This window comes from Hibiscus syriacus, unplaced genomic scaffold (assembly GCF_006381635.1).
Source record: "Hibiscus syriacus cultivar Baekdansim isolate YM2019G1 unplaced genomic scaffold, ASM638163v2 tig00008386_pilon, whole genome shotgun sequence".
Taxonomy (NCBI): Eukaryota; Viridiplantae; Streptophyta; class Magnoliopsida; order Malvales; family Malvaceae; genus Hibiscus; species Hibiscus syriacus.
Window position 1 is genome coordinate 602,314 of NW_024062163.1, and position 144,179 is coordinate 746,492.

Sequence of the window (144,179 nt, forward strand, 5' to 3'; positions counted from 1 at the left end):
TCTTGAACGATTGGAGGGGACTCTTGAGGGATGACCGGTGAGTCGGGCTTCTTCTTGCGGAGTCTTCGCACCATTGGGGTGAACGGAGACGTAATAGCACGTCCACGCCGTCTGATGCGTGAACTCCGTCGTGCAAGGAAAACCCGACGTAAAGCATCCACCTTATCGGGCCGCTAAAAAAAATTAATACATAAATCAGTAAATAAACAGACATGATATTAAACAAAGACAAATATGTTTCAAACTAGCATTGTATTCACCTAAATCATTATTCTATCATAGTTCACAAAATGCTCAGATAACATTCCAGAAGTAAGCACTTATATAAACATTTAAAAGGACAACATATATAAACATTCCAGAAGAAGAATAGTTTACTTTCGCAACACGAAACTTAAAATCGCAACGCGAAATGACTATCGCAACGCGGAAATGGCTATCGCAATGCGAAATGAAAATCGCAACGACAAAATCGCAACGCGAAATGAAATCGCAACGAAAAAATCGCAACGCGAAATGAAATCGCAACGACAAAATCGCAACGCGAAACACAAATCGCATTGCGATTTTCATTTCGCGTTGCGATTTTGTCGTTGCGATTTCATTTCGCGTTGCAATTTTGTCGTTGTGATTTTCATTTCGCATTGCGATAGCCATTTCCGCGTTGCGATAGTCATTTTCGTGTTGCGAAAGTAAACTATTCTTCTTCTGCAAATTGAAACTTGAATGGATTGCATTACTTCAACCAAAAGACAAAAACAAAACCAAAAACAAATACTAACAAAACAGATTGGCAGCAACCGAATGAATTACGAGTATGAAAAATCTTAAACTTACCTCGTTGCGTAGAGTATGAACCTCATTCTGCAACGATGCTACCATCTCACGTAGAGCGGCTACCTCACCGCGTAATGTAGACACCTCAACACGCCATGCACCATCGTCTTTGCGTAAAGTACCGACCTCCTCACGCAAGGCATTGACCTCATCACGTAACTCCCCTAACTCATCCCGTTGAGGAGGAGGTGGAGAACATGGAGATAAACGTCGTGACATCTTTGCCGGTCGCCTATCTTGCGGTGATGGTGGAGAAGAGGCTCGATGATGTGAAAGAATAGGTGATGGCTGTCGTTGTGGAGGTGTATAGCCGGGTCGATCAGATGATGGCTCTAGGTGAGGTGATAGCTCTGGGCGAGGTGATGGCTCCCGAAGTGGAGGCTGCTCATCAACCGTTCCATCAAAAAAACGATTACTAGCTTGCCACCAATCAGTGGCAAGCTCAGCTTCCGTGGGTGTCAGCCTCTGTAGAGGAGTGTTGGCCTCCTAACAATATAAAAGCTTAAACAAAGTTAAATGTGTACTAGTAATAACTTGTTTATAAACATATGGTAGTATTTATGTTAACTTACATTATTTATTGTCGTATACCGTAGTAAATCTTCCCATTGCAAGGTTCGTTTCCTCTTCCAGGAAATAGCCCTGGGAATATTATTTGAAGTTTTTATTGCATATGTCTTCATGGCGGGAAAGGCCTCAAATATCCAAATCTACAAACAATATATAACAAACATTAGTAATTGTTAAATAATTACTTATAATTTTGGAAACATTATATAAAAATTCTTACCTTAAAAGCCCAAATAAAGCCTGTCAAAGTGTATTTGGAACCATCGCCATGCAAACTTTTTCGATCATCCAAGGCAGACGATAACTTATTCCATGTAGCTTTCCATAAATACGAGCCCCACGGAAACAGGTTCCACGCATTTAGGTCTTCTACCAATTTGATTAGATCATTTGGAATAGGTTGTCTGGCCTCTCTGCCTAAAAAGCCGGCATGCAAAAGAATTAGAAGGCATACTCGGACAACGTCGACGTCATCCATCCGAGTAAAACCATCTTTATTATTCAAAATCTTGTCAGGTCTTCTACGTGTAGACTCGGCCTCTCCAGCTCAGGAAAAACCCGGGATAGCCATGATGGGCGGGTAATGTGTCTAGTGTACCGACCTACATCATCGTGTCCGAAGCGTAGACCGGTGATTAAGCAAAACTCCTCCCGCCCAAAACACGTATACGCCGGTGGAAAATCAAACCATATCTCTTCATCACGACGTTGTATAGTCTCTGGTAGATCTCTAGTCATGGTTTGAAGAAACAGGTGTGTCAACATCGCATCTCCACCGGGATGTTGTACTTTCAGCCATGGCCCGAAGCATGTATCCTCAAACATTTTTCTTTGTGCAGGTGAAAGCTTCGACGCAATTGTTTTGGCCAGGCTGACTTTATTTCTCAAGGTCAATTGAGCCGAATAAAAGTTCTACAAAAACAATAAACATACTAAATTAGATATACCAAAAACTACACTGTGAAGATATACCAAAAACAATAATAAACATAAATAGTAGTAGTTTATTCTTCAAACTTAAATATGCAACACTGTGAATTTCGTATTTGTCTTTGTTTTTTGGTTGAAGTAATGCAATTCATTCAAGTTTCAATTTGCAGAAGAAGAATAGTTTCTGAAAATGAAAATCGCAACACGAAAATGACTATCGCAACGAGAGAATCGCAACGCGAAACTAAAATCGCGTTGCGATTTGCATTTCGCGTTGCGATTCTTGGTTGATTTAATAAGCAATCTAAGTGAAATGGTTAATCTATTATTGAAATTACCAGTAAACCTATCATCAATTTCAATATGAAAAACCTAATAATAATGCAAAAATTTCAAAAAGAAAATAATTAAAGAAACTAACCCTCGTTGGTTGATTTGGTTGATTTTCCATTTCTGATTGTTAGGGTGGCTCTGAGAGATTTAGATAGACAGATTTCGCCGGAGATGGGGACGGATTTCGTCGGAGATGGGTGAGAGAGTGAGAGATGGAGATGGGACTGAGTTGTGATTTTAGGTTTTAGGTTATGAGTTGCGATTACGGGATATACTGTGGACAGTTCAGTGTTCCAATATATTTATATTCATGTTTGGAATTTAAAAATAAAATACTTGGCTAGGATACTAATGGCGCTTTGAAAATCGCATTGTGATTATGTATTATCGCGTTGCGAAAGTCAGTATCGCGTTGCGAAAGTAAGTATCTCGTTGCGATTTTTTATTATCGCATTGCGATAGTCAGTATCGCATTGCGATTTTCCCAATTCGCGTTGCGATTTACTTATTCGCATTGCGAATTTCCCAATTCGCGTTGCGATTTACTTATTCGCATTGCGAATTGGGAAAATCGCAACGATACTGTAGACCATCGCAACGCGATTTTCAACTATCGCATTGCGAAAATGCAACGCGTATTTGCGATAATGGAGATCGCGTTGCGAATTAGCGATCGCATTGCGATTTTGTTGGTCATTTTGGCAAATCCGGAAAAAGTTGGTTAAAATCGTATATTATATGGGATTTTTGGTCACTGAGGTTATTTTCTCATATATTAATTACTCACACACAATAAATAATTAAATATCTTAATTTTTATTATGTTAGAGTTTTAATGAGTTAGTTTATTCATAATTTTTTCTTCAGATTTTTTGGATAATCCAAAATTGAAATTTATCCAATCCGAATATCTGAAATTTTTCAGATATCTGATCTGATTTATCCGAAAACCAAAAAAATGATCGGATTACCAGATCAATGGATCATATTAATCGGTTTGAATCTTTTTGCGCACTCCTAATTGTAACATTGTTTAAGACCTTTTAAAAAGGAAGACAAAAATGTTAAATTAAATTATTTTGAATAAATACTACCTTACGATTACATCAGACTATTCGAAAAAAATATAAAAGTGTAAATATGGGATTTAAACCTTCTAATTTTTTTTAACTTTTATATACTTTTTTAGTGTGTCTAATAGTTACATAAGTTCTAACCATTTAGAGTCGAATAAGAGGCGTCAGATCCTTATACGAGAGCAAAACTTTCTAAATAATATTTTTTATCTACAAAATTTAAATATAATATCATATATTTAATAAAAACTATTTTTTTTAAATCTTAACATTTACCTTAAAATTATAGTTTCTCTTTATTTAGTCTAATAAAATATACATTAAATTTGTTATCACTCAAATCAAACCATTAAACCATAAATAATCTTCAATTAATGATAGAAAAAAAATGATATAATTCAGTCATTAATGTAATAAATAATTTAAATTACGGAACCTGTTTTTTAAAAAATAAATTGTTGAATTTAATTAAACAATTTTAAATGCATTTTTATTTTTTTCCATTCATCGTTTGATAATGGATAATGTGCTATGAAGTCCAGCTCAGCACCAACGGCCTGTAAGCGTAAGCCCATAAGTCGACATCAACTATGGCGCGAAAATCATCTACAATTTCCCGCCAAACAAGGGATCCTTTACTCAACGAGTAGGCAGTACCGTTCTTTTTTACTTAAAATTAGTCTCCAAAAAAAATAAAATCTGGCCCTGCTGTTTTTGCCTCTCTTCTTTTCGTAGCCATGGCTTCAGATTCTTCTCCCGCTAATTTCAATAGTGGTAATGCTCTTTCTCTCTTCGACGATGCCTTTGATTATTTTCTATATTTGAAGTGAAATTTGGTGGGCTGTTGTTTTTAAATCTAAACCATTTTTTCAGGTCCTTCCTCTCCTGATGATTCCTTCTCAAGTCCCATCCCTGACACCTCTTCACCAGCTCATCGCCGCCGGCGTGGCCGTCGTCAAGCCACCACTCCATCTGCAGCCGCCGTAACCCCGCCTTCAAACCCTTCTCGTTTTGCCAACTCAGCATCGACTCCAACTCCATCCCGATCCACCAGGCGTGGCCGACGTCCAGCAACCACATCCCCAACTCCACCCGCTGCCGCCACTCCATCCTCCACAGATGATTTCCCGCCTCCATCTTCAGATGGTGGTGACGATATGGAGGAGGCCACTCCTACCTTTGTTTGGGGTACGAATATCAGCGTCCAAGATGTGAAAAATGCAATTCAAATGTTCATCAAGCATTTCAGAGACCCACAGGAATTAAGCAATGATATCTATGGAGAAGGGAAGTATACGAGAATGATACATAGAGTGCTTGAAGTTGAAGGAGAGTGGATCGACGTTGATGCTCATGATGTTTTTAATTATGACTCTGATTTGTATAACAAAATGATGAGATACCCCCTCGAGGTTTTAGCGATTTTTGATATCGTCTTGATGGACATCGTTAGTTTGATTAATCCTCTGTTCGATAAGCATGTGCAAGTTCGGATTCATAATCTGAAGAGTTCTACTTCCATGAGAAATCTCAACCCATCCGGTCAGATCTCTTTCATTCTGCATAGATTGTGCATTTTTGTGTGTCTGTGTGTTGGATTAATTTGGGTTTTTTTTTCTTTGGTTGATTTAGATATTGAGAAGATGGTGTCATTAAAGGGGATGATTATTAGGTGTAGTTCAATAATTCCCGAGATTAGGGAAGCAGTGTTCAGGTGTATTGTATGCGGCTATCATTCTGATCCTGTTGTTGTTGATAGAGGTAATTGATCTTTGTGATGATCCTTTTACAAGTTTGGTTTTTGGAGTAATGTTTCTAATGGATTTTTTATTGGTCAATGGTGCTATAAGGACGAATGACTGAGCCTACCTCGTGCTTGAAGCAAGAGTGTATGACCAAGAACTCAATGACGTTGGTTCACAACAGATGCAGGTAAGTACCAGTTTAAATTTCAGTAAATTTTACAGTAAGTGGACTTGCTTAGTCACACTGATGTTAAGACCTATTTAAATGCTATTTTCTTGTCTTATTGGTGTGTTTAGATATTCTTAACTTCATTTTTACTTGATCATGAAGTAGGTTTGATTCTTCCGTTCTTTGGGGTTAAACAATATGCATATTAGAGTTATTATGAGATCAAAACTAATGGGTTCTATTGCCCAAACACCAGGTTTGCTGATAAGCAGGTTGTGAGGCTCCAGGAGACACCAGATGAGATCCCTGAAGGAGGGACACCACACACGGTGAGCTTGTTGATGCATGATAAGCTAGTGGATGCTGGAAAACCTGGTGACAGGGTTGAGGTTAGACACTTAAGAAAATATGTTGTGTGATCACAAGTGGCCTGGCAGTTTTTTTTGTTTGCTCAATATTCTTGTCTATTGCATTAGGTCACTGGCATTTACAGGGCTATGAGTGTCCGACTTGGGCCAACACAAAGAACTGTGAAATCACTGTTCAAGGCATGTCTTCTCTTAGCTTTTGCTAGGTTTATAGCTCTCCAAGAATTTCAATATATATATTTAAAAATTTATTTGCTTGCAGACATACATTGATTGTCTTCACATAAAGAAAACTGATAAGTCGAGAATGACAGCTGAGGACCCTATGGAAACTGATAAGGGCTCACAAAGGATAGATGATGATGTCCAGTTTGATGAAGACAAGGTCTAATAAATTGCCCATCCTTTTCTTGCAGAATTATATTGGCTTCTTGTCTCATGACCTTTTTCAATACTCCAGGTGGATAAGTTGAAAGAGTTATCAAAACAACCAGATATATATGAAAAACTAACTAGGTCATTGGCACCCAACATTTGGGAGCTCGATGATGTGAAGAGAGGTCTTCTTTGCCAGGTATCGTTTGTGATATTAGGCATTCAGTATTTGCTCAGATAGTGATAGCTAGTTCTTTGCCTTCAATGTAGCTTTTTGGCGGGAATGCTCTTAAGTTGCCATCTGATGCTAGCTTCCGTGGTGACATCAATATCCTTCTAGTTGGTGATCCTGGAACCAGCAAGTCCCAGCTACTCCAATACATACACAAGCTTGCTCCGCGTGGCATTTATACCAGTGGAAGAGGGAGCTCTGCTGTTGGATTGACTGCTTATGTTGCCAAGGATCCTGAAACAGGGGAAACTGTATGATATGGTTTTCTTTCTCTTTCTTACCTTGATATTAATTAGAATATTGGAATTTGATGTTTGATTTTCATTTATGATTTATGAATAACCTCCAGGTTTTGGAAAGTGGAGCCCTTGTTCTGAGTGACAGAGGCATCTGTTGTATTGATGAATTTGATAAGATGTCTGATAATGCGAGGAGTATGCTGCATGAGGTTGGTTATGCATTGGCTTTTCTTCTTCCCTATTGAGACATGATTTGTTCACTGATCCAATGTTGAAGATGAGAAAAATGTAGATGCAAAAAATGCTTGAGAGTCCTCCCAAGTGTCAGCAGTTTTATATATTAGGCTTTCTGAAATGTTGCTTGAATAAGTGCTATATGTTTTATACTTTTGGAAGAAGTATCATAACAAGAATGAGGTGTCAAATATTTAAACTCGTGATTTAAATGTTTTCCAAATTTTAACCATTCATTTTCTTGTACATGGTATGAAAGTTGACAGCAGTTGATTCGCTGTATTTCAAATTCCAGGTCATGGAACAACAAACTGTTTCAATAGCAAAGGCTGGTATAATTGCATCTCTTAATGCAAGGACTTCAGTTTTGGCTTGTGCAAATCCTAGTGGCTCGCGCTATAATCCACGTTTGTCTGTGATTGACAACATCCACCTGCCTCCAACCTTGTTGTCCAGGTAAGATGATGCTTACAAGTATTGTCTTGCCCATGCTTCTTGATTTGGATGCTTAAATGATTTATCTAGTTTCAAATACTGTGGGAGGTGTTATTTCAATAGTCTGTGGTTCTCGACTTTAAATCGTGTCTGTCAGCTATAGTTAATTGTAATTAATTGGCACCATGTAGAAATAGGTATGATATTGCTCAGATCCTTGTAATTAATTGGCACCGTGTTTCCCAGATTTGATTTAATCTACTTGATTCTCGACAAGGCTGATGAACAGACAGACAGGCGTTTAGCTAAGCATATTGTTTCTTTACATTTTGAGGACACAGAGGTTTGTTGAACAATTATCATCTATCTTGTTCAGCGTTTTTGTCCCTTGGTTTTCAATTTTATTCCTTCTATTTGCAGATTGCTGAACATGATGTCATAGATCTTGCTACATTGACATCATATGTGAGTTATGCTCGTAAGAATATTAACCCAAAATTATCTGATGAAGCTGCTGAAGAGCTAACCCGAGGGTATGTTGAGATGAGGAAAAGAGGAAATTTCCCTGGCAGCAGTAAAAAGGTATGATGGATTTAGTTTTAATGTCTCCAGATTCTCTTCATTGTTGAACATTTTGCATTCTTGGATCAAGTATAATCTTGACATGAACTTTCTTTAACCTGGTTTCTGTATTTTGATATGTCAACAGGTCATCACAGCAACACCAAGGCAAATTGAGAGTCTAATACGTCTCAGTGAAGCATTGGCTCGTACTCGCTTCTCGGAATGGGTTAGTTACCTCGGGTTTATCTTAGCAAGCTATAATGATTTCATTATGAACTGAATAATGAAAATCCATTCTGTTATTTGAAGGTTGAAATGAGAGATGTAACTGAAGCATTCCGGCTTTTGGAAGTTGCTATGCAGCAATCAGCAACTGATCACTCCACTGGTAATGTTTTAACCGTACTTTATTGCGAATTCATTTTCCCCCCATAAGAACAAGCTAATGAATCCTTCCATTTTCCCCTTTCCTTTCTCTAAAGGAACCATTGATATGGATCTTATAACCACTGGAGTTTCCGCAAGTGAAAGGATGAGGGGGAGAGTGTGCTATCAGCAGCACGCAACATAATAATGGATAAGCTACAACTCGGGGGACCATCAATACGATTATTAGAGGTAAGTTGGTTCAGTAGATTCAAATCTGGAAGATTTAATATAGTTCCGAAAATCAACTGCTTGATCACCATACTTTGGTTAATCCTACAGTTACTGGATGAACTGAAGAAGCAGAGCTCTGGCAGTGAAATCCACCTTCATGATGTGAGAATTCAAGCCTCTTTCTTCCTCACTCCCATTTAAAATGAACATGATCAAACTGGTTAACGCCTATTTGCTTTTATTATCCAATTCAGCTAAGAACTGCAGTTGCAACTCTAGCCAGTGAGGGATTTGTTGCTCTTCATGGCGACAGCGTGAAGAGGATATAAAGGCTAGAAGCTAAGAGAGACCCCAAACCGACGTGCTAACCGTGAATGCTGCCTTGCTACGTCCAAGATACCTTCTGCAAGAAACATGTACTCTTATATGGTATCACTCAGCCTGTGGTGGACATTCTTGATAGAAGAGAGAATGAATTGAGTGTTAGGTATGTCATTAAGTAGGTGGTGGTGACATTGTATCATATCCTTAGCAGCTTCTGGTAATACATGGCTTATGCTTTTCCATTTCATTTGCTTAAAAAAATAGTGGTGTTTAACGATAAAATGAAGTGGTACCCATTGCAAAGGTTATTATTATTTTTCTTCCTATTCATGGGGTATATCTAGAGACTTTAATGAGGTGGATTTAAATCGAATAGAAAGCGAAGTTTTTAAAGTATAGGGTACGTGAAGTGGTGAAGCCTTAATCCAGGATTTAGGTTCAATCTAGGCAGGTGGTTTTGATTATCCAATTATTGAATGGTTTATGGCTCAGGCATAATAGCTTAACAGTACTTCCGGTAGCTAATACATTAATTTCATAAATTAAGGAAGAATATATTTATTTAATATATGAGTTTCACTTTGTGTATTTGAATCATTTGTTTAAAATTAATATTTTTAATACTAAATAAAATACTTATTATATTTATTTATTTATAGTGTAATTATTAATATTTATGTTATGTTTTTATATAAAAATAATAAATATGTTCGTTTGTAATTTTTTATTTAATGTTTATGAATAGATTTTTAATTATTAGCGAATATATGTAGTTATATGATTATGAATATATTTGTAAAGATCTTTTTAATGTTCATGAATAGTAAATAAACGAATATAAATATATATATATAATTTTTTTAATAAGAATATACAAATTTAAATAAATGCATAGACATAAATTTTTAAAAAAGTATAAAATGGATATAGATATACAATATATTTAAAAGTAAACAAATGAATATAAATGAAATATAAATAGTGCTTATTCATTCGACTTTAATTTATTTTATTATTTAAAAAATTATTTATATTCGTCTCATGAAATGAAAGGATTAAAATTATAATGAGATTTTTTTAAAACATAAGATAAATGATTGGTATTAATTTGAATAAAAAAGAAAGAAAAATGAAAATAAAAGAAGAAAAAGAATCTTATGATAACTCGCGCCGTAAAAAAGGGGAAAAAACTTACGTGGAAGCTTGTGATGGTGAGCTATTAGAGGACGAAATCTCTTACGATCTACAAATCTTTCCCCCGGTCTCGTTACGAGGAAGTTTTACCGTGTCAGTTTTAATATATAGTTAACAAAAGACGTTATTGATTTTATTATTTTTTTAATAAAATTGATAAAAATTTATATAAAATATTATTATTTCTACTTAAATATTAATATTTTTAATATTTTTGGTAAAATACTTAATAATAATAAAATCGATAAAAAAATAATGTTTTAGATAGTGTTTTATCAAATATGTTAACAAAACCGATAAAATGTCCAATAATAACAAAAATGATAAAAATAATAATATTTCCAGTAACTTTTTTATCAATTTTATTAAAAAATAATAATAAAACCGATAACACATTTACTTAACTGGAAATTAAGGATGCCGTGAGACTTTCCCCTTGTTACTCCCTCTTTCCCGTGGCCGTGTTTTTTTGTTTTTAACTACGCACTGAATTATTTGAACACCACAAATTCAAATCTAAATCCAAAAAAAAAAAAAAATCGAAATAGATCAATTTTTAAATTGATTATTAAAAAGTAAAATTGTTTTATATTAAAAGTGCGAACTTTAAAAAATTACAAGCTTTAAAATTAAAAAATTTAAAGTAAGTAAAATTATATTATAAATAGAAAATATTTAAATTATATGAAAATTTAAAAAAATTTAAGAAATGCGATCGTACTCAGCACAACACCCCATGGTTCATATATATATATATATATATATATGTTAGGATACACTTACATTGTGTAAAACTCATTTACTTTTCACATTTTAGGATAGTTGGATGAAGAGAAATTAAAGGCTAAGGTTAATTCCTTGTATTTTTTGTGTGAATATTTTTTCATTTTCTACTGTTAATCTATCATCCAAATGTCCTAAAATAGTGTAAAACTAAAAGATTAGTTTTACACAGTGTAATTGAACACTTCCCCTATATATATTGTTAAGATCTACTTACATAATGTAAAACTCTTCAAATCTTACACATATTACCGTTAGATGAGTAAAAATAAATAATTAAGATTAATTTTTTTATATAATTTTTTTTTCATAAAACATAAATAGATTTTTAGGTAAGATTTCAGTAAATAACCTTCAAAAATTAATGGTATAGTTTATATCTTTGCTAAAAATTAACCACTCAACTACCTTATTAAGACCAATTTCAATTTTTTTTAAAAAAAATTGAAAATTAAATTTTATAAAAAAGGAGTATGGGGTCAAAATAACAAAACATATAAGCGTTAAATACCGAAATTCCATTTATTTAAAGCTTTAGAATTACAAGAAGATCGACATTGTGTATACTAATTTTTTGGATCTTAATTTAAAAGTTATGATTATTTAAAATTTTATAATTTCTTTAAATCATATTCCTAAATAATACACGTGGTGCCAAATAGATCTAGATCCATTATTGAGATCTTTGAATATATGTTTGATTTGCTCTAATTCAAATATCATAATGTATGAATTATATTCGGATTTATTTCAATCAAATTTTAAAATATATTAATTAATAGTATGAAATTACATTATAATACTTCTAAATAATAATAATAATAAAAGATATGAACCTATTTTAAATTTATTTATAAAATAAAAAACTTTTCCTTTTTAAAAAAACTTTTTCTTCGATAATGTAAAACGAACGAAAGACAATACATAGGGTCCGAGGTATCGTTTTTTATTCCTTTTTATTTAATATTATAATATGTGTTTTAGGTCAATGTATTATATATTATATATATATATATATATATATATATATATTATATATATTTAGTTTAATGGGTGAGAAAGCCCCATTCAGAGAAGATGACATGTTGCGCTATGGTCGAGGATAATTGTTTGCCCTTTATTATTATTATTATTATTATTATTATTAAGGATTAATAAAATAATATTTATTCGTGATTTCTAAAAACAATAATAATTTCTTTAGTTATTGATATAATTTTGTTCATGCAATTGTTTTATCTCAAAATACGAAAACTTTCTAATGCTTCATTTTTAACTTTAGGGATGATCTGAAGCTTTTGAAATTATAATCATTTTTGGTTAAAGTGTTAAGGTTAAAATGTAGAATATTTGAATTAAGGTCAAAATTAAATGATTCTATCTCAAAATTATTATTTAAAAAAATCTTGCAAACAATTGCTAAAAATGTTTTCTTTAATTAATATTCAAAAAGAATAAATAGATTTATTTGGATATAGTTGTTTTAATTTTAGTTGTGAAAGAACTCAACATCAATGCATGAGGGTTCTTCTAGTGATGACAAATTCAATGGTTTTATGATTTTTGATAAATTCAATAGGTTGGATTATTTATCAAAAATATTTTTCAAGTATATAAATTAATTATTTAAAAAATATATAAAAAATTCAGTAATAATAATAATAATAATAATAATAATAATAATAAATTAATAGTTTTATCTCAAATTGCTATTTCTGACAAACCCAAACATTATAAATTTTAGGGTAAATTACATGGATCATCACTGTACTTTACTTTATTTCCTATTTCACTCATTGTACTTTAAATTCGTTAAATTTCCTCACTAAACTTTATACATTTAGCGCTTTTGGTCACTAAATAAAAATAGTTTTTGGTTCACTAAGATGTTAATGGCATCATCATTCCTCCTCTATCCATGGCTAACTGAAAACTTACCCACGGCGGAGGTAAGACGCATGATGATAGAGTGACGGCGAAGGGACACTACCACCTGGGTTTCGGTCGGAACTGGACAAGGAACTCATTGATGAAGGTGGTGAGGTATAACGGCGACGGAATTGGCCATAAATCGAAAAAAATCAGCATTGGCGTCGTTATAGGTTTTTGACAAAGCTTCGATCAGTCCTCGACAACGAACGACGACACTTCACAGAGCGGGGTCGATAGGAGTTTTAACGGAGAACGAAGATGCTTCCGATGCCATAGGCATTGACACTCACCAAAGAGTTTTACCGGACGATGTCATAACGCCGTTTGTGGGGGAAACGACTGAGTGACCAAATTTGTCAATTATATTAAGTTCAGTGATGAAATTAACCAATTTTAAAATACAATGAGAAAAATAGGAAATACATAAAAGTACAGTGATGATCCGTGTAATTTACCCTAAATTTTAAATTTTCAAAAGTATTGTTCAACTCAATTAAAAAAACAATTTTAATTTGAATAGTCAACTTATGTGTGCAAAAGTATATTAAAAATATTGTTTTTCTGATTCAATCTTCATATTTTTATAAAAATTAATCACTTTTCGCATCAACCATCCAATTGCGTATAGCGTCCGAACTCCGAAGAGTTGACTTCTAATACAAACTGATCTGTGTATTCGTATATAGTCTAAATATTCTATCCTTGTTTAAAAGTCAACGATTCATATAAAAAAGCAAAACCAGTGTGACCTTGAAAACTTCAAAGATGAAGCCTCTTTCTTCTTTTGTTGCCATTGTTCTGGGTTTGGTTCTGAACTCAGCAGTGTATTGTAATGGCGGAAAGACCAGCGTCTACGTTAGGAAAGTGGAGAAAACAGAGGATATGCCACTCAACAGTGATGTTTTCCGAGTTCCCCCAGGCTATAATGCACCTCAACAGGTTTTCTTTCTCTCTTTTGCATTTTGTTTATATGGATTTGGGGTTTGGATTTTAAGGTTCATATAACACAAGATCATCATGATGGAAAAGCTGTGATTGTTTCATGGGTGACCGAGGATGAACCGGGTTCCAGTGCTGTTTTTTACTGGAGTGAAAACACCAAGCACAAAGAGAAAGGCTCAAGGCAAATTCGTTTCCTATAAGTTCTACAATTACACCTCTGGTTGTTGGAAAAGAAAAGTAAAAAAAGGAGGCTTTAAAAATCATAAAGGGGTTGCATTTTCAATGGGAGGCCACTTAATTTGGTGGATTGTGCACCGAATTTGGTGCAATTAATTGTGTTGAAATTTTGAGATGAGTAAATTATATTTTAACCACTGCACACTTTAGGATATTTATAAGATTAGTCCTTAAGCTTCAACTATAAATACCCTAGCTCATTTAGCTTCAAAATCATCTCAAATCATTTCTTTCTCCCAATACTAGAGAGCTTTCTTGTGAGTAGTGAGTGTTTTGTAAACACCTGTAAATTTTCTCTCTTTAGTAAAAGATCTGCAGCAGTCCGGAGACGTAGGCAAATTGGCTGAACTCCGTTATCAATTTCGGGTATTATTTTTCCTCTTTTATTTCACATTCTCACTAATATGGTTATAGGAAATTACTCGTTTATTAGTTTATTTCTCAACAACTGGTAATCAGAGCTTTTGGTTGTGAATTTTGTCAATATTTTTGCGATGTTACTATTCATTACTATTCACATGAATAGTAAATTTCGTGAATAGTAAAAAATTTTGTCGGCGATACGAATTTGTCGACGGAGGTGTTCTAATACACGATGGTTTGCAAGAATTATCAGAAACAATCCAAACGAAACCAGATTCGAGTGGGAGTGATGGCTGCAGACGAAGGGAAAGTGAAAATTGAAAAGTTCGATGGTGCGGACTTTGGCTTTTGGAAGATGCCGATTGAAGATTTTCTGTACCTGAAAATCTATATCAACATCTCTCAGGAAAGCAACCAAAGGGCATGAAGAATGAAGACTGAGCTCTTCTCGACAGACAAACCCTTGGAGTTATCCGAGTGACGTTATCCCGTAATGTTGCTTTAAACATAGCAAAGGAAAAGACCACGACGATTCTTATGGCGGCTCTCTCCAGTATGTATGAGAAGCCATAGATCTCAAACAAAGTTCACTTGATGAGGCGATTATTCAATTTGCGAATGGTGGAAGAGGCATCAGTGGCTCAACACCTAAATGAACTCAACACAATCACAACCCAGTTGAGTTCAGTGGAAATTGAATTTGATGATAAAGTTCGAGCTTTAATTCTCTTATCATCTCTACCAGATAGTTGGAATGCTACTGTTACAACAGTTAGCAGCTCGTCGAGAAACATCAAATTAAAATTCGACGATTTTCAAGATCTGATATTGAGTGAAGAAATTCGACGGAGAGAATCGGGTGAAGCATCATCCTCCTCAGCCTTGCACACGGAGTCCAGAGGGAGAACTTCAGAAAGAAATTCAAATAGTGGCAGATCCAAATCCAGAAGGGGAAAATCAGGAACGGGAAAGAAAGATTATACCTGTTATAATTGTGGCAAGAAGGGTCACTTTAAAAGAGATTGCCAAGCATCGAAGAAAGATACTGGCGCACAGGAATCTGCCAACATGACAGAGGAGACAGGTGATGCCATGATTCTAAGCGTCAACAATCCGATTGAATCATGGATATTGGATTCAGGGGCATCTTTCCACTCCACCCCATGCCAAGAAATCATGGAGAACTATGTCAGTGGTGATTTTGGGAAGGTTCATCTAGTTGATGATGAAACATTGAAGATCGTCGGAAAAGGAGACATCCGACTAAAGTTGCCAAACTAGACCACCTGGAAGCTTAAAGGTGTGAGACATATTCCAAACCTCAAAAGAAATTTGATTTCTGTTGGACAACTTGATGGAGAAGGATATAGTACAACCTTCTCAGGCAGTGAATGGAAGATTACCAAACGAGCACTCACCATTGCTCGTGGTAAAAAGACTGGTACTCTCTATGTAAACTCAAACTTGGAGAATATCATTGCTGCATCAGATGCTGATGGAAAATCAAACATATGGCACCAAAGGCTTGGCTATATGAGCGAGAAAGGGATGAAGACACTTTTGTCAAAAGGGAAACTGTCGGATCTAAAGAGTGTAGATGTCGGACTATGCGAGGATTGCATCTTTGGCAAACAAAAAAAAGTCAGTTTTGCAAAGATTGGCAAGACACCCAAGGCAGAAAAGTTAGAGTTGGTTCATACTGATGTATAGGGACCATCTCCAGTTCCATATCTTGCAGGCTCATTATATTATGTCACATTCATCGATGATTCTACGAGGAAGGTGTGGGTTTATTTTTTGAAGAAGAAATCAGAAGTCTTTGATACCTTCAGAAAATGAAAGGCCATGGTGGAAAATGAGACTGGTTTGAAAGTCAAGCGGTTGAGGTCTGACAATGGAGGAGAGTACAGAAACAGTAGATTCAGAGATTTATGCGCAAACAATGGGATCAAGATAGAGACAACAATTCCCATGACACCGCAATAGAAAGGCTTAGCAGAGCGCATGAACAGAACTCTGAATGAACGTGCCAGAAGCATGAGGATACATGTCGGATTGCCCAAATTTCTATGGGCTGAAGCTATTAACACTGTAAATTATCTGATCAACCGTGGGCCCTCAGTTCCTTTGGATGGAAGAATACCAGAGGAAATTTGGAGCAAGAAAGAAATAAACCTTTCACACTTAAGAGTGTTTGGTTGTATTTCTTATGTACACATAAACTCTGCTGAAAGAAGTAAACTTGATGCCAAGGCCAATAAATGTATCTTTGTTGGTTATGGTGGTGATAAGTTCGGTTAACGGTTTTGGGATTACGAAAATCGAAAGATCATCAAAAGCAGAGATGTCATTTTCAATGAGAATGTGATGTACAAAGACAGGTCAACCATAGAATCAAGTAGCTCCAATACCGAAGCTGAAACAAAGGAATTTGCAGAGTTCGAGGAGATTTCTGGAAAAGATGTTCAGATCTGTCCAGAAGCAGTTCAAGAAGAACCAGGCACACCAGAACTGAGACGCTCTTCTAGAACTCCTAAACCAACCCAGCGTTATTTTCCTTCTTTGCATTACTTGTTGCTGACTGACAATGGTGAACAGAGTGCTATGATGAAGCAATGCAGGTAGAGGATTCAGTCAAGTGGGAGTCTTCCATGAAAGATGAGATGGACTCGCTTATGTCAAATCAGACGTGAGAATTAGCTGAATTACCACCAGGCAAGAAAGCGCTCCATAACAAGTGGATTTACAGGATCAAATAAGAGCACGATGGGAGAAAATGCTACAAAGCAAGATTGGTTGTCAAAGGCTTTCAGCAAAAAGAAGGTATTGACTACAATGAGATTTTTTCTTCAGTCGTGAAGCTGTCTACAATCAGACTGGTGTTGAAAATTGTAGTTGCAGAGAATTTACATCTTGAGCAGTTAGATGTGAAGACAGCTTTCCTTCATGGTGATTTGGAGGAGGAAATCTATATGAGGCGGCCAGAAGGTTTCATAGAGGCATACAAGAAAAACCAAGTATGTAGGTTGAAGAAGAGCTTGTATGATTTAAAACAAGCTCCTAGACAGTGGTACAAGAAGTTCGATAGCTTCATGAGTAGCAATGGTTTTACCAGATGCCAAGCATATCATTGTTACTACATCAAGAGGTTCGACAACAGCTTCATTATTTTATTGTTGTACGTTGATGACATGCTCGTTGCAGAATCAGACATGCAAGAGATTATAAACTTGAAGTAAAAATTGTTGAAGCAGTTTGCAATGAAAGATCTGGGCACTGCAAAGCAGATTCTTGGGATGAGGATCAAGAGAGACACAAAGCCGGGGACTTTGATATTATCACAGGCTGAGTACATCAACAAAGTACTCTCCAGGTTCAACATGCAAGATGTTAAACCAGTAAGTACACCTTTAGGTGTTCATTTTAGACTCTCCAAAGAACAGTCACCAAAGATGGAGGAAGAACGTACACACATGGTGAAGGTGACGTATGCCTCAGCAATTGGAAGTCGGATGTATGTCATGATTTATACCAGACCATATATTGCTCATGCAGTGGGAGCTGTTAGCAGGTACATGAATAATCCAGGCAAGGTACACTGGGAAGCAGTCAAATGGATCCTCAGATATCTGTAAGGTACCACAAACAAAGCACTTTGTTTCAAAGGTAGAGATACGATACTGACAGGCTATGTAGATGCTGACTTAGCCGGAAATGTTGACATCAGAAAGAGCAATACATGGTATGTCTATAATCTAGTAGGTACTGCAGTGAGTTGGGTTTCTCAACTACAGAAGATAGTTGCTCTATCCACAACTGAAGCAGAATATGTCGTTGTTACGGAAGCCAGCAAGGAGATGGTTTGGCTCCAAAGTTTCTTGGAAGAGTTAGGCAAGAAACAAGAGAACAATGTCCTTTACTGCAATATTCAAAGTGCTATACAGCTAGAAAAGAATCCGTCTTTTCATTCCAGAACGAAGCATATACAATTGAGATATCATTTTATCTGGTCTCTTCTGGAAGATGGGATTTTGAAACTTGAAAAGATTAGTGGAGCTCAAAATCCGGCAGACATGTTAACAAAGACGGTGACTACGGACAAACTGAAGTTGTGCTCAGCTTCAGTTGGCATACTAGAATAATAAGACCAGAAATATTGCTGCATTGATCGAGGTGTGAAGACAGATTAAAATCAGTCTTCAAGTGGGAGATTGTTAGAAAAGAAAAGTCAGAAAAAGAGGCTTTAAAAATCATAAAGGGGTTGTATTTTCAACAATGGGAGGCCACCGAATTCGCTGCAATTAATTGTGTTGAAATTTTGAGATGAGTAAATTACATTTTAGCCACTGCACACTTAAGGGTATTTATAAGATTAGTCCTTAAACTTCAACTATAAATACCCTAGCTCATTTAGCTTCAAAATCATCCCAAATCATTTCTTTCTCCCAATACTAGAGAGCTTTCTTGTGAGTAGTGAGTGTTTTGTAAACACTTGTAAATTTTATCTCTTTAGTAAAAGATCTGCAGCAGTACGGAGACGTAGGCAAATTGACTGAACTCCGTTATCAATTTTGGGTATTATTTTTCCGCTTTTATTTCACATTCTCACTAATCTGATTATAGAGAAATTACTCGTTTATTTCTCAACACTGGTTACATTCATCATTGTACCATCAGAAATCTAGTAATTTTGTATTCTGGTCTATATAGGACCGAGTATTATAACTTATTACTTGGTCATATCGATTTTTGAGTAATCGAGTCCCGGGTCGGCATTTTTGATATTCAATTCGGAGTCTTTTTTTAATTTGGTTGTTGAATGTTTTTGCAAATTGTAGTACAACACCAGATATTACTATGAGGTTGGTTTGGATCATACTAGGAGAACATTTTGGTTTACAACTCCTCCTTCAGTTGGTCCCAATGTCCCATATGCATTTGGCCTAATCGGTAAGTGAAACCTTCGTTAATGTGTATGCATGTATGTATGTATGTATGTATGTATGTATGTATGTATGGTCATTGCTCATGTGCTAATGTATGAGATTGGAATCATTATGCAGGGGATCTGGGGCAGAGTTTTGATTCGAATAGCACATTGACTCATTATGAGCAAATCCACAGAAAGGTCCGATGGTATTATTTGTTGGGGATCTTTCTTACGCAGATAACTATCCCAACCATGATAATGTAAGATGAGATTCATGGGGGAAGGTTTATTGAGAGAGGTGTTGCATATCAACCATGGATATGGACTGCCAGAAATCACGAAATTGACTTCGCCCCTGAAATCGTAAGCACTCATTATTTTTATATCATCACGGCATGAGCAGATGAGTCCGGCTCATAGTCACATAGATTGCGGTACGCTCTGGTATGAGAATCTGGAACGAGATCTCAATTCGCTAGGTCCCTAAAATTCGGTACGAGGGGGTAGACTTATTTTAGATCGCTCCGGTACGATGTACCAGTTTCATACGTTGCTATTTTTCTACATCAAATTTTATAAGTAACTATAAATAGTATGAATAAAATAGAAGAAATTAAAACTTCCTTAATAACTGAAATAACACATAAAAAACAGGGATTTAAACAGATATTTACCCTTAACCAGAAACAAATATAAAATTGAACAGGTAAAATTAGAAATAAATCAGTGACCTAAGTACAAAATGCGCATAAGTTACAGGGTCCTAAATACAATTTATCAAAATTCGGTTTAAGCTAAAATAATATGTAAAATAACATAAATGGTACCTAAACATTTGAAACAAAATAAGAAAATTGGGACTAATTAGGGACCGTTTTATAAAAATTCGCTAAATTACGATGGCCTAAACCTAAATTATCCCTAAGAATACGACAACTAAATCCTAATTTAACCGAAAACTTTTAAGATAAAACCTAACTAAAGGTTCAAACATAATTTAAAATACCCAAACTCAGCCGCCTCTCTCCAACTCTCCCTCTTCATCCTCCTATTTTCTTCTTCGAACCCTCACTGAGACTTCCAACCGCCGACTGATGAAGCATATAAGCCAAAACGGGCTTATTTTCATTTTGTTTCATTTCTCAGTTTTGAGAGAGAGAGAGGGGGGGATACAACCGGCGCCCAGATTCCGGTGGGTTTTCCGCCGTGTCATCGACAGCTGCCACCGTACGCCAAGGTTAGTTTCGCCTAATTCATTATCTTCTTCAGCCTAAAACCGACCCCCGTCGTTCCCCCATTTCCTCTCCCTCAAGCTCCTCTTTAACACTCGACGAACCCAAAGCTTGTACCGAATCACGATTTTGAAACGACTGGAACGCGTTCGTACCGCGTTTTGGATCGCATCGTACAGTACGTAGATCGTGGGCTGTTGAGCGATTTTTGTAACTATGGTCCGGCTGCGTTGTGACGGTTTTGAATTGTAGACTGTTTTGTGCTTTGGTAACAACATGATTATGGCTCCTCTTGCAGGGTGAAAATAAGCCTTTTAAGCCTTACACTCACCGGTATCATGTTCCTTTCTGAGCATCGAACAGTACCGCACCGTTTTGGTACTCGATAAAGAGAGCTTCGGCATACATCATAGTCCTGTCTTCGTATTCGGCCTACGGTATCAAACATAAATCCTATGCGTGGTTATACACTTGTATGCTGGTTGCTGAATTCATCTGGTAACTTACCAATGATTTTACCGTAGGTAAATGCACACCTCAGTACCAATGGCTTGAAGCAGAGCTGCCAAAAGTTAACAGGAGTGAAACACCATGGTTAATAGTTCTCATGCATTCTCCCTGGTATAAAAGCTACAACTACCATTACATGGAAGGAGAATCCATGAGAGTAATGTACGAGCCTTGGTTGTGCAGTACAAAGTTGATGTCGTATTTGCCGGCCATGTCATGCCCATGAACGATCCGTAAGCTCTTCGCCTATATTATTATGTTCTAGTAGAGTTGATTGAATACTGTACATTACAGGAACGTATATCCAACATTGCATACAATGTCGTAAATGGCATATGCATTCCTGTGAAGGACCAATCCGCGCCGGTATACATTACGATCGGTGACCGAGGGAATCTCGAAGGCTTAGCAACCAAGTAAAGATTGCTCTTCTCTTAAGCATATGATTGTTTCATACATGATTGTTACAATGATTTGATGTCAAATGCTCAGGATTTTTTCGTACTTGCAGCATGACGGAACCACAGCCGGCCTATTCGGCGTATCGTGAAGCCAGCTTCGGTCACGCCATTTTCGATATCAAGAACCGGACTCATGCTTATTGTAGTTGGCATCGTAACCATGATGGATATGCAGTTGAAGCTGATTCAATGTGGGTTTTCAACAGATTCTGGCATCCAGTTGATGAGACTTCAACCTCACAATGAGAATTAAACGTATTTCCATTTCTACAAATTTATTGTTGTTAGGGAACAGAAATCTTCTGCCCCTTTATTGTGCCCCTCTTTGTGGCCACCACTAATATTGTTACACGTGTCATTTTTATTTTTATAAAGTCGTGTAATCTCCAAAAAGAAACTTTCCTGTTTTACTTTCTTGTTTTTCTTTCCTAATTCCCATCTTCCACCTTGTCAACACTCGCTCTTCACGCATGTTGGTTGAGATCCTTTCCTCCTTTCTTACCATCCAATCGCATTCGCATCTTCGCTTCCTTTGCACCTACCTTAAATTAGACGGCTGAGAATTAAATATACACGTATATTAACATTTAATTTAATAATGAAAAGGAAATGCATTAATATTAAGATCAGTTCGAAGTCTACTGGTTAAGTAATTAGTTAAAAGGGGTAAAGTATACAAATGGGTATCAATTACAGGGCGTTACTTTGTTGAGTTTCGTAATTATTAAAAGTTATAATGATTTCTCAATTATAGGTCATTATTTTATTAAGTCCATTGATTATTAAGAGTTACAAAATGATTATTAGACTATTCATATGTTCTAAGTTCATCACTTTATATTAAAAAAACTTAATGGTAGTCTGAGTTTGACATTAACATATTGACTGCGATATGATAATCTTTTGAAATTCTGTAATCAGAATCACAGTAAGCAAGTTAACGTCTAGTTTAGACAATAGTCAACTTTTTAACAGAGAGACGAATTTGAAACACAGGAAAATGACTCAATAAAAAACAATATCATATACGTCGGTGACCGTTGTAACTTTTAATAACAAGATAATAAAACAACACTCTTGAATACGGTAAACTAGTCAAATTGGCCTATAATCATTTTCAGGACAAACTCTTCTTTTGAACTTGACAAGTTTGAATAAATTAGCTCTTGGATGTTATTTAGGTCAATCTGACCTAAAACTTGATCGATTCTCAGAATTTTTTTAGAATCAAATTAGTTACTGAATTTAATAATTTAAATGAAATTGACTCCTAAACTTTCTATAAACACGTTGTGTGAAAGACAAAGCAATCTAATTTAATCACTCAAGATGTCGATTTTTAAGGACGAAAATGAAATGCAGTAAAACCGTATTCCCTATCTAAAATAAAAAAAGAAATAAGGCTTGGCGGCGAATTTTATTTAGCCATATTTATTATTATTTTCAAAGTCATGAACAAATTAATTGCAGTCTAATTGATTAGGATATTGGGTTCTCGCCCGAAAGTACCGGCAACGAGATAAAATATTTCAAATAAATTAAAAAAAAACCCTTAAACAAAATATTTTAAATAAATTAAAAAACCCTTAAACGCAGACATATTTAATCATAACTCTTTGTGAATTGTTAATTCCTCTTCATATGTATTCAATTGGAAAAGATTCAAAATCCGAATAACAATGCAAGAGCCAGGCAGACAAGACAACCAAATAACCAATAGAGTAGCACTGATATGCCTATCAAAACCCAGAAAATCTATGGCTCCATTTTTAATTTACAAAAACAGTTTTTGATTATCCACAACCCTAATATAAACTAAAAAGAGATAAAGGGGAACCTACATCTTAATACATACAACCAAACACACTGCTGACTTCTATTGTCCGGTCCTCAAACTATATAAAACAGGGCACAAGTTTTCAAACCAGTTAATGTCGACACAAGGATTATGAACTTACGAGGCTATAGATTTTGATGCACACGTGCCGTCCTTGCTCCAAGCCTACTGCATGGTTAACAGTGAGAAAACGAGTGAAGCGACTAAAAAAGCTAGGTTTTATGTACTTTCTTTTTCACCTCCGGAGCCGTTTTGTATCCACCTGAAATATAATGAATTAACGATGATGTTTATGATTAGTAATACATACCAGCTGACGACGAATATGGTAACACCATTGGCAAGGTTGAAACAGAAACTTAAACCATACAAACAGGCACCCATAACAGCACCTACATTCTCAAAAAAGATGTAACTGTGGAGTACTGGAAAAGGATAGAAGCACAAGGAAGCCAGAATACCTTTGTATCCGAGGTTCTGGAAGTGGAATGGGAATTCTGCAATTTGTTCTGACCTTCAGAAGAACAGCTCTCGCAAAAGAAGTGGTCGAGTCTTTAGCCTCCTCCGCTTTCATTTCTATACAAGCAGGATGAAACCTGAATCAAAAGCAGTATGCTGAATATGGCAAGTATGCCTGATAAATTGGTTGCATTTTGTTCGAGTAAAATAAAAATGAGCCTTTGCAATTAGATGAAAGTAAATCAGACAAAATGTCTTTCCAGAACTGGCTAATAATTAATATCTCCAGAAATCTTAAATTTCTTAACAAGGATCAAACACAAGCTCACCCCAGGAAGCTACCTGAAGTGAAAAATGTAATAAGAATCTGTCCATTAACATGTTTCAACAAAGTGAGTGTCTTAATAACCCAAATACGAACATCATTGGCACAAAATTAAAGTTAAGCGACAACTTCAAATTTTCCCCCCTTCAATGCTATCTGGGTTTTCAATTTAAAATCTACCAACTCGATGCCAATAATTCATGATCATAAATCCAAGAGCCATTCGAGTGAAAGCTGTATCTAGAAAAGATCATCATCATCAACAGTTTATATCAACATGGTTAACTACAATTTATATCAAAACGACACCAAGCTTAGGGACAGCACCTTGACATAACCTTATAATAGAGAATATGTGTCCCGACATTTATGTTTTCATGTCAAGTGAAGGCACCAAAGATTTTGGTTACATCATGACTGTATAAATGCCTTTGGTTACATCATGACTATAATTTCCATAGCTCCACAAGAAGAATCGGAGGTTGGAAATTCCCGTGGCATAAAGAAGGCTAACTAAGCCTCATTTGAGCTTGAGTACGTATTTTGGTAAGCTAAAGTATAGGTGAATGCATTCATAATTCTACAAACAGAAATATATACACACATAAAGTCCTGCTTCCAAAGCAGAAAAGGAAGGGATTATAATTCCACTACAGGGCAAAACTTTAGAACTTGTTTAACCATTTTGCACCAGTCACAAATGACAGCTAAATAATACCAGTTCTGATCCTCTTAAGAAAGACCTGCTGATAAATGACAACTAAAACAATAATCTATATGCCACTCTATATAACTTTTATATTTCCTTGAATAGATCTATGAGAATGGATTTCATACAACTATCAACACAAGCATCCAACTTACCAGTCACTGCAACCTTCACACTGAACCATTAGGTCATCGGGATTGTAAGGCATCTCACATTTGCAATAACTGCCACATTACAGTAACAAACTAGAAAAGGTAAGAAAAGTAAAATAATCTAAAACGCAAAGTTGCAAAGCACTATTTAAATGAGTAAAAATGTTTACTTGATCTAACCATTTCCATCCAATAAATCTTTCATTTAGATCAACGAAATTTCAATAATTTTAAGTAGGAACACTGAACTATGCTAATCTAATTACACCCGAAAAATAATGTGTTATCATGAGAAACCATATGAAAAAAGTGAATCTGAGTAAACCCTATATCATAAAGGACTAGAAAAAATTACCTATATCATAAAGGACTACGCAAAATTAACTTACATTTTTCCTGGACATAATTAAACCACTAAATTTTTTCAACTTAAGGCTTCAGAATGCATAATTTAAGCATTTCATTAGGTAGTTATTCACATGAATTAAATCAAACATAAAGCATAAAAAATAAATATTTTTCTAATATTCAAGTCAACATTAATCAACTTATACTGACTAACTTAATCTTAATCAAGCAATAGCGGATGAAAATATCATTAGAAATACATTAAAAAAACGCCAATTAAGCCGTGAAAGTATAAATTTTGAGAGAGAAAATAAATACATATGAACTTGGATATCAGATATTTATAGCAAAATTAAAAGAAGGAAAAAAAAGGCATACACAGCAACGCGATCAGGGTTGAAAGCACCAGTGCGGGAATTATATTCGAAACGACAGAAGAAATCTCATTTCCGACGGCCTCAAGCTTGGTATAGCTCTTGAAGCTATGGACCGTACACTTTCCTTCGATGGTATCAGCGCTTTGCACATCGTAATGATCGGACAAAAGAGCTCCTTAGATCCATGGAACTGCCTCCGCCCTCCGATCGACTCCTCCGGCCTGTAGTACCACCCTGGCAAGCACCTTCACATTCCCACCACGTGAATCAGCATCGATCCGCTCGATTCTCGCCACGTACTGCGGGTTTGACTGATCCGCCGTCTCAGCAACACGCAATCACCAGCTGCCAATCACCACGACAAGTTTAAGGGAAAAAGAAAATCAAACAAACAAACCTTATCCTTAAATTTCTCACTTTTTTTCTTTTTCATGTTTCTGCTTACCTTTAATTGTCTTGTTGATGTGTTTGACTGTGTAAGACTCTAGAGGTCTCCTCGGAGCTCTAGCTTGGCCATGGAATAAGGAGAGAGAACAGAACAAAAGGAAAACTAAACGACAATTGCTTCAGAGAAAATACAATACAAACTACAAAGCATGCACAAGGACAATAGAGAGATTGTGGGCCGACCGAAATTGAAATTTAAAATTATTTTATTTTATTTTTGGACGGAGGTACGTTTCGGTGTTTTTGGGGGTTTAATCAGCGTTGATATTTATTTTTGACCAAGGATGGGGTAAAACACTAAGGTAGATGAGGCTCCACGTCACACTTGGGGGTAATTTGGTAGATTTTCAAGAAGGAGGATGTGGAGCGTGTGTGGACGGTGACGTTTCAGTTATGGAGAGCTGAGAGATAGGATTTGGTGCAACCAAGATTATCTTTACAAAAGTTGAGCTGCTTCGCTGAATTTTTGCCACGTATATGCCTCTGGAAAGGAAATCATTTATGGTACGCCACGCAAGCTTCTTGAACATTTCTGTAGTTAATTGTTACCACGTATCGAATAAAATACTATGTATTTTTTTAGTGTTTTATATTGTACCAATGGATAGAGTGGTCACGGTGCAGTAAATTTTAGTTAACTGTTCAAGAGATGGATACTTAATTATTATTAAAAGAAATATTTAATTATAACAAAAAAAATTAAATACCATATTATATAAATACTAAAAGTTATATTTTATCTACTTCAAACAAGCACAACAAAATAAAGATTGATTAGATAAAATAAAAATTTAATTAAAGATAATATTATAATTGTTTCTAAATATTTTAGAGATATTTATAATATCTTAGATAAAGTTTGGGGTATTTTTCTAATTAATATAGTTTGGGGTTGTTTCTATAAAAAAGTAATAGGTTTTTAATAGAATTACGCCCTTTAAATTCTTCTAACCCCACCCTTAAGTTTTTTTTAATATTTTTAAGGGTAAACTATACAAATGGTCCTCCGGCTATATGGTGTTAGTTTGTTAAGTCTTCGACTATTAAACATTATAAAATGGTCACTCGACTATGTTTTATGTTCCAAATTCATCATTTTTCGATAAAAAATTAATGGCAGTCTGTGCCGGATGTTAATCTATTGTCTGAGATATGATAAAATATAATCTTATAGTCTCAAATGACTATCATATCTTAGATATCATATTAACATTCAACTCAGACTGTCCTTAATTTTTTAATGAAAAATGATGAGTTTTGAACATAATGAATAGTCGGATGACCATTTTGTAACTTTTAATAATCGATGGACTCAACAAAGCAATATCCTATAGTAAAGGGACCATTTTGTAACTTTTAATACTTAGAGGACTCAACAAAACAATTTTATATAGTTGGGAGACCATTTGTGTACTTTGCCCTATTTTTAAAAAGGTTTATTCACAATTTAGTCTTAAAAAGATCATTTTCCCACTCACTACCTTAAATAAGTGAAAATTGTAATTTAGTATAATTATAAATTTACACCTTGATCCCCAAATTAATAATTTGAGTCTATGTCCCTAACATAAATTCTACCTTTACTCTTATTTTTTTTGTTTGGTCCTACCCTTTATTTATTATTGATTTATAAAATGACCTTTCATGATACCAGACTGTACTAACATTACTTGACAGTTAATTTTAATGGCAGTTGTATTTCATGAATGTTTTTATCATGTTATAAATTTAAATGGAACTGTTCTTTCCTAAAAAAATAAAATAAAATTGCAGAGTCAATACAAGGTAATTCTTGGGGGAGAAAGTAACGGGGGAGACCACAAAAGGAAGGGGAAAAGCTGGAAAACTTGTAGCCCCTAAGGGGGTGTTTGGATCAAGGAATGTGAGATTCTCATGGAAATGGAATCCACATTCTCATGTTTGGTTGGTCGGGAATCTCATTCACGATAATGTTTTATTACTAATAGTAGATTTTTTGGAGTATATTACCGGGAATGCCATTACCTCCATTTCCTTAGGTATTGTTGGATTATCGGCGTTTTGGACTAAAATGCCCTTAATTTTTTTTTCAAAAATATAATTCTTCTGTCATTGAATATAAAAAATTCTACGAAGGTTAAATTACAAATTTATCCTTAAACTATTTTATATTTACAAAAAATATCTATAATTAAAATTTTATATGAAGTTCAGGAGTTAAAATAAAATTTTACCATTTCATTAAACCTTTTTATATTTTCAATTTTGTAAAAAATATATATATAAATTTTATGAATTTAAATTTTTTAAAGAAAATATATAAATATTTTTCAACTTGTTAAAAAACAAATATATAATAAGGACAATTTGGTTAAATATATATTTCAATAATCTTTTATTCATTTAACCAAACACGGTAATATTACATTCCTACTAAACCAACCAAACACAAAATACAACATTCCCAATAATCCTATTCCCTGGTAATCTTACATTCCCACTGATAATCTTACATTCCTATTGGTAATTTTACATTCCTTGAACCAAACGCAACCTAAAGTCTAAAAGCGAAAACAACCCATATACTATGAAATGGATTGGGTAGTCACGGACATTTCATTGAGCATCATAGCCACTTGAATTTTGAACCTACATAATGACTTTAAACAATAATTAAAATATTTAAATTCATTTTAATTATTACCAACCCTAAAATACGTAGGATGAGGAGCAGCTGGTTTGGCCAAATGCAGCCACTGAGTTAAAAGTTAAGCGGTTTCAACATTTAAGAGAGTATATTTCAAGAGAACCAGTTTCCAGAACAGACAGCTCAGTAGCATGTTTTCCCAACCCTTGGAAGATTTGGACAGCATTGAAAATACAGCCATCATATAAATGAGATCATTGGCATTACCTGGATTATTGTTAAGAACCCTCAGGGGCACAAATGCATCAATTCAATAACAATCGGTATTGTAGCTCGTGAGATATCTGCGTCAGTACAAAGTTGCTTCAATTCACTTAAATTCATGAAGTCTGGCGAATTATATAACAGTTCATGTTCTTGAAACATGTTGTCTTATCCAGAAATTTTGCAGAGAATCAGCAGAGCCATCAAGAACTATTATTATCAAGTTGCTTTCGAATGTTAAAGCTAAAGTCAAGGATTTCTTAACGTACTTGGACATTCAGAAAAGATCAACCTGACCTCATGCTTACTGCTATTTATTTTACTATCCATTTATATCATTCCTGGCCGAGCCAAATATTTTTTTAACTACCAAGTAGTCAAGATGATGGCACCCATTGCATTGTGCAGCAGATAGGCAGAAGAAATTTGTGTCGGTATCCGAGTTATAATATCAGGGGAAACCCTTACATTTTGCATTTTTCCATATCACTGGCTGAAACATCTTTAGCAGCCGGAGTTCCCTCAACCATAAGCCCTTCCTACAAGGTCATATAAATGAGAAACTATTCTACAAACACATTAAATTAATGGAAATTCAATTAATTGTCGAGCAAAGTAACCTTTGCCAAGTGAAGGTTACGCTGGTCATGTTCCTCAGCTTTGGCCTTCTCCAGTTCTTTATTATGTGCTGATTTTCGATCCAAAGCCTTCGACACTTTGAGTTGCCTATCTACATTTTCCGTATCGATGCTACTACTATCAGTATCACTTTCCCTGTATCTTGTATTCAGATAGATATCCTACTGCAAACTTTGAATTTTTCAAATGTTTGTAATGCTACTACTATTCAGATAGAAATCTTTTTATTTGTAGATAAGTTTATATATATATATATATATATATATTATAGTTTAAAATCAAGTATTTCTTTCGTCCATTTTTGGTGTGATGCGTTTCAATGTAAGAAAAACATGATAACCAAAATCATAAGGATGAACCATTTTGGTTTTATTTCTAATTTTATTCCATCTAAAAATATAATTAATTAGATATAATTTATTAACACTTAACTGATGGTTAATCATTTACTAAAATTTATATACGTAATTGTAACAAGTAACCGACACTTTTAGCGGTTCAGTTAACCGAAACCTTTTAACTTTAACGGTCCCATGGCTACCAAGCCCTCAAATAATTTTCCTAGTAAAAACCCTTCCTACGACATTTTAATGAAACCCATAGTGTGATACATGCAGGAACTACTATTGTTTTCCTTTTAAGTATTTCAATGTATATTTCTTAAACCTATTTTTTGTCGATACCGTTTTTTGTCAGAGTGGGGAGAAAAATTTAATACGACTTGGGGTTTTTCTTTAAAAAGGTTTAGAAATGTTGGGAGTCACCACCAATCATTTCAAGATGCGATTGGAACACCTAAAATCAAATAATTTTAATAAAATGTTTTTTTTATAAAAATAATTTTTCTACGAAAACCAAAATCGAATTTGGGAGTCAGTTATGCATGTGGAAGGATTAACACCCCCACAATGCCCAGAAATTGTACCTAGTCGATTAGCCTATATTTAAAAATTAAAAATTTTGAGTTCGATATTTTATTTAATTCAAAATCATCATGGATGCCAAGTTGGGAAAAGGATGTCGGTTTACTAAGACCAATAACGATCACTCTCAAGCATGTAATGCGAAAACTTCGTTATTGATCTACATAAATGAACATTGTCTTAAGTTGAAAAGATGTGGGGGTTTTGAAAAGGATGTCTACCTACTTCGGGAATTACCAACGGTAATCCTCTTAGCATAATGCAGATGATACACTATTAACTCCTTGGTAAATGAACATTCCTTACTTTTGAAATCAAAATGCAATGAAATAGTCAATTTATTGAACCTAATTAAACTAAGTGATTAATTAAGGCTTCCCCTAACCTAAAGTGTCAATTTATGTAATCTAAAGAACTCGGAGGGCTAAATCTAGAAATGAAGGCTCTACTATTAATCCTATTTGCTTTTAACCAGTTATTGAATCGAATAATCGAGATGGTCCCTTGGGCATTTAGGCGAGGGCCAACTTAGATTACTCCCTAAATTAAAGGACTAGATTGAAATCTAACCTAAAGTGGAGACTCTAATTAACCTAATTAATTATGTTAAAAGAATATCTAATTGAAAAGTTTAGGGACTAAAGTGAAAAGAATCTAAATCTAAAGGTCAATCCAAAATCTAAGAGTTCCAATTAGACTAAGCTAAAATCAAATTAAACTAAGGTACTAAACCTAAGCCTAAAGTTAATTAACAAATATATCGATAAAAAAATAAATTAATCGTTAAAAAGACTAAAATAAAAAAAGGAATTAAAATGCATAAATTTAAAGATTTAAGAAATTAAAGGGTCTAAATGAAATAAAATTAACAATTCAATAAATTAATTACGAATCAATAACTAATAATTTACAAATCATAAATGAATTATCATTCTAGATTAATATTAGGGTTTATAAGAATAATTCAGGGACTAAATTATAACCAGCAAGTAGTTTAGGACTTAATATAATAACACCTTAAACCCGATTGAACCTAAAGTGTCACATTAGTCTACCGAGACGAACTCTGAATTTCAAATACTTTTTAATTTCCCTTTAAACATGCTGAGTGGGCCTAAACTTCCTTTATCCATGCTTGAATCGAAAACTACTACTTCTTCGATGTCAATTCACCAACTCAATCGAATCAATAGAAACGACCCCGCAAGTAAATGTTCCAAGTTCGAGTCAAAACATTTTTAAATATGGTATTATAAAATGCCAAACATATATTCTAAATATAATATAAATATATATGTTAAATTCTTAACCAAAAGTTTTACTAGCAGTAAAACAAAAATTTGGAAACATAACATAGTGCCTCATATTGAATTTATGACTTTGGGTCTATTGCGAGGCCCATCAGCATTATCCTTGGGCCACACCCTCGATCGTCGTTGATGATTATCTATTCAAATTAAACTAAACTAAATTATTAATATGGAATAAACATATAATAGTATCTGTTTAAACATAACCCTTAATTATTTGAGAATGAATGCTCATACTCTTAACATTTATGATGTTCGAACTCAAGACCTTAAGAAATAACAACTCATTTATCACCAAATCTAATTGATTCGTAATTTTAAATATATTATGTTTCAACAAATGTTACTTGTATTTATGTCTTTGTGTATTATACGTGTAATTTTAAAATAAATTTTGTAATATTTATTGTTATTGGTTTTTAAGAAAAATATTTGATATATAGATTTGTGACTTTATTTTACACAACTTATATTTTTATGTCATGGTGAATTGGTGATGGTACCTATTTAGAGTTTAAAAGTTAATGTTTATGTTTGAAGTTTTAGGTTTTAGGACTTAAAATATAAGATTTAGGAGAGTAAACATATTTGGTTGGTTGGTCAAATTGTTTATTTTTATTTCTTCATATCCTCTTAGGTCATGGGTTCTAGACTTACTAGTTGTACTCTTCTTCTTTCTCCTATAGTATAAGATTTGAATTAAATTTAGAAATTTTCAAAAAAAAAAATTTAGGGTTTTATATTTAAGATTAAATTAGTAAATTATATAAAATAAGTTTACACACCATGTGTATCAATAATAACCTTGTTTTTAACCATTTTCATTTTCATTCTCGTCCAATTATTTTATAATTATAATTGTATATTGTATTTATAACTTCAAAATAAATATGGTAATATTTATAATTATTATTATTGTTTTCTGAAATTGGTGATTATGACTATTTTAACCATTTTTATTTTTAATATGTATAATTATAATCACAATTGTAAACACAGATAATGTAGTAATGTACCCTTACAACGAGCTTTTAAATTTTTATATCAAAATAGGACATATGCATTAAATATGAATAGGGTGCATATATTATAAAATTTTGAATCGTATTTCAATATATATATATATATATAAAAGTTTGAATTGAAATAAAATATAGACCAATAAATCGCCAAAAATATTTAAGCAAGATATTTAAATTTTAAATAAAATATATGTATTTACTTCAAAATAATATATATATATGATTAGAATTGTCGGTTGGCAATTTCTTATAAAATTCATACTATGATTTTGCTATCAGCATACCATGATTTTGGATTAGTTGAATAACATAAAAAAATGGTCTAATTAATTTAGAATTATATAATAAAAAAATAAAATCGTTAGGCGAAGGTGGATTATATTTTGGAATAAAGATTAGAATAATTGCTGCATGCCAGCCGTGAAAATTTGCTTGTTGGTCCCCAAGGATTTATTAATCAATGTTTGGTACACAAAAAAGTTTAACCAATACTATCTTTAAAAAATAAAGTCAGAATATTCAAAAGCCCTCATTTTTCATGACGAAATATCATTTTATGAATTAAATACTATAAAGTTTAAATAGTTTAATGTAAAAGAAGAGTTTTAAATATTGTAAATAAAATAAATTTAATTACAAAATATAAGAATATATCATGCAAATTATAGGCAGGGCCAAAATTTCATGAACAAAGCAAAGATGCTTGGAGATGATGGCCATACCTTACAACAAAAATATCATATTTTTTATTTAATCAAAGAAAAAAAATACACAATAATTTTTTAATCAGAATAATTAATATCATTGATTATTTGTATTGAGAAATGACATGGGCAAATTAAAATAAAGGGACATAATTGCAAATTTATACATGGTAGGGGGACCAAAACCACAATATAACTATAAAGTGTCCTAGTCCCATATAAGGTTTGGTTTTATGGTATGTGGTTCATCTTTGTTTATAAGCCACATTTATTGCCTTTTTCTGCTTTGCCTTCTAAGCTAACCAATGGTACGTGGGAGTTGCTAATTGGATGTTGGTTCCAAATTATTAATAAAAGAATAATTATTATAACAGTTTATTATAAATATTAGGTTTAATAAAAGTTCTTTACTTTTTTTTGAAAAAATGAATTAAATCTGTAAATTATTTTTATATTTAATTAAATTATATATTTTGAAATTTCACCAATTCATCTAGACGATTAAATCTCATACTTTATCAATATTTCTTTAAAAGTAGGTTATTTTAAAATTTCTTTAAAATTTTAAAAATCCAACGTGTCATAACTGTCATATATCATGTAATATAAAATCTCAAAGAAATTATAATTTGACAATTAAAATTAATCAAAGGACTTAATTGTTTTAATTTTCAGTTTGAAGTTTATTGATTCAAAATTTATATTAAAATGTAAAAGGAGTTTAAAGACTCAATTGATTTTCCTCTCAGAAGTTTGACAACCTCATGTAGAATAAATTATTTGATGAATTCGGCTCACCATATCATTCATGGTCTTTGTGAATGAGAGCACCGAATTATTTGATTGATTTTCTTCTCAACCGATTCACCTTAGAAAAAAAAATATGGACATATATTATTGACTAGGACCACAGATGACGTAGTGAGTCGGGACCATCTGATAATTTTTCCTCATGCACCCTCTAAACAAGTATGAATTTACTTCTTGAATTATATTTATTCTTATTTATTGCATGAATTTTGAATACAATCTAACCACTCAAACTTGATATATAGCTTTATAAATTGCACCACAAAATATAATAATGTTTAAGTAAATATACTTTAAAATAATAAGATACTACCCACCTATATTTAAATAGTTTAAATTGCAAAAAAAAAAAAAAATGCAATCCAAGATGAATACAAAAACTGATTCATTGTTTAGGCCCGTTCATTTATATGTGTGACCTGTAACACGTTTTATGATCCTAACATTTATGAGACCTACATTTCAAAAAAAAAAAAAAAATCATGTTTATTTTCAAGAACATTCAAATGATGACATTTCTTATAAATAAAATGTCACGATTATATAAGTTTTTGATATTATCCTAATTTCATATGTTTTGAATTTTTTTTAAAGAAACAATCGTAATAAATTAAGTTTTAATATTTTTTAATTTTATTTTATTATAAAATATTTTAAAGATCTCATTTTAAAAAGTAACGCATAACCTATATTTATCTATTCAAAATTTTCATTTAGCTGTGATATAATAATAAAAACAAAAATTTAAGTCATAAAGCAAGTGTAATTCAAGATGAATACATAAAGTGCGATTTAATACTCATATAATTTTATTTATATTTTATGTTTATCTGATAAATAATTTTAAATATTAATAAATTGCTTATTTATAGTTGTGAATAGTAAACTACAATAAAAAGTTTAATTACAAAATGCAAATAAGGAAAACCAGAGGGGTAAAAGCATAAATCTAGGAAAGTACAGAACCATAAGAGTATCTAAACTAAACATTAGTTAGGGGGAACGGACAAAGTACAGTGACACGAGGTACCTACTGCCTCACTTTTCACGTTTGGAAATGTCAAATTCTTCTACTAGTCCCTGTACCATGTGTAAACTATGGATTTAATTCTTATATTTTTTTAATCATTTTAAACCATAAGAGTATCTAAACTAAAGATTTGAGTGCAATTATACATGTGTTACATGTTCGAATAACAATTGTATTATTTTGAATTACATTGAATTAGATGAGATCATAGACTCAATTACACTTTCTACTTTTTTTGGAGAAATAAATGAATATTTTGTATAATTATGCACACTCTTAAAGTTTATAATTAATATTATTTTATAAAATTTAAATTTTTATAATTTTATGATTGTAATTTGCACTATCAAACATGAAATAAAAAATTACAGTATAATTATAATCTAATTATCAAATATATCCATGAAACTAAAATCATTTGTAATTATATATAAGTGTAATTATTAAAATAATAATTATATTTTCATACAACTACACTGTGATTAATAAACATACTTTTAATATTTAAGTTGATAGAAAATTTTAGTTGATACAATGTAAACACAGAAGAAATCATATAGATTTTAACTTTTGTTAAGTTTTGAAATTTTATATTGGACCGCTTCTTATTTTTTATTTAAATTGTATTTATTTTAACTGTCTACGTATTCTCAGTAGCTAAAGTAAGTATTGTTCTTTTTAAAAATTCTAGACTTGAACAGCTGTATCTGTAGGGTGTATGTATGTTATTAATGATTATAAAAGATTTTAAACAAATGTTATCTTATAATCACCTCAAATTATTCAAAAAAAAATTGCTCTACGCATTAGTACTTAACATTTAAGTTTACGACTAGATTGATAAGAAAATTGATTGATTATTATTATGAGACTTAATTAATACATTTTTAAAGTTGAGACCATTTTAAAATTTGATTCATAATTTGGATAACATCAACAATTAACTGAAAAGTAAATATTAGAGAATGGAAGAGAGGGAGAATAGAATATGGTTTTCATGTGGATATAGGATAGATATTGCAGCAGCTAAAGAAAAAAAAAGGAAAGAAAACGAGGCTCCCATGCTGAAAGTTGAGAGAGACAGCATAGGGGGGAATTGAAATTGAGAGAAGGTTAGGAGGGTTTAAGGAAAAGGGTTTTTGTTTAGGTCCACCAACTGTTAGTTAATGGATAGAGCTCCTTTAACCAAACATATTTTCCAACAACACCCAAACCAAGAAGAAGATGAAGTTGGAGAAGAAGGGACTGTAAGAATTTGAAATATTACAGTTTCTGGGTTTCAAAGCGAAGAGACTCTAAAAGTTAAAAAAAAGGTCTCTTTTTTTATTGTTTTATCTCTCCAATAAGAGAGACATAGTTACAGTCTTACAGAGAGAGAAAAGAAAAGCTATCATGGTATTAGGGCCATAGGGTTCAAAGTTGAAGTTATGTGTGAATCTCTCACGTGGAGTTTGAATGGAAATGATGAATTGGATAATATATGATTGGTAAAAAAAGGGAGCGAACAAACAAAGAAAAAATAAAAGTGATAGAATTCATTCATTGCTCTGAATTATTATTATCTTTTATTTGGAGCAACAAACATCAAAGAATTCTTTTTTTTTGTAGTGTTAGATTGGATTGTTCTTGGGATCACGAAGTGTTTGGTTTCTTAAGGAGTTTTTGTTCATCGGATCCGGTGGTGTCTTTGAGAGTTCTTTGTTCCCCATACCTCAAACAAACTGCTACTGGTTTCCAGGTATTTTATGTATTTATGATTTTTCTCTTAGGTCTCTCTTTTGTGTTTGGAAAAGATGATCAACATAAGAAAGTTTTTTGGTTGGTCTTTGCAGTTTGTTTTCCTTTATTTTTTCTGAATATGCTCAAGAATCATGCTTGTTCATGATGGAAGTCTGTTTCGATTGCTTATTTCCAGTTCATTTCGTGACTATGTAATTCGACTGGAACCGGAGCAAGGAGAGTTTGAAGACAGAAATATGGCTACTTATTACACTGGTTCCGATAATCAAAGAGATACGGCTCGGACGAACTATTTAAGAGAATCGATGCCCGGATCATATCTAGTGGGATCAGTTCTTCCTGGTAATACGATGTTGTATATGAGTTCAGGGTCCTATTCCGATGCATTGCTGGGAATTCTCAGCTGAAAAACAACTGCACCGGGATTCCGGTCGTTGAGGCGTCCACTTCAACTTCACAGCAGCCAGGAATCTTGTCTAACCTCGGGGACCATGGTTTTGGTGCTTGGAGGGATGGTAGAAATGAAATGCTGGCTATGCACCCGATGGCTGGTGCTTCCGGTACCGTTCACGGTGGTCAAGGACTATCCTTAAGCCTTTGTACCCAAATCCCCTCTGGAATTCAAATCCCTTATCGGAATTCCGGTTTCAGTTTTTCCGGTGGTAATCAAGATTCGAATAAAGGGGAATTGTCTGCATATGGAGTGTCAACTATGTCAAGAACTATTCCTAATTCCAAGTATCTCAAGGCAGCACAACAACTGCTGGATGAAGTTGTTAATGTTCAAAAGGCTCTTAAACAGCCTTATGGAGGGAAAATCGAAACTCACAGGAAAACCGGACGAAGGGTTCTGATGAAGACGGGGGCTCGAAGAATGTGCCGGAAAGCCAGCAAGAATCCTCCATGAACCCTCCAAAAGAGCTCTCACATGCTGAAAGACAAGAATTGCAAAGCAAGTTAACAAAACTGTTGTCCATGTTGGATGAGGTAAGATTCAGATAAGTTGATTGTAGTTTTTCCCCCATTTGTTGCTGAGGTAAACACTTTTTCTTGTAAACTTTTCAGATAAATTCTTGAAGCCAAAGTCCTAGTTGAATATTTTTCGTTACGGTTTCAAAAAGAAGCTTAGTTATAAGTGGAATTCTGTTCTTTTCTGTTTGATTTCTTCGTGCTACAATGTTCTTTCTGATATATCTTTACTGTTATATTGCGTTTCCTTTTCTGATTGCGCTTAGTGTCGAATGGTTGCCACTTCAGGTTGATCGAAGGTATAAACAATATTATCATCAGATGCAGATTGTGGTATCATCATTTGATGTAGTAGCAGGGTGTGGAGCCGCAAAGCCGTACACTGCACTTGCATTGCAGACTATATCGTGCCACTTTCGGTGCTTACAAGATGCAATTAATGGTCAAATTAAGGCAACACGAAAAAGTCTCGGGGAGCACGATACTTCGGAAAACGGTAAAGAAATGAGGATTACTCGTCTACGTTATGTGGATCAGCAGCTGAGGCAGGAGAGAGCTCTTCAGCAGCTTGGTATGATGCAGCAACATGCTTGGAGGCCTCAGAGAGGGCTCCCTGAAAGCTCTGTTTCAATACTTCGTGCTTGGTTATTTGAACATTTTCTTCATCCGTAAGTTTTGACGCAACTCTTCCGACCTTATTGATTTCTCGATGTTGTACTTATTGCTATTTCGGTTGTACTCCAGCTATCCGAAGGATTCTGATAAGATCATGCTTGCAAAACAGACAGGCTTGACTAGAAGTCAGGTAATCTGTGCAAACTACTCATCTTATGACATATAAACGAAGATAATTGTTTGGTGTAAACAAAGCCGTCTCGAAAATTTTCGTGACCTTGAGCGAAAATAAAAAAAATAGGCCTTGATTGAAGGAAAATATACTTCATTACTTTAAACAATTAATTTAATATCGTAGAAAAATTATTAAACTTTTTCGAATATAAATTTCATTGTTTTGTTTAGAAACATCTTAAATACAACTAAGAGAATAAAAAATCGAATGTGGGTATAAATTATGATATGGAACTTTATTTTGAATAATAAATTAAAAAAAAATAAAGAATAACATATTATGTTATCGTTATATTGAGATTGGAGAAGATTAAGAATTAAAGAATATTTGGTAAATTGAAAAATAAGATTTGTAAAAAAAAAGAAACAAATATAATTAGAATTAATTCAAAATTAAATGAATTAACGAGAGAGATGGAGAAAGGGGTAAAAAATTGAGAATTTTATGAAATTGTTAAAAATTAGAGGCCTTAATTATAAAGGTAGAAATTGAGATTGAAAAAAATAGATGCCTCAATTATACTATAATTGAGATTGAAAATTCTTAGGAGCCTCAATTAGAAAGTTAGAAAATGAGATTAAAAAAACTTAAGGGACTCAATTATAAGTGAGACTAAAAAATTAGGGGCCTAAATTATAAAGGTAAAAAATGAGATTGAAAAAACTTAAAGACCTTAATTGAAATGGTAGAAAGTGAGATTGAAAAAACTTAAAAGCCTCAATTATAAAGTTAAAAGTGAGATTACAAAATTAGGGGCCTCAATTATAAAGGTAAAAAGGAATTAAAAAAAACAATTATAAAGGTAAAAAGGAATTAAAAAAAACTAAAGATTTCAATTATAAAGATAAAAAGTTAGATTGAATAATATTAGGACCTCGATTATAAAGGTGAAAAATAAGATTTAAAAAATTAAAGACCTAATTATAAAGATGAAAAAAATGAGGGCCCCAATTACAAGGATGAAAAAATGGGGGCCCTGAGCACTCGCTTAGGGCGCTCCCCCTAATAGCCGGGTCTGGGTGTAAATAGTGTTCATTGTTGATCAATATGTGTTGTAATCTAGTTAGACTCATCCGATTAATGATGTCATTGTTTCTATATATATTTCATTGTTGAAGCCTTGACGATACATCTGCATCTGCCCAGGTTTCAAATTGGTTCATAAATGCTCGGGTGCGTCTATGGAAGCCTATGGTTGAAGAGATGTACAAGGAAGAATTTGCTGATGCAGAAATGAACTCTAATTCTTCGTCTGATAATGCAGTCAAAGCAACGAAAGGCGATACAATGACCTCTAAGGACAGAGGTGAAGATCTTCAACAAAGTGGGACTTCTTCGGCGATAGAGAGAGGTAGCAATGGACAGTTGATGGATTCCAAATCTGACAATGTTCATGATGTAGGCATCCCAGGATCAACTCCGGTAGCTGGTTTCCTGAATGTCACATGCGGAGAAGCTGAAACCGAGTATGTATTACAGAAGCTAAGGGAGGAGCACAGGCTTACTATGGGTGACTCTAGTATTCCCGATGCAGGTGTTCATCTGGATGGTGGTAGTCACCAATTCATGGCAGCCACGGCTTACAATGTTTCGGAATTGGGTAGGTTTGGCAATGGAAGTGGTGTATCTCTCACTCTGGGATTGCAGCGTTACGAGGATGGACGCATAAGCATGTCAGGTGGAAGCCATCATCAAAATTTCATTGCAATGAGAGGGGATGAAATGTACAATCCTACAACAACTTCGGTAGGAGCCGAAACAGCGGATTTTGAATGCATAAACCCCGATAATCGGCAACAGGGGTTCAGTTCCTCTCGGCTGTTACATGATTTTGTAGAATGATATGTACTTGGACTGCTGATTTATGCTTGCATTGATCTTCATATATTCTCTTATGGAGATGAGCCAGAAGCACCAGAAGCAGAGACAGATTCAGAACATGGTGAACTATAAAAACATAGTAGTAATATATCAAGAAATTGATTGGTGATTCAGCATATAGGGGGGAAAGTCACCTAGAACTGTCAAAAAGGGTGATTTCTAAAGCATCGAATTGGTTAATATGGAAACTTGCCTACACTGTTTTCAGAAGTGTATAAACAAGGATATATGCATGGACTGAATGACTACAAAAGAAATGAGAAATTACTTGTGTCTATGGAATCCCCCTGGCCATGGTCCCAGCCCGGCAGCCTCTACCTGAAAATATGGAGAATAGAAGTCAGAATGCAAGAACCAAGAGAAAATAAGTGAGAATTGATTTGAATAAAAGAACTAACCTTTTGTAGACAATATCTTCTCTTAACAATGGACTTTCCAAAAACAGATCATTGCACTCATTCGTATTAACAGTTTCCATGTCAAACACTAGGTCACCACGATACTTGTTCCACTCAAACCACATTTTTGCAATTAATTCCTTCTTACAAGTAGCATGATCCTCCTCTTCAGGAGAATCACCCGCAATCAATCTATATGAATAAACTTTCTTCCTTTGTCCAGGGCGAAATGCACGGCCTATGGCTTGGCGGGTCACAGATGGATTCAGATGAACATCCAAGATTATAATTCGTGATGCCCCCCACCAAAGAAATTCCCTCGCACAGGCCTTGATAGATCCAAAGAAAACTCTCGCATCGGAAGAGTTGTTGAAGCGGTCCATAGCCAACTCCCGTTGTTCGTTACTTGATTCACCGGTGATTGAAAAAATCTCCGTTCCGGGATGCCAACCCTTCATTTTCACAGGATAATCGCTCTAAAATTTCAAGGGGATGAGATACTGACTAAAACAAGGAGCTTCTCATCAGCTGACTAACATAAATTTAACACATTAAGGAAGAATTTTGCTTTGGCTCCGTCTTTGATATCTAATTTGTCCAACAAGTCATGAATCTTATCATCTATATTATGATCAGTCGTGTCAGACTTTCCGAGAAAGAACCCAATTTTGGATGTAAATAAACAGCACTACCAACAGATGAAATCTTGAACCTCCTTTGATACTTTCTTAACTTCTTAACTTCATCCATCTGTCTGGGACTAAGAACAAGTACAACAGTGAATTCAACGAGTCCCGGAAGCTCATCCAAAATCTCCTTTGTAATAATGGAGAACTTTGCTGGTCATTTAACGTATTTCATGTATGACTGAGACTTTTCTCTCAAAATTTTCATCCTTCTGCAGTGTGTGCTCCACCGAATCATAAAAGCTGCATCTGCTCCAGCTTTGATCTGCCTCCTCGCTCCAGGTATTTGCACCTTGCTCATTACCGCCTCATTACTAATTTTGATGAGTCTGACCTAAGAAACTTCGGTCGAACTAGGTTCAATATGTTGAATACCTCTTTGACATGATTTTGATAGAGAGTTCCTGAAAGTACAACTTTTCGAGGTGTTTGAACTTTTGCAAAGGATTGTAACACATCAGTGTTTTCGTTCCTTGGTGTGTGGCCTTCATCCAAAATTAGAATTGAAGGTGCTTTGAGCAGTATCTCCTGGCAAGAAACAGGAATCTTGCCGGTTACACCATCACAAATTATGGTAGCGAACTGCTTGTACCCCAGAAAAAGGATACTCTTGCTATCAACCCACTGCTCCAACACCTCCAATTGCTGAGACCTATTTTCAGCTTTCACAGAATAAAAATCAAGCAGTTGAATATCGTCTACTTGCCACATTCGGAATTCCTTTTTCCATGTAGTCAAGATACCTTTTGGAAGAAGAACTAGTGGTTTAGCATGTAGATATTTGGCTAGGAAACTTTGCATGAAGCTGATTATCATAAACGTCTTTCCAGATCCAGGTGCATGGGCCAGGATGCAGTCTCCAGGGTTCTCTGTTACCAAATCGTTCAGTAGAAAATTAAAGCCCTCTAATTGATGAGGCTTCATTTGCTTCCTATGTCTTGGATGAGCAGCTATGTCAGTTACTGGTTAATCACCTTACAACTTAATCACCTAAGGGTATGTTTGTTTGGTTGTAATTGGATTTATGGAAATTGAATTATGGAAAATTAATTACTGGAAATTCAATTACATTTCTGAAAAACGTTTTTCGGAAAATGTTTTCCATAAAATGAATTACATTTTTCTGAAAACATTTGGAAAACGTTTTACGATGTTTGGAAGATGTTGTTTAAACCTTTTTTCACTAGTTGATGAGTTTTTTAAAAACTATTTATTACTAATATTAAATACAATAAATAATATTATTTATCATAAAACTTAATATTATTATTTTTAAAATATTAAAATAATTTATTTATTATTAAATATAATTTTTATAATTTTTTTTAATAAAACTATTAATATTGGTATAATTTATTGAAATAAAAATATTATAAATTATATTAATTATTTATTAAAGTAATAGTGTTATAGTATATTTTAAAATATTAATAAGTATATTTTAAATATCTTTATTAAATATTATTAGATTATTATTAATATTAAATATACAAATAATATTATTCATTATTAATAATTTAATAATATATTTCTATGAAATTAATAATAATATAAATTTTATTAATAATTTGTTATATTATTAAAATAAAATATAATATCTTATATTATATAATATATTATTTTATTATAATATTAAAAATATAATATTATATTATTAGAAATATTAATAATTAATATTTTGATTAAAATGATATTAAAATATTTTATTAATATTAAATTCATAAAATAAAATTATTTAGAGTATTTATTCTTTGAAGTGCAAAAGTTCGAAAAATGACTTACAGAAAATCAGACCGCAAATCATTTTTCAGAAAACACAAATGAAATTTTATTGACCACGAAAATGTTTTACGTTGACCAATCAGTTTTCCTCCAACCAAACACTGGAAAACATTTTCCGGAAAACAAATTACGTGAAACAAACACAGGAAAATATTTTCCGGAAAATAAATTACTTGAAACAAACACGAGATTTCGAGGAAAACCAATTCCGTAATCGGTTTTCCCCCAAACAAACATATAAGATTGAGATGAATGATCATAAGATTGATTTACCTTGTAGTACTGGATCTCAATTATGGTATCGATTCCTCTCTCAATAACTCCACAAATGCAACACACATAACCGATATCATCCCTCAATACAAAAGAATGGTCACAGTCTTCATCTTCTGACATCCGTTCACTTGAAAGATCCTCAAAACCATCCTACCAAAACATCATAAGTGAAAATGAACATCGAAGATAATTAATTGCCCGAAGTTCAATAATTGTAACATTATACTGATTCTGATATGTAAAAAAGAGGTTTCTTATTCTACATGAAGGTGAGAAGCATGAATTATGTGTTATGAACTCTTATCCTACCACAATCTTTCATGACTATGTATGCTAGATATGGCACTAATTCCGTCCAGCCAAATTATATGTTATGAACTCGCTATCATGCATTTTACTCTGTAACTTTTCCACTCATATATGAACCTAAATGTAGAGATCCAATACAATCGGAATGAGACCAGGCAAGAAACAGATCAAAACACAAACCAAAACCATGAGTGCTTAGTTGTCTCGACAATTTCAAGAAATGAAAAGTTCAAAATAACTACATCAGGACGTTTGCACAAGTGGTGGCCCAAAACAGAAAACCATAACATTTGAGGACATCTAGATACAATCTAGTTCTAAAATGGGCACCTTCAACACTTTTTCAAAAGCAGTTTAATGATCAATAAATAATAGAAAGAAGACAACAGGTATGTACCAATTACTTTTCACGAGTCAGAAATACCTTTGAAATCTCTAGTGCCATTGACATCTCCTGCCAAATATCTCCTAATCCATCATCTCCTTTCTCATTTTGAGGATTGACATCTTCTTCAACACCAACACAAACACCTTTATCCTTGTTGAGACCAATTTCACTGGTCAAACTAACATTTTCTTTCAGATTTCTTCTGTTACTCTTAGACTCCCCAACCTGAAACACATCAATTAAGTTCGGATAAAAATGAAATGAAAAATATGAAACATACACAGAAAGATTGAAGATCATAACCATTACACTGAAGAAAAAAGTATTTTATAAGTATACTCAAAAGTCAATGTAAATTAAATAATTGTCATACAAAAAATAAACTAAATCATAAAGGCTTATAACTTTGAACCAAGAAATATGCAAACTAAACTGAAAGGTTTTCTTTCTTAAAAAATATAAAACTAATATTTGTAAATTCAATGTTCGTAGTGACTTTTATATCCTCAAATGCAACTGAATATAAATATGTGCAGAACATACCGATTTCTCCTTGGAGTGTAGTACCCCAGATGCCTTCTTCAGTGCAACTTCCTGAAAAGATGCAGAGGCCTCATATTTTGGTTGTCTTCATCCTTCTTGAGATCAATTTCACTGGTTAGATCAACATTTTCTTTCAGGTAACTTCTGTTACTCATAGACTCCTTGACCTGAAACAACATCAATCAAGCCAATCAATTTAAGATTGGATAAAAATAGAAAAACATGGAATACTCGAAATACCCTCGCCTGTGTGCATTTTATAAGTATTAACTCAAAAGACCTATAATCAACCATAAATATGACAGTGACATTGAACATGTCCCTAATAGGATTGGGATGAAACTAGTACATAAATTAAGAGGGGAAAATCTGAATTAGACAATAACATATATTTGCATCACTTAGTAGTGGTGTGTGGTTGATTTCCTCTGAATAAAATAAAAATTTCTTCATGGTCAATTGAGGTCCTATAGCTTCACTCAACAATGGGTTCTCGTTGTGTATTTTTCGTTACAAAAGGTTACTCGATGTGTAATTTATATTTAAACGGATAAATATAGCCTCTTCCACCTTGACAAGAACCCACAACTTTCTAAACTTGAAAACTTTTCCCTTGTAGTTTGACTCTTCTAACATTCAGAACAAGTGATGAAGAACCTTAGTCCCTAAGCTTCATTTCATTTTGCTCCATTTCAAACCATACCATTTCAACGGGGAAGGGACAACTTCATTTTTTGTAAAAAATGCAGACTCTAAAAACTTAATCTCACATTCATTATCACAAACACACATACAAACAGAAAGATCATCTAACAGGTCAAACACTTAGCCATTTTGCTCTCATTTCCACTCTGAAATTTGAATGGGTTGAAGAAAACTGGATGGAAACTGATGCTTATCCTTCACTTACTAACAGGTCAAACACTTAGCCATATAATCTATGACATTTCATTTTAAACTAGACCAATAGTACCTTTCTTTGAGATTCTGATACATTTTAACACCACCGGGATACATAGAATAAGGATGATCATGAGCTTCCCATAAAATAACATTCCGCAACTCAGGATCATTTGGCACACAATAATATCATTAGAAGGACAATACATTATCCTCATCAAAGGTGTACTCAGAATCAAAACTCTACTCAACTTGTTTTGCAAAAAGAAATAAAGTTATATCGAGAGGTTGCTTTAACTTAATCTCAGTCACCAAAGTAGGCTTAACTTTGTGTGTAGCCAACAAAGAACCATCAACATATAAGTTCATACTAACGAACACAACTCTCAAATCCATAGTCTCTATGACTCAGAGCATTAGCAATCAAATTAGCTTTCTTAGGTTATTACTCAATCTTAAAATCATAATATTTCAGGAACAACCAGCGATGCAGTCTTAAATTGAGATCCTTTCAAGTCAACAATTACTTTAGAATTTTGTGATCGACATAGATATAACACTTTTCACTATACAAGTAGTGCCTTCAGATTTTTAGCTCAAAGACTACTTATGTGATTTCAAATGACGAGACGCATCACTATAAAATGTATAATCTTGAGAATCACTATAAACTGTATAATATTTTTCAGCTCTGATTGGATCAAAATAGAAGCTTGAGTCAAAACTGATTTCAACTACTCAAAACTCGATTGTTGAACTTCCCTCTAGACAAAAGGAACATTCTTCCTCAGAAGTTTCATCAAAGGAGCTACAATCATATAAATCCCTCTACAAACCTTCGATAGTAATCAACCAAACCTAGAAAACTAAATACCTCAACCATATTCATAGGTTGCTTCTAGTTCAGAATGACCTCAATCTTTTTTGGATCAACATAAATATCCTTAGCAGAAATAATATGTCCAAAAAATATTACCCCGTTAAGCCAAAATTTGTACTTCCTGAACTTTACATAAAGTTGTTTTTCCTTTAAGGTCTGCAAAACAACTCTCAAATACTCACTGTGCTCAACCTCAGACTTCAAGTAAATCAGGATATCATTGATAAAAAATGATGAATTGATCCAAATATGGTTGGAATATTTGGTTCATCATATCCATGAAAGTAGTAGGGGCATTAGTTATCCCAAATGTCATAACTAAGAACTTGACTTGTCAAGTTTGAAAATTCGTCTTCGAAAAATAATAATATTTTACATTAACCTAATAATAGCTAGTTGGAGATCGATTTTAGAGAAAATAATTACACCTTAGAATTGATCAAATAAATCACCAATACGCTATAACGGGTCTATGTTTTTAATTGTTAGCCTATTTAGCTTTCGATAATCGATGCACAAGTGTAAAATACCATCATTCTTCATAAGAAAGAGCATGAGAAATCCCCATAAAGAGGTGTTTGGCTGAATAAAACCTCGATCCAACAACTCCTACAATTTGATCTCCATCTCTCTCAATTCCTTAGGTGCCATGCAATAATGTGCCACGGATACCAGTGCAGTACCTAGATACAATTCAATTTCAAACTCTACCAACCTCTCGGGTGGTACATCGGGCAACTCTTCTGGAAAGACATCTAAAAATTCCCTTATAGTACAAATATTCTCAATTTCAAACATAAATCACTTTCTTAAATCCAAAATATAAGTGAGGCACATTACGACACCCTTCCGAATTATTTTCTTAGCTACCAAGGCTAATATCACATTAGACAGATAACCTTATAGCTCACCGATCAGAACAACCTCCTTATCATTAGACAAGTTCAAAATCACTCTCTTACGTTCATTTCAAGTTAACCCGATGCTCTTTCAACCAAGCAATACCAATAATAAGATCGAACTCATCTAAGAGTTCTATAGGGTTTATCGAAAAAGTTTATTCATAGAGCTTAAGAGGACAATTTCGCTAGATTTTGTCAACCACTATAGATTGACCAATAGAAGGTTGAACAATAACGAGACAGGTAGTTGACTCAACTGAATTTTAAGATTATGGGCAACATAACTCGCATTGTAAAAATATGTAGACACACAACCAAGCAAAACAAAATGATGAATAAAATGAACGATAAAATTAATTGTAATGGCCTATGGATCATCATGATCCTCATGACGTCTCATGGCATAAACAAGAGCAGGCTACCTAGGCTCTAACCTTACCTAACAGAGCCTCTACCATAGGCAAATTGCCCCTACTCAAAAAATTCGGTGCAAACCAAATAAGATGGTCGGCTCTGATTGCTACCATTCGGTGTCTGAGATGATCCTTAAGAATGAGCAGGAGTTTAATATGTCAGAGCAGGCTATAAACAATCCCTCAGAAAATGCTCAGTAAAACCGCACCTGAAACACACATCTAACTTCCTACGACACTCTTCATCATGTTGCATATTATATAATGGATAAATAGGAACAACCTATTGTATATAAGAAACACCATTATTCTCTGACCTACTAAAAGAGTCAACATGTCTACATCTTGAATCAAACCTCAAAGTATCATCCTTCAGACACTTTCTAAGACGAGCAAAAGAACCAAAAGGACCCTTAGAACTTGATTACTTCCTTTTACGATTATGTTGTTCTCTACTAAGATCTTTCATCTCCTCGGTAGTCTTAGCTCTCTCCACGAGCTTAACAATGTCCTGCTCATGTCGAGTAGTTATCATGTTATAGATCCCAACATGCAGACCCCTTTCAAATAATAAGCATTTATAAGTCTAACAGTATACTTATTGAGACATAGAAACTCTAGCTTGCAATCCTGAATTGTTATATCACCATGCTTTAGATCCATGAATTCATATTTTCACTTTTTTCAGATAACGGCTGCCAACAAACCAACTCTAAAATGTATTCCAAAAAACTCATAAGTCAGCTGATCCCTCGGAGTAGTTATCTTCATTGAATTTCTCCAACTCAGGGCATCATATTTGTAACACCCCAACCCATACCCGACCCGGATACGAGTCTGAGATATCACATTGACTTTTTAAAACAATATTCTTACAAAATAACAAAACATTTGAACTCATATTAAGAAAATACAATAATATACTATTAAATTATGTTTCATTATAAAAATTTAAGGCAAAAACGTATTTATGAACAGCACTATACAATATGATCAGTACCATGAACATTACCATGAATAGTGCTACAGTGTACCGATGCACAAAAACATCGGATATAAATTATGTATCGATGCACTGTTATAGTGTACTGCTACAATACTATTACAGTAGCTTTCGTAAAAATACATAAAACTCATAAAAATTAACCTTTCATTGCCATATAGTTACCACTTACATAAATACGTTTAAAACATTACAAAACTCTATCAGAGCACAAATGCTTAATTTAAAGACTTTGTTTACATGCCAACCTATTTATCACATAATAATACATACTGTGTAATTTACTTATGATCTGATCTTTGATCAGAGATATGTTGTTACTTTAAACTTAGTTTTAATCCTCCTGCTTCTTAGTATCATATCAATTAATTTATTTATTCTCTTTAAAGACCATGTATTAGCCCATGTATACTTTTGAGAACTTAAGGTATGTGAGTATATTGAGGTTGTGCACAATTATGCTGTCACCACAGCTCGTATAAATGTCCCGAAGGACCAGTCCATAGATTCTGAAGAACCTAGGTAATCAGTCCATATGTCCCGAAGAACATAGGTAAACAATCCATATGTCCCGAAGAACATAGGTAACCCTCGACTCTTGGCATGTCAACTATACCACTAGCTCTTATATCACATAACATGGGCATTATCATTTATAACAATTTACATATTTATATAGGCATATAGTTCACTTACACGTAGAACATTTATATATATAAGTCACATTCATATGTTTCCTCTTTTCTGTCACATACCACATGTATGTGTAAGCATATATCTCATATTACATGTAATCACGTAGATCGTTTTCATATGGCTTATATCATTTCTCATTTGTTCATGTATGTATGTCATATCTTGTTAACATCTGTTCATATATGCAACACATATACATGTAACCATGTAAATCATGTCACATACAATAACATATACCCATTTCCATGTATTCATGCACACATAAGAATCACATAACATTTTAGAAGTTACTTCTTACCATAGTAACTCCGTCACTGACTCATCACAAGCCAATGTTTGACCAATAACATAAGTACAAATTAAATTGCACTCACCTATAATTCTTTGCCTTTCCCTCGATCAATCTTACTTGTCACTTGTTCCAGAACTCGTTTAGGCTTAATATCTATATAAACATAATTTCCGAGACGATTATCATAAGCCTAAACCTTATAACTTGATATTAATAACTCATGCTAATTTAATAAACCAAACTTTAACTTTTCCTTTAGCAGTCTACCGATGCACTAAGGGTGTATCGGTACACAATTTAGGTTCAAAATTCCCATTCATCGATGCACCCCTTAATGTATTGATGCACCTTCAAAATTTTGTCTTAGTGCATCGGTACCCATTCATAGTGTATCGATGCACCTGTCAATAATAAACTGGTTTCACTAAAAAATTCCACAACTTTTCATTAAAATTCCTCATATAAAACTCCTTTCATACCACTAAACTCACATACACATACTTAAACTCATTTATATCCATTTATCTCATCTTTAACCTTAATATCATCTCCTCTTTATGAACTTCAAGAATCATACCCAATTTTTAGCATGTTCTAAATTCAGTTCTAACACTTAATACTTCTTTCTCACACCTATGACAAGTCAAATTTAGTTTCAAATTCAACTTATGAACTCTTTTCCAGAAATTTACTTAAAAACCCATTCTCTTTAATCTTTCATAACTCCTTTATCTTTTGATTTTAAGATAACTTAAGCTTTCCTTAAGCTTAATTATCATCTAATGATCAAAACCCAAACTTTAAATCAATAAATAATCAACTAATTAGAAAATTTACCTTTACAAGCTTGACTCAATTTCTCTCGTATGATGAAGAAGAAGAAGAAGATGATGATGAAAGAATTGTGTGGAATCAAAATAGATTCCACGTGTTTCCCTTATCTTATAAGGGAAAATAAAAATCTTTCATGTCAAATGACCATTTTGCCCTTTAATTCCTTGAATAATTACTAACAACTTTCAGGAAATATTTCCAAATAAATCATTAAACTATTAAACTATTATACTTTAATCACTAGATTCTGAAATTTTATAATTTAGTCACTAACTCGTAGTTTGGGATGTTACATATCTCCCCTCATTTTAAGAAAATTCGTCCTCGAATTTTCATTGCACACATTGATAAGAACATATCTTCTAATGTTCTTATGTTGTCTCATTTACTTAATCTTTCCTTTCTTTAGTTCTTCAACTATTTTTTCCCTTATTTATTCATCTACTGTCGCTTATCATATAAACAGTAACCAGAAACCTTAATTCATTTATGTATTTTCTCTCCTTTTATTCTGCATTTTCCTTGACCTTTATTCTCATCACTCCATACCAGTAATCCATTTATTTCTTCATTAATCTCTAATTACCATATAACAATACCAAACTTTTATTCCATCATCATTTGAACAAAATACAACTTTAAATCTTCTTCAAATATGATTAAACATATACTTTACGAAATAAAACAATCTTTTCACATCACCTTGCACACTTTTCTTACTTCTATATAGAACTTATCATTTATACTTCCATATAACTTTTATCATATTTGATTATTTAAATTCAATCCTTTTTATTTCTTTTATCCACTTATCCTTTCATAATCAAATCTCCTGATTACATAATTGAACTATGTCTTTCACTCATGTTTTCCTATTCCTTTCGTATCACTTTTACTTATCGCTGATGACCTCTTTTTATTCCTTCTTTATAACCTCTATAATCTATATGAATTACCCAAAATCTTGTTCTTATACAATATCTTTATTCTATCTACTACTACCTTTAATTTCATTTGAATACACAAATCCAAATCCACATCATACTTGATTAACTTAGCCTTATATCCTTTTCACATATTACAATCATATCTCCTTACTACTACAACTAATCCATAGCAACTATTCAATCTAGGGAACAAGCCCTTAATCAACCAATCATATACATCATTTTCAATTGAAATTATCCCCACAATAGTTTACTTAACTTATCAAATTCACGTTCGTTCTCATACATCATAAGATTTCCATCATTCAGATTCAATCATTTCATTTACCTTTATCTTATAAACTGATCACTGATGTACATATTCTTAAACTCTTACAAAACAATATTCTCCATCACTTGATCTTTTAATATTCTCTAATCCGTCTGAACTGATTAGCTTTATTTTTTTCAATTTACAATTGACATTTGTATACTAATTATATAATTGATTCATTTCCAAATTGATTCATTTCCAACCTTACTTAAATTTCCTCAAATAGTAATTTCATCAACTTAGCAGGAAATTCAATTTTATGAATTCCAATGGGACACTCTCAACATATCTTATTTACCCGAACAATGTTCCCTAATAAAGTTGTCACTAATATATCACTATAAATAACTTCTAATTGAATTCTCAATTCTTTAACCAATTTACTACTAATATATGAATATGCAAGCCCAAATCAATCAATATCATAACGTATTTATTACACAATAGAAAAATACATGCTATTATCTCGGGATCATCAAAATCTTTATTGGTATTAATATTATACATTCAAGCAGTGGAGCGTATTTCCTGTTGAGTAGAGGATTCAGGTTGGCTTCTGCATCTTTCTCTGTGAGACATCGAAGCAAATCGCTCCGACTGTACTGGTTCTCCTGTCCCCAATGGACAATCTCTCACAAAATGTCTCATTTTACCACGTCGGAAACAAACTCCGGATTCTACTCTACATATCCCACCATGATATTTTCCACAAGTCTGACAGTGTCTCTGCTGTGATATGCCCTTACCATACCCTACTGATTGGGTCTGTCTAACTCTTATCTGATTTGATTCTCTAATAGATGATACTACCGATCCAGACTTTGCCTGAGACTGAAAACCAGAATCTCTACCTCTTTTGGGTGGTGCAGAACTCGATGAAGCCCCTGGTTTTTTTAAATTATTGGGTTCTTTGATCCCCAAACCTTTTATTCTGAGATCTCTCTAGAGCTTTAGCACGATTTACTATTTCTTGAAACGAGGACAAGTTCAACACTATCAATATTTCTTTCAACCTTGGGTGCAAGCCCTCTATAAATCATTCACATGCATCATTGTCTGTTGAAATCAACTCAGTCGTAAAGTGACTTAACTTATTAAACTCATACTCGTACTCGTACATAGTACGATTCATTTATTTCAGATTCAAGAATTCTTGCTTCATTTGCCTGATAAACTTGTCTCTTATATACTTGTGCTTAAACTCTTCTAAGAATAAGGACCATGTCACTTGGTCACTTATCATTCTCAGAGTAACATTCGTCCACCAGATTCTCGCTTGCCTGCGAAGCAAGGAGACGACTCCCTCTAATTTCTCCACATCGGAATAGTGGAGTCCTTCTAACATGATCTTTACATCATTAAGCCAAAGGTCCACAGTAACAGGACCTTCCCAAGCTTCACCTTTGAACTCTGGAGCTCCTAATCCCTTCAACTCCTTTGCAATATTCATTCTCGGAGTTGAAGTAGTAGGAGGTTGGAAAATTGTCAGGACAGTGTCTAACGTCCTAAAGAAAATATCTTGATCACGTACAAGCACTCTAGAAGGTGTCTGTTCTTCACCTTTCCTGGTCAGAGCAAGTGAATTACTATTTTCAGCGGGCTGATCATCTCCCGCTTCACTTTGAGAGGTATCATGTCTGGACATTTAAAAAAAATAAAACCATATAACTCTATTAGCAAAATAACATATTTGTTACTTTTATCATATCAGAAGTTTTCACATTTATGTTGGCATGTACACCTATAAAGACACTTTAGACTTCGTTTTTAGCCTAGAATCGGCTAAACCGTAGCTCTGATACCATTAAATGTAACACCCCAACCCGTACCAGATCCGGATACGAGTCCGAGATGTCACATTGACTTTTTGAAATAATATTCTTACAAAATAACAAAATATTTGAACTCATATTAAGAAAATACAATAATATACTATTAAATTATGTTTCATTATAAAAATTTAAGGCAAAATGTATTTATGAACAGTACCATACAATATGAACAATATCGTGAACAGTAACATGAATAGTGATATAGTGTACCAATGCACAAAAATATCGAATATAAATTGTGCATCGATGCACTGCTACAGTACTGCTATAGTAAATACATAAAACTCATTAAAATTTAATCTTCCATTGCTATATAGTTACCATTTACATAAATACGTTTAAAACGTTACAAAACTCGATCAGAGCACACATACTTAATTTAAAGACTTTGTTTACATGCCAACCTATTTATCACATAATAATACATATTGTGTAATTTACTTTTGATCTGATCTTTGAGCAGAGATATGTTGTTACTTTGAACTTAGCTTTTATCCTCATGCTTCTTAGTACCTACGTGTAAATCACTTACATGCTAAGTCATAGACTTAGTGAGGAAGAAACATAATAATGATGTATTTCTCATAAATATAAACATGCAATCTATGAATTTAATCATATCACATATGATTCAGTATACATAATAACATATGATAATGCAAACACTTTTAATACCTTTTTATCATATAAGTATATACTGAACATTTCTATACATACCATGGAATACATATATCATTTCACAACAGATCACACATAGTATCATATCAATTAATTTATTTATTCTCTTTAAAGACCATGTATTAGCCCATGTATACTTTTTGAGAACTTAAGGTATATGAGTACATTGAGGTTGTGCACAATTATGTTGTCACCACAGCTCGTATAAATGTCCCGAATGACCAGTCCATAGATTTTGAAGAACCTAGTTAATCAGTCCATATGTCCGGAAAAACATAGGTAAACAATCCATATGTCCCGAAGAACATAGGTAACCCTCGACTCTTGGCATGCCAACTGTACCACTAACTCTCATATCACATAACATGGGTATTATCATTTATAACAATTTATATATTCATATAGGCATATAGTTCACTTACACGTAGAACATTTCCATATAATTCACATTCACATGTTTCCTCTTTTCTGTCACATACCACATGTATGTGTAAGCATATATCTCATATTACATATAATCACGTAGATCATTTCATATGGCTTATATCATTTCTCTTTTGTTCATGTATGTATATCATATCTTGTTAACATATGTTCATATATACATTACACATACATGTAATCATGTAAATCATGTCACATACAATATCATATACATATTTCCATGTATTCATGCACACATAAGAATCACATAACATTTTAGAAGTTACTTCTTACCATAGTAACTCCGTCACTGGCTCATCACAAGCCAATGTTTGACCAATAACATAAGTACAAATTAAATTGCACTCACTTATAATTCTTTTCCTTTCCCTCGATCAATCTTACTTGTCACTTGTTATGGAACTCGTTTAGCCTCAATATCTACATAAACATAATTTCCGAGACGATTATCATAAGCCTAAACCTTATAACTTGATATTAAATGTAACACCCCCAACCCGCATACCAACCCGGATACGAGTCAGAGATATTACATTGACTTTTAAAACACCACACATTACAAATAATAGTAAAATACTTGAACTTATATTACGAAAATACAATAATATACATATGGTACTATAAGTTTGCTAAAATATTCAGAGCATACATAACTTAACTTTTTAATTACATGCCAACATCCATTTTCTTAACAAAATGACCTACTGATTAAGTTGCTTCTGATCTGATGGTTGCAGGAGTAATGTTGTCAAGTTGCTTAACCTGTCTCGTCTACTTTCTCGGATCCTACGTGTTAAACACTCACACGCTAAGTCATCGACTTAGTGAGGCAATGTAATAATAATAACAAGGCAATGTAATGAAAATGTCATAATGATATGAAATGAGATGAAAGCTTATACTTAATCAAGGTAGTTTACCTCACCATTATCCTTACCTGTAAGCATATTACTTTAACATTCATGAATTTGTATTAATGAATTTATTGGCCCATGATATCATATTGAGAACCTAAGGTATCTGAGTATTGTGAGGTTGTGCACTATGCTGTCACCACAGCTCGTATAAATGCACCGAAGTGCCGCGTAGAATTGCACTATAGTGCCATATAATAATGTCCATAAGGACCACATAGAATTCCTTAAGAATCATATACATATGCTAGGGATCAAGTATGTGTCTCACCAGACTTCACACATGTTCCAAAGAATATATATATATCCCGAAGGACCGCGTAGAATTTTGTCCCGAAAGACCGCGTAGACCCTCTACCCTTGGCATGCCAACTATACCTATAGTTCTCATCTACATAACATGGGCTTTTACATTTCACGTAGTCTATATCGCGTAGACATGTAAATTCTTACCTTTTCACATAGCTTATAACTTTTCCCGCATATTCATGTCATATAATGCATTTTATATGAATTCATGTCATGTCTCATAATACAGAATATGCTCATGTACCAAGATATAAAATCTAGACTTATCACAAGTCTAGAATTGAGTATATTTCTATAATTATGCTATGCATATGCACTCACCTATATTTCTCTTTGCCTTTTTCTCGATCGATCCTACTTGTAGATTGTTCCAGAACTCGTGTAGGCTCAGTATCTACATAAACATAATTTTCAAGATGATTATCAGATGTCTATGTCTTGAAATTAATCTTTAATAGCCTACCAATTTAAGGAATTAATAGTTTAGTCTTTCTTCTTTTTTCTTCTTCTTTTTTTTTATATGGGGGAATCGGTTCCCCCCTGGGGGTATCGATTCCCCCTCTAGCATTCTGGAAATTCATATTCGTTGAGGGGGTATCAATTCCCCTTGAATGGGTACAGATTCCCCTAGCCCAGAAATCCTATTTTGAGCTCGAAAATCATCTCATTTCAGCTCAAACATTCATATTTCACTCCCTTTAATACTCTTAACTTTCATACACTTACTTAAACTAATTATTATCCATTCAATACCTCTAAAACTAAAAAAACTAATCATCCATATAGAATTTAAGAATCTTACTCAAATTCCAACTTGTTTTAATTTTAATTCTATCACCTCATACTTCTTAATTAGCTTGATGACAAGTCAAATCCAGCTTCTAATTCTTATTATGACCTTTAATCTAAGATTTCATTCAATGGCTCCCAACCTTTAATCTCCCTTAACTTACAATTCTTTGAGTTCTAGGATCCTTGTTTCTCTCCATCATATTTCCTAAATCTTGATTAACCAAACCCATGCTTAACTCGAATTAATCCAAAAGAAGACAACTCACCTTTGCTTGCAAGCTTCACGGTTGGAGAAGAAGAAGAGAACTGTCTGGAACCTTGTTTATCTCAAATGCTTCCCACGTGATTTATAAAATCACCTTAAGGAATATTTAATTATTTCACTTACTAAATTACTCTTTTGCCCTCTTAATTTTCCTTCTTTATAATTCAATCCTACACCAAATAACTCAAATAAGTCATTGAACTCTTTCATCATTTTACTTAAATCACCAAATGTTGAAACTTTGCAAATTAATCACTAACCCGACATGGAGGATGTTACAAATCTCCCTCCCTTAAGAAAATTCGTCCTTGAATTTTCAATAAGAAAAGAGATGGGGATACTGATTCCTCATATCATCCTCACGCTCCCATGTTGCTTCCTCTACTTTGTGATTCTTCCATAAAACTTTAACTAATGGAATAGTCTTGTTCCTCAATTGCTTAACCTCATGAGCTAAAATTTGAATCGATTCTTCCTCATAAGTCATATCCGGTTGTACCTCGATCTCTTCTAGATTTACGATATGGGAGGGATCCGATCGATATCTTCGAAGCATTGAGACATGGAATATATTGTGAATCTTTTCCATTTCTGGTGGTAAAGTCAATTGGTATGCTACGGGTCCCACCCTTTTTACAATCTCATATGGTCCAATAAACCGGGGACTTAACTTTCCTTTCCGACCAAACCTCAACACATTCTTCCATGGAGATACCTTTAAAAACACTTTATCCCCAACTTCAAATTCAATCTCCCTTCTTTTAAGATCAGAATAGGACTTTTGCCGATCAGAGGCCACTTTGAGGTTATACTGAATTTCTCAAACTTTCTGTTCTACATCTTGAATTAAATCCGGACCAAGAACACTTCGGTCTTTAAGTTCATACCAATTTAATAGAGTACGACATTTTCTTCCATATAATGCTTCATATGGGGCCATCTTTATACTAGACTAATAACTATTGTTGTAAGCGAACTCTGCCAGCGGTAAATACTTTTCCCATGATCCTTTAAATTCCATTACGCATGCTCTCAACATATCTTCCAATATCTGAATAGTTCTCTCTGATTACCCATCAGTCTGAGGATGAAAAGCCGTACTAAAGTTTAAACGAGTCCCCAACGCTCCATGCAAATATTTCCAGAATCTAGAAGTGAATCGAGGGTCTCGATCAGAGACTATGGAAACAGGTACTCCATGCAATCTAATAACTTCTCTAATATACAGCTCTGCATACTTTTCCATAGAGAAATCTGTTCTAACCGGAAGGAAATGCGCTGACTTAGTTAATCGATCAACAATTACCCAGATTGATTCTCTTTTGTTCAGAGTCAAGGGTAACCCTGAAACAAAATCCATCGTAACATTTTCCCATTTCCATTGAGGAATGAAAAGAGGTTGCAATAATCCTGATGGAACTTGATGCTCGGCTTTGACTTGTTGACATATCAAACACTTAGACACAAATTCGGTGATGCTTCGTTTCATCCCAGACCACCAAAATCGATCCTTCAAATCCATATACATCTTGGTTCCACCCGGGTGCATCGTTAACGGACTGCAATGAGCCTCTGATAATATTTCTTTCTTCAAGTCGTCATTGTCGGGTATTACAATTCTTCCTTTACAATATAGATTTCCATCTTACTTAATCTCAAAGTCTTTAATCTCTTTGTTCTTTACTTGTTCAATTGTTTTCAAACACACTTCATCTTTACTTTGCAATTCTCCTATTCGTTCCAACCATGCTGGTTTAAGGGTTAATTCTGCACAAAGACCACCGTCTCCCGATAAAGATAATCTTGCATCCATAGCTCGTAAAGCTGCACACGTCTTTCTACTCAAAGCATCTGCTACCACATTAGCCTTTCCGGGATGATAGTCAATTATCACATCATAATCCTTTAAGAACTCTACCCATCTACGTTGCCTCAAATTCAATTCTTTTTGAGTCATCAGGTACTTCAGGCTCTTATGATCCGTATATAAATAACAACGCTCCCCATAAAGATAATGACGCCAAATCCTGAGAGCGAATACTACAGCAGCCATTTCTAAATCATGAGTGGGGTAATTCCTTTCATGTGGTTTCAACTGTCTCGATGCATACACTACCACCTTTCCTTCTTGCATTAATACACACCCCAACCCGTTATGGGATGCGTCACTGTATACTACAAAATACTTGCCAGATTCCGGTTGAACCAATATCGGAGTTTCCGTCAGAATTCTCTTTAAAACTTCGGAACTTTCTTGACATTCAGAAGTCCAAACAAATGGTACGTTCTTTCTCATTAACTTTGTTAGAGGCAGCACAATCATCGAAAAATTCTTAACGAATCTTCGATAGTAACCGGCAAGTCCAAGAAAACTCCGAACTTCAGACACATTCTTAGGAACTTCCCAATCCATTATAGCTTTAACCTTATGAGGGTCTACTCTAATCCCAACTACCGAGATCACATGCCCCAAGAAAATTACTTCGTTTAGCCAAAATTCACATTTGGACAATTTCGCATATAGATTTTTATCCCTGAGAATTTGCAAAACTAGCCTCAGATGTGCGCTGTGCTCTTCAATAGACTTCGAGTAAACTAGTATGTCATCAATAAAGACAACAACAAACTGGTCTAGATAGAGCTGAAAAATCCTGTTCATGAGATCCATGAAAGCAACAGGTGCATTCGTTACTCCGAATGGCATTACGATAAATTCATAATGACCATATCTCGTTCTGAAAGCCGTCTTCGGAATATCTTTCTCCTGGATCTTCAATTGATGATAACCCGAACGTAGATCGATATTCAAAAATATTGAAGCTCCTTTTAGTTGATCAAACAAGTCATCAATGCGCGGAAGGGGATACTTGTTCTTGATGGTCACCTTATTAAGCTGTCGATAATCAATACAGAGACGCATTGATCCATCTTTCTTCTTAACAAATAACACCGGAGCTCCCCAAGGTGACACACTTGGTCGAATAAATCCTTTTTCTAACAACTCTTGCAATTGATTCTTTAACTCTTGCAATTCTTTCGGAACTATCCGATAAGGTGCCATTGCAATTGGAGCGGTTCCTGGCATTACTTCAATTTGAAATTCTACCTCTCTATCCGGAGGTAATCCTGGCAACTCAGCCGGGAAAACCTCAGGGAATTCTTGAACAATTGGAATCTCCTTTAGCCCTTTCTCTATAGCTCTTAAATTTATTACATTTGCAAGAAATCCTTGACATCCCTGTAGCAATAGCTTCTTAGCTGACATTACTGACATTACATTTGCTAAGGGATTAAACTTTTCACTGCTCATACTTATCTCTGTTCCTCCTGGACTTTTCAGGATTACCTTTTTCAATCTGCAATTAACATCTCCATAATAACGGAACAACCAATCCATTCCCAGAATCACTTCAAACTCGTCAAAGGGTAATTCCATCAGATTAGCAGGGAATTCAATTCCCTGAACCTTTATGGGACACCCCTTACAGACTTTATTCACCCGGGCACTATGGCCTAACGGAGTTGTTACTATAATCTCATTACTCGTAGCTTTTAAGGGAATCCTCAACTCCTTTACTAACTTACTTGTAATATAAGAATAATTAGAACCCGGATCAATCAGTACCAATACTAATTTATCATACAATTGAAAAGTACCTGCTATAATATCAGGGTCATCACGGTCTTCACTTGTCTTTAGATTGTACACCTGTGCGGTTGATCGAACTTCAGGTTGAGCAGCGAATTCAGATGAGTTCCTTCCTCTGCCTCTTCCTCGTCCTCTTTGTGAGGAAGAACCAACTCTTCCAGATGGTGCAGGCTCACCAACAATCAATGGACAATCCCGGATAAAATGTATGGCATCTCCGCACCGAAAACAAGTCCCAGCAGCCATCCGACAAGCCCCATAATGGTTTTTCCCACAGTGCTGCACTGTCTCACTTGACTCGGAGTATATCTCCCAGTACCATATTCCACTGACTGCGTCTGTCTAGGTCTTGCCTGACTTGTTCCCCTAGCAGACGATGTAACTGATTCTGATCTAGCTTGTGATCGAAATCCCGAGTCTCTTCCCCTTTTTGATGGTACTGAGCTAGAAGAAGCACTCGTTCTCTTTGATGTTTGAACTCTAAAATCCCTAAATCTCTCATTTTGAGCTCTTTCAAGAGCCTTGGCGCGATTGATCACCTCTTGGAACGAGGACAAATTCAACACTATCAACATCTCTTTCAATCTAGGGCGTAAGCCCTCCACGAACCATTCACAAGCCTCTTTTTCGGTAGGCACAAGCTCGGATGCAAACCTACTCAGCTTGTTGAACTCACATTCATACTCATATACAGAGCGGTTCATTTGTTTCAAATTCAAAAACTCCTGCTTCATTTGCCGAATGAACTGTTCTCTTATGTACTTGTTTTTGAATTCATCTAAGAACAAAGACCAAGTCAACTGGTCACTGGGCATCCTTATAGTGACATTCGTCCACCATATCCTCGCCTGACCCCTCAATAAAGATACAGCTCCATCTAACTTCTCCACTTCAGAACAGTGGAGACCATCTAACATGATTTTCAAATCATTCAACCAAAGATCCGCTGACACTGGACCTTCCTTAACTTCTCCCTTAAATTCAGGAGCTCCTAAGCCTCTCAACTCTTTTGCTATATTTATTCTTTGAGGTAGTGGAGCAGAAGGTTGAAGACGCGTCAGAATAGCGTCTAACGTTCTGAAGAACGTATCTTGATCTTGCACAAGCACTCCTTGAGATGTCTGTTCTTCACCTTGCCTGGCCAGGGCAGGTGAATTACTGCTTTCAGCATGCCTATCTTCTCCCTCTTCACTTCGGGAGCTATTATGTCCGGACATCTAATAAGAATAAACACATTGTTCTATTAGCAAAACAACATACTCAAACTATACCAGATCAGAAGTTCTCACTATTTGTTGGCATGTATTCCATTTAAAGACTCTATAGACTTTGGTTTATGCCTAGAATCGGCTAAACCATAGCTCTGATACCATTAAATGTAACACCCCCAACCCGTATACCAACCCGGATACGAGTCAGAGATATTACATTGACTTTTAAAACACCACACATTACAAATAATAGTAAAATACTTGAACTTATATTACGAAAATACAATAATATACATATGGTACTATAAGTTTACTAAAATATTCAGAGCATACACAACTTAACTTTTTAATTACATGCCAACATCCATTTTCTTAACAAAATGACCTACTGATTAAGTTGCTTCTGATATGATGGTTACATGAGTGATGCTGTCAAGCTGCTTAACTTGTCTCGTCTACTTTCTCGGATCCTACGTGTGAAACACTCACACGCTAAGTCATCGACTTAGTGAGGCAATGTAATAATAATAACAAGGCAATGTAATGAAAATGTCATAATGATATGAAATGAGATGAAAGCTTATACTTAATCAAGGTAGTTTACCTCACCATTATCCTTACCTGTAAGCATATTACTTTAACATTCATGAATTTGTATTAATGAGTTTATTGGCCCATGATATCATATTGAGAACCTAAGGTATCTGAGTATTGTGAGGTTGTGCACTATGCTGTCACCACAGCTCGTATAAATGCACCGAAGTTCCGCGTAGAATTGCACTATAGTGCCATATAATAATGTCCATAAGGACCACATAGAATTCCTTAAGAATCATATACATATGCTAGGGATCAAGTATGTGTCTCACCAGACTTCACACATGTTCCAAAGAATATATATATATATCCCGAAGGACCGCGTAGAATTTTGTCCCGAAAGACCGCGTAGACCCTCTACCCTTGGCATGCCAACTATACCTATAGTTCTCATCTACATAACATGGGCTTTTACATTTCACGTAGTCTATATCGCGTAGACATGTAAATTCTTACCTTTTCACATAGCTCATAACTTTTCCCACATATTCATGTCATATAATGCATTTTATATGAATTCATGTCATGTCTCATAATACAGAATATGCTCATGTACCAAGATATAAAATCTAGACTTATCACAAGTCTAGAATTGAGTATATTTCTATAATTATGCTATGCATATGCACTCACCTATATTTCTTTGCCTTTTCCTCGATCGATCCTACTTGTAGATTGTTCCAGAACTCGTGTAGGCTCAGTATCTACATAAACATAATTTTCAATATGATTATCAGATGTCTATGTCTTGAAATTAATCTTTAATAGCCTACCAATTTAAGGAATTAATAGTTTAGTCTTTCTTCTTTTTTCTTCTTCTTTTTTTTTATATGGAGGAATCGGTTCCCCCCTGGGGGTATCGATTCCCCTCTAGCATTTTGGAAATTCATATTCGTTGAGGGGGTATCGATTCCCCTTGAATGGTTACCGATTCCCCTAACCCAGAAATCCTATTTTGAGCTCGAAAATCATCTCATTTCAGCTCAAACATTCATATTTCACTCCCTTTAATACTCTTAACTTTCATACACTTACTTAAACTAATTATTATCCATTCAATAGCTCTAAAACTAAAAAAACTAATCATCCATATAGAATTTAAGAATCTTACTCAAATTCCAACTTGTTCTAATTTTAATTCTATCACCTCATACTTCTTAATTAGCTTGATGACAAGTCAAATCCAGCTTCTAATTCTTATTATGACCTTTAATCTAAGATTTCATTCAATGGCTCCCAACCTTTAATCTCCCTTAACTTACAATTCTTTGAGTTCTAGGATCCTTGTTTCTCTCCATCATATTTCCTAAATCTTCATTAACCAAACCCATGCTTAACTCATAAGAATTAATCCAAAAGAAGACAGCTCACCTTTGCTTGCAAGCTTCACAGTTGAAGAAGAAGAAGAGAAATGTCTGGAACCTTGTTTATCTCAAATGCTTCCCACGTGATTTATAAAATCACCTTAAGAAATATTTAATTATTTCACTTACTAAATTACTCTTTTGCCCTCTTAATTTTCCTTCTTTATAATTCAATCCTACACCAAATAACTCAAATAGGTCATTAAACTCTTCCATCATTTTACTTAAATCACCAAATGTTGAAACTTTGCAAATTAATCACTAACCCGGCATGGAGGATGTTACATTAATAACTCAGGCTAATTTAATAAACCAAACTTTAACTTTTCTTTAGGAGTCTACCGATGCACTATGGTGTATCGGTACACAATTTAGGTTTGAAATTCTCATGCATCGATGCACCTTCAAAATTTTTTCTTAGTGCATCAGTACCCATTCATAGTGTATCGATGCACTTGCCAATAATAAATTGGTTTCACCCAAAAATTCCACAATTTTTCATTAAATATCCTCATATAAAACTCCTTTCATACCACTAAACTCACATACACATGCTTAAACTCATTTATATCCATTTATCTCATCTTTAACCTTGATATCCTCTTCTCTTTATGAACTTCAATAATCATTCCCAATTTTTAACATGTTCTAAATTCAATTATAACACTTAATATTTCTTACTCACACCTATGACAAGTCAAATTTAGTTTCAAATTCAACTTATGAACTCTTTTCCAGAAATTCACTTAAAAACCCATTCTCTTTAATCTTTCATAACTCATTTATCTTTTGATTTTAAGATAACTTAAGCTTTCCTTAAGCTTAGTTATCATCTAATGATCAAAACCCAAACTTTAAATCAACAAATAATCAACTAATTAGAAAATTTACCTTTGCAAGATTGGCTCCCTTTCTCTCGTATGAAGAAGAAGAAGAATAAGATGAAAGAATTGTGTGGAATCAAAATGGATTCCACGTGTTTCCCTTATCTTATAAGGGAAAATAAAAATCTTTCATGTCAAATAACCATTTTTCCCTTTAATTCCTTTAATAATTACTAAAAACTTTCCAGAAATATTTCTAAATAAATCATTGAACTATTCAAGTATTCTACTTTAATCACAAGATTCTAAAATTTTACAATTTAGTCACTAACTCGTAGTTTGGGATGTTACAATATTTTAGTAACGAAGCGACTGCATGATGTAACCCTCCAGACCCGGTCTGTAAGTTAGACCCAAGCCTAAGTGGTCACATATCCCATTGAGAGTTTTTTTTTCTTAAAATACATTAGATATAATATAGAACAAAATATTGATAATACAAATATATCCAAAACGATAGTAAATACATGTCACCAAACATAACTGAAAAACATATAGAGATATACGTTCATACAAAATAAGTAGTTGATCTCCCCTGATGCCAAATCTGCTAGCTTACTGTCTGCTGTTATCTGAAAAAGGGTAAAAACTACAGAATGGTCTAAAAAGCCCAGTGTGCTCCATAAAGTATATAAAAAAACATACATATAAAAACTTTCAATAAGATCGGTTTATGCAACATGTTTTTTTAAACATGACCACTACCCCCATCCGTTCACATCATAAATGTGTAGGTTCCCCAGAACCATACACCCAACCGCACATGCCATTTAGACACCGAGCACAAAGCCGAGGAGTCTGCAGATAATCTTCCTTCAACAATATCCCCCCAATGACAATATTAAACATGAATGTATTCAAGTGAAAACAATGATTAATCACTTAAAACATAAAAATGTTTCATACTTGGAAACCATATGCAGAAATACGGAAATCAAAATTCAAAACAGTAATATATGGTAATTCAGATGTCAGATAATCAGATTTCAGAAATCGGTATGAAATACCTTTATCCAGAAATTATATCGGAATATACAGTAAATCAGATATCAAATACTTGGTATTCAGATGAATCATTTTAAAACAGTAATGTAATACTGTCAGGAAACACACCTGTAACAGTCTGAGAAATCAGATAGGGAAGCCTACTACTGGGTTTGTCGATCACGCTCTGCTGCAGCGCTAGATCATACGAATTGGAAAAATCCATATTGGAATCCTAATATAAATAATCTTAATCTTTATTTAAATAATATACGGAAACCTACGGGTAATTCTTGTAATACGCGGTTCGGGCTTATCTGACGAACGAACAACTCCGGACCTAACTGATCATCGCTTAGGTGAAACACAAGTACCTTTATAAAATATTTTATTGAATCAATTCCTTAACCAAATCTCAAATAAATAATTAAAATACTAAAATTGTAACATCCTCTATGCCGGGTTAGTGATTAATTTGCAAAGTTTCAACATTTGGTGATTAAAGTAGAATAATTATATAGTTTAAAAAGTAAGGTTAGTAAATATGAAATTAAGGTGGGGACCAAATGGTCATTTGTAAGGAATTTTAATTAAAATAAAATATTATGAGGTATATGAGAACCCACGTGTGACATTGGTTCCAGAACTCTCCCATTTCTTCTTCCTTCTTCCTCATTTTCTTCTCTTCCTTCTCTCAACGTGTGGCTTGCAATTAAGGTAAGAATCTGAACTTGGTAGTTTCTTTGATGTTTTAAGATTGGAAATGGAAGCTTAGATGTTATATAAGCTAAAGGAAAGCTTATAGGACATTAAAACAACAAGATAAGTGATTTAGAGAAGGATTTGGAAAATGAGTTTTTAGATGAAATTTTGATATGGATGAGTTTTAATGTTTGAATCAGATTTTTGACTTGTCAAGAAGCTAACTAAGAAGTATGAGGTGTTAGAATTCAAATTAGAACATATTGGAATTTGGATTGGATTCTTACATTTTACATGGAGAATTAGATTTCTAAGTTTTAGAGGTATTTAATGGATAATAATTAGTTTAAGTAAGTGTATGAGAGATAAGTGTAGTAAAGGGATTGAAATATGTATGTTTGAGCTGAAATGGGATGATTTCCGAGCTCAAATTAGGATTTTCGGGCTAGGGGAATCGGTACCCATTCAAGGGGAACCGATACCCCTCAATGAAATGAATTCCAGAATGCTAGAGGGAATCGGTACCCCCAGGGGGGAACCGATACCCCTCATCGTATATGAAATTCCAGATTGCTTGAGGGGAATCGATACCCCTAAGGGGGGGGGAACCGATTCCCCCATGAGAAAAAAGAAGAAAGAAAGAAAGAAAGCAAGACTAAACTATAAATTCTTTAAATTAGTAAGCTATTAAAGCTTAATTTCAAGACATAGACGTCTGATGATCATCTTGAAAATTATGTTTATGTAGATACCGAGCCTACTCGAGTTCGGGAACAATCTACAAGTAGAATCGATCGAGGAAAAGGCAAAGAAGTATAGGTGAGTGCATATGCATAGCATGAATATAGTAGTATATTCAGTTCTAGACTTGTGATAAGTCTAGATTCCATATTTTGACATATGATTACATTCCATATTATGATACATGACATGAATTTGTATTAAATGTATTACATGACATGAATTCATATTATATTATTACATGACATGAATATGCAGAAAAGTTATATGCACTATGTGATAAAGGTATGTAAATGATATGCCTATGTGTTAAAGGTATGGAAATACTATGTCTACGCGATATGAACTACAGGAAATGTATAAGCCCATGTTATGTAGATGAGAACTATAGGTATAGTTGGCATGCCAAGGGTAGAGGGTATACTCGGTTCTTTAGGACATATGTATATCCTTTGGAACCTGTGTGAAGTCTTGAAAGACACATACTTGATCCATAGTATATGTATATGATTCTTAAGGAATTCTACGTGGTCCTTATGGACATAATTCTACGGTCACTTCGGTGCAATTCTACGGGCACTTCGGTGCAATTCTACGGGCACTTCGGTGCATTTATACGAGCTGTGGTGACAGCATAGTGCACAACCTCACATTACTCAAATACCTTAGGTTCTCAATATGCTATCATGGGCCAATAAACTTATTAATACAGAATAATGAATGTTACAGTCATCCGCTTACAGGTATGGATATTGATGAAGTATACTACATTGATTAGTTACATGTTTGCATCTCATCTCATATGATCCTGACATTTTCATTACATTACATTGCCTTATTATTGTTGCCTCACTAAGTCGATGACTTAGCGTGTGAGTGTTTCACACGTAGGATCCGAGGAAAATAGAAGAGACATGTGAAGCAGCTTGACAGTATTACTCCTGCAACCATCAGATCAGAAGCAACTTAATCAGTAGGTCATTTTGTTATGTAAATGACAGTTGGCATGTAATTAAAGGGTTAAGTTGTGTATGCTCTGAATATTTTGGTAAACTTATATTACAGTATGTATATTATGGTATTTTCTTAATATAAGATCAAATATTTTACTATTATTTATTAAGAGTTGTGTTTTAAAGTCAATGTAGTATCTCTGACTCATATCCGGGTCGGGTATGGGTTAGGGGTGTTACATTTAATGGTATCAGAGCCATGGTTTAGCCGATTCTAGGCATAAACCAGAGTCTATGGAGTCTGTAAATGGAATACATGCCAACAAATAGCGAGAACTTCTGATCTGGTATAGTATGAGTATGCTGTTTTGCTAATAGAACAATGTGTTTATTCTTATTAGATGTCCGGACATAATAGCTCCCGAAGTGAAGCGGGAGAAGATAGGCATGCTGAAAGCAGTAATTCACCTGCCCTGGCCAGGCACGGTGAAGAACAGGCATCTCAAGGAGTGCCTGTGCAAGATCAAGATACGTTCTTCAGAACGTTAGACGCTATTCTGACGCGTCTTCAACCTCCTGCTCCACTAACTCCAAGAATTAATGTAGCAAAAGAATTGAGAAGTTTAGGAGCTCCCGAATTTAAGGGAGAAGCTGAGGAAGGTCCGGTGTCAGCGGATCTTTGGTTGAATGATTTGAAAATCATGTTAGATGGTCTCCACTGTTCCGAAGTGGAGAAATTAGATGGAGCTGTGTCTTATTAAGGGGTCAGGCAAGGATATGGTGGACGAATGTCACCATGAGGATGTCAACCGACCAGTTGACTTGGTCTTTGTTTTTAGATGAATTTAAAAGCAAGTATATTGGAGATCAGTTTATCCGCCAAATGAAGCAGGAATTTATGAGTTTGAAGCAGATGAGCCGCTCTGTGTATGAGTACGAATGTGAGTTTAATAAGCTGAGCAGGTTTGCAGCTGAGCTTGTGCCTACTGAAAAAGATGCTTGCGAGTGGTTCGTGGAGGGCTTGCGCCCTAGACTTAAAGAAATGTTGATAGTATTAAACCTGTCCTCGTTCCAGGAGGTGATCAATCGTGCAAAAGCTCTTGAAAGGGCTCAGAATGAAAGATTTGGGGACTCGAGAGTTCAGACATCAAAGAGGACGACTACTTATTCTGGTTCAACACCAACAAAAAGGGGAAGAGACTCGGGATTTCGATCACAAGCTAGATCAGAATCAGTTGCATCGTCTGCTAGGGGAGCAAGTCAGGCAAGACCTAGACAGACGCAGTCAGTGGAATCTGGTGTTGGGAGATCTACTCCGGGTCAAGGGAGACAGTGTCAGCAGTGTGGGAAAAACCATTATGGAACTTTTCGTATGGCAGCTGGGACTTGTTTTCGATGTGGAGAGGCCGGACATTTTGTCCGTGATTGTCCATTGATTATTGGTGAGCCGGCACCATCTGGAAGAGCTGGTTCTTTCTCACAAAGAGGACGAGGAAGAGGCAGAGGAAGGAACCCGTCTGAATTCTCTGCTCAACCTGAAGTTCGATCCACTGCTCGAGTATACAACCTAAAGACAAGTGAAGACCGTGATGACCCTGATATTATAGCAGGTACTTTTCAGTTGTATGATAAATTAGTATTGGTACTGATTGATCCGGGTTCTAATTATTCTTATATTACAAGTAAGTTAGTAAAGGAGTTGGGGATTCCCTTAGAAGCTACGAGTAATGAGATTATAGTAACAACTCCGTTAGGCAATAGAGTCCGGGTGAATAAAGTTTGTAAGGGGTGTCCCATAAAGATTCAGGGAATTGAATTCCCTGCTAATCTGATGGAATTACCCTTTGACGAGTTTGAAGTGATTCTGGGAATGGATTGGTTGTTCCGGTATTATGGAGATGTTAATTGCATATTGAAAAAGGTAACTCTAAAAAGTCCAGAAGGAATAGAGATAAGTGTGAGCAGTGAGAGGTTTAATCCTTTAGCAAATGTAATATCAGTGATGTCTGCCAAGAAATTATTGCTACAAGGATGTCAGGGTTTTCTTGCAAATGTGATTGATTCAAGAGCTCAAGAGAAAAGGTTAGAGGAAATTCCAATAGTTCGAGAGTTCCCTTATGTTTTCCCTGCTGAATTGCCAGGATTACCTCCGGATAGAGAGGTAGAATTCCAAATAGAAATAATGCCGGGAACAGCTCCGATTACAATGGCACCTTATCGAATGGCTCCGAAAGAATTGCAAGAGTTAAAGAATCAATTACAAGAATTGCTAGAGAAGGGATTTATCCGACCAAGTGTATCGCCTTGGGGAGCTCCGGTGTTATTTGTTAAGAAGAAGGATGGATCAATGCGTCTTTGCATTGACTATCGACAGCTCAATAAGGTGACCATCAAGAACAAGTATCCCCTTCCACGCATTGATGACTTGTTTGATCAACTAAAAGGAGCTTCGGTATTTTCGAAGATTGATCTACGTTCGGGTTATCATCAATTGAAGATCCAGGAGAAAGATATTCCGAAGACAGCTTTCAGAACGAGATATGGTCATTATGAATTCATCGTAATGCCATTCGGAGTAACGAATGCACCTGCTGCTTTCATGGATCTTATGAACAGGGTTTTTCAGCCCTACTTGGACCAGTTTGTTGTTGTCTTTATTGATGACATACTGGTGTACTCGAAATCCCCTGAAGAGCATAGCACACATCTGATGATCGTCTTGCAAATTTTAAGAGATAAAAAGTTGTATGCCAAATTGTCCAAATGTGAGTTCTGGTTAAAGGAAGTAATTTTCCTGGGGCATGTGATCTCGGCAGTTGGGATTAGAGTAGACCCTCAGAAAGTTAAAGCTATAATGGATTGGGAAGTTCCTAAGAATGTGTCTGAAGTTCGGAGTTTTCTTGGACTTGCCGGTTACTATCGAAGATTCGTTAAGAATTTTTCGATGATTGTGCTGCCTCTAACAAAGCTAATGAGAAAGAACGTACCATTGTTTGGACTTCTGAATGTCAAGAAAGTTTCGAAGCTTTAAAGAGAATTCTGACGGAAACTCCGATATTGGTTCAACCGGAATCTGGCAAGAATTTTGTTGTATACAGTGACGCATCCCATAACGGGTTGGGGTGTGTACTAATGCAAGAAGGAAAAGTGGTAGCGTACGCATCGAGACAGTTGAAACCACATGAAAGGAATTACCCCACACATGATCTAGAAATGGCTGCTGTAGTATTCGCTCTCAGGATTTGGCGTCATTATCTTTATGGGGAACGTTGCTACTTATATACGGATCATAAGAGCCTGAAGTACCTGATGACTCAAAAAGAATTGAATTTGAGGCAACGTAGATGGGTAGAGTTCTTAAAGGATTACGATGTGATAATTGACTATCATCCCGGAAAGGCTAATGTGGTAGCAGATGCTCTGAGTAGAAAGACGTTTGCAGCTTTACGAGCTATGGATGCAAGATTATCTTTAACGGGAGATGGTGGTCTTTGTGCAGAATTAACCCTTAAACCAGCATGGTTGGATCGAATAAGAGAATTGCAAGGTAAAGATGAAATGTGTTTGAAAAGAATTGAACAAGTCAAGAACAAAGAGATTAAAGACTTTGAGATTAAGTCAGATGGAAATCTATATTGTAAAGGAAGAATTGTAATACCCGACAATGACGACTTGAAGAAGGAGATATTAACAGAGGCTCATTGCAGTCCGTTAACGATGCACCCGGGTGGAACCAAGATGTATATGGATTTGAAGGATCGATTTTGGTGGTTAGGGATGAAACGAAGCATCACAGAATTTGTGTCTAAGTGTTTGATATGTCAACAAGTCAAAGCCGAGCATCAAGTTCCATCAGGATTATTGCAACCGCTGTTCATTCCTCAATGGAAATGGGAAAATGTTACGATGGATTTTGTTTCGGGGTTACCCTTGACTCCGAACAAAAGAGAATCAATATGGGTAATTGTTGATCGATTAACTAAGTCAGCGCATTTCCTCCCTGTTAGAACGGATTTCTCTATGGAAAAGTATGCAGAGCTGTATATTAGAGAAGTTATTAGATTGCATGGAGTACCTGTTTCCATAGTCTCTGATCGGGACCCCCGATTCACTTCTAGATTCTGGAAATCTTTGCATGGAGCGTTGGGGACTCGTTTAAACTTTAGTACGGCTTTTCATCCTCATACTGATGGGCAATCAGAGAGAACTATTCAGATATTGGAAGATATGTTGAGAGCATGCGTAATGGAATTTAAAGGATCATGGGAAAAGTATTTACCGCTGACAGAGTTCGCTTACAACAATAGTTATCAGTCTAGTATAAAGATGGCCCCATATGAAGCATTATATGGAAGAAAATGTCGTACTCCATTAAATTGGTATGAACTCAAAGACCGAAGTGTTCTTGGTCCGGATTTAATTCAAGATGTAGAACAGAAAGTTCGAGAAATTCAGCATAACCTCAAAGTGGCCTCTGATCGGCAAAAGTCCTATTCGGATCTTAAAAGGAAAGAAATTGAATTTCAAGTTGGAGATAAGGTGTTTTTAAAAGTGTCTCCATGGAAGAAGGTGTTGAGATTTGGTCGGAAAGGAAAATTGAGTCCTCGGTTTATTGGACCATATGAGATTGTAAAGAGAGTAGGACCTGTAGCATATCAGCTAACTTTACCACATGAGATGGAAAAGATACATGATGTTTTTCACGTTTCAATGCTTCGAAGATATAGATCTGACCCTTCTCATATCGTGACACCAGAAGAGATTGAGGTTCGTCCTGACTTGACTTATGAGGAAGAACCGATTCAAATTTTAGCACATGAAGTTAAGCAATTGAGGAACAAGACCATTCCTTTGGTCAAAGTGTTGTGGAGAAATCACAGAGTAGAAGAAGCAACGTGGGAGCGTGAAGAGGATATGCGACATCAATACCCTCATTTGTTCGTGCAATGAAAATTCGAGGACGAATTTTCTTAAGGGGGAGAGATTTGTAACATCCTCTATGCCGGGTTAGTGATTAATTTGCAAAGTTTCAACATTTGGTGATTAAAGTAGAATAATTATATAGTTTAAAAAGTAAGGTTAGTAAGTATGAAATTAAGGTGGGGACCAAATGGTCATTTGTAAGGAATTTTAATTAAAATAAAATATTATGAGGTATATGAGAACCCACGTGTGACATTGGTTCCAGAACTCTCCCATTTCTTCTTCCTTCTTCCTCATTTTCTTCTCTTCCTTCTCTCAATGTGTGGCTTGCAATTAAGGTAAGAATCTGAACTTGGTAGTTTCTTTGATGTTTTAAGATTGGAAATGGAAGCTTAGATGTTATATAAGCTAAAGGAAAGCTTATAGGACATTAAAACAACAAGATAAGTGATTTAGAGAAGGATTTGGAAAATGAGTTTTTAGATGAAATTTTGATATGGATGAGTTTTAATGTTTGAATCAGATTTTTGACTTGTCAAGAAGCTAACTAAGAAGTATGAGGTGTTAGAATTCAAATTAGAACATATTGGAATTTGGATTGGATTCTTACATTTTACATGGAGAATTAGATTTCTAAGTTTTAGAGGTATTTAATGGATAATAATTAGTTTAAGTAAGTGTATGAGAGATAAGTGTAGTAAAGGGATTGAAATATGTATGTTTGAGCTGAAATGGGATGATTTCCGAGCTCAAATTAGGATTTTCGGGCTAGGGGAATCGGTACCCATTCAAGGGGAACCGATACCCCCTCAATGAAATGAATTTCCAGAATGCTAGAGGGGAATCGGTACCCCCAGGGGGGGAACCGATACCCCCTCATCGTATATGAAATTCCAGATTGCTTGAGGGGAATCGATACCCCTAAGGGGGGGAACCGATTCCCCCATGAGAAAAAGAAGAAGAAAGAAAAGAAAGCAAGACTAAACTATAAATTCTTTAAATTAGTAAGCTATTAAAGCTTAATTTCAAGACATAGACGTCTGATGATCATCTTGAAAATTATGTTTATGTAGATACCGAGCCTACTCGAGTTCGAGAACAATCTACAAGTAGAATCGATCGAGGAAAAGGCAAAGAAGTATAGATGAGTGCATATGCATAGCATGAATATAGTAGTATATTCAGTTCTAGACTTGTGATAAGTCTAGATTCCATATTTTGACATATGATTACATTCCATATTATGATACATGACATGAATTTGTATTAAATGTATTACATGACATGAATTCATATTATATGTATTACATGACATGAATATGCAGAAAAAGTTATATGCACTATGTGATAAAGGTATGTAAATGATATGCCTATGTGTTAAAGGTATGGAAATACTATGTCTACGCGATATGAACTACGGGAAATGTATAAGCCCATGTTATGTAGATGAGAACTATAGGTATAGTTGGCATGCCAAGGGTAGAGGGTATACTCGGTTCTTTAGGACATATGTATATCCTTTGGAACCTGTGTGAAGTCTTGAAAGACACATACTTGATCCATAGTATATGTATATGATTCTTAAGGAATTCTACGTGGTCCTTATGGACATAATTCTACGGGCACTTCGGTGCAATTCTACGGGCACTTCGGTGCAATTCTACGGGCACTTCGGTGCATTTATACGAGCTGTGGTGACAGCATAGTGCACAACCTCACATTACTCAAATACCTTAGGTTCTCAATATGCTATCATGGGCCAATAAACTTATTAATACAGAATAATGAATGTTACAGTCATCCGCTTACAGGTATGGATATTGATGAAGTATACTACATTGATTAGTTACATGTTTGCATCTCATCTCATATGATCCTGACATTTTCATTACATTACATTGCCTTATTATTGTTGCCTCACTAAGTCGATGACTTAGCGTGTGAGTGTTTCACACGTAGGATCCGAGGAAAATAGAAGAGACAGGTGAAGCAGCTTGACAGTATTACTCCTGCAACCATCAGATCAGAAGCAACTTAATCAATAGGTCATTTTGTTATGTAAATGACAGTTGGCATGTAATTAAAGGGTTAAGTTGTGTATGCTCTGAATATTTTGGTAAACTTATATTACAGTATGTATATTATGGTATTTTCTTAATATAAGATCAAATATTTTACTATTATTTATTAAGAGTTGTGTTTTAAAGTCAATGTAGTATCTCTGACTCATATCCGGGTCGGGTATGGGTTAGGGGTGTTACAAAAATACTAAGCCTTTTTGGGTTCACATGCTTAATTCGGGGATTTCGGGTCAGAATTTGACAAAACGGACTTCGGAATCAGACTCAGGACGTCGAAAAACATAAGGTATGACCTTCCGAAATTCTGAATTCTTGGTCAAAATCAAAGTCAACGGGTTTTACTGACACTTTGGAGACTTTCGGGTTTAAATTTTGTGAAACGGACCCCAAAAACGAATTTGGGACGTCGAAAAATGTTAAGATATGTATTCTCGGAAAAGATTAACGGCTGTTTAATAGCCGGTCAAAGCCGGGTCAAAATTCTAGTCAAAAGTGGTCAACCATTTTCGAAATTAATATATATATATTTTTATTATTTTATTATTTTTTTAATAAAATTATGAAAATAGCACCATTTTAAAATTAATTACCAATATAGTACCATTTTCAAAATATTTACTAAAATGTCATTTTTTTCAAAAATTACGAAAATAGCCTTTTAAAAATTACAAAAATAGCACTATTTTTGAATTAATTCCTAATATGTCACCAGTTTCAAAATAATTACTAAAATGTCACCAGATCAACGATCAACGGGTCGGGTCGGGTCAACGAAACTGGTCGGGTCAACGGGACGGGTCGGGTCGGAACCGGTCAAACCCTTTGAAAAACCAGTCATATTAATCTTCCCCACGCGCAGTGGCAGCGCGTGAGGCCTCTTCCAGCAGCGTAAAATTCACGGAAAAATTCATAAAAATTATTTTGAGCGATTTCAAGATACTTACAAAGCTCGGTTCAAATTTTTGAACGGCGGAGAGCTCGATTTCAACAAATCGGAAACTTTGACCGCTTCACCTCCCCACGCGCCGCCATTTACGGAGACCAAGGATGACACCGACGTACTCGAAACGACACATGGAACACGATGGTGTGGGAGGTGTCGTAAACAGAGCAACGATCGGCGATGAATTTAAGATTTTCTCGACGATTGTGCTAAAAAAATCGAGACTTTGACTGGAAATTCCTGGTGTTTGGCAGTGTTTCACCACAATTAATTTAAGGGGATTGTTCCTGACTCGATAACGAATACGATGGTGGTTTCAAAACGACGATCGGAATTCAGACGACGTCGAGATCGTTGTCAGAAGTTGACGTTGGGGGAAGGGAATTTAGGAGCAATTTGTTTATGATTTTTTTCAGAAACCAATTGCCGTATATAATACCAAACCTCACCAACTTTTCTTGGGTAAATTCAAGACTTAGTCTCTAAATTTTCTTTAACTCTAAAACAAGCTACAAGTTTTAAAATCTTTCAATTTAGTCCCCAAAATTTATCAATTTTCACAATTAAAAACTCAAATTTCAATTAAATATTATTTTCAAATTTCCGGGTTGTTACACATGAAGTCTATGATCTTTAATATAATCTATCTCATCGACAAAACACTCGGTATCATCAATCCAATACTCCCTAACAAACAGAGATACTTGAGTAAGTCGTCTAAAGTACTTCACTCTATTACGTAACATAATCGATGAAATAGTAACAGTAGTGTCCTCTAGTTTAACCCCAAGAGATCTTTGAAGTAAACATAACATTGCTCGACCATCATCAACATCCTCTAAAGCATCCGTAGTTCTACTCCTAGTGACAAGTGTATGTTCAGTCGGATAATAAGAATCAGATGCTCGAGTACGCCCACTCAAACGTCTTGACCTCAAGAACCAGAGGATATCTAACAGTTTCAGTCGCTCGGCCTCTACGACCTTGAGCGTTATCACCTCTACAGGGTGGTACAAAAGGAAATCAACCTCTTCAGGGTGGCATACTATATATTGAGTGATGTGGTGTATAAAATAAAAAAGATAACATAAACTAAATTCAAACCCGATACTAGAGTCTCGAAATAGAATGGCTCATATAGAAATTTCACATTTGAAAATAGACAAGATTAAATAATTTGACAAAAAATATACTCATAATAAATTATAAAAAATATTTCTTATACCCTAAATTTTTGTACGCGTGCAAAAATTATTTTACAAAATAGTATAAAATTAATGGGTAACACAGTCTAAGAGTTAAATGTAAGCTCTGATATCATTAAATGTAATCTTCTAGACCTGGTCTGGACGTTACGATCGAATATCGGGGACCACATTAATTCAGATTAATAGAAATCATGAAATTTTCATGCTATAACATGCATCATCAAAAAATTGGTATGAATTCGTAAATTAAACATAAGAGTTCATAACATGTATTATAATACGAATTAAAGTCCAAATCAGGTAAAAATATAATATCCCAAAGTCCTATATAAATAAATAGAAAGTTTATGGAAAAAGAATAAGATAAAGTTTAAAAACATATGTACGATGTCTGAAAAGAAAATGTTCTACTAAATGATCCTTTAAGTACCAGCTGTAGTCTTAATAGTCAAAGAAATCCGAAAAGAAAAAAACTAGAAAGAGAGCTAAAAAGCTCAGTGTATCTTTTAAAGTAAAACAAATGTCGATAACAAATATTAAATACTTCAGTCAAGATATGACGTGCAAATCAAAACACATACAACAATAAATTAGTAGTATATTACATGAATATTATAACAAAAATTCCACACAACATTACCTTTCGATTAACAGGATGGGGATATTACTCTCCATAAAGGATCCTATGCAGATGACAAAAATATAACAATATACGTGTTAAAAGTGATGCAACATTAATAAAAAAAATAGATATATCACATATAAATATAATCAAATTCCGCACACACGTACAAATAGTAACATACAATATAATAGCATAAAATATTAAATATATCGAACATGTCAAGGGTACACACCTATAGTAGCTAATCAATACCAACTAAATCTTACGCTTCCCACAATCGGTAATACTAGGTCCTGCATAATGATAACCTAAAAATAACACATCACTCTATGAGTACGAAAACCTATAATAACCAATAAAATAACACTTATATGTATCTCGAGATGGACATGTGGAATCGAGCTAAGTTGAATGAGAATGGTTGAGATTTACTAGAGAGCGATGCGTAGACACATATCCACCTTCAAAACATAATAAGAAAAAATGAGTTCATAATCTCAAAATTTACTTAACATAATTATGAATTTAAGCACTAAATGATGCAAAATAGGGTTTTCCCGTTAGAATTTAGAAAGCAGACTGTAAAAATAGATTCAAGACATTCAAAGGTATAAAGGTAGGGTTCAACATAAAAGTCAACAAAAAAAGTCAATAATCAACAATCAATTGTAAACAGTCTGGTTCGGGTCAAAACTGGTTCCACCGATTTAGTCTTAGCCAAAAACTCTACTCTTCCTGCCTTTTCCTAGGCATAAACCAATGCTTTTCTTTCATCCTTTCTGCCAGGAATCACTCTTTCAGCCTGAAACCAATAAACAATGGGATAGTCATACTAAAAAAAGAAGTGAAAGCATAAAACTAAAATGAAATAAGCATATAATCAAGTCAGCCAATAAGTGAATCCTTCCCTTACATAATAAATTACCATTGAAAAAAAAATGTTAATTTGGTTTCAGTTAGTCGGTGTCAGGATTTCAAATCGCGATCACGGTTGCGTTTTCGGTCATTTCGGGTTTACTGTGATTGTGGCCGTTGCGGGCGCTATTGCAGGTGTAGCGGGTAGCTCGGACAGTGACGAAACCGCTATTTCACAGGCGCTATCACATTTCCGGACCGTGATTTAAAACCATGGTCGGTGTAATTCAATTTCAGTTTGGTCAATGGAAATCACACTTACCACAGACCCTTGAATTTAATAATATCCCTAGATATGAAATAAGCCCTCACTGATCAGAGACAAACTAGAGGATCTTCGATCATGAAAATTGTTGATGATGGTTACCAAATAGAGGGATTTCTGTTACGTTTTGGGAAGAGGAATGGAGAAACGGTGATGTTTTGAAAGAGGGGAGGAAGATGTCGATGATGATTAGAGATTTATGGTTTAAAGGCTATTGAATTTTAAGAGTAGAACTTAAGAATTTTGTTTTTTATTTTTTAAAATTGTAATTCCCACGTGGCAGGTTTTATTATTAAAATAATTCATGTAACAACCATGTTAATGAGAAAACGATCGAGTGACAAAACATATAAAGTTAGATGTCTCTTATTATCATTTGTAAATGCGGTCAAATCGATTTGTATATATATTTTATTCGAGTTTAGTTAGTGAATTTTTTAATATTTCCTTGTATAGTCATTGTATGATTTTAAGTGGCTATTTTCTTATGTTAATAATTATAGAAAAATGTCATTTTTATGAGTTTAGTTTACTATTGTGACCGTTAATTTTCATTGTAATTTGAATATTTTTCTATTTTTAATAAAACTAGTGACTTTTATCTTATAAAATAAAACTTAAATGACGCTTTGAGTTAAAAATTTAACTACTTTTTAATTTAAAATAATTTAATCTCTTTACGTTTGCAACATTATTAGCAGGTTTTAATATATAACAACATATACAAAGACATACACATGATTTTATATTAAAAATGTAAATTTATAGAATTTTAGAGGGTGAAAATAAATTATTAATAAAAAATATAAAAAAATATCTAAAACAAATAAAAGTTTAAATTTTTAAGAAAACTATCGCTTCCGTCATACTCCCCCAATCCGTCCTTGAATATATCTAAAATATATATGGATTTATAAAACAACTCAAAGCCTTCTGTTTATTTATAAATATATTATGATTTACTATCTATATTAAACTTTTTAAAGTAAAATTTTCATTTTGATCATTTTATTATTTTTTAAAGTTGAGAGGGTAAACTGATTGAAAATAAAAATAAAACAGTTAATGAAAATTTTACTATTTACTTTATATGATATGGTTGAATAAAATTGTATATCATTGAGTTTCGTAAGATTCAACATTTAAAACTCAACAAGATTGGTTTAGGTGAAAATTAACTTGATATATTCTAAACAGTCTTGAATTCGAGTTCTTGTATATGCAAAAAAAAAAATTCTATTATCCATTAAAATCAGGTGTGCGACACGGATCAATTTATATTAATCGAGGTGAAACCTTAGCAATGCATATATATATCAATCGCACTGTATGCTCTGAGATAAATTGTTGAATTTTAGAAATTCAGATGAAATTGTCGTTACATAGAGAAAGTGCTGCTCATATTTATATATTGTTTATGAGAAAAACGAAATGCTTGCCTTCCTGAAATGCCAGAATTTATGATCCTAAATATCGAGCAGTGTTTTATCGACCATCCAGCGATTGAAACTGTGCTAACATTGATCCCGAGTATTCAGTGTTCTGATCACCTCCTGTTGATGGATTGGTTTCTTGTTGAGGAGCAGGGGAGTTGGTTTCGAATGGTGGAGCGGCGGCTGGAGTCGGCGTGGTGGTTGTGTTCGATTGTTTGTTTTCTTCCTCTGATTTTCCTTCCGAGGATGATTGTTGCAACTGCAAAGCATGTTCCAAGTTCCATAAAACGTCCCCCATTGAGGGCCTATCGACACCATATTCGGCCAAGCATTTCTCGGCAGCCTCGGAGAATTTGTTCATCGATTCGGGATTGATGGCACCAACAAGATGAGGATCGATGATTTTTTCAAGCAAGCCCTTCCGCTTCCATTGCATTGCCCATTCGGCTAGGTTAACTTGCTCTCTAGATAACTGTGGGTTAATGGCGGGCCTTGCGCATAAGGTTTCGAGTAGGACAACCCCGAACGAATAAACATCGGATTTTTCGGTTAATTGTTGTCTCCTGAAATATTCGGGGTCTAAGTACCCGAAGCTGCCTTTCACTGCAGTGCTGACATGAGTCTGCCCCATAGGTGTGTCTTTTGACAACCCGAAATCTGCTACCTTGGCAACAAAGGCATCGTCAAGCAGTATGTTGGTGGTCTTAACGTCACGGTGAATGATGCCTTGTGCCGTACCGGTGTGAAGGTAATGAAGTCCGCGAGCCGCTCCGATGCAGATCTCGAGCCTTTGCTTCCAAGATAATGACGGCAAATCTTTCCCGTACAAGTGATCCCTGAAAGGCCCATGGGACATGTACTCGTAAACCAAGATCATTTCGCTGTTTTCGTCGCAATAACCTATCAGTGACACCAAGTGCCTATGCCTTAGCTTTGACAACATTTGGATTTCTGTCTGAAACTCCGTGATACCTTGCTCGGATTGGGGGTTCCCTCTCTTTACAGCAACTTGGGTTCCATCATCAATCGTACCTAAATACACATTTCCGAACCCACCGACACCGATTATCGCACTCGAGTCGAAGTTCTGGGTCGCTTCTTGCAACTCTGCAAAAGAGAAGTAACGGCCTAGGCCTAGTGTCGATGAGTTGAAATTGCTCTTCTGGGAAGCAGCTGACATGCTCAAGAAGCTACTGTCTCCAGCATGGAGTGGGAGTAGCCATGAAGAAAAGCTATTCCTCTTTCGCCAATCTTGGGGTCGCCTCTTCCATCTAATAACCATTGCACCAAGACCCACAAAGGCACCAAACATCATGGCGAAACCGATGACGGCCACCGTACCCTTGTGGCTCGAGTTCGAGGTTCCATCGACACCAAATTCCCCATCCAAACTATCGGCTGAGTTGCTCATTTTCATCACCTCCAAGCCATTAAGGATCGCATTAATGGTTCCGGTATCCTGGTTCAGTGGACCGATCTGAACAGTGAGTCCATCGGTGAACGTCGAAGCATTCACGACTATATCTTTGTAGTACGGAACATCCAGCCCACCGGTTATGCTCGACAAATCCAACCCGGAGATAGCCATTTTATCATTGATATACACATTGAAATAGAGGTTATTGAGTGCCTTGCTAACAATGTCACAGAAATGCAACCTGAGCAAATAATCAAACGCTTTATCGACTTCCATCTCCCATGTCACATTGAAGTTCGGCTTTATCGTGCTCGCCTCAGCCACCGCCATCTCGATGAGGGATGAATAAACCGTTGCCGGTGCAATCCATGGGGTTAGCGTCTCAGGGTATTTGATTGCACTTGTTGAAGTAGAGGCTTTTGCAGCTACGGCTTTATCCTTAAGATAATCATTATCAGGTATCCAAGTCCTTCCAAGGGTGTCATTTTGTGGGGTAATCAAAGGCCCCCCCATGTTCAACCTATAAACAACTTGGTAACCATGCTTGGTCAACCCTTGGAAGCTGTTAACCGGGAAAAGCGAAGTCCCCTCGTCTGCGATCAAACTATCCGACGTTGAAACGACCTCGATGCCGTTCACGAAAGCGAACGAATTCATCATGGGAGAGAACTTGAGAACAAATATAGGGTCATTCAAGTTAAGAAGATACTCCTTGAGAACCGGTATGGAAGCATTGCTAATCTTGAAGTTATGAAGGATAGCATAGTGATTCGCCGACACCGAGAACGTCGACTGCTGAAGATCATACTTCCCATCTTTTATAGCATAGAAATAGAGGCGGAGCCAATGGAAACCGGGTCGTTTCAGCTCAAAACTGTAGGTGGCTTCTTTGGGGAACACTTTCGCCGTCAAAAACAAAGGCGAAGGGAGATCGACATTGGAGGCAGACACTTGAACATCATCCTTAGAGTTGAGTAACTGAGAGGCGTCCTTATCGGTTTTGAACATCCTTCCATCGGGCAGCTTTGGGGCATCATTGGCGCCGCAGTCGATGAGGATGTTGTCCGTGGGACTGAAGGTGCCCGTTGCACGGGCAACAACGACGGTGGGACAACATAGGAACGTTATTAAAAGGATGATAGACACGGATGAAGATGGTGATGGTGGTGGTGGGACAATATGTGATGTTTTAATGCGATTCTTTCCTATCTCCATCCCTCCTGGAATTGGGGGGGGGGGGTGTAACAAAGAAAACAAAAATGGAACCAACGGAAAGGTGTTGGGGGAGAAATGGTGTTACATTTGTTTGTTTCTTCTGTTTTTGTGTTTTATGATTGGGATATCAATGGTGGAAAAGGGGTTGGCAGAGGAATTGGATGCGCAATACACAAATTGTGAGGGCAATGTTTAGTGGAGAATGATTTTTGGGTTATTCTTCTTTCGTTGAGAATTTGTTGGTTTTGGTGTCCATTTTTAGACATTTGGTAGCATTAGACATGGTCTATTGTTTTAACTTTTAACCAAAACTCCTCCCCTTTCTTTTAATAGTGAACTTGCTTAACTGAATTCTTCAACTGTCGCTGCTATCGTGCCGTGTTTTAAATGTAAAAAGAAAAAGTGCATTTTAAATTTTGAAATAATAATTAAATAAATACTACTAGTAATTGTAAATCCAAAAGAGAAAAATAATACTACTACTAATAGCAACTGTACATGGTTCCATACACTCCAACATTAAATATGTGTCTTAAAAAGAGAAGAAAGAGTTTGACTGTAGTTTTTTTAATTAATGAGTTATTTGATAATGAATGTACTTCTACTATAAATTTAATTGTCCGAATTTAAAATCTTTAAAAAAAATATACGTATATTATAAATATTATTATTTAAACTCAAAATCTTTTTTTAAGAACAATATTCCCATTGGACTATAATCAGGTAGTAAAATTAGGCAGTACAGAAATGGAAAAAATGGTACTTGAAATTTAGGGATTACAGGTGGCGAGGTGACAGGCAATGATCCACTTCCGAGAATTGCGGACAACTAGTGCAGCCCATGATATAAATGTCATAAATTAACAGATTAAATCAAGGACAGATTAATTTTAAAAAATCCAATTATTTGAAGAATCAGTAGAGAGAGAAAAAAGAGTTGGAGTTCGAAAAATCAAAATTCAAGGGAATTCCTTGAAAATTAGAAAAACAGAGACAAAAATAGAAAGAATTTTAAATGTTAACGAATAGTGGCGAAAATAATCGACTTCCAAAAGGATCGAAAATCAATCAGCCAATACAGGATTTCATATTGAATCAATTCGTGTATTAATGCGGTCCAAGCAAGAAACAGATCAGTCTGTACAAAATAAGAATATCATCACTAATGATGTTATATATTATATTATATTCCATTGTTTAAAATATTTTTCCTGTTGAGCCTATTTTATCACTTATAATTTCCATTTTCTTTTGCAGTGCAAGTCCCATGATGCCCTGCTGAGGAAAAAAAATACTTCAGAATGATGTAAAGAATTGTTCATGAATTGACATACCACCATGTGCAATCCCTATATTTCCGATACAATTGCAGAGAAGAAAAATCAGAATCTGTAAAAGCTACAAATTACGACCACTCACACCCAAGAAACTAAATATTAACAGGTTTGGATTATTACTTTTTAATAGTCAAAATCAAGTTTGGCCAAGTTCAAATTCAAGGTAATCGGGTATGGTTTCAGGTTAGGGTCAAAATTAACAGAGGTCAGATTCAGAAATATTTTTAAAAGTGTGACACACATGTTAATGACATAAAATTTTTAAATGGACTGAACATAAATCAAATTTCAAGATGGATAGATAACTAATTTTTAAATAGAGAGGGCAAGCTGTGGATCGCCACTGCATCTACTCCTTTGAAAGCTCAGAAACAAAGACTGGTCTCAATTATGACCTTATTAAGACGATGAAAGGAAAATTTATCCCTGTACTGAAAAAATTAGTACATCACTCAGAGAGGTACTAACCTTCTAACAGCAGATAAGAACTTCAGATCTTGCTAGATTTGGCCCAGAAAAATCCCTTTTTCCAGTTAGAATGATTCTCTGACGGGGATCTACTTCCCTTTGATCCGAAGGAAAAGTGTTTCCTCAGGAAAGGCTTGCCCAAGGAGCTTTTCATGCTTGAACTGGAGGCCTTACCTTCATGTCCACTACTTTTAATACGATTAAATACAATAGGATCCACATCCATATCACTATCAACAACACGGCTCCTTGATTTTTTGTTGATTTTGGCCTTAAAATCCATTTCAGCTTTAAATGCTTTCTCAGATAATTTATGTGTCTTCTCTCCCAAAGTGCATATTGGACAAGCAGGGTCATACTTGTCAATTTCAGACGTCATATTTTCCAAACATTCAGCATGGTAAACATGGCCACAAGTTAGTACAGCAACAACAGAAAGATCATTGCTAATGATAATCTTCTGAGTGCTCCACAAAGATTTTTCTGATAACAGCTTCGAGCAAACACCACACGTTTGCAGATCAACAGACGGTGATGCTGAGGTTCGGCCACTGGATTTGCTTATTCTCTCACGATGAAAACCCCATGTGTCGTTATCAAAAGACCACCTCTCCCTACGAGATGCAGGGAGTTCACAAAAGGCATGCATAGACCAACCATCAGAAGAACCACCGCAAGAGCCACCATTTGATTCATTGCTCCATGAAGGCATCACAAGCCTTTCCTCACCAACTGTGTATCTATTAGGCGACTTCAATCCCAGAATTCGGTTATCAGATACTTGACGCAATAGATGATGTCCGGGAGACTTGAGAGGCCACTTTGTTATTGTTGAACTGGTAGGATGCACATGACTCTGCGAAGAAATAGGGGATGTTGCTGTGGAGGAAACTGATGACAACGAAAGTGATAACTTAGAAGGAGATGGGTAAGAGGCCGCAGGGGATTCTGCTGACTCCTTTGCCTGAAACACAATTCAGATTTCTCAAAACAATGTGATATGAAGGAGATGCATGAAACTACCTCCAGAGGGGAAAATGTTTTACCAGCTCTGAGTTCACATTAATCAAGATATTCCTTGAAATAGGTTGATCTGCACAATAAATGTAAAAGAATGTTAGATAAAGCGATTCCAAGAGGACCTTTCTTAACCAACAAAATGATAGAATGGCATGACCAACATTTAAAAGACGACTTTTTTCCCTATAAACGAAAACAAGGAGACAAGCGAGAAAATCTCAGGTCCAATTCTCTCCACCCTCTACTCAAAAATACAAGGAGACCCTCTAGACTCCATACATATCCTGTTCATAGAAATGTTGGAAAATTGTATTGCATCCATCCTTTACAAAACTCCACATGACCCCCCGCTTTTTCCAAATAAAAAATTGAAAATGAAGTATTGACACACTACTCGCATAATTCATATAAGGTGGAAAAACAAAGGCCAGAAGAATGGCCTTTCAAAACTGTCCAACCAACGAGCCAAAATTAATCCAGTTATGCATGTAACTCCTTTACTATAACTGGTTTTCAAGATCTTATCAAATGAAGTAACCTAGTAAATTAGGGAAAAATGATCTGCATTTTGAGAAGGAAAAGTGGAAAACATAAAATTTTCACTTTTTAAATAAATTATACATTATTTCCCTTTCCATGACATATAAGGATTTGTGCTAGTCACTTTTCAGACTTTTGGTCAGAATTCAGAAGCAACTTTCTTTGTTTACATTACTAATACTTTTCATTCACTGCAAGTTATCATCCATCTAATTCAGTTATACTCCCATATAGTAAATTTGATGATAGGAACATTAGTTTAACATTCAAAATTAACTTCAACATTTCAAAATCCATAAATTCACACTAAGACCAGCACCCCAGTAGTTTACCTGAAGCAGGAGTTCTCACATGTCCAGAAGTTGCTTCTGAAATTGGGGACTTTTGCCATGTACGAGACTGAAAATTATCGGACAAAATTCCATCCTCCGATGCACATGCAGATTCATATTTTATCTCTGATCCATCATTCCGACTTACTGCATCTGAGAACCAACTTAAAGAAGTGTCTTCACCGGCTACGCGCCCTCGGTTATCCCAGCGAAAACTCCATGTCGGTGAATACCTTATATTCCTATGTAAAACCTCACTACCTGATCCATTTACGATAGTTTTATCTCTAGCAGCAACACAACAAGCAGCCCCCATGATCCAATACAATACAAATTAATTCTCTAACAGTATTCAAACAACCATTATTCACATTATCCAAAAAACGAACTCAACGGATTTTAGCAATCAGCGGTACTGTAGAAGGAAAACCGCCGACTTCATACACCTTCAATTTCTAACACCAAAAAACAAAATAGAACATCGACATGGTTACTGTTAGATTATAAAATAAAATGCTACTAAAATTCATTGCATCTGATTTTAAACCCCGAATCTATCTAATCTTTAATTAAGGTTGAATTAGATATTAAAACAAAAGGAATAGAAAAACGAAGCTGAAATTAGCCAGAACACCCACCAAAAAGGAAGTCTAAACCAACCAAAATAACTAAAAACACTTTCCCCTATTTTTCTTAAAGAAACAAATACCGTTTTAATCGTAAAGTGAACTTCAATCAGTTAACAGCTAATAAGTTGAGAGAAAAAGTGAAAGAGCTCAAAAGAACATTCTTAGTATGCCCGCCAACTCACTCAGAACTCAAGAAAAAGCAAAAAATAACATAGAAACAATTTACCAAAAATACTAAAAAAAGTCGGGGAAAACCAAGCATCGAGCAATTAGCTTGTTTCTAGAGACTGAAAAAGAGTGAATTCGATTACAAAACAAAATATCAATAATTACTATCATTAATTGGGGAAAAAATAAAAACCCTAAATATAGTAAAACGAACAAAATCGAAATCACTATAAAGGTGAAGAAGAGATCCGAAATAAATGCAAAAGTAACAGTAACTCCAAATCCAAGTCAAGATATAACCACGGAAAAAAATCGTAAAATAATCAAAATCTAAAACATATATATTAAAGGAAAATTAAATTTTTAATAAATAATACTAGATTCTTGTGGTGCGTTAGATAGCCCGACAATCAAACAACTCTTCCACATCGGAACCGGAGGCAACCGAACCGTACCTGACTGAGCTCCGATAGGCTGCGGCGTATTTGTAAATAGAAAACAAGCAGTGTGTTTTAAAATAAGGCTGCTTGTGCTTCCTTTAAGTTCTATTATCTATATTTTCTTCTCTCCTTTGGGGGCTATTTTCAGGGGAGAAAGAGGAAAAGAGGGAGGTCGCTTAAGACGGGTTTATTTAACATTTTTAGACTATGTATAGCTTCTGTGTCTAATTCTAATTATAGTCCCTATACTATTACTAGAATTTGGAATCTAATTCTTCTACTTTAATTTAACTTCATAATATTATTATTAAGCCCAAATTGATACATTACTAGTTGATATTATTAAATTAAACGAAATAATTAACATCATTATAAATTTTAATTTATTAATATCATCATAAAAATAGGGAAAAAATAAATTAAAGTAGACTTTGAAAGATAAAATCTCAAGTTTTAATATGATAAAGGGACTAAAATCATAATTAAACCAACTCCTTTTAAAGTCTTTCTTATTTATCAGCCGTTAAACCCTTTTGGAAGGAATTAATACTGAACTTAATTATACTTTGGGAGCAAGTGATTCTGATTCCCTGCTTACACTATCTTGCACCTGGTTAATTTCATAATTTTTTACAAAGAAAAAATTCATAATTTTTTACAAAGAAAAAATTCATAATTTGAGGGGTTAATTTGAGAAAAATTATCTACGCTTTTTTGGGGAGAAAAATGGAAAGTAGCATTGTAGCAATAGAGCTAACGAACGGGCACGAGTGATTTCTTATGAGGTACGCGGAGTGCGTAATACGCATCGTCCTGCTTTTTCCCATCACACCGAACCAAAAGTATCATCATGAATTATTTTTTATTTATTTATTTTTTTTTTCAATTAAAAAGATTCTTATAAATATTATTTTATTCTGTAAGTAGTTGAAGAATTTGGTAAATATTACATTTTTTTACTTTATCTTAATTAATATGTCTTATTTAGTTCATTTTCTATACGAATTGTTTTTAACTTTAGAAATAACTTAAAAGAAAGTATGGCGTGTGGGGTTCTTAGACTTAGATTGAGACTGAGAGATGACAATTAGAACATCAAAATCAGATGAGATTAGGTGAAACCAAATAATGTTATTTTGTTTGTAAACTAAGACCGACATAAGTGGGTTAATTTGATGGGTTTTTGTGGACCAAATTTAAGCAATTGGGGCAGGTTCTTGTTTCTGGGCCCAAAATATGGAACTTTTAATTTGGGTTTTTTTCCCAATATCCCATGCTGGTTAATTATTGTGGGTATTAGGGCGACTCAATTTTTATTTTAGGAAATACGGAAAAAGTTATAGTGTACATTGAACTAGTCACATCGATGTGACGAGTTTATTAAAAAAATTAAATTTTTTAATGCAAAAAATATAATTTTTAAATTTAAAAAATTAGAGGAGCTCGTTAGCTCGACGTGGTGAGTTCGGCCAGATATTTGAACCAAATAGATGTTGAGACTAAGGCTATAAATAAGGGTTTGGTGAAATTCAAAAAAAAAATTGCGAAAAAACCTACATTTTGTGTAAATCTCGAAAAACACCTACCCGAGATGAAATGTTGCGCCTGGATAACGCCCATATTTCTTCTATCGTACTCCGACCAGAAGAAAAATGAAGTATTCGTAAGCGTGGGATGACATACGGAGAGCCGCATCAGCGAATACTGATATATCTGCAGTAATTTGGTTTATTTCCAGCCATACATATACGTGGCTTCAAGTTGTATCAGACGTTGATTGAGGCTCTGATCTTGGTCGCCTGAGACTCACACATTCCAATTCCCGAGTGATGGAGTGACGATAACTTGGGAAGACATCACTTACCAACTCGGTGTTACTGTGAATGAAACCCCCATAGTGAGACAGAACAGTTACAACCCCGCGACGTTGGTCTACCAAGTTTTGGGAAAGATGCCACCATCCGACGTCATCGAGGGTTATCGAGACTGCAACATCCGAATTCGTAGTGAGGACGAGGTTATTTTTGAGTCCCGGGAATATCTTCTCCAACTGATTGAAGGGGTATTATTACCAGATAAATCCGATATTTTGGCGCACACTCAGTATCTGCAAATTTTGGAAGACTTCGTTGTGTGTTGTAATACCAGTTGGGGCGCAGTGATTTTAGCTTGTGTGTACCAGAAGCTTTGCAAGGTTGCATTTGTCTAGCCGAGTTGAAAAGTCGATGTAGTAGGTTGTCTAATACTGCTACAATAATGGGCTTGATACCAATTCCCGTTTTTGATGTAAATTACACCAACCTTGGTTGAGTTTCCTCTAGTTGCAAGGTAATTTTTTTTAACTTCATTTATTTAACCTTTTTTAATTTGATTAATTTAATTATTTTTTATAGTATTTTTTATTTTTAAATATTTTAGATGACATCATAAAATATCCGAGATGAAGTTGACGGGTGCCACTGCACAAGATATACGGATGAGGATCGACATCGTCGGTCAATATGTGATATTTATTTGTTCTTTTATTACTCCCTATGTCCCATAAAAATTGTTCATTATTGACTTTTTTAGTCAATTTTTAAAAAATTTGACAAATTATTATTTAAAATTTATAATCGATAAAAATATGTAACAATATATTTTAAAATTCAAATATATATTTTATAAAATTTAATTATTTAAAATAATCAAGGTCAAAGTTTAAAAATTGTGACTTTTTAAAAGTCAATAAGAACAATTTTTATGGGACAGAGGGAGTATTTTTTTTTAATAACAATTTATATATACTAACTTTGATATTTAATATTTATAACTTTCTTGGCTTTCGTATGTTGACGACGAGATCAATCAATTATTGCCACCATGATTTTTTTGGGGGTCCGAGTTATGGTATACCGTGACGTTGTTATTATATTTTGCGATTGTTGAGCGGCACATCGCTGATAGAGTTATGCGACAATTTGCATCGCATCAGTCTATTCCTACGCAAATCGTGGATATGGACAAGCTCCATATAATTGATACACATGGGAAACATAAAAAAAATTTATTGGTTAAGCATGCTTACTACATCGAGCTATGAAATCAACGTCAACTATCGATCCCCTTGTGTTACAACATTACATCGCTAGGCCTAGATTTCGACCATTCTCCCTATCTCCAAAATTATGAAGCAAATGGAAACCATATCTCACAACATCACAACAGAGGGGAGAATAAGAACATCATCAGGCCACATGTGCCAAGTCCAAGTCCAAGAAAAAAACATCATTGCCTTCTTATTCCACTTCAACATCTGCAGCTGAAGATTGTTATTATGTATCTCAGGCTAGTTTCGGTTTCTATCCTCCATACAATACTTCAACTGAGACTAGACCAATTTGGGTTGGAGGTTCATGGGATACACCGCAATACACTCAAGCATCTTCGACCGAACATGCGGTTGCGGGTGAGTGAGATCATATCCTATATGACCGACAAAGTAATAGCCAAGTTGAATTAATTACAGTAATGATGACATCAAATACCATAAGCCCACTACCGTATTTCTAAGGTTGATCTTAGAGTGTGTTAAGTACACCTCCTCGGCAAGAGTACTCAACGAGCCCCTTGCCATTATCATTCAACCACTCCTCGGCATCCTCAAGAACTTAGAAAATAGAAATAAATTTTCTTTGTAATTTTCCTGTAAATGATTTATTGTTTATAATTATTTACTTACTTTGTATTTTCTAAAATATAAATAAATTTATTTTTCTTTTATTTTTAATTTTTTTAAATTTTATCTGACGGAACTCATCACCTCAGAGTGATGAATTCCAAGTGATTGTTGCCCATCTTCTTGTTGATCAATGGTTACAAAACAGTTAGTTTTTTTAATTTAAAATTATATTTTTTTTGTATTTAAAAAATTAATTTTTTAATAAACTCGTCATCGGGTACACTGTAACTTTTGCCCTATTTCTCAAAATAAAAATTAAGCCGTCCTAATACCCAAATTAATTAACCCGCATGAGATATTGGGAAAAAATACCTTTAATTTGTCTCTCACAAAGCATTTGTGTCTTTTGGAATTTCCTTCTTTAAGTATATTGGAATTTCTCTTTTGGTTGACATGATAATTGCAACTTATAATATTTTTTTTAAACGGTATGTTAATAATATTTTTTTAATTTTATAAATAACCTAAAAGTTATCTCAATTAATATAGGGATATATTTTTTTAATAAATAAACTAAATAAAGTGGCTATAGTGATTGTGGTTAAGCAAGAGAGGGAGGGGAGGGTTAAGGGGTTAAAGAAAAGATGGGAACTTAATATTAATATGAAAAATAATTAAAATTAAGTTTAAACGCAATGATAATTAATAAAAAAAAATTGCTGACATGTATAAATTTGATTGGTCGAGTCTATATCTTATGCGATGAAGATGATTCATAAAATAATTTCTTCAAAATTCTAGCATAAATTCCTTCTTTTTCGATGTTCTACAACCATCCACGGAACAAAGTTCTCTGTAATGAACCTCCATTAATTTATCTAATGAAAGCAGCTAAAAGAAAAACAAGGAGCCATTACATCGCTTTATGCAGAATCGACATAGATTAAAGAAAAACCAACTTCCTATGGTTATATAAAGGCCATAGAAAACTTTGAAAGCGCCAACAATATCAGTAAGTAAAAAACCAAAACCTACAGCTAAAAGTGTTCCTTGCCAGAAGTTATCAAACAAAAAAAGGAACAAAATCAATCCTAGAATTACACTACCAACCATTTCAGATACGCCAGATCCTGTGGGTGTCAATCTTCTAATGGGTGTCAATGCCATGCCTCTAACTGGTTCCCAAATCAGATAGTATATCCAACATCCCACGATCGAAACGCTGAGTTTCGACACCTCGAATGTGATACACAGGAACACCATTAAAAGGAAAACAATTGCTGATAAGAAATTCATTACCATAATTGTTGAATCGGGGGCTATGGTAAGTATTGATTGATGAAAGCATATTGCGAGAAATGCGAGTAGTCCTTCAAGTGCTGTCCTGAAACCATCGGGAAAAGATTTGAGCTGTCCTAGTGTCAGGAAAAACGTTACGATGAAAACCACATAGGTCGGAACATAGAAAAAAAGGAATTCGTGTGGATGCAAGACTGATCTCCCCAATACTGATCTATACGATTGGTCATACTCTTCGGACTTTGAGGAACTTTCGCCCTGCCAGACTCCACCGGGCGGACTAAGAGCGGCTTGAAAAGTTACGGTAAGAAGCAGTGCTAAAATTACTAGTAGAGCATTGCAGTCTTCGCTTGATATATTATCCATTTCGGAAAATATTAGTGACGTTGCCTTATTTAGATACTTGGCAATTTGTTTCTCTATCTTATATTTAAAGTTTGAAACTCATGGAATACAGCAGCTGCGCAAAATACTGATGCTTTCTCTGTTACTTTGCCCTATTGCAACATCCAGTGCCGTCGAACCAGCCTGATTGGTAGCATGCTTACATGGCCGGTCCAATGAGTTTTAATGCCCTGGGCGAGATAATAATTTTATGCCCCTATAATTGTACCGTATAATAGACAAATGTAATTTCTGTAGGTTATTCCCAGAACATGCTTTATGCTTGAAAATTCATACATTTTCTATGAAGTTTGAAATCCAGCCAAATTATTTAGTAGTATATATTATGGGAAAATGTCCATTGAAACTCGATCAGCAGGATCATTGCCTCTGACTTTACAGCCACTGCTTGTCCTGTTTGTGCTTGTCTTACAAACATATCCATTTCCACCACTCTCCCCAAGTCAAGAATGTTCGATCAAGGCAGCTTACATCATATTAGCAATGGCATGATACAAATACCAACAGGACTGGCAGATTGCCAACTAAATATCACTTTGCTCCACAATAACAGAATACCAACTAACACTTCGTTTGGGCCCCAAACAATGACGGGAAGTTATGTTGCATGAACAGGGGAAAACATTGAAAGCAAACTGCAAGAAAAAGGATATGAACAAGCATATATTACAAAGGGAGTGCAGGAAGTCGAGACGTCAATATATCATAAACCATCAATGCAGAAAGTGACACATAGAAGACATCTTACTAGAATTGAAACAAAGACGCATAGCAAAAGAGATAGTAAAGAAACCATTGCATTTAGCTGGGATCATACAATATCTCATGTAGGAAACCGACAAGTTTCGAAATCTACAGTCAGATTATTACTTCAATAAACAAACTGAAAATATCATGAGCAAGAAATAGTAGCCTAGAGAATATAAATCAATGTCACTTATAGTTCTTCAGATACTTATGTTTACCTCCAAGTAATCATCCAGCTTTTGAACTAGATTCTGTGCGAGCTTTTGGTTCTGATTTAGAATCTCCTCTCGTATTAGCTGTTTCTGCGCTTCTTGCATCACCTGAACAAAATCCACCACCATCATGGTGGTGGTGGTGGTGATTTTGATGGCTGTGATGATGACTACTCTTACCTTTTAACTGCTTCTGCATGTCGTATGCATCCTCCCCATCAGCATAATATTTCGCCTCCACATCATGTATCTTATAACCCAACGTCTGAGTATACAGATTAAATGTTGCCCTGTTACTCTTTCTCACATGGAGCGAGACATACTCTGCTCCAAACACCTGCATCACTTCGCATATTAGTATTGAAGAATACAAATGCCTTTTCTTCCTTGTTGATTGATTTTGCAGTTAAGCTGTTCAAGAATTGCTAAATATAGAATCAATAAAAGTAAAAGTAACTCTAACATAAGCATTCTATATAAAAGTAAAACTATTCAGTATTTCGTAAAACAAAGATTGGAATTTCAAGTTCTATTTCTCTTAAAATATTCTTTTCCCTTCGAATCCAAAATGTAATCAAGCAAAAACTAATAACTAACTAATTTAAAAGTATTACAGTCCATATATGAGCAGATAAATGACTAAAAAGGAAAATGAAAAGAAAAAATAAATAAATGGAAAGACCTGTTCCATAGCGGCTTGGGCAACGATCATGAGCTTAGTGGCGATGCCAAGCTTGCGGTGGGTACGGAGGACGGCGAGAGAGGTGTTGTGGCCGTGGCACTCGTTGCCCCTACATGCTGGGAATAACCTACAGAAAGGAGGTGAGGATTACAAAGGCCGCCCATTCGCTACAGTTGTCATCAATGGCTTAGTGCGTATCAATTCTATTGATGCCCCTACATGCTGCCCTGGGCCGTTGCCGCACATGTATTGGGCCGGCCCTGCATGCTTATCAGCCTTGCAGTCTAATAAGTAATCTGAGCATCTGGTACAATCACTTAAAATGTCAACGAGGTACAAAAGAATCTATGTAAAATTAATTATTAATGCAGATAAGTCGACAAACCTGAGGTTGATTATTGCTAGCAACTATGTGAAGTGCAGTATTGCCATGTTTGTCTTTCCTGTTCACCACTTCCTGATAGAAGTCTTTATCTTTCTTTCGAAGCATTCGGATTAGGACTTGAAGCACGTCCAGTCTCTTGTTTTTGGTTGCAATATGAAAAGCAGTGCGGTTCTTAGTTGTAACATCTCGAATACTTTCAGGGCAAACCTCTAGGAATCTATCCAATAGACCATCGTGGTTTCCCACTCTACACACCAAGTGCAAAGGAGTCTTACCACTCTTCCCTTTGACACGAACAACATCTTTATCCATTTCCATGAAACGCAACGCCATCTCTACATGCCCTTTTTTAATCGCCAGGTGCATGGGGCTCAAGCCATCTTGGTTCAGTTTCCGAGCAAATAACGGCTTCAGGTTCATTATCTCCATGGCGAAGTCGATGCACCCTTGTTCTGCAGCAATGTGTAAAGGGGTGTCTACAAACTCCACATCCTCGAAGCGCCTCAATGCATTCCCATCAGCCCGAATTAACCTGTACAAATCACCGACATTTCCGGTTCGAGCGGCTGTTCTCAAACATTCATCCAAGTCTGGAGGAAGAAAGATAAATTGAATGATCAAATGACTATGGTCTGTGAATTGCGGCCAACAAAGAAACAGTATAAAGACAGAAAAGGCAGACAAAAGGTATATCATTTTTATTCTGGTGTTCTTCCAGATTTCGCCTTCAGTAGAGGATTACAGTTGATATTTCGCCTTTAGTAGAGATTACGCCTTCGAGAAATGATGCTTCTTTTTAAATGCTTTAAGTCTAATTGGGTTTAGAGTGTTACAAAAATAGCATTGAACAATTGAGGGATATTGGATTGGCTCCTCGTGACCCTACTGCTATGGCGGGTTGCTGTTTGAAAATATTGTTAAGTTACTAAGCTCTAGTGATGATAAGTTCTATCAGCAAGTTAAGTGCTTGGACCGGAACTAGTTTGATCATTGAACTCATCGACATTTTGGTCTCGTATACACTATTTTTATCAGCAATTAAGTCACATTCCAATTTTCGAGGGCTAAATGTGAATGTTTTTAAATTTTGATATCGATTTTCAATTTCTCAAAAGTAGGACTTTTAACATAATTTGCCCATGGATTGTTTAAAAGTTTTATCCCCTTCCTTTTCCCTCCTTTTTCCTGTTAGTTTCCCCCCCGACTGCACATTCTCTCTTTCTTTCTTTTTTCTCCCAACTCCTCCCACTAACATTTTTGCTTGATTTCATTTTGGCCATCATTCATTTGGCTGTGAAGTGCACTGCCGGTATCCTGTTGCTCGTCCATTCATTGTCATTCGTCCGGTGGTCTCGGTTTTTCCATCATCACCGATGTTAGCTTTTTCAGAGGAGGAGAAGTTTCGGGTTCTGTTAAAACCCCCATCTCCGACGTTCTTTTTGTAAATTGACCTTGTTAAGTAACTCCCGAGGCCTTAATTTTTTTTTTGTATTTTTAGTAATTTTCGGCCATAGAAAATGCCTCTACGTGTCCCCACGTGCCGCCCTGCGAATGTGAGACTATTTTGGGCGGTTCAAACCAATGGTTGACTAGACCGGTCTGCCTGAACCGGCCCTGGACCGGTTAATTGACCCGTTGACTTTGACTAATCCAACCCATTGACCATTAACTTTGATTGTTGATCGTTGACATTTTCGTTGACCGTCAACTTTGATCAGTGACCGTTGACTTTTTTCGAAGACCTTAACCTGCCAATTTTCGACACATTGAGTCTATTTGCGTAGTTTGTTTTGCCAAATTTTGACCCAAAAGCCTTGTTTTACATCATTTATCGCTTAAAGTCTTATTTATACTAAGTAAAATGGGAGATTTCAGACTCACTTTTTGGTCATATTTTCTAAAGGTGTTATTGTGTCTCCGGATCGCTCTCTAGTAAACCCTAATCACTTTCGTTCTACTCAGTTTGAGACCACTCGCTTGACTCGAGATTCGTGTAAGTTCTGTTTAGTGGCTTATTAGATTATTTTTGTTTAGTTGTTTGGCATCTGTGTTCATAGATGGGTATTATTTTTAGGTCCCTATTTCGCAGGACCTAGTGCGATTGATCGTGGGAAGCGTAAGGTTTGACCGGTGTTATTTAGCCACCATAGGTGTGTCTCGTTGACCTCTTTGGTGCCTTTAATATCGCTTGTTATTATATTGTATGACATTGTGTGTACGCATGTATGTATTTTGGTTACATGTATTTGGATTATGACTGATTTTGATTACTGCTGCATCATTTAAATCTGTACATTGATGCATTTCTGATTCTGCATGGGATTATATTCCCGTCTCGATTCTACATGGGCTTAGTCATCGTCCTGATTCTGTATGGGATTATATCCATGTCCTGATTCTGCACGGGCTTTGTCCCTCTCTTGATTATGAATGAGATTATATCCTCGTCCTGATTCTACATGGGCTCAGTCCTCATCCTGGTTCTCCATGGGTTATATCTCCGTCCTGATTCTACATGTGATTATCCTTGTCCTGATTTTGCATGGGATCCTCTACGGAGGGCAACATCCCCGTCCCATTTTTTATTTCTGATGAGTTCCTCCTTGGAGGTTAACTCGGGCTCCTCTTCGGAAGGTAATGTCCTCACCTTAATTTATGTTTTATACTTTGGGTACACTTTGGTGGTCTCAGGTTTTCTTTTAGCAGGTAATGATGAGTTCATCATTTAAACTCTGGTATTAATTATCTGGTTTTATTGTTACCTAATTATTTTATTATTTTTATATAATGCCTGAAATATATGAATTGTTATTTATATTTAGAAGGAACACTGAACTTTGTAGCTCACTTTGTTTCTGTTTCTATTTTCAAATTATCCAGATGTGTAACCGGTTTGGCTATCAGAGGTGTAGTCTCGATTGTTTACTGTATAAGGTTAAATATTTATTTTCAACCCTTTTTAATTGTGACATGAGTTTATTTCTAAATTTATAATCAGTAAATGTTTTAAGACAATTTATTAAACTAAAATCATTGTAACTCCTAGGCTGAGTCTAGGAGGTTACTAATTAATACAAAGAGGAATGTATTAGAGGATTTGAATTTGAGATGGATAAATTAGGGTTTTAGATTGGTGGTCTTCTTTGAAGATAATAGTCAAATAGCCGGTCAAAATAGCTATCTCACATGGCAAAATGGTGTCAAGTCACTAGTTTAATGTGCTATATCAACATTTCGTTACCCCAATTACCTGCTACTAACAGTGAGTGACCGATTTGTTATAAAATGATAGCGTTAGTGACCATTTTGTTTCTTTTGAAACTTTAGTAGTGAAAACAAAAACTTTCTCAAACTTTAGTGACCATTGGTGAAGTTTACCCAAGAAAAACACAGGTACAAACACCAAGAATGGAAGAAAGCTTCAAAGGTAAATTTTGCAGAATGAGAATAATGTCAAAAATATAAGCTTCAAAGGCATCATAAAAAAGTATTCACATACATAATTATTTTTTACTCATATTTTATAATGTGAACTTCTAGATATGAATAAAATGATAATAAATATATTACCCAAAGCATAAAGTTATAAATAATAATAGTAATAATAATAATAATATGTATGTTTATTATTAATTAAAAATTTCAAGTTCGATAGAATTGGTATTAACGAGGGTATGCAAGTAGGGATTACGATAAAACAGGATAATTTGAGATAAGAATAATATTAACTAAATTGATAAAAAAATTAAATATAAATAATTAAATTAATTTATTAAATTATTTTAACTTTAGAAGAAATTAAATAAATATATAATTTAAAGACTAAAAAAACTATTATAAGAGAATTTTTCTATTTAAAAATCAAGAGAAAGGAGCACACACATAAATAACGAATCTTTATCTCAAAGTTATTTCATAAATTCCTTTTGTCTCGATGTTCTAGCACCATCCACGGAACAAATTCTGTGTGATGAACCTCCGTCAAAGACGGTTGTTTTCGTTTAGGGATCACATCTTCAGCAGCCATTCCAAGTGCGATTAGCATGACCTAATTCTTGGGGTAGTTATGCGGTGCGGCGCCTAAAAAACGGTTAATATACGGCGTGACCGGTTAAACAAGTGAACGGTTAAAATTTAGATCAGTTATGTTATATTATTTAACCGGAAATATTATAAAGTACAATAACATACTAGGTAGCGCTTATATAATGTAATAGGTAACGCTTATATTTACCTATTTTATAAGTAAACCGGTATATTTATACCGATAGCATTGCAAATTTACCTATTACATTATAATATGTTGAAAGTGTCCATACTTTTTATAAAAATGATCGATACTTTTTTTAAAGTTATGTAATTTATGTTTCAATTTTTTTTAATAGTGTTTCATGTTTTCCATCTACAATATTAATTTAATAATTTCATTTGCACAAAAAATTATTTGATTGTTTTGATATTTTATAAAATAATATTTAGAATTTAAATTTAACAATATTAACCAAAGATAATAATAAATATGTAATATATATGTTTATTGTTTTTAATTTAATAATAATATATCGTAACGTAAAAAAAATCATTAGACGCCTTAATTACTAAATTAATATCTTAAAACTCACTCAAAAGATAACCTTAAATTAATGTTTTCCATAGTGAAAAAAATATGGACACTTTTATAAAAAGGATAGATACTTTATAATATAAGCACTACCTATTACATTATATAAACGATACATATTACATTATATAAGCGCTACCAATTATATCATATTTTTACCTATTATATTGAAAGTGTCCATACTTTTTATAAAAGGGATCGATACTTTTTTTAAAATTATGTAATTTATGTTTCAATTTTTTTTAATAGTGTTTCATGTTTTCCACCTACAATATTAATTTAATAATTTCATTTACACAAAAAATTATTTGATTGTTTTGATATTTTATAAAATAATATTTAGAATTTAAATTTAACAATATTAACCAAAGATAATAATAAATATGTAATATATATGTTTATTGTTTTTAATTTAATAATAATATATATCGTAACGTAAAAAATAAATCATTAGACGCCTATAATTACTAAATTAATATCTTAAAACTCACTCAAAAGATAACCTTAAATTAATGTTTTCTACAGTGAAAAAAGTATGGACACTTTTATAAAAAGGATAGATACTTTACAATATAAGCACTATTTATTACATTATATAAACGCTACCTATTACATTATATAAGCGCTACCTATTACGTCATATTTTTACCTATTATATTGAAAGTGTCCATACTTTTTATAAAAAGGATCGATACTTTTTTTAAAGTTATGTAATTTATGTTTCAATTTTTTTTAATAGTGTTTCATGTTTTCTACCTACAATATTAATTTAATAATTTCATTTGCACAAAAAATTATTTGATTGTTTTGATATTTTATAAAATAATATTTAGAATTTTTAATTTAATAATAATATATATCGTAACGTAAAAAATAAATCATTAGACGCCTATAATTACTAAATTAATATCTTAAAACTCACTCAAAAGATAACCTTAAATTAATGTTTTCCATAGTGAAAAAAATATAGACACTTTTATAAAAAGGATAGATACTTTACAATATAACCACTACCTATTACATTATATAAACGATACCTATTACATTATATAAGCGTTACCTATTACATCATATTTTTACCTATTATATTGAAAGTGTCCATACTTTTTATAAAAGGATCGATACTTTGTTTAAAGTTATGTAATTTATGTTTCAATTTTTTTTAATAGTGTTTCATGTTTCCACCTACAATATTAATTTAATAATTTCATTTACACAAAAATTATTTGATTGTTTTGATATTTATAAAATAATATTAGAATTTAAATTTAACAATATTAACCAAAGATAATAATATGTAATATATATGTTTATTATTTTTAATTAATAATAATATATATCGTAACGTAAAAAATAAATCATTAGACGCCTATAATTACTAAATTAATATCTTAAAACTCCCTCAAAAGATAACCTTAAATTAATGTTTTCCACAGTGAAAAAAGTATGGACACTTTTATAAAAATGATAGATACTTTACAATATAAGCACTATCTATTACATTATATAACGCTACCTATTACATTATATAAGCGCTACTATTACATCATATTTTTACCTATTATATTGAAAGTGTCCATACTTTTATAAAATGATCGATACTTCTTTTAAAGTTATGTAATTTATGTTTCAATTTTTTTAATAGTGTTTCATGTTTTCCACCTACAATATTAATTTAATAATTTCATTTACACAAAAAATTATTTGATTGTTTTGATATTTTATAAAATAATATTTAGAATTTAAATTTAACAATATTAACCAAAGATAATAAAAATATGTAATATATATGTTTATTGTTTTTAATTAATAATAATATATATCGTAACGTAAAAAATAAATCATTAGACGCCTATAATTACTAAATTAATATCTTAAAACTCACTCAAAAGATGTATATACCTAAATATGTAGTTATTGTACATACCTAAATATGTAGTTATTGTACATACCTAAATTTAATGATAATATACTTGTAGTTATTGTACATACCTAAATATGTACTGCGAATTTAATGTTGTACCCACCCTTTAACTACCACTACCAATGCCACATCCTATTGAAAGCAGCACGACTGAAACATGTTCAAAATGAACCTTTGCTTACATCTCCATCAACTCCTGGAGCACTGAACTTGCACAACAAAATTTTTGCCATGGATAATACTGATGTAGACAATGTTAAGCCAACCGAGGAATGCCATGAAGTACATAATGTTGATGAATATGATAGATTGGTTAGTCAGCTCTTCTGTTCACGTGATCAAGCTTGGTACTTTTACAAGGGATTCGCACGGGAACATGGGTTTAGTGCACGTAAGGGAACAACACGGCTTGACGTGGAAGGGAATGTGAAGACACAAGAATTTTGTTGTTCCAAAGAAGGGTTTCGAGTATCAAAAGTCAATACAGTTGATCGTCAACGTGCTCATACGCCAGTCACAAGAACAGGATGTAAGGCTAGAATCGTAGTTACAGCAACAAATACAAACGATCAGTGGGTTATAAGTAAGTCTGATCAGAAATATAATCATGCATTGTGCACACCTGCTATGACACCATTTATGCGTTCTAATAGAGCTGTAAGTAAGGCTGATATCGATGAGGCAACAACATTGAAAGAGGTCGGTGTTGGCACGTCACAAGTAATGAACTATTTAGCGCAGCAGGCAGGGGGCTATCATAATGTTGGATTTACACATAAAGACCTCTACAATGCACTTCAAAGAGGTAAAGCAAAGGAAATCGTCGATGGGGATGTGAATGCGCTTATTGCCTACTTTGATTATAAGAAACATGATGATCCCGGGTTTTTTATGACATACTCGGTAGACGAATCGGGGGCATTGTATAATCTTATTTGGTCGGATTCTACATCGAGATCGGATTACACATGCTTCGGTGATGTAATTGCGTTCGACACAACATACAAAGATAATTTGTATGGTCGACCAATTATGCCTATTGTTGGTGTCAATCATCACCATAACACAATTGTGTTTTCCACTGCCATAATCGCTGACGAGACGTCTCAATCTTTCGAGTGGGTGCTACAGAATTTTTTAGAAGCCATGATGAATAAATCACCTATTTTCATTGTAACCGATGGGGATAGGGAAATGCAGAGGGCTATCAAATCTGTTATCCCTTATGCTAAGCACAGATTATGTTCTTGGCATCTTTCTCACAATGCACAAGCTAACATTGGTGACCCAAAGTTTACAGCAGCATTCTCAAAATGCATGGCTTCCTGGTGGACAACCAAGGAATTTGATATTCAATGGCGTTCGGTTGTTTCAGAATTCAACGTCCAAAAGCATCCATGGGTGATTGAGAAGGGAAATACACGACACTTATGGGCACAAGCATATCTAACCGGTCATTTCTTTGCCAATATTCGCTCAACACAAAGGTGCGAGTCTATGAATGCTTCACTAGCTATTACACTGAAACACAAGAAGACATATTTAGATGTTGTTCGTGCAATTGAAGATGGAATTAGTAGAATGCGTATGAACGAGTTGAAAGCGGATTACTTAATTTCCCATACGAAGCCCTTCCAGGTCACAAACTGGTCGACCTTGAAAGCCATGCCGTTGCGATTTTTACCCGCGAATCTTTTTGTGTGTTCCAAGATGAACTTATACGGGAGACATTGTACCGGATTGAGGCAGAGATTAAGTCCTTATCAGATGAATGTCAACATTATATTTTGTCAAAGTACGCAGAAAAAATAGGAAATTTGAAATTAGTTTTGATTCTCGTACGAAAACTCTAATTTGCTCCTGCAAAAAATTCGAGACCGTTGGACTTCCGTGTCGCCATCAACTTCACATTTTGAAGCAATTGGACTACACATATTTGCCCGGGACTTTGATTCAAAGTAGGTGGACTAATGATGCGAAGGCTTCTGCACCCACCTATGTTGATTTGAATGTGTCTCCAGAAGTGATGCAAATGGCAAGGTTCGCTGCTCTACGTTCAACGTCAAGTAGGTTATGCTACATTGCATCAAAGACATACGAGTCTTTCAAAACCGCAAGAGATGAGATGAAAAAACTAATAGAAGAATCAGAAAACTCGTTTGGTTTGAATGATTCAGTCAACCAGAGCATTGTAGTAAACAATGTTCGTGACCCTCAACGAAAACAACGCAAGCGAAAAGAAGTACCGAAGAACAAGGTCGAGAAGAAAATTAGGCGATGTGGGTACTGCAACGGTGAGGGACATAACAAACTAACATGTCCTCAAGTCAAGCTCAGTTTGAGTACAAGCACACAGCCTACATCAACTGATTTTTTCGAAGACGAAATGGAATGACAACGATCTCCATATATCGTAAGTATCAACATGACTCCTATTGTATGTACATATAAATATTTTGAATGAAGGAAGAAAAACCGCGTTACTTAAAATTACCGACACAATATTAAAACGTGTTGATATAGGTTGTAAGACCTATTCGCTCATAAAACCGGTATATTTATACCGGTTATATTACAAAATTATCTATTACATTATAAATCTGGGTTCCGATGTGTAAATGTCGACACTTTTTTAAATGGTGTCGACACTTTTTTAAATGGTGTCGACACATTTTTCTTCCAATCTGGACATAAAGTACCGACACAATATTAGAAAGTGTCGATATAGGTTGTAGACCTATTCGCTCATAAAACCGGTATATTTATACCGGTTATATTACAAAATTATCTATTACATTATAAATCTGGTTTCCGATGTGTAAATGTTGACACTTTTTTAAATGGTATCGATACATTTTTCTTCCAATCTGGACATAAAGTACCAACACAATATTAGAAAGTGTCGATATAGGTTGTAGACCTATTCGCTCATAAAATCGGTATATTTATACCGGTTATATTTCAAAATTATCTATTACATTATAATTCTGGGTTTCGATGTGTAAATGTCGACACTTTTTGACAATGTATCGACACATTTTTCTTCTAATCTGGACATAAAGTACCGACACAATATTAAAAAGTGTCGATATTGGTTGTAGACCTATTCGCTCATAAAACCGGTATATTTATACTGGTTATATTACAAAATTATCTATTACATTATAATTCTGGGTTCCGATGTTTTTTCAATCGACACTTTTTTAAATGGTATCGACACATTTTTCTTCCATTCTGAACATAAAGTACAGACACAATATTAAAAAGTATGAAAACTTTGTTGTGGATATCATCGAAAACAATGCTATAGTCATGTGTTTCGATACATTTGCAAGCAGATGTAAAATACATTAGTATTGATATTTCAACAATCCTCAAATGTATATGTACACATAGAAGCAAATATGGAATAATTAATGAAAATATACACACAATATAATCACACCAAAATATAAATACACAAGAATATTCAAATAATGTACCGACAAACAAAATTAATCCGATGAAAAAGGGTTATTTATAACGAAGTCCGGAACATTAGAGGCCTTCAACAAATTTTCCAAATACTCTCGTATGTTTCCGCCTTTTTCTGAGGACATACATAAATAATTTCAATTATCAAACTAATGAGGTGCAATTTTACTAACAATAAACTAAATTCGCATAAGCATGAATAAATTTGTGTCATACCTAGAGCATTGTCGTTCGAATGGGAAACAGCGTCAAAGGTATGTGGACATATGTAATTGTATTTCTATATAAACACATAAGTTGTTAAAATAATCAATGTCTGAACACCTGTTCAACTGGAAAAACATATTGCATAAATGCAACTTACCGGATTATAAATCATTTTTTCCGCTGAATCATCGACCAAAAGTGTATTTAGCTCGTTAAAATCTGGACACGCGTTCCAAACATCATTGAGATCTTTACAGTAGGTAACAGAATCGTATGTTTTGCATTTTTTTTGATCCTGTTCACAAACAGTCGAACATAAATATGTAGGAATCATAGACAACGAAAAGTCAGCAAACTGTAATGACATTCATCTTACCCACACGAATAGAAAATGCTCGGAAAATACAGGTAGTTTCTCAAGTACACGGTCGACGTTATGCCTGAGATTGTAATCAAGTTTGAATGTTGACATTCAAATGTATATTAACAATTTTGACTACAGTAATTCAATTACTTCAAACATGTTCTAACCTCATCTTTGAAGACCAAAGGGCAACAACAAAATTGTCGACACAAAATTGCATAAATTCAAATAATCCTCTTCTGAGGACAACATCTACAACATGAAGAAAATGAGATTAAAGTTCTACGCATATATGTTAAAATAATGGATACAAAAGAATAGAATTAAAACCTGCAGGCAGTCTTGGGATGTAGGCAAGGGCACCATTGAGATCAAAAATTAAAAGTTTTCTTGAAGGCGGCGTTGCAGACACGATATACTTGTTTGGATCATCATCATCATCATCATCATCATCGTCATCATCTTCATCGTCAGCTTCATCGTCATCATCATCGTCATCTTCATCGTCAGCTTCATATTCATTGACTGCTTGGTTGTCCACATCTGTTAAAAGAAAATAAAACACAGTTCAGAACGTGTAAATGTTAAGAAACATAGATAATGAATTACCTAACTCGTTTGATGTCGTTGACATAATTCGTTACGCAACATGGAGACTTCATGTTGCAATGATGAAATATCGGATCGCATTCCACTCACAAGGAAATCAATATGCTCCCGAAAATTGACCATGTATTCCATCACGGTCTTAATTGTGACATCCTCTGCAACTGGAGCTTCTTCCATCATTGCGTCTCCACTTGGTTGCTCTTCTTCATGGCCAACGGGGTCCATTTCCTCCCTCTCTTGATCTAATCCGACCTCCTTGACACGCTTCCAATCGAGTTTTTCAACAAAATCATATCCCGCTTTTTTAATAAATACCATGTCAATCTTGCGGGTTAATCGAACAGGGGCGTCATGCGAAAAATCAACTTCCTTCTTCTTCAACAGATGGGTGATGACACATCCATATGGTAGTGTAGTTAAAATTGTTGCTCCCTTTGTGACCATATATACAATTGTATTAAATATGAGTTTTGCAATGTTTGGAGCCGTTTTGGATTTATACTTTGCTATCCACCAATAATCACTGTCTCGAAGCGTTGAATGTTTTCTCCCACTAGGCCAGATATACCATGTGAGCATTTTGTGAAACACTCTCGACTCTACATCGAGGTGAATTGGGCTATTTCTAGCAACCCGTTTAATTGTAGACCAATCTACACCATTTTTATCTGAATCCCCTGTATTCGCTACACCTAAACCCTCCACAATAGTTTCTGGAGATATATATATATCCTTCCCCATGACATGTGTATTAATTCCTATTATATTAGTCTTATTAGGCTCGTGCTGTAAGGAAGCATTGTTGTAGAAGACTCTAACTAGGTTGGGATAATATCTTGGTTCTACACCAAGGAATTCAAGCCAACCCCAAGATGTAAATGTGGATTTAAAACTAAATGCATATTTATCATCAAACAAGAAACCCAGGTTAATGACACGTTCGGGACGAATCTTCCTTACTTTAAAACTCGCTTGCCATCTTTGTTTCTCCATATCGGATCTAAAGTTCAGAGTTTCGAAGGACATGATTTCCTCAGAAGAATCGTTTGTTACAGAAGGAGGTTGTGGTTGAGAAGAACTGGGTTGAGAAGAGCTTTGAGAAAGACCGCGCTTCTGGCGCTGACGTTTTGGAGCCATTTTGGTTGGATGCTATTACAATGGAACACAAACACATTCAGGAAAAAAACTCCAATATAGAAATCAATCAAACCCATAAAATATCGATAAATTTACTTGAATATCTGATCGTCACTTATGATAACGCTAGAAAAAAGAGGAAGAGTTATCTTCTGTCTACTTGCCTTTATGTTTAGGGTTTCTCGATTTAGAGTACTATATATAGTGAACGGTGGAAAAACACTTGATATTTAAATTAGTATCGACACAAACTAAAAAAGTGTCGACACATTATTTAGACATATTCTCTCATAAAACCGGTATACTTGTACCGGTTAGATTGAAAAATTACATATTACATTATACTTTTGGTTTTCGATGTTTTTGGGATCAACACTTTTTATATATGGATCGACACTTTATGGTTGCACCCTGTTTTCCATTCATTCTGGACCAAAAATATCGACACAAACTAAAAAAAGTGTCGACACATTATTTAGACATATTCTCTCATAAAACCGGTATACTTGTACCGGTTAGATTGAAAAATTACATATTACATTATACTTTTGGTTTTCGATGTTTTTGGGATCGACACTTTTTATATATGGTTCGACACTTTATTATTGCACCCTGTTGGCCATATTGTAAATTTGCCTTTTACTTTAAAGTATCAACATGACCCTTAATGTGTATAAGAAACATGTACAACAACATACTGCTAACTTTTCTCATCTCATTGATAATTATATTCACATACAAAATTATAAATCTTATACAAAATTAACCCTACATTTACATCATTGCATCCTTTTGTTATTCTTATGTATCATGGCAGCTTTTGTTATCTCATGTCTTCGTTCATTTTGATTGTGGCTTACGAGATCGTTTAATATTCGCGATCGATCCCAGTCTCCAACAACCTATATTCAAATTGTCAGAACGTTAAGTATTGTCAACTACAGCATTCAATCTACGACTTTTAACAATTTTACCACAAACGAATTTTTCTTTCCACTTACAAAATCACCAGTTGCCCCTATAGAACCGATCGATTCCATCCACATCATCACATACATGCCGCAATCATGTCTGTTACAAAATTTGAAAACCACACATGTCAATTATGATGAATACTGCATAAATTAAGCTTTCTATTTGTGATAACATCTCATACCCATTCAATTGCTTATTCTTCTTATGCTCCACAAATTTGAAATTTTTCAATGGATACTTTCCTAGAGATCCACAGGATTCAACCCAAATGCGTTTCTTATTATAAGAATCTAATATTTTAATCTGCATTAAAATAGAAGAAGTTATGATCCAAAAAAAATATGCATTATAATTTACATAATGTCCTTTCATACATACATACATACCAATCTCTTAGCATCCTTCACTCTCTGTTTAGCTGCTTCAGTTGTAAACATACTATCATATATTGTTGCAACACGATCTACCATATCCAGCACCAACAGATACCAATGTGAATTATGGTAGTTTATTGTGATCATGATCTGCAACAAATTTCACACCCAATTTGACAAAATTCAACATTCTATATCCGAAAACATCATTTGCAATTGGTATGGTGTCTTACCTTCTCACAGTCGGTGAATTTCACATAGTTATTCAGTATGGGACCCCAGAAGGTAGCAATACCCTCAACACTTTTTTTGCTGTTGGCATCCAACGCCTGCTGCTGCAATTACGCAACAAACATTATTAATTTACCGTCTATAACACTACTTATCTCTATTTATTAATTTAACTCACCGCTAAGTGGTATGGAAGGTAGCCAATCCTCCGGAGTGACTTCTGAGAATCGTAGCATACTGTCCAGGCGAGCAAATCAATAACCTAACAAAATTAATTACACAATCAGAACATATTCAATAAGTTTTAACATTTTCTACTTTCTACTTACCACACCGCCAACCCATTCCGTAGGCTTCAACGTTGCAACGTCGTATACACTAGCGAATTGATTTCCTATTGAGATTATAGAATATCTATATGAATCATTAGGATTAATATGTTGTCATGAAATATTTAAATATAACTCACAAAGCAATATATTTCACTTACTCCGATTCTAACTCACTATTCCATAAATAATCACAAATTGCAGCTTCGATGTCATCAATTCCGCTTGGAATATCCGCTTTTTCAACCTACAATTTTGCATACAAATTTTTGTCACAACAACATAATAAAAATCAAATTAAGTTTTCTTTTATTCAACTTACCTTCTGCTTCTTCTTCTGGGGTGCAGGACATTCCGAATCCAAATCTACTGCTATAACACTCTCCGGTGTATAAATGACATCGACTTCCTTCCTCCTCATTTCTTCCATCTCTTCTTCTTCCTCCTCCTCTTTTCTTCTTCATATTTTTTCAGTTCATCGTATTTTTTTTCTACATAGCTCTTCATCTCTTTTATTTCACCCTTCAATTGATCTCCTTCATCCAAGTATTTATCAACCACCCCCTTCACCCCCCATAAGTTCACTCCTCAATTCCACAACCTCCTTCACCACTCCCTCAAATTTTTCACCCGTCACCATCTTAATATCACCCCTTAACACCCCAACTTCTTTCACCACTTCACCCCTCAACACCTCTACTTCTTTCACCACTCCATCTATTTTTCCTTCCACTACCCCCTTATGCCTCTCAAGTGTATCTTCGACTCTCTCAAGTTTCTCTTCGACTCTATCAAGTTTCTCTTCGACTCTTGATTGTCTTTGCATGATTTCAAATTGGATTTTTTTGATATCAGCCAATTCAGACATCAAAATGTCGAAGTTACTATGTTTTCCCTCACCGTCGTCCCACTCACCGTCATCCCCCAATACAACCATCCCTCATTTCTTCTCCTCTGCCTCCTCTACATCCTTGCCAATAACCTTCAAAATTAATTTACAATATTAAGACATTGATTATATTCTTAATATTATTTAATTACATTTATTACCCTTTCTTGCTTCTTCGCTCTATCCAACTTCAACTTCACCATCATTCTAACCACCTCTTCATTCCCCCATGCACGGATGCGTGCCACTCCGGTTCTTTCATAAACCGGCACTGCCTCACAGCCCGACCAAAAATCGAACAGTGCAACCTGCATTTATAATAAAATTTATATTTTTATATAAAAACACAAAAAAGTTCTTCAACTCATTTACCTCTAAGATTGCTATGCACCCTTTGAGGTATCTCTGGCTTCCCTTTTTAAAGGTGATTATTGATTCAATCAATCTCGAATGGATATATTCAGCCCAATTGAATTCACCCTTCAAGCCTTTATCACAAATGAGCTTCATATGTTCTTTGTTCGTTGACGTATTACCCGTTGGACAAAGAAAGATACCGACAAGGTATAATAGAACTCTGGCCTTCAGCTCATCCCCAACGTAAGATCCACTTTTTATTTCCTCTTCAATTTCAGCATATGTCACCTTATGCTTCAAACCATATTTGGAGGCAAGTGCTTTCCAGTCCTTACTCTTACAGACTTCTACAACACTTTTGCCTTCATTTTCTACCCCCAATACGGCTGCAGCACATGGGATCCCGAGAGGAAATGAAAAATCACCATATTTAGCAATACATTGTCTGACATCAAATTGCGCCATCAAGGATCGACACAATTCCCTCCGAATAGGTCGATCCCTTACTCCTACCAACGATCCAAAACCTATTTCTCCCAGCACATTCAACTGACCCTTCTCCTTAAGGTGTTTAATTAATAAATTCACCCTTTTAATGCTGCATCTTGTCGACACTTCCTACATTTTTTAACAATATATAATGTTATAGTTCTTATATATTTTGTATCAACGTATTTACAAGTTTAATGAATACCTTATTTTCATGTGCTTTCCTCCGTTCTTTGTATTCTTTACTATCATTCCTTGACTGTGTGATGTAAGATTCCTTTTCAGCATCACTCATTGAATTCCATTTGGACCTCACATCTTTTGTCACCTAATATAAAACATAAACGTTTATTAATCAATACATTAACACTAAATACTACTCAATGTCAATTTCATTTTACATACCGAACCGCTCTGTGTGCCATCTTCCTTCATCCTTTTGCATTCGGCCATACTGTCAACATTTAAAATTTGTAATCAATTTAAAGTTTATCGATACTTTAATCCAATTACCATTTCAACAATAATAACAAAAAGACATTGATACTTACTAGAAGTACATATATCCACCCTTTGGTTGCTTTCGAGTCTCGGCCTCAATTTCAAAGTCATCTGCTCCACCAACAATTTTCCAACCCATTGACTCCATTTTTCATTCATATATCAGTTTACGCAAATCAAATTATTTTGTTACATACACTTTATTCAATATACAAATATAGATAACTACTCTTGTGGTAAAACGGTTTTCTTCAAAAGAATTTGAATGGTCACACCAAAATGTGTCGGCACATTTATACAACCTATAATATCATTTTCTACCTATAATATTTAATAAAAGTATCGACATTTATATTTTTCCTTGAATATCACTTTCTACCTGCAATCGGTCCCAAATGCTTCTTTACTCCAAAACCCCAAACAACACATAAAAACCCTATCGCGATTACTGTAATAATAAAAAATTAGGGTTTCGACAACATACTTTTCGATTCGACTGCAGTAATAAACAAACAAACTTCGCTTTAGAAACGCCTTCTGAAATGCAGCAACAATTACGCTTCGATTTCAAAAACTCGTCCGTTCTATCTATTTTCAGAGGATATTTAGCTTATATTTTCATCGTATATGTTATTTATATTTAATCGATACAAATACAAAAGTGTCGATACTTTTATGTCAGGTGTCGATACTTTCGAAAGGATAATTACCTATTTCTTTAAAAGTGTCGATAATTTATTACACGTACTTACGAAAGTATCGACACTTTCAATATATCCGGTATCATTTTACCGGTTTTATCATTTTGATACCAGTTTTATCATATTTTTACCTGTTATATCGTTGTGGATCGATATTTTTTTTTAAAGTATCGACACATTATAGGCGCTAAAACTGCTTCTCTTTTAAATTCACAAAGTGTCGATCCTTATATAAAGTATCGACACTTTCAATATATCCGGTAACGTTTTACCGGTTTTATCATTTTGTTACTGGTTTTATCATATTTTTACCTGTTATATCGTTTTGGATCGATACATTTTTTAAAAGTATCGACACTTTATAGGATTTAAAACTGCTTCTCTTTTAAAATCACGAAGTGTCGATCTTTATATTAAAGTACCGACACTTTAAATGTATCCGGTAGCGCTTTACCGGTTTTATCATTTCTATACCGGTTTTGTCATAGTTTTACCTGTTATATCGTTTTGGATCGACACATTTTTAATTTGGATCGACACATTTTTAATTTGGATCGACACGAACCGGTAGCACAATTGTAACCCCCTAGACCCGGCCTATGCGTTTTGACTAAGTCTAGTGGATCACATTATGATTCTTTAAGACATTTTTCCGAAACCGTTATTCAAACAATGTAAAATCACATTATAAATGACATGAAATTATAATAAATCATACTATCAAAACCTAACTTGTAAATATAATACCAATAAGTAATAAATTAATTTAAAACATATCTTAAAAATCAAATCACGATAAACCGAATAGTAATAGTAAAAATGTCATCATATTAAAATCCCATACTTTAAAATAAGGTCCATGTCAACAAAATAAAGTCAACTTGCAAGGTAAAAACGTTACAATCAGATATACTTCAAGAGATATGTTGATCCTCCAAGTGCTCAATCCAGGGTATCTAACCAATAGTATCTGAAAGGGAAAAAAACATTTTCGAAAAGTGAGCTAGGCTCAGTGTGTCCCAATATTACCATAAAATCACTATAGGTACACTAAACATATCATAGTCCAAAAAGTCTCATAAAATTATACTGCAGTAAATCTCTTTAAAAAGCGTTACCCTAAGGGAACATCTTAGGGCCTGAGAGCCTACCCAAGATAGATTTCGGGGCCGTGAGGCCTACCTAAGAACATATCTTAGGGCCGCAGGGCCTACCCGAGAATGATCTCAGGGTCGCAGAGCCTACCTAAGAGTCACATTAGGTCTGTAAAATTTTCCAGCTTGATCAGAGCTGTAATTTATAAATTCGTATTCCAAAAATTCAATTGCACCGTGTTATAAATTCCATAAATCCATAAACATGGTAATCATATACCATTTCAAAACAAATATCAGATAACAGTCATAATCCATAAATCATCACATTAAATCGGTGCATCAACAATACGGTAACCAAAGAATTCAGTGTACCACATATTAAAACAAATAAAACAGTTCAGTAATAAATAGGGAACACACCTCGATAATAGATTCAAATCGTAGATCTACTGATTGCTGGTTTCACCACGCTCTGCTACAGTTTTCGAACCTAATTTATAGTAACACTATATTACTTATTGGTAACATAAATAAATCTCTAAAATCATAAAATTTACTGGTCTTACGGGTGAATACTGGCATACGTGGTTTAACTGATCTAGAAGAGCTGGGTAGAGCTGTTGAACGATCCGGTGAGTCTCGTGCACCTTCAAATAACAATAATTTATCAGCCCCAAATCTTACTTAATTGTTCAAAGCTAAAATTCTTAAGTATCTAAGCATTTTCCGAGTTTGACTATCAATTTGGGGTATTTCAAGTCTGAATTTGGCCAAACGGATTGCGGAATCGAAATCAGGACGTCGAAAAATATAAAGTATGACTTTTCGAAAATCCAAATTCTTGGTCAAAGTCAAAGTCAACCACTTTGACCGTCGATTTGGAGACTTTCGGGTTTGAATTTGGTGAAACAGACTGCGGAAATGGATTTGGCACGTCGAAAACTATCAGGATAGGTATACTCGGAAAAGATTTACGGTCGTTTAAGGGTCGGTCAAAGCCATCTTAAGTTTTAGTCAAAGAAAGTCAACGGTCAACGGTCACGGTCAACGGTCGGGTCGGGTCAACGGTCAGGTCGGGGTCAACAGTCGGGTCGGGTCAACCCGGTTCAGACCGGTCAAACCGGTTCGAACCGGTCAAACCGGTTCGAACCGGTTCAAAACTGGTCAAACCGGTTTTCCAGCAGCTCACTCTCCCTGCGGCGGCGCGTGCGGCGCGTGAACAGTGCCACGGTGTCGGAAAATTCCCGGAAAAATTTCTAAAAATTATTTTGAGCGATTTCGAGATACTTACAACGATCGGTTCAAATTTTTGAACGGCGGAGAGCTCGTATTTCAACTCGGCCGAATCTTTGACTGCTCCACCTCCTCACGCGCCGCCGTCGACGGCGAACAAGGTTGACACCGACGGACTCGCAACGACACAAGGAACACGATGATGCAGGAGGTGTCATAAACGGAACAACGATCGGTGGTGAATTTAAGTTTTTCCCGGTGATAGAGCTAAAAAAAAACGACGATGCTTTGACTGAAAATTCCCGACGTTTGGCAGCGTTTCACTTCAATTAATTTGAAGGGTTTGTTCCTCGCTTGATGATGAACACAACGGTGGTTTCAATTTTACGATTGGACGTCGAACGGCGTCGGAATCGGGCTTGGAAGTAAGGGTACGGGAGGCGAAAAACTTAAGCAATTTAACATTTGTGGTTTCTGATTTGAAACCAGAAACACGCTTAAATCACCAAAGCTACCGACACTTTTAGGATAAATTTAGGGCTTGGTCCCTGAATTTCCTTTAACTCTAAAACAAGCTCCAAGTTTTAAAATATTTCAATTTAGTCCCAAAAAAATTTACCAATTTTCACAATTAACCTCCAATTTCAATTTAATATTATTCTAAATTTTTCCGGGTTGTTACAATTCTCCCCCTCTACAAGAAATTTCGTCCTCGAAATTTACCTTATGAAAATAGATGAGGAAATTGAGTCTCCATTGACTCCAATATCTCCCAAGTAGCTTCTGAGGGGCTACGATTACTCCACTGAACTTTGACCATTGGAATACGCCTATTCCGAAGAACTCGCTCATCTCTTTCTAAGATCTGAATGGGCTCCTCTTCATATGACAAATCAGGTCTCAGCTCTACTTCTTCAACCTGAATAATGTGACTTGGATCTGGATAGTATCTCCTCAACATTGATACATGAAAGACATCATGAATACGACTTAGCTCAGAAGGCAACTCAAGCTGATATGCAACAGGTCCTACCCTCTTCAAGATACGAAATGGTCCAATAATCATGGACTCAATTTACCCTTACGCCCAAATCTCAATACTTTCTTCCAGGGTGAAACTTTCAAAAAGACCTGATCTCCAACCTCAAATTGTATATCTTTCCTTCTCTGATCTGCATAAGACTTCTGCCTATCAAATGCCTCTTTCAAACGGTCACGTATCAATCTGACTGTGTCCTCTATCTCTCGCACTAACTCAGGTCCCAACGTTTTCCTATCACGCAACTCAGTCCAACAGATCGGAGTGCGACATTTACGCCCATAGAGTGCTTCATAAGGTGCCATACGAATGCTGGTCTGATAACTGTTGTTGTAAGCAAATTCAGCCAAAGGCAAAAAGTTCTCCCAGCTACCATGAAAATCAATTACGCAACCCCGCAGCATATCCTCCAGAATCTGAATCACTCTCTCAGAATGACCATCAGTTTGTGGATGAAAGGATGTGCTATAATCCAATCTTGTTCCCAAAGCCGTATGTAGCGCCTTCCAAAATCTCGAAGTAAATCTCGGATCTCGATCAGAAATAATAGACAATGGAACACCATGCAATCGGACAATCTCTGAAATATACAATCTCGCCAGCTTGTCCAAAGTATAATTTACCCGCACAGGAATGAAGTGAGCTGACTTTGTAAGTCTGTCAACAATTACCCAAACTGAATCTTTTTTCAAAGGAGTCATAGGTAAACCGGTAACAAAATCCATAGTAATACGCTCCCATTTCCATTCAGGAATCTTGATAGGCTGTAACAAACCTGATGGATGTTGATGTTCTGCCTTAACTTGCTGACAAGTCAAACACCTAGCCACAAAATTAGATATGTCTTTCTTCATCCCAATCCAATGATACCTCTCTCTCAATTCCGGTACATCTTATCTCCTCCGGGTGCATAGCATATGGACTACTATGAGCCTCAATAAGGATAGTCTGCCTCAACTCAGCATCATCAGGCACACAATATCTACCTTTAAAACATAAAACTTCATCCTGATCAATTGCGTAATCTAAGTTTGTCCCCTGCTCTACTTGCTCAAAGATGGAAAGCAAGGAGCTATCAAGGGGCTGTTTAGCCTTGATCTCATCAACCAAGGTTGGCTTAACTTGCAATTCTGCTAATAAAGTGCCATCGTCATATAAATTCATCCTGGCCATTAAAGATCTCAACTCCGATACTGCCTTTCGACTCAAAGCATCCGCTACAATGTTAGCTTTACCAGGGTGATAATCAATCACACAATCATAATCCTTCAGAAGCTCTAGCCAGCGCCGTTGTCTCAAATTAAGCTCCTTCTGGGTCAGGAGATACTTTAAGCTCTTATGATCCGTGAAAATATAACACTTTTCTCCATAAAGATAGTGTCTCCAAATCTTCAAGGCAAAAATCACTGCTGCTAACTCCAAATCGTGAGTAGGATAATTACACTCATGCGGTCGCAGCTGACGGGATGCATAAGCCACCACCTTACTTTCCTGCATTAAAACACAACCAAGTCCTGAATGTGAAGCATCACTATACACTGTAAAATCCTTCCGGACTGTGGTTGAATCAACACCGGTGCTTGAGTCAAAACCACCTTTAATTTCTCAAAGCTCTCCTGTTGTGCCTCGCCCCAATCAAATGGCACATTCTTCCTTAACAACTTTGTCAAAGGAGAAGCAATGATCGAGAAGCCCTCAACAAAACGTCGATAATAACCAGCCAAGCCTAAGAAACTGCGGATCTCAGAGATGTTCTTGGGTCGTTTCCAATTTATAATAGCCTCTATCTTGCTGGGATCGACCTGAACACCTCGCGCAGAAATAATATGCCCCAAAAACGACACTTCTTGAAGCCAAAACTCACACTTGCTTAGTTTGGCATATAGACGATGCTCTCTCAAAGTCCGTAGAACGATTTTCAAATGCTCGTCATGCTCTGCCTCAGTACGAGAATAGATCAGAATATCGTCAATGAAGACCACCAAAAATTGATCCAAATATGGTCGGAACACCCGATTCATCAAATCCATGAAAGCTGCAGGAGCATTCGTCAAACCAAAAGGCATCACTAAAAATTCATAATGACCATATCTAGTGCGAATGGTCGTTTTTGCAACATCAGATCCTTTAACTTTCAATTGATAATACCCCGAACGAAGATCAATCTTAGAGAATACAATAGCTCCTTGCAGTTGATCAAATAAGTCATCAATCCTAGGTAGTGGGTATTTATTCTTGACCGTCATCTTGTTCAACTTCCGATAATCAATGCATAGCCTTAAAGACCCATCCTTCTTTTTCACGAACAAAACTGGAGCTCCCCATGGTGAAGTACTATGTCGGATAAATCCTCGATCGAATAATTCTTGCAATTGGACCTTCAACTCCTTAAGTTCCTTTGGAGCCATGCGATAAGGTGCCATAGAAATAGGTGAAGATCCCGGATAAGTCTCAATCTCGAACTCTACCTCTCTATCAGGAGGTAACCCAGGCAACTCCTCAGGAAAAACATCAGGAAACTCGCTAACTGTACAAATCTCCTCGATTGTGGACAATGCACCTTTAGTGTTCAAAATACAGGCAATGAACGTCTCATATCCCTTTCGGATCATACGATCAATTTCCATCGCTGAAACTATATTGGAGAGATAGCCACGCCGTTCACCAATTAACACAACAGTCCGACCATCTGAAGTCTTCAGGGTAGCTCGCTTGTACTCGCAATCCAGATTTACCTTGTGTTTATTCAACCAATCCATCCCAAGAATTAGATCAAACTCCTCTAGAGGAAGCTCCATAAGATCAGCGAGAAAAATTTCTCCCTGCACCTCCAAAGGACAACGCCGAAATACCTTATTCACTAATACCGCTTGTCCTACTGGACTTGTAACTGTAATAGTATTTTTAGTGTTCTTGATCGGAATCTGAAGGTTTCGAGATACTGAGCTCGATACATAGGAGTGGGTGGAGCCATTGTCCAATAGTGCAAAGTATGGAATGGAATAAATAGTAAATGTACCTGCAATAACCTCAGGCTCATCTCTGTCATCACGATGTCTAGTGGCATAAACCAAGGCTGGTTGTCTAGCCTCAGAAACTGTTGGCCCTCTATTTTGCTGAGGTCGGGCTCTACTGTCTGTCCTGGACGCTGAACCACGAGCCTTTACTTGGCTACGATCTCTATTTGGAGTCTGTACTGTTGTCTGAGAACGCACAGGAGTCTGGGTAGCGGTCCGCTCAGACGAAGCTAGCTGAGGACAATCCTTCCGAAAATGTCCACTAGATCCACAATGAAAACATGCTCCGGTCTTCCTATAACACTCTCCTCTGTGTCGTTTCCCACAAAAGTCACACTGAGGCACTAGAATCGGAACCGAAGAACCACCTCTACTAACAGCTGAAGGTGATGATGTTGTAGGCCTGAAGCGTGTATTGCTCCTCTGAGGGGCTGAAGTACGAGTCCTCTTACCAGACTGTGCGGACGATTCAGTAGGGCCAAAAGATTTCCTAGATCGCTCCTGATCAACACGCTCTCTACCAGAAGCTAACGCCTCCATCTCCTCAGCATCCTTGGCTCTGCTTACCAGCACATCAAAAATCTCATCTTGAAGGGCTACCACCTGCCTACGTAGCTCGTATCTGAGTCCGAGGGCAAATTTACGGCATCGATCTCTCTCGGTAGGCACCAGACTGATTCCATACTTTAACAATTTCAAGAACTCTATCTCATACTCTGAAACAGTCATGTCACCCTGAACCAAGTCCTGAAACTGCTGTCGTCTCTGGACTAAGTAGCGCTCACCCAAGAATCGGCTCCGAAAACGCTCCTTGAAGAAATCCCATGTCAAACGATCGGTAGGAACACTACCGGTCACTGACTCCCACCATGTGTGGGCATTGCCATCTAACATCGCTACTGCCCCCAAATATCTCTTAGTTGAGTCCAAACCCAACTGATCCATGCGTCTTTCTGTATCCTATAGCCAATCTTCTGCTTCAGTAGGAATTCCTCCAAGCTGTCCTCCAAAAGTCCTGACCCCATTAGCAATTAGAGTTTGCGAAATAGGAACCTCAGATACAACACCAGCAGCTCTGACTGCTCCCTGTATCAACTGCAGAAACTGTCTACCAAAAGTCTCATCCAAAGCAACTCCGGTAGATTCTGGCTCAATATCGGTCGCTCCTATGATCGGTGTAGTCATACCAATACCATCGGTAGGAGGCAGATTTGTTGGGGTCGAAGGAGCAGGATCACCTATCGGAGGTGGGGGATCTACTCGTATCTCATCGATCGGATCTACAAATCTAGCCACTCGACCTCATCCACGGCTAGTTCGACGACCACGTCTAGCACTCATTTTTGGTGGAGCTCAAGTTTGCTACAGAAGATAAAACTTAGGGTTAGATAAGCACTTGGAGTCTCGAACACAGTTAAAAATTTAATAACTTTGTGACATGACCTTAGTAACTCGTTTTGTAAATATTTCAAAATCGTATTTTCAATTTGGACTCATACACAGTCCGAGGTTTAAAAACCAAAAGCTCTGATACCAATAAATGTAACCCCCTAGACCCGGCCTATGCGTTTTGACTAAGTCTAGTGGATCACATTATGATTCTTTAAGACATTTTTCCGAAACCGTTATTCAAACAATGTAAAATCACATTATAAATGACATGAAATTATAATAAATCATACTATCAAAACCTAACTTGTAAATATAATACCAATAAGTAATAAATTAATTTAAAACATATCTTAAAAATCAAATCACGATAAACCGAATAGTAATAGTAAAAATGTCATCATATTAAAATCCCATACTTTAAAATAAGGTCCATGTCAACAAAATAAAGTCAACTTGCAAGGTAAAAACGTTACAATCAGATATACTTCAAGAGATATGTTGATCCTCCAAGTGCTCAATCCAGGGTATCTAACCAATAGTATCTGAAAGGGAAAAAAAACATTTTCGAAAAGTGAGCTAGGCTCAGTGTGTCCCAATATTACCATAAAATCACTATAGGTACACTAAACATATCATAGTCCAAAAAGTCTCATAAAATTATACTGCAGTAAATCTCTTTAAAAAGCGTTACCCTAAGGGAACATCTTAGGGCCTGAGAGCCTACCCAAGATAGATTTCGGGGCCGTGAGGCCTACCTAAGAACACATCTTAGGGCCGCAGGGCCTACCCGAGAATGATCTCAGGGCCGCAGAGCCTACCTAAGAGTCACATTAGGTCTGTAAAATTTTCCAGCTTGATCAGAGCTGTAATTTATAAATTCGTATTCCAAAAATTCAATTGCACCGTGTTATAAATTCCATAAATCCATAAACATGGTAATCATATACCATTTCAAAACAAATATCAGATAACAGTCATAATCCATAAATCATCACATTAAATCGGTGCATCAACAATACGGTAACCAAAGAATTCAGTGTACCACATATTAAAACAAATAAAACAGTTCAGTAATAAATAGGGAACACACCTCGATAATAGATTCAAATCGTAGATCTACTGATTGCTGGTTTCACCACGCTCTGCTACAGTTTTCGAACCTAATTTATAGTAACACTATATTACTTATGGGTAACATAAATAAATCTCTAAAATCATAAAATTTACTGGTCTTACGGGTGAATACTGGCATACGTGGTTTAACTGATCTAGAAGAGCTGGGTCGAGCTGTTGAACGATCCGGTGAGTCTCGTGCACCTTCAAATAACAATAATTTATCAGCCCCAAATCTTACTTAATTGTTCAAAGCTAAAATTCTCAAGTATCTAAGCATTTTCCGAGTTTGACTATCAATTTGGGGTATTTCGAGTCTGAATTTGGCCAAACGGATTGCGGAATCGGAATCAGGACGTCGAAAAATATAAAGTATGACTTTTCGAAAATCCAAATTCTTGGTCAAAGTCAAAGTCAACCACTTTGACCGTCGATTTGGAGACCTTCGGGTTTGAATTTGGTGAAACAGACTGCGGAAATGGATTTGGCACGTCGAAAACTATCAGGATAGGTATACTCGGAAAAGATTTACGGTCGTTTAAGGGTCGGTCAAAGCCATCTTAAGTTTTAGTCAAAGAAAGTCAACGGTCAACGGTCACGGTCAACGGTCACGGTCAACGGTCGGGTCGGGTCAACGGTCGGGTCGGGTCAACAGTCAGGTCGGGTCAACCCGGTTCAGACCGGTCAAACCGGTTCAGACCGATCAAACCGGTTCGAACCGGTCAAACCGGTTCAAAACTGGTCAAACCGGTTTTCCAGCAGCTCACTCTCCCTACGGCGGCGCGTGCGGCGCGTGAACAGTTCCACGGTGTCGGAAAATTCCCGGAAAAATTTCTAAAAATTATTTTGAGCGATTTCGAGATACTTACAACGATCGGTTCAAATTTTTGAACGGCGGAGAGCTCGTATTTCAACTCGGCCGAATCTTTGACTGCTCCACCTCCTCACGCGCCGCCGTCGACGGCGAACAAGGTTGACCCCGGCGGACTCGCAACGACACAAGGAACACGATGATGCAGGAGGTGTCGTAAACGGAACAACGATCGGCGGTGAATTTAAGTTTTTCCCGGCGATAGAGCTAAAAAAAAACGACGATGCTTTGACTGAAAATTCCCGACGTTTGGCAGCGTTTCACTTCAATTAATTTGAAGGGTTTGTTCCTCGCTTGATGATGAACACAACGGTGATTTCAATTTTACGATTGGACGTCGAACGGCGTCGGAATCGGGCTTGGAAGTAAGGGTACGGGAGGAGAAAAACTTAAGCAATTTAACATTTGTGGTTTCTGATTTGAAACCAGAAACACGCTTAAATCACCAAAGCTGCCGACACTTTTAGGATAAATTTAGGGCTTGGTCCCTGAATTTCCTTTAACTCTAAAACAAGCTCCAAGTTTTAAAATATTTCAATTTAGTCCCAAAAAAATTTACCAATTTTCATAATTAACCTCCAATTTCAATTTAATATTATTCTAAATTTTTCCGGGTTGTTACAACAATTGTTTAATATTTCTTCATGACTTAGACCTACTTTTATAAGTATGGACACTTTTATAAAAATGATATATACTTTTTTTAAAGTTATGTAATTTATGTTTCAATTTTTTTTAATAGTGTTTCATGTTTTCCACCTACAATATTAATTTAATAATTTCATTTACACAAAAAATTATTTGATTGTTTTGATATTTTATAAAATATTATTTAGAATTTAAATTTAACAATATTAACCAAATATAATAATAAATATGTTTTCCACAGTGAAATAAGTATGTACACTTTTATAAAAATGATATATATATTTTTTAAAGTTATGTAATTTATGTTTTAATTTTTTTTAATAGTGTTTCATGTTTCCACCTACAATATTAATTTAATAATTTCATTTACACAAAAAATTATTTGATTGTTTTGATATTTTATAAAATATTATTTAGAATTTAAATTTAACAATATTAACCAAAGATAATAATAAATATATTTTCACAGTGAAATAAGTATGGACACTTTTATAAAAATGATAAATACTTTACAATATAACATGTAAAAATATGGCAACACCAGATTCATTATGACAAAACCGGTAAAATTTACTTGATATGTTAAAAGTATGGACACTTTTATAAAAATGATAGATACTTACCGATAACCAAAGTTTACCGGTTACCAAATTTTTTAATAGTTTTTCATATTTTCTACCTAAAACATTATTAGTTGTCAACATAATAGGTACCGTTAAACCGAATTTATTAAATACATTTTAATGTATCCGGTAATGCCGTATATTAGCCGTATATTAACCCGCCTTTCCTGAGACAATCCCTAATTCTTGACATGTCATATCTACCGCAAGTTAAAAATAAGCATAATGTTAAAAATAACGTTTGAATACATAATTATTTTAGTTTTTTATATAATTTTTAGAGAATTTTGACTTAACATTTTGTTTCAGGTAAAAAGAAAACAATTTTTAATATTTGATTAAATAATCACTGTAACCATTATTTTTTGAGCATTTTAGCACCAACGTGTTATTTCAGAGCAAAAGACTCTTTGTTGGAGCGTTAATTGTTTATTGAGAAGTAGAGACATTTTTACCTCAAAATAAAAGGTTAATATTCAAAAATAAAAACTATAAATAATTATTTAGTCAAATATTAGATAAATTTGTTATTATTATGGCTAAAAATATATTTCTGTTCAACCTTTTAGATTTACTTGATTATCTATTGAGCACGGTTACTCTTTTTTTTCTCGTCAATTTCAATTATATTCATTTAGTAAAAAGAGTACAACACATTTGGGAAGAAAGCCCAGCCACAAACTTGATAGATTACAACAGAATTCTAAAACCAATAAAAAAACAATAACCCCTAAGCTTCCAGAAACAACCTTAAAGGAGGAGAATAGATGCAAAATAAATTGGCTTAATTTATCTAATGAAGGCAGTTAAAAGAAAAATAAGAGCAATTACATCGCTTTAAGCAGAATCGACATAGATGAAAGAAAAACCAACTTCCTATGATAAAACCAAAAAACTCAAAATTATCAATCAAGAAACCACATCCTGCAGCTAAAATGGTTCCTTGCCAGAAGTTATCAAACAAAAAAAGGAACAAAATCAATCCTAGAACTACACTACCAACCATGAAATATTCTTTATCTGAGAGGTGTATCACACCTTCCATGTTTTCAGTCAAGTCGAGCCAAATTAAAATGTATATAAAACATGCCAAGATTGAAACGCTGAGTTTCGACACCTCGTATGTGATACACATGAACACCATTAAAATGAAAACAATTGCAGATAAGAATTTGATAATCCTAGCTTCTGATAAGGATGGGGCTATGAAAATTATTGACGCGTGAAAGCATACTGCAAGAAATGCGAGTAGTCCTTCAAGTGCTGTCCTGAAACCATTGGGAAAAGGTTTGAGCAGTGCCAGTGTTAGGAAAAACGTTACGATGAACACCACATCGGTCGGAACATAGAATAAAAGAAAATCCTCATTACGCAAGACTGACGTCCCCAATGCTGATCGATCATACGACCCTCTAGACTTTGAGGAACTTTCGCCCTGCCAGACTCCACCGGGCGGGCTAAGAGCGGCTTGAAAAGATACCGTAAGGAGAAGTCCTAAAATTACTAGTAAAGCATTGCGGTCTTCGCCTGATATGTTATCCATATCGGAAAAAATTAGTGACGATGCCTTCGTTAGATACTTGGAGATTTGTTTCTGGATCTTATATTTAAAGTTTGAAACTCTTGGAATACAGCAACCCCGCAAAATACTGATGCTTTCTCTGTTATTTTGCCCCATTACAACATCCAGTGCCGTGGAACCAGCCTGATTGGTGGCATGCTTATCAGCCTTGCAGTCTAATAGTAATCTAAGCATCTGCTTATTGATGGTTTATGTAATAAAAAAAAGATACAATCAGTTAAAATGTCAATAAGGTACAAAATAATCTATGTAATATAAATTATTAAAGCAGATAAGTCAACAAACCTGAGGTTGATTATTGGTAGCAGCTATGTGAAGTGCAGTATTGCCATGTCTGTCTTTCCGGTTCACCACTTCCCGATAATAGTCTTTGTCTTTCTTTCGAAGCCATCGAATTAGGACTTGAAGTACGTCGAGTCTCTTGTTTTTGGTTGCAATATGCAAAGCAGTGCGATTCTTAGTGGTACCATCTCGAATACTTTCAGGACAAGCCTCTAGAAATCTATCCAGCAGTAGGAGACCATCGTGGTTTCCAACTTTACTTACCAAGTGCAAAGGAGTCTTACCACTCTTCCCCTTGACACGAACAACATCTTTATCCATTTCCACGAACCCTAACGCCATCTCTACTTGCCCTTTTTTAACCGCGAGGTGCATCGGGCTCCAGCCATCTTGGTTCAGTTTCCGAGCAAATGATGGCTTCAGGTTCATTATCTCCATGGCGAAGTCGATGCAGCCTTGTTCTGCAGCAATGTGTAAAGGGGTGTCCACAAACTCCACATCCTCAAAGCGCCTCAATGCATTCCCATCTTCCCGAATTAACCTGTACAAGTCACCAACATTTCCGGTTCGAGCAGCTGTTCGCAAACATTCATCCATGTCTGGAGGAAGAGAGATTAATTGAAAGATTGTATGGTCTGTGAATTGCGGCCAACGAAGAAACAGTATAAAGACAGTAAAGGCAGACAAAATGTATATCATTTTTATTGTGGTGTTCTTCGAGCAACTCGAGCAAATGATTTAAATTGGAATCAAATAATACCATAACATTATACTTATTTACAACCAAATAATACCATAACATTATACTTATTTACAACCAAATTTAAACAAAAACTCGAGCAACTCGAGTAAAAACAAAATTCAAATAAAGTTTGAGTTATAAAATGAGACTTATCAACTCTATTAACTCAAAATTTTTTGACTCGATTTGACTCGACTTCATCGAATACTTACCCGTAATATAAATATGATAGAATAGAATAAATAAGAATTGATTCAAAGTGATACAATGCATAAAAAGGAAAGAATCGAGTTCTGCTCTTTTCTTTTTCTTTTTTTCTTTTTAAGTTCATCCAAAACAAAGTTGAAGTGATATGGAAAATGTATCTGAGTCTTCAGTTTTCCCCACAGTATACATTTCGTGTCATTGTGTGGTAGCCCGCTTGAATATCATATCTATCGAAATAAGAGACAAAATGATGAAAAATTCTTAAAGAACCAAACTGAAAATTCATATATCTTGCGGGAACTGAAGTAATAAGCCGTTAAAAGATATGTTCCTTACTGATTTCACGCGTATATATTACATTATAAACATGACACAATCATGGTAGATATGTTCCTCACTGTTCTTCTATTAAATATATGTATGTATGTATGTATGAGATGGTTGGTATAATTAAGTAAAGACATATTATTAAAATTATCCCCCAACATTTATCAAAATGATCATTTTGTCTTCTATTATATTTTCAAAGCATTTTGGCCTATAACGTTTCATTTTAGAGCAAAAAATTCTCTAGCATATGACAAAATAATCATTTTGTCCCTTGTTCTTTTTTGAAACATTTTTGCCCTCAACGTTTCATTTTAGGTTAAAACATTCTTATTTTATAACGTTAATCATGTGTTAAGTAATGTTTTCATCTATAGAAGAGTTTTTTGCCTCAAAGTCTATTGTAGGCAGCCAAAATGCTCCAAAAAAATAATAACGGCTAAAATAATCTTCTTGATAAATGTTAGGGGCTATTAAATGCACCTAAGCCCAAACACCCAAACCAAATTACAAAAATTGCCCAAAAATCACCATGGGTATCGATACTCAAGTAAGTACCGAAACCAAAATCAGATTCGATGTTTTGAAAAAACTTGGGTATCAATACCATGGGTATCGATACTCTCATGAGTATCGATACTAAAATCATCTTTGATGTTTTTCAAAAATGTCTCAGTATCAATACTAGCCATCTGGGTATTGATACTGGACCCCGAGTATCGATATCCCTTGAAGGGGGTATCGATACTGCCTTTATAAAATGCTAGGTTTTGGCCTTTCACGAAGAATATTATTGGTATTGTTCTTCCAATATCAATACTGACTAACCAGAATGCCCTATTCTAGCACGAAAATGACTCTAAACCTCACCTATATGCTCCTCTAAGACTATAAAAGCTTATTAAAGTCTTATTTGAGGTTTTAGAGGTTAAAAGTTGTCATCTTTCAAGCTTTCAAACATAAAAAACGGAACTTGTCATGAAATTACTCTAGCATGCTTACATGAAGAAAACATACCAAAATGTGCATACAATGATCTACATGTGGTATAGATAAGTTAGAAACATGCTACCTTGGAGCTAGGTGATTGCAAAGCGTCCTCAAATAACCCCAAGTGTTAGATTTTCCTTTCTCCTAGCCTTTGAGCTCTCTCCTTGCTCTTGAACTAAACAAAACAAGTTTAATGAGTTGTTAGCTCATTTTTCAACCTTAGTGAGAAGCCAAAAACGTTCTCTTACCAATCAAAACCCACAAAATGAGCCAAAACTTAGAATTTCATAAAACCCACTAAACCCTTTTTTTGTGAAACTTGGCCAAAACTTGCAAATGAGAGTTCAACTTGAAGCTTAGGAAGTGTAGATTACGAATCTTAACTTGAAAGATTTAATGGAGGCTCAAATTTCTCAAAGTCCCAACCTTTAACTCAACTTGGGAGAGAAGAGGATGAAAAAGAATAGAGGAAGAAGACAAAGCTTGGGATGAAAAAGAGATATGAGAGGAATCAGACGTGATATCATCCCTCTTAACGGGAATTCAACCTTTTCTTTGAAAAATAGGTTAATTACCCACCTAGTCCTTCCCCATTTCATACATGATTAAAATCATCCCATTTTTAGCTAATTGGGCTAATCCCAAGCTCAAATCAAATATGTTTGGGTCCAAGGCTTCCTATACTAGAGTAAAATCATTCATAATCCCAAATGGATAAACCCGAAACTCCTAACCCATATTTCAGGATGTTACAAGTTTTGATGGTTTTAGGTCTCAGTTTAGGTTTAGATGAGTAGATCGAAGCGTTTAGGGTGTTTTGGGTTTTGGTTCGTGGTCATCTAACCACCGTTGATGGTGGCCAGCGACAATGAAAGCCATGGTCTGGGGTGTCGGCTGAGAGAAGTAGGGAAAGGGGTGAGAGAACAAAGAGATGAGGAGGCTGAAGGGCTAAGGTGAGTTTAGGTTAGGGTTAATCTATAATTAGGTATCTATATAGGATGATTAGGGTTAATTTCTTTAAAGTCCTTGTACTTTAGCCACATTTTTACATTTTGTCTCTAGATCTTTCTTTTTAATTTATTTTGAATTCGCTGTTATGTTTGTATTTGTTTCAATTAGGCCATTATTTTGTTTTTCTATTTATTTGGAATTGCATGTGTATTTTATTTTTATTATATGTTAGACCTTAATTGCATGAAATTTGGTTCTACCCCTTGTAATTTGGCGAAATAATTTGGCCTTCCCGATTTATTTTAATGTAATTTAATCCATTTCTTTGGCTTCACTTAATTTACTTAATTATCGTTTAGTATTTTTGTTCTCTCTCCAAATTTATTCCGATTTACTTAAGGTAAGTACTTCTTTAAAATTTATTTTTTTAATTCCCTTAAATGTAGTAGTTATTTCTTGCGTAATTAATGTAGTTTTCTTTAAGTTATCAAATTTCTTTAATTCTCTTAAATATATTTAATTATTTATTTTTTGGTACACAAAAGTTTAGGTCAGGGGTGACTCTCCCTATCAAGGGCCAGGGCATACCTAAAACCCAATTGAGATTTACATATGACTTTATAGATTGCCCACCAAAGGTGACGGTGGTGCGATTCGAAGTTGGCCTTACAAACTCGAATTCCTGAATCTCAACCACTTGTACCAACACTCATTGGAAATTCTCTTAAATTTATTTAAATCCGCTTGACCCATGACATTCGCCCAAATCTGTCGTTTCCTTCTCTTCAATCCTTTTATCTTTTAGTTAAATTTTAATTTAATTTTCTTTTAGTTTTTACTAGTGTTTTCCTCCTTTTAACCTTTATTATTTCTTTTGATTTAAACGCATTTATTTTCCATATTTACTTGCTTCATATTGCTGTTAACATTTGAGTACGATATTATTTTTTTATTCTTTAATTTACATTTAGATTAAGATATTTGACTTAGATTACACCTTTAGATTTATTTCTTTTAATTAGGTCTTCATTTATGTTAGTTAAAAGGATTCTTAAAATAGTTTCTGCTTATGTTAGGGGTTATGTCTTCATTAGTCGATTCAATAATCAATTAGGTTATTAATTAGAACCTCCATTTAGGTAGAATTACACTATAGTCCTTTAATTTAAGGAATAATTCGATTTGGCCTTCACATTTAGATGCTTGAAGGTTCATTTTGATTATTCGATTCAATAATTTGTAAAAGGTAATTAGGGTTAATAATTAGAGTCTTATCCTTCGATTCTAAACAATTTAGTCCTTCAATTTCTTAGATTAGGTATTCATTTGACAAAATTAAATAGGTTAATTAGAGCCTCCACTTTAGGTTAGATTTCAATCTAGTCATTTAATTTAGGGAGTAATCTGAATTGGCTCTCGCATTAACATGCCCGAGGGACCATTTCAATTATTCGATTCAATAACTAGTTAAAATCAAATTGGATTAATAATAGAGCCTCCATTTCTAGGTTTAGTCCTTTAGGTTCTTTAATTTTCATAATTTGACACTTTAAGTTAGGAATTGTCTTAATTAACCAACCTAGCATAGGCAATGTTCATTTACCAAGGAGTTAATAGTGTATCCCCGCATTATGCTTAAGGGGTGACCACTTGTAATTCTCGAAGTAAGAAGACATCTTTTTCAAAATTCCGCACCATGATTTCTAAATCCTCGAGGCAATGTTCGTTTATTGGGATTGATAACAAAGCTTTCGCGTAAATGCTCGAGGGTGGTTGTTATTGGTCTTGGTAAACCGACATCCTCTTCCAAGTTTGCATCCATGGTGGGTTTTAAATTAAATAAAATCTCGAATTAAAAAAATCCATTTTTTTAAGTATAAGGTAATCAACTAGGTGTCAATTTCTGGGCGCTGTGGGGATGCTCATCATTCCTCCACGTGTAATTGACTCTCGAACCCTATTTCTAGTTTTCACAGACAAAATTGATATTTTTTATAAAATAAAATATTTTTTAAAATTACTTATTTTAGGTATTACAATCGCACCTTCAAATGATTAGTGACGACTCCTATTTTTCTTAAAAATCTTTTCTGAAAACCCTCAAGTCGCACTAGTTTTTTCCCACCCGAGCAAAAAACGGTGTCGACAAGTAGCTATATGTATTAATAGAACCTTACTTATGTATCTAGTTTATAAAACTCAAGTTTGCATTATTTTGGTTTTATATTATGTGTCATGAAGCTCCGGTTTTGTAAAATGTTTTATAATTATTTATGTTTTGTTTATGATACCATTCAATATGTTTGAAAGGAAAATGAACACGTTTTAAAAATAAGGGGTTGCCTCGGTAGCCCAATGTGACACTTTAGGCTCAATCGAGTTTAGGGTGTTACAAGTTATACTTCTAAAAGTCATTAGTTTATGTGTTAATTGTAACCAGAATAGTTTGAAAGTATATTTTATATATTTTGATATAATTAATTTATCAATGATATTAGAGAAACAAAATTTTACTAAAATTAGGTAAAGAATGTTTTGAAAATTTCATGTGATATCTGATCTAACTCGTGCTCGAAATGGGTGTTACACTTGACTTGTAGATTGATAAATTAAATATGAATTTTATATGTGCACACATATTAAAAGGATCTTAAATATAAATATAAATATATCTATTGCGTACTCGGTGATTGTAAAAATGTGAATAAAGATAACTTTTACCTTCAACGAAGATAATAAATTATTGGTTTGGAAGCATTATATCTTAGTTGGTCCATAACAATTGTATCTTAGCTCATCCAGAAGCATCACATCTTAATTGGTCAAAAAGTAATTTCTAAGTGTTACAATATCATTTATCTTTAAATCTTCAAATATTATTCGATGTCTATACATGTAAAAATAATTGATATGCATGAGACATCTTCATCTTTAACTTCAAAATAGTTAATTATTTTTTATTAAGCTAAGATGATTATAAAGTAGTATCCGTTCTAAATACTCTTTAACAAATTGACAATGAATGCTCAATCACCCCTGATGGGAGGTCATTGGTGCTTGAACTCTGAACGTCTATGAATAACAATTCTTTTAACCACTAAGGTAACTTGATTCGTGCAATAATTATCTATTCTTAACTTGTGAAAGATGTGATCCTGAAAGTTGTCAAGAACATTAAGTATCGTTCAACCTTTGATCACTACTTTTTCCCCACTAAGAATCTCAAAACTATTGCATAAATTCCTTCTTTTTCGATGTTCTATCACCATCCACGGACCAAAATTCTCCATCTCCACCTGTCGATGAAATTCCACCATTGACGGTTGTTTTTGTTTAGGGATCATATCTTTTTCTCAACCATTCCTATTGCGAATACATCGCTTTATGCAGATTCGACATAGATGAAAGAAAAACCAACTTCCTGCGCTTATAAGAGGTGTTTGTAGGTAAACGCCACCATAGAAACCATGCCTAATGAAAATTATACAAACAGCTAAACCATTACCTACAACTAAAATGGTTCCTTTCCAGAAGTTATCAAACAGAAAAAGGAATAAAAATAATCCTAGAATTACGCTTGCAACTATTGTTTCTTCTTCATCAGAAAGGTGTAGTATGTTTGGAGCGGAGGGCCAAAGTTCAGTGAATATCCAACATCCCACGATTGAAACGCTGATTTTCGAAACTTCATATGTGATACACATGAACAACATTAAAATGAAAACAAGTGCTGATAATATATTGATAACTGTGACTGTTGAATAGGCCGAGGATATGATAATTATTGATCGGTGAAAGCATATTGCAAGAAATGCGAGTAGTACTTGAAGTGTTGTCCGGAAACCATTGGGAAAAGGTTTGAGCAGGGCTAGTGTTAGGAAAAAGGTAACGATGAACACCACATAGGTCGGAACATAGAATAAAAGAAATTCGTATTGAGGCAAGACTGACATCCCCAATGATAATCGATCATACGACCCTTTAGACTCTGAGGAACTTTCATCCTGCCAGACACCACCGGGCGGGCTAAGAGCGGCTTGAAAAGTTACCGTAAGAAGCAGTCCTAAAATTACTAGTAAAGCATTGCGGTCTTCCCTGATATATTATCCATATCCGAAAAAATTAGTGACGATGCCTTGGTTAGATACTTGGCGATTTGTTTCTCCATCTTATATTTAAAGTTTGAAACTCTTGGAATACAGCAACCCCGCAGAATACTGATGCTTTCTCTGTAACTTTGCCCTATTGCAACATCCAGTGCCGTCGAACCAGCCTGATTGGTGGCATGCTTATTAGCTTTGCAGTCTAATAGTAATCTGAGCATCTGCTACAATCAATTAAAATGTCAACGACGTACAAAATAATCTATGTAATATTAACTATTAAAGCAGATAAGTCATCAAACCTGAGGTTGATTATTGCCAGCAGCTATGTGAAGTGCAGTATTGCCATCTTCGTCTTTCCGGTTCACCACTTCCCGATAATAGTCTTTGTCTTTCTTTCGAAGCATTCGGATTAGAACTTGAAGAACGTCCAGTCTCTTATTTTTGGTTGCAATATGCAAAGCAGTGCGGTTCTTAGTCGTAACGTCTAGAACACATTCAGGGCAAGCCTCTAGAAATCTATCCAGCATACCATCGTGGTTTCCAACTTTACTTACCAAGTGCAAAGGAGTCTTACCACTCTTCCCCTTGACACGAACAACATCTTTATCCATTTCCATGAAACGCAACGCCATCTCTTTGTGCCCTTTTTCAAGCGCGAGGTGCATGGGGCTCAAGCCATCCTGGTTCAGTTTCCGAGCAAATGATGGCTTGAGGTTTATTATCTCCATTGCGAATCGAATGCACCCTTGTTCTGCAGCAATGTGTAAAGGGGTGTCCACAAACTCCACATCCTCGAAGCGCCTCAAAGCATTTCCATCTATCCGAATTAACCTGTACAAATCACCAACATTTCCGGTTAGAGAAGCTGTTCTCAAACTTTCATCCATGTCTGGAGGAAGGATCAATTGACAATAGGAAGAGAGATTAATTGAAAGATTAAAAGAGTGTATGGTCTGTCAACTGCGTCCAACGAAGAAACAATATAAAGACAAAAAAGGCAGACACAAAGTATATCATTTTGATTTTGGTGTTCTTCGATATTTCGCCTTCAGTAGAGGATTAATTTGGATTTTTCGCCTTTAGTAGAGATTACGCCCCTCATATGCTGAACCCAACTGTGCCAACAAGGAACCTATACTGACAGAAGAACAAATGATGCTTTTCTTCTTCTTTTTCTCTCTTTTATCACAATGGTAGATAGGTTTATTATAAAGATAAAGTATTCAAATAGTAACTCAATCGTGTTTCATGATTGAGTATGAAGATAAAGTATTCAAATTGCAACCCAATCGTGTTTCACGATTGAGTATGGATCACATTCAGCAGATCTCGTTCAGACAATTTTTGAATTCAGAAAATATATTATTAGACTTTTCAATGAGTCTAAATGTGTTCAAGTTCGTGTTACGTTATTGTTTTATCTTTTTTAGCTTAATCAAAATAAAATAATAGTCATGAGTGCATTTTCTCTCTCAATAATATGACTTTTATGGAAAAAAACTGTCATACAAGATTATCTTATGTCTTCGATAAAAAAATCTTCCCATTAAAAAGAGAAAAAGAACACATAATGATAATCAAGGTTATAGAATAAATGACTACAAAATTCTTAACATCCTAAGAAATAGAATAACTTTCTAAAAATTCATAAATATGAGCACACTATACTGTTTTCAGATATCTTTCGAGATCCACCGTTCTAAATATTCAAAGCCTAACTATAATACCCTAATTTTATCTGAGAATTAAAGAGGGAACAAAATCCAAGGACTAAACTCCAATTTACCCATTTGTAATAGTGAGGTTTTAAAAATCAACAACACTCAAAACAGTACCCAAATCAGCCAAAAATCTGCCACAATAAAAAACAAAAAGCAAAATTATACCTCACCCACTACATCAATATCTCATCATATGAAAAAAAAAGAAAAGAAAAAAACAAGGAGATTAGGTGAGTGAAAAAAATATAAAGGGGGCATTCGGTGTGTGTGAAAAAGGGGGACAAAAGAAAGCATTCGAACGAAAGAAATCAGGGGCTCTCGAAAAATGTAAGGGTTTTCGATTCGAAACAAGGGTTTTTTCCATGGTTTCAAGCAATGTAATAAAAATTATCAGCAAAGTTTTATTACTATTATTTTTTTTATTTTTTAGTTTTTTTATCCTACAAAATCAAACAAAACAACCAAAATCGGAAATAAAATAAATACAAGAAAAAAAAAGGTTCTTACATTATGTCGGAATTTCATTGGCGATAGGGATCTATGATCAACAATCCGAACGGTGAAAATTGCGCAAGGCCAACACGAACAACATACTAAAAAATCAGCACGATCAGACGGTGGATGGCGGCGGATCGAAGAAAAGAAAATCGAACGGTTTTCGGCCTTTTTACGACTAACGGAGCCGATTAATGCAAAATCGACCCCAGATCCAAGATGGAGAGGCCAAGATGGACCTCCCGGTGAAATTTAGTGACCATCGACCACTAGCGGCGGTGGCTGCGTTACGGTGCGGCGACGTCATGTGGTAACTGGCGACGACGAAGCTGACTGCCGACGAAAGTAACCACCGACGATTGCCGATTTTCTAGAGAGAATGGAGACTCTCTCTCCCTCTCTCTCAAAATAATTTAAAAACAAATGAAATGAAAATAAAAAAATTTGTTATTTATAGAAAATTTCAGGGGAAATTTGTACTTTAAATCTCCTAAGTTTGGCTTGTTTTGAAAAATGGTTACTTGTAGGTATCGTTTTCGTGGTTTACCCATTTCTGATAGATGTTATGTATTTTTGGTTTAATTTTTTTAGTCCATGTACTTTTAAGCGTATTTTTCATTAGTCCCTTAAGTTTCCATTTTTACTGTTTTGGTTCTTTAACTTTTTGTTATTGCTATTTTGGCTCTTTAACTTTCTATTTTTGCAATTTAGTCCTAAATAATTACTTTTGTTAGTATTTTAGTTGATCATGTTTGCAAATATGTATTTTGATACAGATTTGTAATTTTACTGTTTATCAATCATTATAATTTTATATATGTTTGTATATAAATCATGTAATTGTTGAAAGCATTCTTTGTAGGAAATTTTCATTTCCACTTTGTTTGTAAATCATCTTGGTTTTAATATGCAAAAATATAAAGAAATTTCAATATGAGAGAAATCTACGAAGATATCTCTCAACTAAAGAGAATGTATCTTTTTTATGGTTTTTCGTATAAATTGTTGTTTTGTTATTTTATCTTAAAAAATTGTAAAGAAACATCGTTTGTGAGGAATCTATTAGAAAATCTCTTAACTGCAAAGGAAGTGTTTTCCCGAAGATTGTTCATACAAAAAGGCATTAATCATCCGAAAGTTGACACTTTTTAAATAAAGTTAAATGAATAATAGGATCGTAATTTAAATATATTTTTGAATTTGTAATTCTCAATATTTAAACAACATATAACTGTTTAGGTACCAAAATTTGGGCGCTGTGGGGGTGCTAATACTTCCCCACGCGTAACCGACTTTCGAATCCATTTAATTGAATCTTTGGTGACGCAGAATAGCTTTTTTTTTTGTCTTAAAATTATTTTTCTTAAAATTAATTTTTTTAAAAGACGTTTTTAGGTATTCGACCTACCTAACCCAAAGGTTGATGGCGACTCTATCCAATTTAATTCAAAATCATCAATTTTTCCAAAAATAAAGTTGTAACTGTTTTTAAAATAATAAATAATTGTTTTGTAAAAAAATGGTTATGACACTAACAATTATCTATCTTACAAAGTAATTTCCAGCATTTTGAACAAGTTCACCTTCCGAAATGTTCTGCAAACTTGCATCCTCCAGAAGCCTATCAAGCGAAGCTAAAGATACATATCGTCGATCACCAACATGATTATTAACATATTTTAAAAGAAGCATAATTATTGATTGCCGTCATTTCAATTATTTGTATGCATGTTTTTGAAAATGCATATTTATTTTTATTGTTCCAGATATAGTTGTCAAAAGAAGAAGAATTTCATGCTTTTGGACTTGTAAGTATTTGCTGCAGGTACCTTTGCGATAAGGGTGATTCTTTCCCACACTTACCACACATCAGTTGCAGATCCAAAAGAATATGGTCCAAAATTTTAATTTTGTTCATAACTTTTTAATAAATCACACTAAATTTCACTTTTTTATTTAAATAATACTTGGCCCTCTAAGGAGCTTAATGCATCCGCCCTGCCACACATGCTATATATAGAAGACCTTGTTGTAGGTGTAAGCTTATGGGGAACTTACAAATTGTACAAATTATTTTAACATCTATATATTTTTTCTGCACGTCACTAAACACTTAGTTTTTTCAGCTCATTCCTCTAATTTTACTTTTTCTTTCCCAGATAGTATTGCACTATAAGATTTGGACTTGGCATATAGAGTATCAATCGATTTTCGTTTGTATATTTCATTGTAGGCTAAATATGAAAAAGTGTTTAAATTATACCTATTTCTCCTTTTGGGTGTTTAAATTTTTCCTAGTTTATACACCGTCAAAAATTTCCGTTCACTGACAGGTCTTATATTTATATAATTTTAAATTTTTTTATTTTTTTTAAAAAAACATAAAATTATTATTATTTTTTAAAATTCTAAATATTTTAAAATCTAAAAAAATAAATTCTTAAAAAAATTATTCGAATTCCCTCTACTCCGACCGTCGGTTATCTTCGGTCACCCATCTTTCATCGAACGATCATCCATTCGTTTTCGGACACTAACTAATCAGAGATCACCATTAATATTATCGCAATCCTCAAAATTTTTAAATTCGTAAACTTAATTTTCTAATTTTTAAAATCTCAAATACTCGATATCTAAATCTAATAATAATCGTTGACTGTCCTTAATCTGGAATATAAGATTACTAGCCTTAATCGAGGGTCACCCTTGCTTACTTACTGTTTCAGTCCATGGAGATTTGAAATTGGATGAAGGGGACGAAGAGTGTTGGGGGTGGGGGACGAATAGTGGGGGGAATTATTTTAAGAAAAAATATTTTTTAAATTAATATTAAAAATAAATTTTAAATTATATAAATACGACATGTGTCGTTTAACAGAAAATTTTAACGGTCATTATGGTCGAGACACTGAAAATGATAACGTTTGTAACGTTAAACACTTGAATTGACTGAAAAAATTTAGACACCTAAATGAGAAAAGACGTATAATTTGAATATTTTTTATATTAAACCTTTACTGTACCACTTTTATCTGTCTATTAATTATTTTTTATGACGTTAAACTTTTACTACTAATTATGTAATTATATATATATATATATATATATAAGTGGATAGAGGTGTTAGAATACACTTATATATATATATATATATATATTGTTTTTTTTTATAGAAAGTCATTATTGAAGGAAAATGTTAAAAATCTAATTAAAATGTTCGAACAAAATAAAGATATGAACAAATCTAACTACACCAGCAAATGAACCACAAAAGGGATGAAGAAATTAAAAGATCATCGACAAATCGCAAATCAAAGTCAAGCAATGTAAGAAAACTATCCATGAACTTAAAATGTGGATAACAAATAAGCTCCATCTTATCAGTCGTGGTGATGTCAAATCCAACCTTGAGAAAAATATAAACGAAAATAACGACAAAATAACCAAAAACTACCAAAAGACAGAAAAAATGCCATAAATATAGAGGTAAACGTGTCACAATGACATAATTATTCTTATTTAAAAACTTAAAAAATAAAGAGAAAAGACAACCAACGATTAGCAACCAGTATTAAAACCAGTGTCGTTGCTGACTAAATAAAATCAAATAAGAAAAGGTTGATTTGATCTATAAAAAATGACACATATTTTAAAGGGAAAAAAAGAGGGGAAGGAGAGCGACTATGTTTTTCTACCACTTGTATATAATTGATATTTTTATACAAGCAAAAATGCTAGGATAATGCATGGGGAAATTTTATTTCCCCAAATAATCCACCCAACAGTATATTTACCCAAATATGGCATTTTCTACAGTTATCTTTAAAGACGTGTAGGGTTTCATGCGACTTGGAGAAGAATCCATGATTGCTACACATCTTCAACGTGAAGACTCTAGGATTTCCTCACTTCTTCAACTTTCATGGTGGCATTTGAAGACTTCATGAATTCTACACGTCTTCAAGGTGAAGACTAGATTATTGACATGCGTCTTTAGCAAGAATCTCTTCTCAATCGCATGATGAATGCAAAGATGCCTTAATGCATCTGTTGCCTATGCTGAGGCATGTTGCATGCATGCAAAGCTGCCTTAATGCAGTTGTTGCCCATGCAGAGGCATGCTGCATGCATGAAAAGTTGCCTTAATGCAACTGCTGCCCATGCCTCGTTTAATCCAATTACTTTAAAGCAGTTGTTGCCCGTGAAGTGAAGCATTGTTGGTGCAGTGAATTATTGATGCTCAATCAATGAATTATTGATGATGATATTATATATGGGAGAGGGAGAGCTTGTTTACACTTACCCAACAGAAGAAGAGTGAAAAAATAGTATTGTTGAAAGGGAAGGATTCGAAAGGCAGTGTTGAAATAAAGTAGAGAATGTAATTTTCCTGAGTAAGTATTCGAATGATATATATAATTTTTTTTATATTTTACCTCGTATTATTCTATTAAATGATATTGTTGAGTTCATTTGCATATTAAAGAGTGACTAAAAAGTTGTTTCGATATAGTTTTTGTAAATCAAGTTGGGGAAGAAGTTTTCAAGTGCGAATAAATTTTATTTGAAGTATTACTATTTCAGTTTTATAATTTTTTTAGTTTTTATTTAACTTTTGAATCATTAGTATAAATTTTTAATAGTAGTGATTTAGTATTTGGATTACAAATGATCAAACAATTAGATCATTTTGCCTTATTACTTATTGAAAATAGTATTAAAAAATTTAATTATTATTTAAATAATAGCAATAGCAAAATATTTTTAGAAAGTTTTTCAATCTAAAAGACATATAAATATGATGTTTAAAAGAGACATCACATTTATATAAATGAATGCGATGATAGAAAGAAAAATACAAGCTACAATTGATGGGTTGAGGTACAAGTTTATGATATATCCCAATCCAATCACTTATGATGCAGTACCAGTTGAAGATGATGATGATATTAGAACCATAATTGAAGTATATGACTCAACAAATATATCAGTTATTGAATTATTTGTTGAGGTGCATAAGATTGATAAGTGTTTCATTTGATTATTATTTTGCTTTTAAATTGCTCCGTAATCATTGGTTTTTATGGCTTGTTTATTCGTTTTGATTCATTTTCTGTGCAAGACGCTAGATTTTGGAAATTGCACTGAAATGACAGAATTCTGTAGTTTTTTTTATTTTCGGAATCAAAGCTGGATTAGTGGGCATGACTTTTGGCATAAAACATCTGACGAGGTGATGACGTCAGCACCTTCTAGAAGGTCCAGTCAGCGCTTCTAGAAGAACGAATGGATCAGTCGTACGTCTCTGCAATTCGGATTTAAATTAAACTCATGTTTTAGGATATTATTTTAAATATTATATTTTATCTTATCTTTGCTTTAGGTATTTTAGTTTAAATAGTTTTAAGTATTTTAATTAGGATTTTCTTCTTTAATTTAGGATTTATCTTTATCTTGTTTTTAGGATTCTGAAGGCTATAAATACCCTCTCAGGGTAAGCCTAGAAAAACATCTCTCACAACTGAGAATTTAATCTTCTTCTTCTCTCTAGCTTTATAAAATTCTCTCCTCTATTTTCTTTCAAGTTTTTCGTATTTTTTTTACTTTATTTTAAGTTTTTCAAATATGCTAAGTATGACTTTTTTCATGCTTAGCTAATTTTCTTTAAAGTCGAAGGCTAAAGTGATGACTCAATTTCAGATGCGAGAATTGTAAGGCACTTAAATCGCTTCGGATTTTTCTCTCTGATTTCTAGGCTTATTTTCAAATCAAAACGATTTCAAAACCAAAAGTCGGCGTTAGTCTGGATGTTGTTATGATTAATGTGGGAGGAAGGATCGACTTATTGAAGCACATTCGACTTCCTGTGAACACACTTAGCAAAATTGTTTGCTAAGAGGAAACTGAGATCATAATTAGTTATTGTTGAAACAACATAATCCGAGTCGGTAGCTTTTGAAAATTCAACGTTTTAAGATCTACAACATTGTTGTTGCTTAGATTAACTCACAAATCGAAATTAAAAATTTCATTTGGATATTCGGTATACAAAGCATAGTCACAAGGATTTATCCTTGTAGACAAGTAGCCGACATGAATCTTGAAGTAAAGATATATTTTGATGATCCGAGGAATTTGAGGTAAAGCTGAAGCATGAGAGTACTGCTACTCTTGAAGCTCATGAAACTTGAGTTTTAATGCAAATAATCTTGGTTCAAATGTTGCAGGAAAGCCAAATTCAATTTATTTTTTAAGGTCAGGTTGACTTACATATTGATGCCATGGAGACTAATATTCATCTTATGATAACCAAGAGTATTTTAAAGCCAAAGGTTTTTCATGTTGTGTGTATTGACAGAGAACCGAGAAACATTAAAGAAGCCAAGATGAGTCCTCACTCGAAGAATGCTGCAGAGGCTGAGTATGAGGCATTGGTGAAGAATGAAACTTGGAGTCTTGCTCCTCTGCCAGGAAATAGGAAGGTTGTAGACTGCAAGTGGCTCTTAAAAGTTATAAGAAATGCATACGGCTCTATAGCGAGATATAAAGCTCGACTCGTGGCCAAGGGATTTCTTTAACAACCAGGATGGAAGCTTAGACAAGTGGACATTAATATTGGCTTTCTAAATGGTATTTTGATTGAAAAAGCGTATATGATGCAGCCACTAGGTTATGAGCAGGGTGATGTCAGTCTTGTATGTAAGTTACATAAGGCGATATATGGTCTGAAGCAGGCACCTCGGGCATGGTTCGAGAGCCTAAAGTAATTCTTAGAGGCTGGACGTTCTGTGTTAGCCAAGTCTGATTCCTCGTTATTTGTTCAGAAAACTGTTGGTAGTGTCGTATATCTACTGGTGTATGTAGATGATATAATCCTCACTGGTGATAGTGAGAATGAGGTTCAGTCAGTCGTTGAGAAACTCAATAAACAGTTTGTGTTGAAGAATCTTGGTCTACTTCATTTTTTCCTTGGTATAGAAGTTGTTATGAGTCGGGTGGAGTTGTATTGAGTCAACAAAAGTATGTACGAAAGCTGTTGCACAAATATAGTTTTGCAGATGTCAAAGGGCTTCCTACTCCTATGGTGTCAAATTGAAAACTCTCGGTCACAGAGGAATCTCCTATTGAAAATAGTGATCAATATAGGAGCATTGTTGGTGCGTTACAGTATGTTGTGATAACTCGACCAGACATAGCGTTTGTTGTTAATCGAGTGTGTCAGTTTATACAAGCTACTATTGATGTGCATTTTTGGGTTGTGAAACAGATTTTGCGTTATCTACGGAGTACAATTGATTTTGGTATGCGCTTTTCAGCTTTCTCTCGACTTGCTTTGACTCATTTTGCTAATGCAAACTGGGGGTCAGATGTTGACGATCGACGCTCCACCACAGGTTATTGCACCTATTTTAGAGGAAATCTTGTTTCCTGGAGTTCTCGCAAACAACAGGTGGTTGCTCATTCCACGGCTGAAGCGGAGTATCGTGCTTGTGCAACTGCTGAAGTTGTTTGGCTTGATTCTTTGCTAGGAGAGTTGCATGTTGTCCCACATGGTCGCCCTACGCTTTTGTGTGATAACTTAAGTGTCGAGGTGGTGTGTGCTAATCCGGTTCTTCACTCAAAGTTCAAGCATGTGAAACTTGATTTGTTCTTCGTTTGGAAGATGAATGTGGCTGGCAAATTGCAAGTTTATGAGGTTCCAGCTTGTGAACAAGTTGCAGATGTGATGACGAACCCACTATCATCACCTTTGTTTTTAAAGTACAGGCGGCAGTTGTTACCAGTGTTTTGAAAACCGGACCGGTCGGTTCAACCGGGAACCGCTGCCTGGTCCGGTTCATTCTACACCGGTTAAACCGCTACTAGTAAATCGTAAGGAACCACTGAACCGGCTGTGAACCGTTCAAACCGGACCATACCGTAAACCATTGGTTCTATTTTTTTCCTAAAAATAAATCAAACGACGTCGTTTGTTAAACGAGCTAAGTCAAACTCGAGTATTGCTGAGCTCGACTCGAACTCGAAAACTTTAAAAGTAAGCTCAACTCGACTCAAAAACTCACGAACTAAAAATTATCAAGTTCAACTCGAACTCAAAATATAATATTGAAACTTGAACTCAAAAAGGCCTGAACTCAAAAAAAAATTAGAAGCTCGATTAAAGTTTGAAATTCGAGCTCAATTGAAGCGAAAGAATAGTTCACTCTGTGCTCACCAAAAGGCTCTATGAATTTGAATGCCAAATTACCTCTATTATTTATAGAAGTCAGTTAGGATGCTCTTCTATGTTTCT

The 144,179-nt window shown here is 34.7% G+C and overlaps 6 protein-coding genes and 3 pseudogenes across 7 annotated transcripts; 3 read left to right on the top strand and 6 right to left on the bottom strand.

The window, feature by feature from the left end:
- The first annotated feature begins 4,436 nt into the window (after window positions 1-4,436).
- LOC120202301 (DNA replication licensing factor MCM4-like) lies at window positions 4,437-9,273 on the top strand. The gene is given in 19 exon segments (XM_039202747.1): window positions 4,437-4,520; window positions 4,620-5,288; window positions 5,379-5,507; window positions 5,597-5,678; window positions 5,917-6,049; window positions 6,137-6,208; window positions 6,291-6,413; window positions 6,489-6,602; window positions 6,674-6,886; window positions 6,985-7,083; window positions 7,404-7,564; window positions 7,790-7,886; window positions 7,964-8,125; window positions 8,253-8,333; window positions 8,417-8,495; window positions 8,590-8,643; window positions 8,646-8,725; window positions 8,816-8,869; window positions 8,962-9,273. Coding segments are annotated over 19 exon segments (2,514 nt in total). The 5' UTR covers window positions 4,437-4,483; the 3' UTR covers window positions 9,037-9,273.
- Window positions 9,274-13,705: 4,432 nt separating this feature from the next.
- LOC120202246 (purple acid phosphatase 2-like) lies at window positions 13,706-21,884 on the top strand. Its single transcript, XM_039202689.1, has 9 exons — window positions 13,706-13,879; window positions 13,936-14,071; window positions 15,846-15,934; window positions 19,321-19,432; window positions 19,546-19,618; window positions 20,943-21,022; window positions 21,169-21,311; window positions 21,449-21,570; window positions 21,666-21,884. The coding sequence occupies exons 1-9, from the start codon at window positions 13,706-13,708 to the stop codon at window positions 21,859-21,861; spliced, it is 1,125 nt and encodes a 374-aa protein (XP_039058620.1). The 3' UTR covers window positions 21,862-21,884.
- A 1,468-nt stretch (window positions 21,885-23,352) lies between these two features.
- Window positions 23,353-30,160, bottom strand: LOC120202247 (annotated as a pseudogene).
- A 6,744-nt stretch (window positions 30,161-36,904) lies between these two features.
- Window positions 36,905-41,150, top strand: LOC120202302 (annotated as a pseudogene).
- LOC120202248 lies at window positions 41,049-45,182 on the bottom strand (annotated as a pseudogene).
- Window positions 45,183-81,268: 36,086 nt separating this feature from the next.
- On the bottom strand, window positions 81,269-83,943 carry LOC120202249 (probable receptor-like protein kinase At2g21480). Its single transcript, XM_039202690.1, has one exon. The coding sequence runs from the start codon at window positions 83,941-83,943 to the stop codon at window positions 81,364-81,366; it is 2,580 nt and encodes an 859-aa protein (XP_039058621.1). The 3' UTR covers window positions 81,269-81,363.
- A 1,139-nt stretch (window positions 83,944-85,082) lies between these two features.
- LOC120202303 lies at window positions 85,083-88,063 on the bottom strand. 2 transcript variants are annotated; one of them, XM_039202749.1, is made up of 4 exons: window positions 87,641-88,063; window positions 86,795-86,841; window positions 85,749-86,712; window positions 85,083-85,218 (listed from the first exon to the last, which is right to left on the bottom strand). In XM_039202749.1, the coding sequence occupies exons 1-3, from the start codon at window positions 87,954-87,956 to the stop codon at window positions 85,771-85,773; spliced, it is 1,305 nt and encodes a 434-aa protein (XP_039058680.1). In that variant the 5' UTR covers window positions 87,957-88,063; the 3' UTR covers window positions 85,083-85,218; window positions 85,749-85,770. The 2 variants fall into 2 exon arrangements, with proteins under 2 accessions (XP_039058680.1, XP_039058679.1); XM_039202748.1 differs by having other exon boundaries at window positions 85,083-85,221.
- Window positions 88,064-125,320: 37,257 nt separating this feature from the next.
- LOC120202250 (ankyrin repeat-containing protein BDA1-like) lies at window positions 125,321-126,944 on the bottom strand. Its single transcript, XM_039202691.1, has 3 exons — window positions 126,351-126,944; window positions 125,718-126,239; window positions 125,321-125,359 (listed from the first exon to the last, which is right to left on the bottom strand). Exons 1-3 carry the CDS (start codon window positions 126,942-126,944, stop codon window positions 125,321-125,323), a joined length of 1,155 nt encoding a protein of 384 aa, XP_039058622.1.
- A 6,356-nt stretch (window positions 126,945-133,300) lies between these two features.
- Window positions 133,301-134,238, bottom strand: LOC120202259 (ankyrin repeat-containing protein BDA1-like). Its single transcript, XM_039202695.1, has 2 exons — window positions 133,970-134,238; window positions 133,301-133,888 (listed from the first exon to the last, which is right to left on the bottom strand). The coding sequence occupies exons 1-2, from the start codon at window positions 134,195-134,197 to the stop codon at window positions 133,637-133,639; spliced, it is 480 nt and encodes a 159-aa protein (XP_039058626.1). The 5' UTR covers window positions 134,198-134,238; the 3' UTR covers window positions 133,301-133,636.
- Between the last annotated feature and the right edge of the window lie 9,941 nt (window positions 134,239-144,179).

What these genes read in the sequence shown, in the direction of transcription:
- LOC120202250 (XM_039202691.1), bottom strand. Translation starts at nt 126,944, where the DNA reads ATGGATGAATGTTTGCGAACAGCTGCTCGAACCGGAAATGTTGGTGAC. An exon ending in CTACCAATAATCAACCTCAG is followed by an intron (nt 126,240 to 126,350) that starts GTTTGTTGACTT and finishes ATCAATAAGCAG; the next exon opens with ATGCTTAGATTACTATTAGA. An exon ending in GACTACTCGCATTTCTTGCA is followed by an intron (nt 125,360 to 125,717) that starts GTATGCTTTCAC and finishes GTTTTATCATAG; the next exon opens with GAAGTTGGTTTTTCTTTCAT.
- LOC120202303 (XM_039202749.1), bottom strand. Translation starts at nt 87,956, where the DNA reads ATGGGGGCTGCTTGTTGTGTTGCTGCTAGAGATAAAACTATCGTAAAT. An exon ending in TGTGAGAACTCCTGCTTCAG is followed by an intron (nt 86,842 to 87,640) that starts GTAAACTACTGG and finishes TTTATTGTGCAG; the next exon opens with ATCAACCTATTTCAAGGAAT. An exon ending in TTAATGTGAACTCAGAGCTG is followed by an intron (nt 86,713 to 86,794) that starts GTAAAACATTTT and finishes ATTGTGTTTCAG; the next exon opens with GCAAAGGAGTCAGCAGAATC.
- LOC120202259 (XM_039202695.1), bottom strand. Translation starts at nt 134,197, where the DNA reads ATGCTGGATAGATTTCTAGAGGCTTGCCCTGAATGTGTTCTAGACGTT. An exon ending in CTGGCAATAATCAACCTCAG is followed by an intron (nt 133,889 to 133,969) that starts GTTTGATGACTT and finishes TGATTGTAGCAG; the next exon opens with ATGCTCAGATTACTATTAGA.
- LOC120202249 (XM_039202690.1), bottom strand. Translation starts at nt 83,943, where the DNA reads ATGGAGATAGGAAAGAATCGCATTAAAACATCACATATTGTCCCACCA.
- LOC120202246 (XM_039202689.1), top strand. Translation starts at nt 13,706, where the DNA reads ATGAAGCCTCTTTCTTCTTTTGTTGCCATTGTTCTGGGTTTGGTTCTG. An exon ending in GCTATAATGCACCTCAACAG is followed by an intron (nt 13,880 to 13,935) that starts GTTTTCTTTCTC and finishes TTGGATTTTAAG; the next exon opens with GTTCATATAACACAAGATCA. An exon ending in AAAAGACTGGTACTCTCTAT is followed by an intron (nt 15,935 to 19,320) that starts GTAAACTCAAAC and finishes TGCAAATTGTAG; the next exon opens with TACAACACCAGATATTACTA.